This window comes from Juglans regia, chromosome 11, assembly GCF_001411555.2.
Source record: "Juglans regia cultivar Chandler chromosome 11, Walnut 2.0, whole genome shotgun sequence".
NCBI classification, from domain to species: domain Eukaryota; kingdom Viridiplantae; phylum Streptophyta; class Magnoliopsida; order Fagales; family Juglandaceae; genus Juglans; species Juglans regia.
In genome coordinates this window covers 20,115,674-20,254,348 of record NC_049911.1, presented here as the reverse complement: position 1 = coordinate 20,254,348, position 138,675 = coordinate 20,115,674, and the positions used below count along the sequence as shown (strand labels likewise).

Sequence of the window (138,675 nt, the reverse complement as noted above, 5' to 3'; positions counted from 1 at the left end):
TATTTCTATAATTTTTTATTTTTTATATTTTATATTATTTTATTTAATGATTAAAGAAGTATTTTTTAATAATATTATATTTTTTTAATTTTTACAAAATATTTGAAAACATTAAAAAATACATATAAAAAAAATAAAAACAAAAATTTACCATTATCTCCCAATAAGAATTGGGAGCGGTAGACATAGCACGTCCCTTTATAAAATCTTAAATTTACATTCAATACTTTGTAATTAATTAAAATTATATTCTGTAATTTTTGTATTAATCTAGATAGTCTAATCTTGAAAAATGGTGTAAATTTGTTTTTTTAATCTTAAATCATCAAATCATCAAACATAATTAAGACAGTTCTATTCATAGTAATTATAATATCACCATGAGATTAACGAAACTCAATTGTAACATCAATTTTTACTAACAATTATCGTACCTTTTAGACAAAATAATATAGAATTGATATAAACTTTTCTTTCCAGTATGACGGGTCATAATCATTTTTTATCATAATTTTAACTAGAAATAATGTTTTACAATTAATTAGAATTTTATTGTGTAAACAATTCTTAATATATCTATATAATCAAAACTTTAAAAAATGGTGTAAATATACAGTGTATTAAAAAATTTATGTAATTTGAAGTGCAAACTGAGAAAATATATGATAGTTTATGGGTGGAAATTTCTTCAAAATATAAATATAGAGGTGCATTTATTTTCTTTTGACAGGGAGTTTTTTTTTTTTTTTTTCCTCCCAGGTATCTGGAGTGTATCATACATTTTTATAAACAATGTTTTTTCAATCCTCTAAAGTATATTCTAAAGCTAAAGTTGTTAAAATAAACAATTTGTGCTTCTATCAAGAAAACAAAAAAACTATTGAGTCATTTGGTGTGCCTATGATCTATGTCATATGCCTTTTAATTTATTTTTTAATCTTGTTTTTATATATTATTTTATTTTTATTTTAACAAGTTTTTTAGGATATAAGTTCTTTGATCTATTTCTTAAGATAAAATTTTAATAAAAGATCATATGTGCATTTGTTTAAGTTTCTAAAAACACTTGAAAAGTGAATGAAATATATATATATATATATATATATATATAAGTTTTTAAATAATGAGAAAATATGAAGAAGAAAAAAAAACATGTGTTGATTTAATTGGGATGGCACTATCATATTAACTAATTATAAATCTATTATTATTCTTTAAATTGCTAACATCATTGACTAAAAATAAATGCACATATTTATTGGGGGATAGAGTCTAGACACTGACACAGTGGCCAATTTCAGGCCATTGCTAACAGGGGAGCAACCACCTGATACTTAAACAGCAAGGAAATTAGCCATTGGATCATTGGTCCATACTTCATTAATGTACATGAAAATCAAAACAATTTTGATAAAGTTTCAAAAGCAAATGCATCTTATTAAGAAATTCTTCTGAACATATTTTTATTAAATCCCACTAAGTTTATAAAATTAGTAAAAGCATGTTTAGAAGCTTTTTCTTATCAAATATATTTTCTAAGGAAAAAACAAAAGACAATATCAGATAAATTTCTAAATGATCCCACAAATTCTAAATAATAGTCTCGTTTGTTTTCACAATTTCTCACAACTCATCTTATTTCTCCTATCTAATCATTACAATTTTTTCAAATTCTCTTATAAAATAAAATAAACAATTCAACTTTTTCAAATCTTAAAATAAAAATAATATTAAAATATATATTCTAACAATATTTTATTTAACTTTTAACTTTAATCTCAATTCATCTCATATGTGAAAACAAAGTGAGAGTTTGTAGTATCCATGAAATTATGATTTGGGAAATGATCATACTTGAATCAAAATGAGTATGTACAAGTTGTTTTATCTTTTTTTTGGTTAAAATGACTAGAAATAATAAGAGCAAATCCAAAGTAGAGTAGACCAAATCAGATCAAACGAGCAGACTGATTTTTCACAAGCTTTAACAAAGTCTAATTTGAGATCCACATAACCAACTTGCCTAACCAAGATATATATATATATATATATATATATATATATATATATAATTTCATGGTCCGCATAACAATTTTTTGTGCTTTTTTATAATATGAAATAGCTAATTAATATAAGAAAAAAAATGGGGTTCTCAATAATTTTGTAAATGCCTAAGAACTCCAATTTTTCTTTTCAAATAATAGGTTGGGGTCTCTTGATAATAATAGAGGAGATAAGCTTGAAGATGAGGTGGCATTAATTAAATAGGTTAATGGGTGAGGTTGCCTATAACCATTATACTATAAGGTAAATGATGCAACCACTAAGGATGCATCCCGACAAAAGTTATCTACTCCCATTTATTTATTTTTTATTTAATGATTAAGATAGTAATTTTTAATGATTTTAAGATTTTTTTTAAAAGACTATGAAAGTGCAAGTAAGAGCATGAAAGTAGTAACAAGTAAGAGCATGTAAGACTATCACCTGGGAAGTTTAGTTCACCTTTTGTTGCAAGTGTTTGAAAATTGAGTTGAAGATTCCACGCGGAAGCCAATTTGGAATATGCTATACCTGCTCTTTCCAAGTTCTCCTTTATTGTTGTTCTCTGTCCTTTTTGGTTGTTGATGGCTAATTAATTAAACATAGCTTTTTTGACTTTACAAAACTCAAATCCATTTGGTTGCAAAAATTTTTATAAAAATTATAGTGAAATGATTTATAAATAGTAATGAAATAGTTTAGTTAATATATTTTATTAGATTTTGAAAAAAAAAATTATTAGATGGAGGGGCGCCCACGTGGGGCTGACCCCCTCCAAATGTCTGCTTGTAATGCATGGCTTTAAGCCATGCGTTACTGCCGTTTCACAATACAATTGAAGGCTAGCCTTTAAGGCCAGCCGTGCAGAGGAGGACTATATAGTCTTCCTCAATTGTGTTTTTGGCACCATCTGAAAAATAGAAAAAGACTCTCTCTCTTTTTGTTCTCTCTTGATAAAATACTTAGACTGTAGATTTGTTAAGTGTTACTCTAGTTCCATACTACGTAGTACACTTTAGCCACTGAGAGGAAACGCTTGGAGTTTATCAATCTGGAAAAACTTGTAGAGCAATTCTTTAAGCTGAGCTTGAGGTAATTTTCTGCTGTGCATTCTAACATTGGTATCAGAGCCATTTTTTGAATTACTTTCAGTTTATAATTTTTTCTCACATATGCTTGAGATTTGTATGGTGTCTTTTTTTTTTATCCTCTCTTTTTTTTATCTATTTAAAAAAAAAAATCACGCACCAGGTGGTGCTACGAGCACCACCGCGCAAGGCTCTGCGCACACCACCGTAAGGTGCTGCGCGCACCACAGTGATGCAACATGCACCACCGCGGTGCAGCGCACCAGAGAGGTGTTGCGTGCACCACGGAGGTACATCGGCGTGCTGCTGTGGAACGGCTGCTGTTCACGTGAACAGTAGTCAATGGAGGAAGAAGATGACCATTAGGTCATCTGACTTCCATGGGCTTGGGCTTCACGGCCCACACATTTTTTTTAAAGACTAATAAAAAAAAATCTGGGTTGGGCTTCCTAAAAAAAAAAAACTGGGCATTTTTTTTAAAGCCCAACTTTATTCAAGCCCATTTTTTTTAACAGAAAATAAAAGGAAGGGGATGAAATTTGCATGACTTAATATATGCTACAATATATTGTTATATTACATGTGATTTTTTATTTAATGTTTTAGATTAAATGTGATCACATGTGAATATATAGTTATATTCATGCTATTTTTTTATTTCATTATGTTATATTACATGTGATCTTTTATTTAATTTGTTATATTAAATTTGATTACATGTATATGTGAATTGAACATGTGGATATGTGATTATTTTATCATCTATGAATGTTAGGCTTGAATGGTTATACATTAGTCTTTATTGATAAAATAGAAAAATTTTCACTAAGTAGTCTTAGTTAGAATTGTCAGTGTAAATGATAGATTGAAAAAAAATTATAGTGACCACAGTAAGAACTATAAATGCACTGTATAGCCAAAAGACCACAGTGACCCCAATAAGAACTATAAATGCACTGATGGAACAAGAAAAATGGATTGTAATGATCTTATATGAACCATCTTTATAGACTGGCCCAACAGGTTACTGTGGTTGGAGTAGCTGTCCTTGTAGACTGGCCCAAAAGGTTACTGTGATTTTAGTAAGTTATGTCTTTACATGTGACTAGGACTAGATGACTACTTAAGATAGTGGGAGTATGGTTGAGATTTATGATTAATTCTCCCATATTTTTTTTGAATTTGCGCGGAAATTAGGTTAGAAATTTAATAATTGGATATTGTGGCGCAAGAGATGATTATGAAGCCTAGCGATTTTTCGATCTTGCGACATGTCTAAATTATTTTTTTTTCTAACTTGGATGGACGCGGCAGATTTTTTAGGTGTGTGTGTAATATCCATTCTTTGCGTATTGTAGTGAAATGGCATCCAAGAGTATAGTTGTCAATTTAAACAAATGGGAGAAATTGGATGGGGAGAACTACAACATTTGGCATCGCAAGATCCAATATGTTTTAGATGAGCAAGAGGTATTGGAGGCCTTATCTCACTCCCATACTGAGCCTAGGGAAGGGACCTCGGAACAACATAAAATAGATCAACTAGCCTATACTCACTAAGAAAAGTCGGTGCGCGCGCATAATAATATTAAGCAGCATGCACAATGATCTAATGTGTGAGTTCGAGATTTATGATACTGCCCAAAGCATGTGGGAGGCTTTGACGTTGAAGTTTGGTGGAACTTCAGCCACTAGGTTGCGTGGGTTAACCATGAGGTTTGACTCCTATAAGATGCGCTCTGACCACACGATGAAGTAGCATCTTAGGGCTATGTCAACCATGATCCGTGAACTTAAGTCGGCAGGAAACAACCTGACTGATGAACAGTAAGTCCAGGCAGTGATAAGATCACTGCCGAATTCTTGGGAGAATATGAGCCAGAACCTGACGCATAACGAGAATATCAAAGACTTTGATGATGTCTCGCGTCACTTAGAATTGGAGGCTGAGCGCCTAGAGGCTATCAAGCCCAATCACACGGCCTATGTGGCTGATTCTGGTTCGCGTAAGGCATCAAGGCCTAAGCGCAAGAAGTCCAAGAATGGGGTAGCTGCTGGACAAATTAAGAAGGTGTCAGGAACTTCTCAGCGCAGCAAGAGGAGCAAGTGCGGGAAGAACAATTCGAAATTAGAGTGCTTCAACTGTGGAAAGAATGGCCACTTCGCTCGTGACTGCATTGAGCCGAAGAAGGTACACTCTGACTTTTCTCGCATTGTTTTTGTAACTAGCCATGTGATGGTTGCTCACTCCTATCCTGTGTGGATTGTTGATTCGGGAGCGACCGAACACATAGCGCGAGACAAAGTCGGATTTGTAGAGTATCGCCGGATTCCAGCTGGGAGTCGTGACATCAAGGTGGGGAATGGAGCTAGCGTGGAGATACTGGGACTTGGTACCTACAAGCTGGACTTGCGGAGTGGCCGCACTCTTTTCCTTCACAATGTGCTATACGCTCCCGAAATCCGACGAAACTTACTTTCTGTAGTCACTTTATTAAGATTTGGTTTTCAAATTGTATTTAAAAACAATTATGTTTCTTTTCATTTGGGCCATGTGTTTTATGGCAATGCTTTTCTTCAAGACGGTTTTATGATTTTAAATTTGGAATATTCAAATATAAATGAGTCTATTGCTTTTCTTTCTACATCTGATAATTTAGATTCATATAAATGGCACGCTAGGCTTGGCCATATAGGGCAAGATAGAATGGCTAGGTTAGCTAGAGAAGGCCTAATAGGCAATCTCGCTAAGGTCATCTTGCCCACATGTGAACATTGTCTAATGAGAAAGCTAAGAGAAAACCGTTTGGAAAAGCTACAAGGGCATCTTTTCCACTGCAATTAGTCCACTCAGACATCTGTGGTCCAATGAGTGTGAGGGCAAGACATGGAGGTGTCTACTTCATCACATTTATAGATGATTTTTCACGTTACGGTCATGTCTACTTAATCTCCCATAAGTCTGAAGCATTGGAATGTTTTAGGCGATATCTAAGAATGGTTGAGAATCAGTTAGACAAGAGTTTAAAAGCTCTAAGAACTGACTGAGGACGAGAATATCTCTCTGAGCAATTTAAAAGGCTATGTGATGAAAAAGGAATCAAAAGACGGTTGACGATGCCGAGTACGCCGCAGCAAAATGGCGTGGCGGAAAGGAGAAATCGAACACTGCTTGAGATGGTTAGGTCAATGATGGCGCAAGCAAACCTACCAATTTCTTTTTGGGGGGATGCACTTTTGACTGCTGCCTACTTTCTTAACCGAGTGCCCTCCAAATCAGTAACTTCCACCCCATATGAACTATGGACCGGCGAGAAATCCAATTTGAGTAACTTGCGGCCATGGGGCTCAACGGGTTTTGTTCACAATCTTTCTCATAAGTATAGGAAGTTAGGCCCTAGAGGGAAGAAATGTATCTTTATAAGGTACTCAGAACACTCTAAAGGGTATGTATTAATAGGTGAACAATCTGATGGAAGTGTGACTGAGATTGAGTCACGAGATGTGGATTTCATTGAAGATCAGTTTCCAAGTAGATGTGAGGTTGATAAGAGTTTAGAACTTCATGAGATTGTGGAACAAGAGGAAAGTGCTCCAAGGAATTTAGTTGAGAATGAGAAAGAAATTCTTCAAACTCCTACAAATTATTTGAATCCGAGTGGGAGCACATCACTTGTCAATCAATCACAACAACCTCAGCCGCGTAGAAGCACATGTGAAAGTATTCCCCGTCATCGTTTTGAGATTGAAAGGGAAGCTTTTATGGTAGTTCCACATGATGATGACGAGCCTAGGACAATTTATGAGGCTCTCTCATCTTCTACTAAAGATGAGTGGATGAAAGCTCTTAATGATGAGATTGAGTCTATAAAGACTAACCAGGTCTGGGATCTGGTTGATCTACTAATAGGGCGTAAGACTATTGAGAACAAATGGGTTCTTAAGGTCAAACGCAAGTCGGATGGATCAATAGATAAGTACAAAGCTCGCTTAGTGGCGAAAGGATATACCCAACAAGAAGGTATAGACTATGAGGAGACTTTTTCACCAGTGGTGAGGTTTGCCTCAATTCGCCTGATTCTAGCTATAGTAGCAAACATGGATTTGGAACTTTACCAGATGGACGTTAAGACAGCATTTCTTAATGGAGAACTAGATGAGGAGATCTATATGGATCAACCAACGGGTTTTGTGGTCAAAGGTCAAGAGTGCAAAGTGTGCAAGCTCAATATATGGCCTAAAGCAATCATCTAGACAATGGTACCTCAGATTCCATCGAGCCATTCTCTCGAATGGGTTTACGATGATCACAGATGATCATTATACTTATGTCAAAAGGTCTAAGAAGAGTTTCATTATGTTGTCATTATATGTTGACGACATATTATTAGCTAGAAATAATAAAGGGTAGATAGTCGTCACAAAAGAGTGGTTATCCTTCAATTTTGAGATGAATGATATGGGTGAGGCAGAATATATTCTGCGAGTTAAGATCTACAGAAATCGCTCAAAGAGATTTTTGTGTTTGTCTCAACAGACTTACATAAAGAAAGTCCTCGAGCGCTTCCTAATGAATGGATGTAAACTCATTGACACCCCTGTTGCAAGGAGAGAGAACTTGTCTAAAGTGATGTATCCTAAGACTCAAAAAAAAAAAAAAGATGACCCGTGTCCCTTATGCTAATGTTGTGGGTAGTCTGATATACGCAATGATGTGTACTCGGCCTAACATATGCTATGCAGTTGGCTTAGTGAGTAGATTCCAATCAAACCCCGGACTAGCTTACTGGAAAGAGGTCAAAAGGATTATGCGATATCTCAAGGGAACTGCGGACTATGTGTTGTGCTATCAGGGTTCAGATTTGCAGCTAAGAGGTTACAGTGATGTTGATTGGGGCAACGACCTAGATGAGCGCAAATCAACCACTGGGTATGTCTTTCTGCTCAACCAAGGCGCCATTACATGGAGCAGCAAGAAACAACCATGTATAGCTTTATCCACCATGGAGGCAGAATACATAGCTTGTTCTGCAGCAGTTCAAGAAGCTGTTTGGTTACGGAGGTTCCTCAAGCATTTAGACATTGACACGGATACATCAGATCCGGTGACAATATTCTGCGATAGCATGGCAGCTCTTGCATATGCTAAGGACTCAAAGTATCATGGAAGAATTAAACACATAGATATCAGATATCACTACATCAGAGACATGATAACGCAAAAGGAAGTGGTTCTGAAACATCTTTCTACAAGTCGCATGGTTGCTGATCCCTTAATGAAGCCTATAGCAAGAGATATCTTTGAGGCTCATGTTAGGAATCTAGGACTGTGTAGACTATAAATGTAATTTGTGTTTCAAATGACATAAAGATGTAACATCTCCTTTGGGATATTAATACAATATGATTCAGTTCTTGTCTTTATCGTATTGTTTTTAATACACACACAAGAGATATGTCAACAGGCTTAGATCTGCTCACTCACACGAGCGATCGCCTCTAGCGCTTAAGTAGCGAGTAGAGATGAGACATTGTGTCCCTAGGTACTTGTCCGAAGGGATAAGTTGGTTGACACAAAGTTATGTCGCCTTAGTGGGAGCTAAGATGAGGTCCATTGATAGGACTATGCATGAGTTACCCCACCATTCATGTAGCCTGTAGTAAGCCAGATGCGAGTTCCTCTTTGACGCCTTGAAGACGTGCAAATAGAGGAATTCGGGTTAGACGCTTAAGGAGCGGCTAGACTAAGATCTGTACGGTGTTGATATAGACATATGCTCTCTAAGAAAGAGAAATCCACCGTAGCATGTGTTTCATACTATATGTGCTTATACTACCATATGAGTAAATGAGTAAAATGTTTTTCTCTTTCTCACTATGTGAGTCTCATTTTTTTTTTTTTAAAAAATGTCATTTACTTTTGACTGTGTCACGAGATGGAGGTTGTGATGTTTGCTACTTTGGCATGCTGTCTATGGTCATGATTGATACGGTCTAAAGATGCATTGTTGGGAAAGCAATTAGACCAAAATTGAGTGATATGAGTGTAAAGGGAAGACTATTCGATATCGTATCTTCAATAGTGTTTGCTGACGTCATACAAATGACGCTACATCTTGGTAGCGGCTAAAGGTTGTGAACACATTGAAATATTTGGAGGTAATTAAGCATTGTTCTGAGTTTTTTAAACTCAAGAGGGTTCGAAAATGCTTGATCTTGATGCGATCGAATAAGTCTAGAACATGACCAGACACTTTAGGGATATTACTATGCTGGTCTTCTCTGTGAGAGATTTGGTGTATGTACTCCCTCCTTTCTATAGATATGCTTGGTGGTCGCACGGCCTATTTATTTGTATGAACAAGATTAAAAACATAAGAGAGATGCTGACCTGGAGTCATGCCCACTGTGTGCGAGTGGGAGATATTAGATGGAGGGGCGCCCACGTGGGGCTGACCCCCTCCAAATGTCTGCTTGTTAAAGCCATGCGTTACTGCCGTTTCACAATACAATTGAAGGCTGGCCTTTAAGGCCAGCCGTGCAGAGGAGGACTATATAGTCCTCCTCAATTGTGTTTTTGACACCATCTGAAAAATAGAAAAAGACTCTCTCTCTTTTTGTTCTCTCTTGATAAAATACTTAGGTTGTGGATTTGTTAAGTGTTACTCTAGTTCCATACTACGTAGTACACTTTTGCCACTAAGAGGAAACGCTTGGAGTTTATCAATCTGGAAAAACTTGTGGAGCACTTTTTTAAACTGAGCTTGAGGTACTTTTCCGCTGTGCATTCTAACAAAAATTAAATAAAAATATTATAAAATTAGAATATTGTTATAATATTATTTTTGTTTTGAGATTCGAAAAAGTAATATCTTTTTATATTTTGTTTAGAAATTTGAAAAAATTATAATAAGTAACATTACTCGTAACTTTATATTAAATAAAAACTTTCTTATATGTAGCCCACATGATATATCTCTTAATATAAGATAGAATAGTTAGAATAGAGAATCATAGCAATGTAATCCATGCCATATGATCAACGTCATTTACTTTCAGGTCCAATTAGTGATGATGCCAAAATTTTTATTTAGGAGAGCCATACGAAATTCAAGATAAATATAAAAGAAGTATATTTTAGCAATTTTTTATGACTAGATCCCAACAAAAAATATATTTTTTGTAATAGTGTTTGTGTCTAAAATTATAATATAATTCAAACAGTGGTAATAATTTATTTTGTTAATTCTACAATTCTACAATCAAATATATAGAAAAATATCAAAAGGTAAAATTCAATTGGCAAATGCATAAAAGGGAAAAAAAATTATCTAAGACAGAAACAATTTACAAAAGAGAAATCATTCAATTAATTAATATTATTATAAATCATGATAAAAATATGATTAAACTCTTATCTAGGATTATATCTTTATCAATTGAGATTATTACAAGATGAAAATATTCCAGTTTCAGGTCGTTTAACCATCACAGCAGACACATGCCGTTTAGCATCAAGCTTTAAGTCCGAGAAGGGTTAATATTGTACTCTTCATACATTTTTTATTCTTTGATTATTATTCTATTAATTCTCAGTAAATATCTCTATTTGTGGTAGAAAACAGTTAGTTTGTTACAGACAATTGTATATATTTAGACCATCACTGTACAGTGCAAGACACATTCTGATATGAGGAATATTTCGTACCTTCTCCATCTTCTTTCGTGCTCTCTGCCTTTCCTTTTGATTCTCTATTTTTACTTTTCATTCTAAAACTAACATGGTATCAAGAGCCTTGAGAGCACCATCCATGGAGGATCTCCTCGACAGTTCAGACGAGTCTTCTTCTCCCACCCATCCCTCTGTTCATTCACGCATTCCTTCAAACAACAACCATGCTGTACACTTGACTCAATATCTTAACCTTACGGACCCTAGCAACCCATTTCGTCTAGACACCGATGACAACCCCGCCGTGATTTTAGTCACGAATTTACTCACTAGTGAAAATTACTCCACCTGGTCGCGTGCAATGCGCAGAGCACTTCGCGCGAAGAACAAATTAGCCTTCATCTTTGGATCGATTTCTAAACCCACCGACCCACTAACCCAGATAATCCACTCTTCGATCTATGGGAACGTTGCAACGATATGGTGGTTTCGTGGTTATAAAATTCTATCAGCTCCTCCATCAAATCTAGCGTGGCCTTCGTTGATGACGCTCGTGAGATCTTGCTTGACCTTGAGGATCTTTTCTCCCATCAAAACGGACCTCGAATTTATCAGCTCAAGAAGACCTTAGCTAGCCTTCTTCAAGAATCAAACACTGTAAGTGTTTACTACGGCAAGCTAAAAACCCTATGGGATGAGTTGTTGATTTATGATCCTACTCCTTTTTGCAACTGTGGTTCAATGAAAATATAATCTGATCGTTACTAAAGAGATTGTGTTTTCCAATTTATGATGGGGTTGAATGACACTTACTCTCCTGTTAGGGATCGGATTATGCTTATCGACCATTTACCTCCACTCACCAAAGTTTTCTCCCTCATTCAACAACAAGAACGTCATTATAAAATGGTCTCCGTCTCTCCTTTACCTGACTCCATGGCATTTGTCATCAAACACCCTTACCCCACCTCCGACAAATTTCCTCTCCAATCTAAACCCAAGAAAGACAGACTTTATTATAACTATTGCAAAATCATTGGCCACACTTTTGAACATTGTTTCAAAGCTAGTAATGCTGAAGCACCCATCTGTTCTCATTGTAACATGACTGGACATACAATGGAGAAATGCTATAAGCTTCATGGCTATCCACCTGGTCATAAATTGTTTAATAAATCTCAAGGTCCATTTGCTCTTGCTGCCCAAACTATTTCTGACCTAGAGGATGACAGTGATGTTCGAGTAGGTCTCACTAAGGCTCAATATCAACAACTTATGACTTTACTTCAACCTCGGGAGCTTGTCATTGCTATTTAGCCTTATGCTAATCAAATTCAATCCAACTTTCCCTCCACTTTCACTCCTGACATTTCTAGTATATCCCATTGCTTATCCACCAGCACACACGACACTTTATCTTCTCAATTTGCTTATTGGATCATTGATACAGGTGCAATAGGCCACATGGTCTGCTGTCCCTCTTTGTTGACCACCATTACAACCATTATTTCTCACTTAGTCAGATTACCAAATGGGACAAATGTCCCTGTCACACACACTGGCACAGTCCAGTTAACCCACTCCATTCTTCTCACTAAAGTTTTATGTGTCCCATCTTTTAAATTTAATTTGATTTCCGCAAAAAAATTGGCTGCCACACTCACTTGTTGCCTAGTGTTTTTCTCTTATTTTTGTCTCATACACGACCTTCTATCTTGGACAACGATTGGAAAAGGTGAAGTGAGGAATGGTCTTTATTACTTGCTCAATACTACTGTCTCTCCATCTACTCTGGTCACCACACTTCAGTCCCCTCACCAAGAACTCCATAACAGCCTCAGTTACTACTTCCAATACTGTTGTTGACCTATGGCATTGTTGCCTAGGTCACCCTTCATTTCCAGTTTTACACATGATTACAGATCCTATTGTAAGAGACCATATCTCTGATTTTAATACAAAAACTTGTTATGTTTGTCCATTAGTAAAATTTCATAGACTTTCATTCCCCCATAGCACACATAAAACGACTAAACCCTTTGAAATGGTGCATTGTGAGCTCTGGGGACCAAGTTCTGTCCCTGCCTATGATGGTTCTCTTTATTTCCTGACCATAGTCGATGACTTCACTCGAAGTACATGGCTCTATCTCCTTCACAATAAAGCAGAAACCGAAAAAAGCATCATATCATTTGCCAACCTAATTGAAACTCAATTTGATTTAAAAATAAAAATTCTGATAAGTGATAATGGCAAAGAGTTCCAAATGCAAGAATTTTTCAACACAAAATGCATTATTCACCATACTAATTGTGTTGCCACACCCCAACAAAATGGGGTTGTGGAAAGAAAGTATCAACACATACTCAACGTAGCCTAGGCCCTAAAATTCCAAGCCAACATTCCTCTTGAATTTTGGAATGATTGTGTCTTGACAGCCACATACCTCATCAATAGGACCCCTAGTCCTTTACTTAACAACAAAACTCCATTTGAACTTTAATTTAATTCTCCACCCTCTTAGTCTCATTTGAGAGTTTTTGGTTCCCTTTGTTTTGCTTCCACCCTCCATCAAGGTAGGAAGAAATTTGACCCTAGAGGTCGCATGTGCATCTTTCTTGGGTACCCTTTTGGCACTAAAGGCTACAAACTTCTTGACTTTGAGTCAAGAACAACCTTCATCTCTCGGGATGTGATATTTCATGAGTCCAATTTTTCTTTTCACACCATGACTAATCACTCATCTACTTCTTCTTCTAATCTCACATTTGTTTTCACTCAACCCTTACCTAACACACTTGACTTTCCTATTTCTTTCCCACCCTTTCAATCCACCACATTACTTCATACAACCACTTCTTCACCCTCACTTGTTCCCCACACCTCACACATATCTGAACCCCCTCCCCCAACATCTCCACCTCTCATTTGCACCCCTCATACCCCCTCTAACCCTCCTTTATGCAGGTCCACCAGAGTAAGAAGAGTTCCACAGTATTTGCAAGAGTTTCACTACAGCCAGACCTCACTTTCAGCCCCTTCTCAACTGTTGTCCACTACTATACCTGGTAATCCTTGCTCTCTTGCCAACTTTTTATCTTACCAGAAATTTTTCCCTGCCTTTACTGCTTTTTCAACTTCTATTTCAATCATTTCTGATCCCATTACTTATAAACAAGCTGTGAAATATCCGGTTGGTGTCAAGCCATAGAAGTTGAATTGTTAGCCTTAGAACAAAATCATACTTGGGTCATCACTGACTTACCTCTTGGAGAAGAGGCTATTGACTGCAAATATGTTTACAAGACCAAGTTCAATGCTGATAGGTCTATAGAAAGGCTAAAAGCACGGCTTATGGCAAAGGGGTTTACCCAACAAGAATGAATAGACTATACCGAGACTTTTTCCCCCGTAGCCAAGCTTGTCACTATGAGGGTTTTACTGTCCATTGCTGCTATTCATGGCTAGTCTCTCCTCCAATTTGATGTTAATAACACATTTCTCAATGGAGATTTAGACGAGGAGATTTATATGCGTAAACCACCCGGTTACAACAAAAGGGGATCCAACCAAGTATGCAAACTTATCAAAAGTCTATATGGCCTCAAACAAGTTTCATGGCAATGGTATTCTAAATTCTCCTAATCACTCATTGCTTTTGGCTTTCACCAATCTAGAACTGATTACAGTTTATTTACTAAATTAGATGGCATTTCTTTCACTGCTCTTCTAGTTTATGTAGATGACATTATTGTTGCTGGAAATTGTCCATCCTTTATTATATCTCTTAAATGCTTTCTTAACACACAATTTAAGATCAAAGATCTTAGTTGTTTGCGCTACTTTCTTGGCTTGGAGGTTGCTACATCCTCCAAAGGGATTCACTTATGCCAAAGAAAGTATGCTTTGGACATCTTGGCGGACTCCGGTACACTTGGCAGTAAACCTCTTCAGCTTCCTCTTGAGTAGAATTTCAAACTTAGCAAAAATACTGGAGTTCCCCTATCAGACCCGAGCACTTATAGACGAATTATAGGTCGTTTGCTGTACCTCACAATTACTAGACCTAATATATGCTATGCTGTCCAGCTCCTAAGTCAGTTTATGGATCATCCAACTACCTTACACTTGACCACAGCCCATAAGGTTCTTCGCTACATTAAAGTTGCCCCTGGTCAAGGCCTATTGCTTTCATCTTCTTCTTAGCTTCAGATCAAAGCATATTGTGACTCTAATTGGGCATCATGTCCAGACATGCGTAGAAGTGTTACCGGCTATTGTGTGTTTCTTAGAGACTCTCTTATTTCTTGGAAATCCAAGAAACAATATGTTGTTCCTTGCTCCTCAGCTAAGTATCGTTCTATGGCATCTATATGTTCTGAAATTACTTGACTTCGCTATCTACTTATTGATCTTCAAGATCCTCATTCATAGGTTGCATTACTTCATTGTGATAACCAAGCAACTCTCCATATAGCTGTCAATCCTGTTTTCCACGAAAGAACGAAGCATATTGAATTTGATTGTCACTTAATCCGGGACAAAATTCAAGAGGGAAGCATCACCACTCCCCACGTAGCCTCAAACAGCCAGCTAGCTAATATTTTTACCAAGGCTTTGCCCTCATATCTTATATGGCAACACTTGTCTAAGATGGAAATAGTGAATCTCTATTCTCCATCTTGTGGGAGGCTATTACAAGATGAAAATATTCCAGCTTCAGGTCGTTTAACCATCACAGCAGACACATGACGTTTAGCATCAAGCTTTAAGTCCGAGAAGGGTTAATATTGTACTTTTCATACATTTTTCTTTAATTATTATTCTATTAATTCTCAGTAAATATCTCTATTTGTGGTAGAAAACAGTTAGTTTGTTACAGACAATTGTATATATTTAGACCATCACTGCACAATGCAAGACACATTCTAATAAAAGGAATATTTTGTACCTTCTCCATCTTCGTTCGTGCTCTCTACTCTTCCTTTTGATTTTCTGTTTTTACTTTTCATTCTAAAACTAACAGAGATGAAGCAAGAATAATTAATTATTGAACAAAAAAGTAATTAGAAAAAAACCACATCTCATAAATATTTCTAATTCTCAATGAGATTTCATCCTTAATCTTAGTTAATAATTTAGATAACAAGTTCCTGAAAATAAACTTTGCAACCCTAACAGTAATAAAAATTAAGATTATATTTGAAATAAAATAAAGAAAAAAAAATCTATAATGCCTTTGTAACATTAACATTGTTACAAGACCGTAGAAAAATCATACTTTTTTTCTTAAAGCTCCAAATACCCCTTTTTTTTTTCAATTTATAGCCGTGTGACTGCTTTTTTTCTTCTTCATCATGTAATGTTCTCCTTCTATCTATTTTTTTTGGTAATATTTACTATATTCTATACTTATAGTAAAAGATCCAGTTTGATCTCAAAATTTGTGTTTTCTTATAGTTATGTAGACTAAAATACCATTCGTTATGATTACGTTAGTAGTTATGATTTTCAGTAAATAAGTTATATTGTATTGTATAGCATCTTACCCCTATTGTCAGACCCCTTCTTTGCGTTTGTCCTTTTTTCTTGTCATCTAAGTAAGCCCCCTTCTTACCTGTATCCCTTTGTCTTTTCGCCAAGCTCGCAGATAGGGTCGACAGAGGACCTCATGATCTAAGTAATTTCATCATTGTTTAGACCTTGGGGCAAGCATTGAGTGCTCGAACCCCAAGGAAAGCAAAGCAGGATCGCATGGGAGCTCAGCTCCCAAACATGCAAAGCCCAAACCCCTATCAAATTGGTCAGATTGGGTGGGAGCTCCCGAGCATGTCAAGCTATGATGCCCCTTGCCTCCGTTTGGGATTGGAAGGTGACTGCGACATCTAGACATGTAATTCAAGGTTACATATCTCCATTTATGATAGTTAAATACAATGCACCTATGGTAATTCTAGTAGTATGCAATAAATCACAACGAAAATTCATGTAAGTCTAAGTAAGATTGAGAGCAATTTTGCAAAACATCATGGTACCGTTAAACTATAATCCCAAAAGATTTTATTGTTCAAAATTTTCAAAATACAAAAGGGTCCGAAAAGATAACATCTTAAAACTATTTCCCTCTTTTAAGCAACACAAATTAAAATTCATCTCAAAACCCTACAAGGCCTTCTCTATTTTGTCTTGTCCTTGTTGATAATTTTCTTTAAAACCTCGAAAAGCTCAAATACTTCACTTATGAGGCAGTTGGCCGCTTTGAGCCTACCTTCTATCAATAGCTCCGCTGAGCGCTCAGGGCTTTTCGAGGCCTCCTTCATGGGTGGGGGATCCACTCTTTTGTTGTTCTCCATGGTCTGTATCCACACACGTCACAACTTCTACCATTCCTAATTATGAATGTTAGTGGAAACTATCACGGTGGAAATCCCAATAAGTAAACAAACAATATACAACAAATAATATATGTATATAAAGGCGAACCATGAAATAAAAGCATGAACATTCACTTGAGACAGAAAATTCACTTATGCAATTTGACTTTTCAATATCACGTGATAGAGTTCTTTTGACTTTTCAAAACACATATTTTCCTTTGCACTTTGAACAATTTGATACACATATTTTACTTATGGCCCTATATTTACTCGTAACAATATGGTTGGATACCTCAAGACTCCTATACGCACCATGTGTTTCCCACTAGCTACCGTATCTCTCTACGACCCACTTAGTCAAGGTGACTATGTCTTATTCTTGTGCGATAGTTCGTCATATTCGCTTTCATCGTACACAACACATATAGGCACCCACTAGTTTTAGGTGCTATCTTACCCCGGCATCCTTTAGAAATGATCCATTCGAGGTCTGCTGACTGTACTTCGTCGACCCAAGGGTTACCACTCTAGGGTGGACAGAGGAGTTACACTAGGACATTCTCCCTCCCTTGCATTTTGGGGTCATGATACAATATTTATTGACTCATTTATTTGAAAACAGTGCACAAACTCAAATGCATGTGACATGGACTTATGATGCTTCTTTCTTTTCACGAACCATATAATCATGTATGTCGAGATTCATGCAATCACACACCAAGCAATATGCATCTCACGTTACGGTTTAAAAATATTAGAACATACGAATTCTTGGTTTACACATATGAACAATGACATTCAACACTTATCAAATGGTAAAATAATTTCATAAACATCATTCACTATGCTTGGCCGAAACACATAGGCACTTGTAAGGATATTTTACAAAAGTAATATGAGCTTATAACTTCTAATATGTACGATATAACATCATCAATTAACATGATAACATAATCATATAGATCCATATACAAAGCATGGCGTCATAAGAGATTTCATTCAACCAAAAACCAACATGGCAAACATATTTATATAGAACCAAACACATAGCATGGCGTAATAAGAGATTTCATCCATTCAACTAGATAATAAAATAACATGCAAGTGCAAGTTCACATGACATATACACATATTATCCAAGAGTATGTTGAAGGTCTACTTAGCAAGATCCAAGCAAAAGCAATATGACCAAGCTGTAAAAAGGTTTATTCAATAGTTAGAATTTGAAAGAACACAACCCTAATATACCCGTATGAAGGTGTTAGGGTTTTCTTGTTCATAGAGGTACTCTAAGCGCTCGGCCTAGAGGCCTTTGGTGTTGTAATGCTCATGTCCCTCTTCTTTGACCTAAGCTAGGTCTTGGATGTGTGGTATGTGTGTGCTTGGTTCGGTGTAAAGTGCTTGTGATGTGTTTTGGTCAAAACAACTTTGACATGGGGTGAAGATCATCCCTCAAGGTTTTGGCCTCCCAACTTTGCGAAACCCAAGTTTTCTCTCAAAGATCCTAAGAGAGAGAGAAGAGAGAGAGAGATAGAGAGTTGTATGGTTGTACTGTGCACCCTCTTCCTTAGAAAGCGAGACCCTTAGTTTCCTTCATTGTCTGGAGGTTGGAAGAGATGAGAGGTGAGGGAGATGTGTGTTTGGGTGGCGAGAAAATGGTGAGAAAAGGCTTAGACTTGTGGGAGGAGAAGAGCAGCAAGAGTGAAGTGTTTGAGAATTCGAAATTTGCCCAAAAAGACTCTTCACCCGTCCGCCCCTCCCCTTTTATAGACATCTTCCCTTCTCTCACACTCTAACCTTGAAAATATAAGAGACTCATGCATGGATGCCATGTGACACAATGGCTGAAACCCCATTCATCTTCCTCATCATTATGTTGTTTTGGGAAAGTCAAGAGTCCCATTAACAAGTGGCATGTGAGACCTTTCATCCGAAATCCTAGTTTCCAAGAGTGCCCCTCTTCACGCATCTAAGTTCAATGAATCTGATGGCTAAAAGGCCAATACACAAAAACTCAATCATTCTTGGGCGGATGAGCGTGTGCATGCTTGCCACTTGACAAATGGCACGTGTGTGTGTTTTAGCCGCCCTTGTGACATATGGCGTGTGGGTGTGGGAGAGTGGCGTGTGTGTGGCTGAACCTAGAAACTAGGTTTTTGCCTCGTCCAAAATTTTATCTTCCATTCCTAATCATTTCTTCTTTCTAGAAACTCTCCTCTCAAATGCATGTGTGAAGCTTGGCAAAGAAGTTGTTGGATCTTCTAGGTTGGGAGTGCATCTCACCTTGGCCGAAACCCTAACTCTTGGTGAGTTCTATTTTTGTCCTTTGAGCTCCTATATGCGCCATCTCCCATGCAATCTTCCTTGGAACTAACATGATTTTAACAAATGGCAAGGGAAAAGTGGGTGGTTGGCATGTGTGGGTGCAATGGCTGAGTATCCATTGTCTTCCCTAGGCACCTCATGAATACTTCCCCTAGAAGAATCCTCATTTCCCCTACACGAATGACAAGTGTAAAAAATTTGATGTTCTTTTCATGAGGGTGGCGTGTAAGGCTTTTAGTTTACACCAAACCTTAATTCTCTCACCATACTTCCCACTATTTGGTCCAGATTCGTTAGGCCTTGAATGTATGACAAAAGGCCATGGGTTTTTGGTGGATTGTGCATGTATCTGAAACCTTATAGGGTTTTGTACTTCAGAAAAGTGGGTTGGCCAAGGCCTTGCTAGGCCTCTATCATAGGCTAAAATTCTAATTACACCAGGACAAACGGTTTTAAATAAATAAAAGCCCAAGATTTCTTAAGGGCGCTAAACCTTATGCATAGTCCAACTTAGGTATATCAAGGTGGCAAAAGTAGGCGAGAGGACTTGGCTAAGTTCGGGTTGTCACACAAGCCTACCTTGGTCTAAATGAATCCGACCCCCGAGCATCCCTGGATGCAAAGTGCTCATACCCAAGCTAAGTACCCAGAAAGGCAAAGGGCTCGCACTAAGGCGAGCAGTCTAGAAGATGAAGTGCTTGCACCCCAGGAGCACCCTGAGAGGCAAAAAACTCATAACTCAAGAATGTAGCCAATAAAACAAAGTGCTCACAACCTAGAAGAGCACTCTAAAAGGTGAAGGTGCTTGCACCAAGGTGAACACTGCTAAAGGCAAAGTGCTTGGACCCCAATTGAGCATCACGAGAAGCAAAGTGCTCATACCTCAAGAGTCAAAAGTATTCACCAACCTGGTGAGCAAAGCGGAAAAGGAAAGTGCTTGCCCCCATCTTGCACCTCAGGGGCCAAGTGCTCACACCCCCTGTCCTATTCTATTTTTTTTTGTATTATCTACATTTGCTTGTCCAATTGCATTTTTCAATCTTATATTTTTTTTCTCATCCTATCTTTATTTCTTTGTCCTAGAGAATTACTAAAGGCAAAATTGAAAATTCTTAAATTTCCAACACCAGGTTTTATCTTGTTACCGTACAACATGACCCCCAATCATAAACGTATGCACGCCTGGCTCTCTTCATCACACCTTCAAGTAGCATCCATCGATATGACTTCGCCTAAAAAATGCATTTAGCATCTCTATCCCTTGCTAGCAGGAGGACTCCCCTACGTCTCAAGGTTGTTACAAATTATCTCTACCATTGAGTTGATTATTTGTCATCAACCCGTGAGATACCACTCAATCTTTAAACACTTCAGAGTGGAGAGAAAAGTTTCACTAGAATAATCTCCCTTTCTAGCACTAAGGTCGTGAAGTTTCATAAATAGCTTTATGATCTTTGCAAAGATGGCATATTCATGAATAATATCTAATCTCAGTCAAAGGCTAATGCATCTCGGTAGGGGGTAAAATATAGCTAATCTCAATAGTTAATAAACCATCATTTACATAATATCCAAGACTGGAGTTAAAAGGTAACTTAGTATCTCTCTTTAATACTGGCTCAGTATCTCTCATTAATATTAGCTCGTCTTGGTGTTCGTGATCTAAGTGTGGTTCTGGGATGCAGAAACAGCTTCTCTTGTCAAACACTAACTAATCTCTAATCTCTCTCTCTCTGATGCTGCTTCTCTCTGTTTGTGTTTCACTCATATTCACTCATATAAGGAAGAAAAATAATGGCGTGTGAGGGTGCTCAAGTGAAATAGTCGACTAAGTGAAAGGCATTAAATGAGGTATGCCCACCTATATATGGTTTTTCTCAACAATGACGGGTGTCCTATGTGTTATCAATAAGTGAAAGGAATTAAGTGATGTCTGGCCACCTATATGTAGTCTTCTCAACATTGATGGGTGTCCTATATGTTGTCAATAAAGTTGTGAGGTGTCAAGCTTCCAAGTGTGAGATCTCGTGTAGTGTATCGTGCGATGTGTCTATCCATGCAACGTTTTGAAATGTTGTAATTATTTAAACCTTCACCGTGTTTAATAATTGGGCAGTGCTAGCGTGCCGTCCAGCTTTGACTGCTCGGTGTGCCCGCTAGCACAAATCTCTCTTTTTATTTTTTTTATTTTTATATTTTTTAACATATTTAAATATTTAAAAAAAATATATCAATACACTAAAAATTACTTCCTTAATCATTAAATAAAAAAAATTAAAATACATGAGCGATCAAAATGAGGAGGCAAAGTCAAGTGACATACTAGCATTTTTCTTGATAATTAAAAGGGTTTGCCCGCCGTGTACTTTGGGCTCCAAACACTTTGCTTGTCAAGCTATGTCCACCCAACATGTTGTTCGCCCAACGTTGCTCATTCAGTATGATTGTTGCCTGCCTTTACTTGCATCTTGTACAATTATCATCCTGCATTACCCTTTTTGATATAATTATTACCCATTTCTTGACTTTGCTCGCCTTGTGAATTGCTTGCACGTTGCTTTGCCCGTGTAGTTCTTGCTCACCAGATATTTTTCAACTCAATGGTTCATTTGTTTATACCTTACTAGCCTTGATCCTCACCCATGTCATTGCTCGCCTTTACTCGCCCAAAGCAGCAAATCCAACTCTTTCTTAAATTTTCCCTTTAGTGAGTATTTGTTAAGACTCTAGCTCTCACATGCCACGTTGGAGGAATGCTTTTGTAAATGGATGAAGGGCTGTGACCTAAACTAGAAAAATTAGAGAAACCATGGGAAATAAGGAAAAAAGATAAATAAAAAAACAATATTTTTATTGCTTTTTGTTATTTCTTTACTTTATTTCTCCGACCATCGTATTTTTAAAATTTAATAGTCAGATTTATTACTTTATCTAATGGTCATTTATCTAAATATTTTGATTTTTATTTTTTATCTAAAAGTCATTTTTAATCTAACAACGATATTTTTTACCTACTTTTTTAATGATTGTATTTTAAAAATGTAATAGTCATATATACAGAAAGAGAAATGCTTTGTGTTCCAAATTCAAGACTCAAAAAGTGTCCCAAACGATTTTTTTTTTTACTTAGTGATTAAGGAAATATTTTTTAACGATGTTGTAATTTTTTTTATTTTTTTAAAAATATATAAAAAAAAAGAAAAATAAAAAAGTGAAATGTACTTTTCGGAACAACCATTCGAGACATTTTTTCGAGAAGTGTAGTGCTGCTCATATAGATATATATGTTCATTTATCTAATTTTCATACTTGCCTTGCATGTAAGCTTCTACCGTGCGTGCATATGTATGCCTGTGTAATCAATTCTTATATTTTATGTGATTTGTCAAGTTTATGAATCATTTCAAATAAATATAGACATAAAATGTGAATTCAATTACATTTTAATACTATATGTGCAAAGTTTTCAAACATATCTTTTGTATATGTCGCAGTTGAAATTAGGCCTCGTTTATTTTCATAAATAAGAAAAGATAAAATGAGATGAGTTGAATTGAGATGAAAGTTAAAAATAAAATAAAATATTATTAGAATATATTTTTTTAATATTATTTATGATTTGGAGATTTAAAAAAATTGAATTGATTATTTTATTTTGTGTGAAAATTTAAAAAAATTGTAATAATTAGATGAAATGAAAAATTTTGTGAAAGTGAATGAGGTAATTAATCAAACCTACTAAAAAATCAATTTATATTCCTTTCAGTCTCGCATCTAATAAATTACAACTTTATAAACAGATACAATATTAATGCCTTATATATGCTGTAATTGAGCATGGATTTGCTTCCTCATTCTTTTTGGGTACATCTTCGTTAGTCTTGATTTCTTGCACCATCCTGAAAGTATGAATATTACCCCATAAAGAAGAATATTCTGTTTATAGTTCAAAGCAACAAAATTGGCGTCAAGGTGTTGGTATGGTCCGCTCGCTCCAGACACAATTATTTTTAAGTTTTTTCGCAAGAGCCATACGCGACGCGCGCCCCACTCAGGGAATGTATATGCATGTATACTAGAGTCCGCTCGATTTCGCAAAGACGCGCACACGCCATTGCAGTTTCTAGTTTCTTCACCTTCCCTTCGTGTCTCTCTGCTGACTCGCTCACTCTTTCTCTCTCTGCACCTAGCTCTCTCTCTCTCTCTCTCTCTCTCTCTCTCTCTCTCTCTCTCTCTCTCTCTCACTCTGAACTTGTCCCCCTCTCTCTGATCGCTTGTCTTTTCTGTGAGCTCGGAAGGTAAGTTTCGTATTGACCTAATTGCCTTCTTCTCTCCAAGTATTTCTTGCATCGAACTTCTCTTTTAGGCATTTTCTTGAGTACCTTCCTGTTATTTGTTCTATGGCCTTGCCTAATTGTCACCAATGTTACACCAAACATACAAAAATACGTACATAAATCTATATGTGTTCTGCGCGCGTGTGAGTCTCTCTCTCTCTCTCTCTCTCTCTCTCTCTATATATATATATATATATATATATATATATTATGCACGTGTACATGTTTGTATATGCTTTGATTAACTAAACCAAATGGCACGCTCTTTTAATACGGCTAAACATACAGAGTGAGGAAAGGACTCACAATTTTCTTTTTGATTGTTTTTCTGGTTTTGAGATTAGAATCCATTCTCGAGCAGGGACTTTAAATCCTTCAACTGTGATGTAAAAATGTGCTCTGTCTGTAGGGGAGTGGATGTGGGTGAGGCAAACTTGGTATAACTAATGGTTGGTAATTTATGCAAACCCCACTAGTCTAAGCAGGTTGTTGTGATTGGTGTGCCTACGTAGATTCAGATGACAATTCAGTATATGATATATCCATTTACATGGTTTCTATTAGAAGTAGAATAAAAGGAATTTTTTAATGGGTTGACAAAGTTTTTGGTAAATACGATGACATGCATATATCTGTACACGTTGTATGTATGCTTGTATATATACCATGGATATGTAGAACTTTGTCAGGGTGCTCAGAACTGTGAACTTATGTTTGAATTTTTACTTTCAATATTTAGGCTTCAGGCAAAAGGTATTTATACTGAATCGACCCTAAGTAGCTGATGTTATTAATTCACTTATTTTAGTTCAATTTATTTTGTTTTGATGAGTCAAATTTTTATGAATATCAGTAGGCGTGATCCAAGTACACTGGATATATACAAGAAAAAAGAAAAAAGACCTTGTTAAAAAGAAGAAATAAAGACAAGGTCATGAGCATTTTTAAGCCCATTAGAATCTAAAGCTACTGAGCAGATAACCGGTGTGCTGAAAAAGAAGCTATTGAGTTCCTCCAATGAGCATTCCTTGTCTTCGAAGTTCCAATCGTCTTTTTTTGGCTCCAAATGCACCACAGAAGGCATATGGGGACCGTCTTTTATATTGCTGCAATTTGCGCAGACCATAGAGACTTCTCCTGCTAACAAGAAGATCGACCACTCTCCCTCCATGCTACCCCAACTTTGTCAAAGAAATCATCCCACATGGCCCTGGCAACATTCTAAAAAAAATCATTTTATTTTTGGGAACCAAATATCATAAAATTGTAGAATTCATGCTTCTCTGTCAGATCTTTGAACAAGGTTATGTTGATCCAATCATCTACTGTTTTTCCTTGGAAATGCATTTGGAGAAGTAAAGTGCCTCTCAATGTTGCTTTTTTTGGTTGGTTGGCCTCTCATGGGAAAAAATTGACTATTAATAAGTTGAGGAAGCATGGTATATTTATTATGGATTGGTGCTTTATGTGTAAAAGGAATGGTGAATCGGTGGATCATCTTCTTCTCCATTGTGATGTGGGAAAGGCTTTATGGGATGAGATTTTTAGTAGGCTTGATATTGCATGGGTGATGCGGCTGATGCCGAATCTTTTTGCTTGTTGGAGTGGAACATGGGGCAATCATCAAATAGTGGCTGTTTGGAAGATGGTGCCATTATGTCTTATGTGGTGCATATGGAATGAGAGGAATGGACGTTGTTACGATAATAGAGAACATTCGTTGGGAGGGATTAGAGATTTATTCTTCCATACGTTGTTAGTTGTTACTTTGGGCATTGGCTATTGTATTGGAGGGGGTTAGCTTTAGGAGATGTTTGGATTCAGAGATTAGTTGAGATGGGTTGAGATGGTTTGTGAATAGTAGAATAAAAGTTGAATTATTTATTATATTTGGTGTGGGAATTTGGGAAAGTTGTTTTGAGATTTGAAAAAATTGAATTGTTTATTATATTTTATGTGAGAATTTGAAAAAGTTGTAATAATGAGATGAGATGAGTTGAGGTGGGTTTTGAATTCAAACCTCTCCTTAATGATTTTTATGCTGCTCTTACTTATAAAAAAAAAAAGGGGATTTTTATGCTGTTTTTTCAATTAGGTGTTTTTCTTGTATACTACCTGTGTACTTGGGCTATGCCTAATTATGTGGATTAATAATTTTTCTTACTTATTAAAAAAAAAAATCATATTCCTCTTTTTCTGCTTTGCAATAAAAATGAGGGTAAATGAATAGATTACAACTTGAAAAGTATTGAAATTTCCCCCTTCAATGTGCAAATATAGTTGATAATTTCTTTGGCCCATATTATCAATGAAACCATGTGTATTTGGGGAGAACTGTGAAAATGATAGCATGGGTCTTGATAAATATATAAAAGCTTATAGTGAGAGCATGTGCCTTAGTCAACATGTCAAACCTTGAAGTAGCATTTTATATTCTTTCACTTGATTGTGAGTACCGTTGCATACAGGCTGGCTAAGTCGAGTGGCTGCATGAGACGTGCATTTTTTCTTTGCATAAGGGCTGAAGATTCTAATAATGGCTTCAAGAGGAATCTTGCAAAGGAAAAGAAACCTCTTCAATTCCCTGAATCAATCCACTTGCTTGATTCGAGGTTTTCCAAATTTTGAGCTACTAAGGACATCCTCATCTGATGTATTATTGAATTCAAGCTGGGTTGCAAATCATCCATTTGCAGCTACTAATTGTAGAAATGAAGGAGGTTTATCTTCAGTCAACAAAGGTGGATTACCTGGTCTTTTATTAACAGGATTTCCTAGGCATAACTCCTTTGCAATTTCAACTTTTGGTAATGGAATTGGAAGGGTGGGTTTCGTTCCCTCTTTGGGTGTTCAGTGGATTTCACAATCTGTTCGCTTTGCTTCAGCAGCCCCAGTGGGTCAACCTGAAACAACTAGTGGTAATGATGAAAATGAACAAAGGGTTTCTAAAAGGGTAAAGGAAGCTTCACCGGAGGAGTGTGACCAAGCAGTTGAAGGTTTGAGTACAGTTAAAGCCAAAGCAAAAGCTAAGCAAATGCAAGAATCACAAAAGAATGTTGAATCTATTATGAAGACAATATGGACAAAACTTCTGGGAATTGGTCCTGCTTTGAGAGCTGTTGCCTCCATGAGCAGGTTCTAAACCTCTAATCTGTTGTGTGTGATCTCTTTTAACTGGTTTAGTACTTATGTTTGTATTATACTAATAGGGCGGACTGGGCTAGGAAGTTTCGCCATTGGATGGATGAATTTAAGTCTACATTGCAGCACTATTGGTTGGGTACAAAACTACTTTGGGCCGATATTCGGATAAGCTCAAGGTTAACATTGAAGCTTGCGAAAGGGAAGACTCTTTCTAGGAGGGAGAGACAACAACTCACACGCACCACTGCTGATATTTTCAGGCTTGTTCCTTTTGCAGTTTTTATTATAGTTCCATTCATGGAGTTCTTGCTGCCAGTATTCCTGAGATTATTTCCCAACATGTTACCATCAACCTTCCAGGACAAGATGAAAGAAGAGGTAATTGTTTTGAGGTCTGTCACATTCTTATTTTGGAGGACCATGAGTGGATTGACCTTCATGGTCTTTTTCCTTTTTGTTTAGCTGTTTAAAGTTTCTGATTTCTATACTTTACTGGCGGGTGGTGTGCAATACTTATAGTCTTTTATTGCTGATCGATGGGTTATGGCTCTAGGTCACTGCCCATGAGATTTTGCTGTGAGAAAGTATCTTAGTTTGTAACAAACCTGTATTCATTTTTTACGAATTTTCCAAGGTAAATGTCTAAAGTTGATAAAATTAAGAAAATTTTTCTATTTGCTGGTGCAATGATTCTTTAGATATCTTTTTCTCTACTCCATTTAGTTATGTTAAAATAGTTATCTTTGGTACAACTGTTTAGAACAGCTAGGCACTATTTATACAAATTATTCTGCTTTTATAAGAATTCAATAAGATAGAGTACGGAGCAGAAGTACAAGGAAAAAAACTTTCCTTCTTGATTTGCATCAATCTACAAAAGATTTGACTGAATTTTAAAATTTGGAAGTGTTTTCTCTAGGTGTTCAACAATTTTAGGTTGAGATTAAAATCTTTGTTGTGCTAGTGGCATTTCTCCAGGGAAAAATAGAAGAAAAGAGTTATTAACTGCAATGTGTATAATGTAGTCTGATGTAATGTCTTTTTTTTAATAAGTAATAATATTATATATATATATATATATCAATAGGAGTAACCAAACACACTGGATGTATACAAGAAAACACCTAGCCCATACAAGAGAGCCCCTAATAACCCAAAAGCCCATGAAAACCTACCCAAAATACACCAAGCCCGAAATGGAATGTAACACACCTCTTCGACCCCAGCCCCTAGATTCTGTAAAAACCTCTACCCGAAAGCCCTCCCTTTAGCCTTCTCTCAACTTGAACTAGCTCCCTTAGCATCATAGTTGATTGCCCATGAAAGATTCTTTAACTCCCTGCTTTTCTTAAACTTAGATTTGGTTTCAAGCCCGTGGCTCACCTCAATTGCAGTGAGTAGTGTTTTAAATTGGTCTTCATATTCTCCATGTTCTCCATGTGAAAGCCCCAGGGTTTGTAGAAACCCGTTATCTTTATTCAGAATCCAATCCGATGTTGAGCCCGCTATATCGTTAATCGGAGGAAGAGAAACCAGGGGAACGACATTGTCCCCAACCACAATACCGGACTGCACTCCCGACTCTAAACCTTTCCCCACACGAGGCAGTCTGATGTAATGTCAAACAATTTTTTTTTATAAGCGATTCAATGTCAAACTATTGATTTTGTCTTCTAAATTTGCACAAGTATTGACAATGAGTTGTGCATGAGCAATTCCGACAAGCTGGTGTTACATTTCCTGTAGCACTTGAATTGCTGGTTCTTCTTGCCTTCATATTGAGATTGAGGATGTAATACCCCAGGTTTAATTGTCAATAGAAGGCCATCAATTATGCCGTGTTAATAGATAAATTCCTACTGAGTAATAGATGTAATTGTCTCATTAATCTAGGTTGTATATGCTCTCCTAAATAAGAGAGGAGATTTAGCTTGCCATGTATAGTTCCCTAGGATCACTCTATGTAATTAGCTAGCTTACCATATATAGCTCCCCAGGATCACTCTATGTGATTAGCATGTACAACTTAAGTTTCCTTGTATAGCTGGCAGTCTTGCCTATATAATGAAAGACATTCTCAGAAGAGAAGACAATTCGAACCATTTTGTTATGGTATCAGAGCCATTCTCTAAGAAATCTCAGTCCTAGCTTTCTCAGTCATAGCCTCAGTGATCATGGAGAAGTCAGATAATGTTTGTGTCAGATTCATTGGCAAAAATTATTATGCTTCTTGGGAGTTTCAATTGGAGACATTTCTCAGGGGTATGGAGTTGTGGGGCCATATAGATGGCAGCAGCAAAGGGGGATCTACTGCAGAAGGTTCTGCGACTGACAAGGCAGCTTGGGCTGCCAAAGATAACCAAATCATGTCCTGGATTCTTGGTTCCATGGAGCCACATCTGATTCTTTCTCTACGTCCTCATAGGTCTGCAAAGGCTATGTGGGATTATCTCAAGCAAGTCTATAACCAAGACAACAATGCTAGGCGCTTCTAGCTTGAGTTGGCCATTGCTAACTATACCCAAGGGGATCTGTCAGTTCAAGACTACTACTCTGGTTTTCAGATTTTGTGGAATGATTATTCAGACCTTGTTACATTCAAGGTCTCTGTAGAAGATTGGCGACAGTACAACAAGTACACAAAACCAGCCAAAGAGACCAATTTCTAATAAAATTGCGGCCTGACTTTGAATCTGTTTGTGCCTCTCTAGTAAATAGAGATCATGTTCCGACTTTGGAGGCCTGTTTTTGAGAAATCTTGCGTGAGGAACAACGTCTCAATACTCAGAATATTATGGAGCAGGCTCGTGTTGCTTCTAATACTGTCTCAGTTGCCTATGCTACTCATGGCAAGGGGAAGGGTCGTGACATGAGCACCACACAGTGCTATAGTTGTAAGAAATATGGCCATATTGCCCCTCACTGTCCTCATAAACTTTGTAACTACTACAAGCAGCCAGGGCACATTATTAAGGAGTGTCCTATTCGTCCTTCACGCTCTAACAAGGCCTATCATGCTGCTGTTACTTCTGGTGTGTTACAGTCTGCTATTCCTGTTGCTTCTGCTGGAACTTCTACTGTTGCTTTACAGCCTCCAACACCTTTTCTAACTCGAGAGATGATGCAAGAAATGATTGTGAGTGCATTTTCAGCTTTTGGTCTTCAAGGTACTGGTTCTTCATCTACCTCTTGGATCTTAGACTCAGGTGCCTTTAATCATATGACTAATTCTCTCCATGGGTTAAGTAATATCAGAGAATATTGTGGCTCCTCACATATCAAACAGCCAATGGTAGTGCTCTACCCATTGTGGCAGTTGGTGATGTATCTTCCTCCTTTAAGGATGTTCTTGTATCACCTAATCTCTCTGTGAATTTAGTATCTGTTGGCCAGCTTGTGGACCAAAATTGTGATGTACACTTTACTTAGGGTGGTTGTGTTGTGCAGGATCAGATGTCAGGGCAGTTGATGGCAAAGGGGCCTAAGCACGGACGTCTCTTTTCTCTGCAACTACCTGTTCCACGTAGCTTACCTTCTTTCTCTGTACTATCTTTACTTTGTAATGAGTCTAAAGTGTCAAATGAAGTCTGGCATAAGCACCTTGGTCATCCTAATTCTAGGGTTCTATCTTATTTGTTGAAATCTGGTCTATTGAATAATAAAGAGCATTCTTCTTCCGTTGTATTTCCTGATTGTGCAACTTGTAAACTTGGCAAAAGTAAGACTTTATTACCCTTTCCTTCTGAAGGAAGTAGAGCAACCCGTAGCTTTGAGATAATTCACAGTGATGTTTGGGGTATTAGTCCTATCATTTCTCATGCCCAATACAAATATTTTGTGACCTTTATCGATGACTACATTAGATATACATCGGTTTATTTCTTGCGGCACAAATCAGAAGTTTTTCCTATGTTCAAACTGTTCTTAGCTCTTGTTGACACTCAATTTTCAGCTGCTATTAAAATTCTTCGGTCCAACTCGGGTGGGGAATATATGTCTCATGAGTTCCAATCTTTCTTGCAATCTAAATGTATTATCTCTCAACGTTCTTGTCCATATACTCCGCAATAAAATGGAGTAGCTGAATGAAAGAATCGTCATCTTTTAGATGTTGTCAGGACCTAGCTCATTGAGTCTTATGTTCCTCCTAAGTTTTGGGTAGAAGCACTCACCACCACAACCTTTCTTATAAATAGACTTCCTTCTCAAGTTTTAGATTTTGAGTCCCCATATTTCAGGCTTCATCATCACAATCCTACATATACAAATCTTCACACGTTTGGGTGTGTATGTTTTATGCATCTTCCCCCACCGGACAGAAACAAGCTTTATGCCCAATCCATCCGTTGTGCCTTGGGATATAGTGTCACACAAAAAGGTTATTTATGCTATGATCCAAACTCCAATCGGGTTCGTGTTTCAAGGAATGTGCTCTTCTTTGAAAATCAATGGTTCTTTCCTATGTCTTCATCACTGTAGCCTTCCCTTGCTTTCTTGCCTTCTTTTGATGACACTTCTTGTGCTCCTAGTACTCAAGTTGAAAGGTTCAAGCCAGGCACGGTATACCAGCGGAGACCTCCAGTGCTGCCCCCTTCAGCTCCTGTCTTGCCATCTTCTCCCTTGTGCCGCTCCTCTAGAGTATTTGGTTCTCCTGACCGTTATGGATTCCCGTCACTTATGGCAAGTACATCAACTCTTGCACTGTCTGCCACTATATCTTCTATTTCTATTCCTACTGGTTACTCACAGATAGTCAAAGAGAATGCTGGCAATAGGCCATGCAGGAGGAACTATGTGCTCTTAAAGCTAATAAGACTTAGGAAGTGGTGGATTGTCCTGCAGGTGTGATTCCACTTGGATGTAAGTGGGTCTATTCTATTAAGTCTGATGGTAGTTTGGACAAGTATAAAGCCTGCTTAGTAGCTCTTGGAAATAATGAGGAGACTTTTGCTTCGGTATCCAAAATGACCACTCTCTGCACAGTTTTGGCTATTGCTGCTTCTCAAAATTGGGGTTTGCACCAAATGGATGTGAAGAACACCTTTCTTCACGGGGATCTCAAGGAAGATGTTTATATGCGTCCTCCTGCAGGTTTACTTTCCACCCCTACTTCTACAATGTGCAAGTTGCGTCACTCCTTGTATGGTCTCAAATAGGCCCTTCGTGCGTGGTATGAGAAATTTACCTCTACCCTACTCAAGTTTGCTTTTCTCAAAACCAAGTATGATGCATCTTTGTTTCTTCGCAAAACTGAGATTGGTGTTGTTATTCTCTTGGTGTATGTTGATGACATAATCATCACGGGTACTGATTTGGTTCTGATCTCCCAATTAAAGTAGCATTTACAGGACTCTTTTCACATGAAGGATCTAGGCTCTCTCATGTATTTTCTTGGTCTAGAGATTACTGCTGGTTCACATGGTATCTTTTTGTCACAACACAAGTATGCCCAGGACTTGGTGGCTTCTGTTGGTCTCCAGGACTCTACTCCTCTTGATACTCCCATGGAACTTTTTTTTTTTTTTTTTTTTTATCGGTAAATAAAATTTTATTGATCAAAAGGAGGCAAAAAGCCTAAGTATACGAGACATATACAAGAGCAACGCCTGTGCGTGCTAATTTAGAGATACAAGGAATTCATGAAAAGATATGCCATGGAAATCAATTAAAATCGACCAATGAAGCAAGGTATTGAAAAGCAAATTTCTAAGCTCTTCCATCGATCGCTCTTGATCTTCAAAGTTTCTTGCTTTCTTCTCCCTCCAAATGCACCACCATAGACATATAGGTATCATTTTCCATATGGATGCAATTTGAGGGTTGCCCCGAATACCTCTCCACGAGGCTAGAAAGTCACATATCCTTTCCGGCATCACCCAAGCTAAATCCAATCGAGCAAAAACTTTGTCCCACAAGATCCTGGCAATCTCACAATGTAGTAAGAGATGGTCAGTGGACTCGCCCCTCTTCTTGCACATATAACACCAGTCCATAACTATGATTCCACGTTTCCTCAGGTTGTCTATAGTAAGAATCTTCCCCAAAAAAGCTGTCCAAATAAAAACGGCTGCCTTTAGAGGTGCCTTTGTCCTCCATATGCTCTTCCATGGGAAGGAATGGGCTGAGGTGTGCATGGTCAAAGAATGGTAGAAAGAACGGGCTGTGAAAACTCCCTTCTTGGAAGGGCGCCAATAAATCTTGTCTTCGCCTTCCCCCAACACACGAGTGGAGTATACCTGATCAAAGAACACTGAAAATTCATCCATTTCCCAGTCTTGTGCAACTCTAAGGAAAGTAATGTTCCATTGTGGAAGGCCATTGGAGATGAGAACTAAATCCCCTATTGATACCTCTTTTCTTCTTGCTAAGCCATAAACTTGAGGAAAATCTTCTTTGAGTGCCCGATCACCACACCATAAATCATGCCAAAATTTTACCTTCACTCCATTTCCAACTTTGAAACAAGTATGTGCTGCATATGTGTGTCCCAACCTCTTCTAATATGTTTCCATAGCCCAACTCCATGAGGCCCACTCACCTCATTGGAACACCAACCTCCCCATGATTCTCCATGCCTCAAAAGCAATGACGGTTCGCCACAAGGCCTCCCGTTCATTGTGAAATCTCCATAACCATTTGTTCTCCCATCAAAGAAGGAGGCTTGGGTATTCGGAATTTGAAATCTTTCAAACCATTTGTTCTCCCATGGAACTTAATCTCAAGCTGCGCAAAGAAGAGGGTGACCTGTTATCAGACCATGCAGCCTATCATACGCTTGTTGGCAACTTGATCTATCTTACAATCACTAGACCTGATATTTCTTATGCAGTCCAGCAGGTTAGTCAGTTCATGGCTTCTCCTCGGCACCTCCATATGGCTGCAGTTCGATGAATCATCCGCTATGTCCAGGGCATAGCTTTGCAGGGACTTTTCTATCCTACTGGTACTTCACTTGATCTTGTAGCATATAGTGACGCTGATTATGTTGGGTGTAGTGACACTTGACGTTCTACTACGGGTTGGTGTATGTTTCTTGGCCCAACTCTTATTTCTTGGAAAAACAAGAAACAGGACCTTGTTTCTAAGTCCTCTACTGAGTCCGAATATAGGGCTATGTCCCAAGCTTGCACTGAGATACATTGGCTCTGTGGGCTATTGGCTGAGCTTGGTTTTTCTCCATGTGGTCCTACTTCTCTTCATGCGGATAATACTAGTGCCATTCACATTTCAGCCAATCCCATCTTCCATGAACGCACTAAACATATCGAGGTTGATTGCCACTTCATCCGTGAGGCGTTTGAAGCTCAGACTATCTCTCTTCCCCATGTGTCTAGCAATCTTCAAGTGGCAGATATTTTCACCAAGGCTCTCACACGGCAACGACATAATTTTCTTACAAACAAATTGATGCTTATGGATAACCCGCATCAATTTGAGGGGGGATGTCAATAGAAGGCCATAAATTATGCCGTGTCAATAGATAAATTCCTACTGAGTAATAGCTGTAATTGACTCATTAATCTAGGTTGTATATACTCTCCTAAATAGGAGAGGAGATTTAGCTTACCATGTATAGCTCCCTAGGATCACTCTATGTAATTAGCTAGCTTACCATATATAGCTCCCAAGGATCACTCTATTGATTAGCATGTACAGCTTAAGTTTCCTTGTATAGTTGGTAGTCTTGCCTATATAATGAAAGACCTTCTCAAAAGAGAAGACAATTCGAACCATTCTGTTATTAATATGAGAAGGTGGTGAATAAAATCTCACGTAGAAGCTCCAATTATATCGTTGATTAGTCTTTTTGGAGTACAAGTCGAAATATGGCTTGAACTTTTCTTATGTCTTTTCAAATGGTATCAGAGTCAATCCCAACCAGAAGTGTGGGACTTGACCAATGTCACCTACAATGGAAAGACCTGACGAGAATGTTAGGGACTTAAAAGGGGGATATTTTAATAACCCAGGTTTAGTATGTGAGGATGGTGAATGGAAACCCACATTGCTTAGGAAAGAGAAGTTCTTTCCCTTTATAATGATTTCAAGGAGCTCCTATTGTATCATTTACTAGCCATTGTGGAGCATAGGTCTAGATATGGCTTGGGTTTTCTTTGGATTGTTTCAGATGAGTTGCTTATTTACTTCGTCCATTTTGTGCTAATATATATATGCTGTTAGCAGACCATGGTGATGATTCCAAACAGCTGTAAAGGTATAGATTTTCGTTAGATGTGTTATGTAACATATAAGGAAGGGTTTCATGTCTATTTTGAATAGAGAAGGTAAACTAGCAATATCAGTGTTGCTTAAAACTTAGTTATTTAAAATATCAGCAGTTTGTTGCACCTAATTGCTTCTCATGCATCCTGTTTCCATTCATCACTGTTGAAAGATGAAGCGGGGTACCTGTGGTGTGACGTGTATCCCCCCTGTTCCATATATTACTCCAATGCATATGCCAAGATATATAAATGCATGTCTATGAGTATATTCTCCCAATCTTGGAGAGCCCCATTATCAAGGAGAATGTTGGTTTCAATTATAATGATCAACCTGCAGGAGGCATTGAAAAGGAGGCTAAACGCAAGACTAGAATATGCAAAGTTTCTTCAGGACACAGTGAAAGAAATGGCGAAGGAAATCCAAATCTCACGAAGTGGAGAAATTAAGAAGACAGCAGAAGATCTTGATGAATTTATCAATAAGGTTAGTTATTTATATGTTATCCTTCTCATAAACAAGGGAGGTTGAGTTGCTCTATAATCATCTGTCTTCCTGTTGTGATATCTATTGTTTATTTTTGCTCTGCAATTTGCATAGCTGAGAAAAGGTGCCAGTTGTTCCAATGATGAAATTTTAGGCTTTGCCAAGTTATTCAATGATGAGCTTACTTTGGATAACATCAGCAGGTTGGTGCTTCTGCTATAACTTCATATTGATGCTATTATTCCGTGTATGACTCTTGTAATCCAGTGACTCCCATAGTTATTGGTGTTTTTGTTATCAATGCTGTATTTGACAAAGATACCTTATTTTTGGTGTTAAACGTAGGCCTCGGTTAGTTAACATGTGCAAATATATGGGTATCAGCTCATATGGAACTGATGCGTATCTGCGATTTATGCTTCGGAAAAGACTACAACAGTAAGATACATTTTGTTTTTATAGCCGCACCCTTTTGTTCTTCTTCTTCTCTCTCCTTTTTGTTATGTTTTCTGTTAGCTTGCTTGTGTGTTTTCGGTCTGGAAAGGGACTTTCCTCTTATGTTATGTGGTCAGAAATTTCTTTTTGGGGGCCTTGGACAAGTGTATTTTAAAAGTGGGCCCCTGAATCTCTCACAAGTGGTCATTTTCTCATTGTTATATGTATACGTACATATGAACTGAAGGTTCATTTGTGAAATACCTTGATTTAATGTCGATTTGCACTTATAAACAAATAGCTGATCCACTTGCACTCCTTGCAATTGCTGTTTTACGCTTTAATATTCATTTGGTTAACCTTTTCTTTTCTCCATGATATTATTTAGTGGACATAAAGAAATGTTATTTGCGACATTGTTTTGTTTGAAAGGAGAATAATAGAAATAACTTCTAACAGCAATTTATCTTAAATACTTTCGGAGGCAATTTTAAAAGGTTTTATGTTTCTATTACAGTTCTGGCATTTGAAAATTTCTGAGGAGGTTTTCTAGTCGATAAGCTCATGTTTGGGAGTTTTGTGGTCTTTTTCGTTTTCTTTGATTTTGGTTTTTGTTTCAAATTTCATGCGTGTTTCACCTCTCTAATATGGTACAAGTTTAATTACCCTTTGCCGCTGTACCTATAAAAAAAAAGTTACGCTTTGCCGCTGTAAACTATGAAAAGTTTTAATTTGCACCCTAAACTATTAATAGGTTTCAATTTGCACCGTTTATTAAGATTTGATTGTCGTGATTGTGCCACTTGATTTTATTTTCGTTTGTCTTAACATTTAGATCTAATTGAGGGTGCAAAGTGAAACATATTGTTAGTTTAAGGTGCTAACTAAGAAAACAAAGATAGTTGGGGGTGTAAAGTGTAATTTCCATTATGATTTATCATTTAATGTTAAAATACAGTTAGTTTTAGTCTTGTAGGTATTAATCGATTTGAAATTTGTTAAACTGTAATCATTACAACTAGGAGGTAATATATGACCCGACCCGTAAACCCAACATATGCACGAAACAAAATAAGCGGGTTTTGATCAAAACGGGTTGACTTGATAAAACACGATTAATAAATAGGTCAATTGTGGGTCAACCCAAAATCAACCCAAAATCCAAAATCAACCCATATAACCAAAATACATTCTAAACGGGTTATGTTTAGGTTAATCTAATAAAAATTAATTATTAATCGGGTTGTGTTCGGGTTGACCTATATATAGTCTAATACTCATGATTTGACACGACACGAGCACTACCTGCAAACACAAATTACCACCCCTAATTACAACCAGTGTTGTAAACAGCACACTTAAGCGCAAAATGCAAAGCGCCACGGCTGAAGCGCTTCACATACCAAAAGCGAAGTGCATTAACAAGGTGCTTTTTGTTTGAGCTTAAAGCTCAGAATGCACTTTCATAATTTTTTCAAAAATCCATTCAAGACCCCCAAAAGGATATAATAAAATATTCTTAAGTCTTTAGTTTATATTGAAGATCATTTACATGGTGGCACATGTTGTCAGAAGATTTATATGCTTTAAACCTAATATAATAGTCCAAGTTGGTTTTCTAGATGGATTGATATTTGATTGCTTATGCTAGCATAGAAGCTAATAGCTGCAATTCTTGAACTTTTTTGGTCATAGATGTTTATATTTAGTAAAGCATGAGAGTTATATAAATTAAGTTTAGATTTATGTAATTAGTTTATTACTTTATCCTTATTGCACAATACTCTAATAAATTGAGTTAATAGGCTAAATATATTACCCTTTTGCTTTTCAAAGCTTTTTTTTATTTATTGTATTTTATGGGTGTTTTTTGTATTATACATCATTTTAAAAAATGTGTGTTTTACTTCAGTTGGTCACTTGTTCTCAAGTGCACCTAGGGCTTTCACCAACGCTGATTCTTGCATTGCTTATAGAAAAAATGATTCTTGCATCAAAAGTTTTGGATTGCCATTTTGGGGATTTAAAGAGAAGATAAAAATGAGGGCAATATCAATAAATTCTTAAGAGGTTTTTAATATATTCAAGTTTTGGATGAAAAAACCTAAAATCGTTTCGGTTTGGCAGGATCAAGAATGATGATAAGTTGATTCAGGCTGAGGGCGTGGAGTCCCTTTCAGAAGCTGAACTTCGTCATGCCTGTAGAGAACGAGGAATGCTCGACTTATCTTCAGTGGAGGAAATGCGTCAACAGGTTCTTGAACTTGCATCCTATTAATTTCAATGACACACGGTTCTTGAACTTGCATCCTATTTTTTCGGCTGATGCACTTCTTTTTGGGTGATTGCATTTGAAAAGTTCTGAGGATTCCTCAGTCAATAGTCTTAATTGAAACCGTTCGTTCATTGTACTTACATACATCCGCCAGAAACTCATTCTTTTGATATGGTCAGCATTCACCCACTAGTTTTCTGCTCAGAACTGTTAAAGTAGCCAATTATCTTGATTGATTTAATGTGTGCCAATTTAAGCAATGTGCAGTAATTTGATTGTCCATCTTCCCTGCAATTACTGCCCTTGAGAACAAGGAGGAATTTTCATGCCTTATAGATAGATTTACTTCACTTTGAACCTAATCGATTCTGAACTTCTGATGTCTGCAATGTCCTCATGCAAAAGGTCCAATGACCTTATCTTAATGTCACATTGTCCTCTACTCATAAAAAAAAGTCACTGTCCTCTTGATACAACACAAGTTATCTGCTGAAGCAGTGAGAATAATTTTAACAGGACATTTAACACATCTAGAATGCTACCTAGTAACAGCTTTTGTAACTCCTAGAATCAGTCTAGTTAAACCTATCTTATGGCAGTGACTCTCTTCTGATGTCTGTGACTTATTCATTAAAATTTTGAAGATGCCATTAAAATAGTTAGAATTTGCTTTTGAAGTTTGGATATATTGCTCTCTGCATATAAGGTCCAAGAAGGGTTTCCTTTTATTCAGGCATGTAAGTTGTTGTATCTGTTTGTAACTTTGCAGCTGCGTGATTGGTTGGATTTGTCTCTCAATCACTCTCTTCCATCTTCCCTCCTGATTCTTTCTAGGTAACTTATTGCTGCACCTGATATAGATGTTTCAAGACACAACCATGCTTGAATTTCTTGATTGTGGTCTGGTACTTTTGCAGAGCCTTCTCTACGTCTGGTAAAAAGCCAGAGGAAGTTGTTCAAGAGGCAATCTCCTCTCTACCAGATGAGGTTGTGGATACTGTTCAAGTAACAACCTTGCCATCAGAGGATTCTGTTTCAGAAAGGAGGAGGAAATTGGAGTTCCTAGAAATGCAGGAAGAAATGATCAAGGTTAATTATACTATACTTTATAAGTGCTTTTGCCTTTTCCCGTGGCATTTTTGTTGGGCTAGAGATTTGGTCTTTCTACTATATATATCTGGTTTTCTTTACTACTATTTTCAGTACTTAATCTGCTAGCAGATTACATTTTTCTTCTGATATTCTGTTACTAGTTCTTGTTCTCTTATTAGGTGTATTGGAAGTATACTTCTTGTGTACCTTGATAATGCCTATGTTCTTTCTTGTTCATTAATAAAATTTATCTTTCTTATAAAAAAAAAACTAATGCTTATTGAAGTTATGTGCCAAACTTTTTCATCAAATATGAGAAGGATAACAGGTCAGAAGTTCATAAATGCCATGTCTTGTCAAAATTATTCAAGATTTCTGAAACAGATCATTCATAAGATAAATACATAAAAGAGCTGTACTGGTTGTGAGTCAATTAGTGTGCAAGGATCATGTGATTGTGTTGCATTGAAACTTTTATGGTTCTTTAGGCCATGTTTGGTCTTCACTTTAAAAAAAAAAAAAAACATTCAACTTCAATCCAAACATCTTTCAATCTAAAAACAAATTCTATATCGATTTTTCATCTACTCATTTGCTTAGGCTTCAGTGGAAAAAAACACGACCAAAAAAACTTTTACTTAAAAAACTACTCTTAGAAAATTATATTCAAACAACTTTTCGACTTTACCTACCCACCTACCCATCTTTACAAACTTCAATACAGGACATATAAAAAAATTAAATAAAAAACTTATCACAAAACTCGATAAAAAAACACATCTTAATTTTTTCAAAAGAAAATTCTCAAAATCTTTCTTAACCAAAAAAAACTTAATAAGAAAAAGCTACTTCAGAAAAATTATATTAAAAAAAGCTTTTCAACTTTACCTACCCACTTTAACAAACTTCGATACTTAAAGACTTCTCACAAAACCCAATAAATACTGAATCTCAAATTCTTTAAAAAATTGGTCTCAAAATTCTTCTTAACCAAACATACGCTTAGTTCCTAGGTCTGTGATATATCATGGTATATCATTTTTTGATTGGTATACATCATGGTATATCATATCCTTACCTTTTGCTTGTTTATTAACTATTTTAACTAATCTCTATAGGACGAGGAAGAGGAAGAAGAGGAGGAGCAGGCCAAGATGAAGGAATCTGCTGGCAGCCAAAAGGATGTGGCTTTGGAAGAGATGGCTGCAGCCATGGCTAGAGAAGCACGGGAACAGGCGAGAATGAAAACATTGGAGAAAGTGGAGGAGCTTTGTGAGCTCAGTCGTGCACTAGCTGTTTTGGCTTCAGCATCTGTAAGGATTGGAAGTAATTTGACTTTTAAAAAAAAGATTGGTAGTAATTTTAATTTTGTTAAGGCTTGTCCAAGTGATTGATAATATCTTATTTAATATTTTCCTCATACTTATTGTTTGGTTTTATTTTTCTCTGCTACACATTATAGTCAGTGAGCAGGGAGCGTGAAGAGTTCTTGCAACTTGTCAAAAAGGAGGTAAGCTAACAAATCTCTCTTTTACTTTGAACCAGTACATTTTTAACTTTTGCTGAGTCTCTGTGTATGTGTATGTGCATGTATTAATTTCTGAGTTTATCTTAAAGTCACACCAAAAGTTTCTTAGTTTCTGTGTATGTGTATATATCAATTCATCTTCCGGAAGGTCTTAGCAAAATTTTTCTTTTAAGTAGGAACTTCCTTCATGTATGCTGTGTTTGTATAACAACTGGATGTTGTTATCTCGAGCCTCTGCTACATAACTCGAAAATTTCATTTTCCCCTGAGTTTTGTTGTCCATCATACTATAGTACAAACTTTACCATGCCATTTTCATGAGGATTAATTGAAATAACAAGTAGTTTAGGTTTAAAACTTTTCCATGTTATTCGTGCTTTTTGTTTTTTTTTTTCCTTTGGAACCTTGTATGCGTCTCATTATATTCTGTTGCTGTTTATATGATTTTGTTGCTATTACCATTTCCAGATAGAATTGTATAACAGCATGGTGGAGAAAGAGGGTACAGATGGTGAAGAAGAAGCTAAGAAGGCGTACAAAGCTGCCCGGGAAGATAGTGATCATGCTGCCGAGACTGCTGCAGATCACAAGGTTTCTTCGGCACTTATAGAAAGGGTAACTATATTTTAAAAATACTTTTGAGTTATGAATTCCTTTTTTTTTTCTCAATTTAGTCCCCGTTGATGGTTGGATCTTGATTGTATGTGTTCTATGTGCAAGTGGAAATATACAAAAATGTTACGGGATGTTCTTGTTTCAGGTTGATGGTATGCTCCACAAGCTTGAAAAGGAAATTGATGATGTTGATGCAAAAATTGGAGACCGTTGGCGGTTGCTTGATAGGTTTGTTGCCATTTAATAGCTATGTCATTTGAAAGGTGATGTTGAATGCTACAGAACTTTATGCTCATGTTCATGATGTGTGCATATAGGATGTCATCCCGCAAATGGTTTTAGAGAAGGGGAGAGAGGGGGGCGTGTATTTGACAACCATCCATGGTGCTTATCGAGTGTATATATTTGTGGGAAGGGATTGTGATGTAGGATGAAAATTGAGAAAACACTAGAAGAGGAAGAAATAGTGGAAGATAAGAAAGAAACCAGAAAATTAATAGAAGAATAAGAAGACACAGAAAAAGATGGAAGACGGCGGCAGCCTCAATTGATTAATCTCAAAAAACTGATCTTCAGTGTTTCATTACAAGCATTTAAATAGGAAAAATAACACAAACCCTAAATAAACCTTAGAAAGTCTATGGGCTAAAGCCTAAGCCCATTAATACAAATCCAAATAAAATAAAGAAAACATAAGTAAAATGACCAAAATAACAATAATAGAAGATGTCCTCATCAGATTGTAGCATCACATGTTGCATGCTGTTTCCATGTCCCAATGCACTTACAAAATGGCAGTTGTACAGGCCTCTCAGTCATAGCTTGTCTGAACACATGATGATTATCCTACCTCTCATGGTACCTATCTGTTTTTTTCTGAAAGGGGAAAAAACAGAAGAAAAGAAATAGTTCTGGAGTACACAAGTCTCAATAAAAGCAATGATTTGTGACTTAAAATCTTCAATTATAGAAAAGAAAAGGTTTGGGACCATTACATTGGAACCATTTGGTTGTCATGATGTGTCTCTTGCTTAAAGCTGCCTGACGCAAAATCGAAGCGATCATCTAGTTATGTGTTTCTCCTATATACTACCTGAGTACTCAAACTATGTTTTTGCAATTTTAACAAAAAATTTAATTACTTATAAATACAAACATGTAAAACTTTCCTGGATGGTCTACTAACCTTCTTGTAGTAAAGAGAAATTTAATGTGAAACTTTTGCGGGTACAACTTCAAATTCAAGTCCTGTTGACCTGAGACAATGTTCGAAGAAATGCTGGTGATACTATTTAATGGGTTGGCAGTCTTCTAAATTAAGGCCCCAACATCTGTGATTTTTTGTATTTGTGCTGAACTTCTTAGTATATATCTCCTCTGATGGATCAAGCAAACATAAAATCATTTATCAGTGTCAATGTTCTGCATCACCTCCCTAAAAATATTACTCTTTCACCCAAAAGGCACCTGTGAAATTTTTAGTCTCCTCGAAAGTTACATCGTTCGTGGACTTTTTGAATCCTCCTGCACAGCAGTTTAAGCTAATATCATAGTCTAATCCTTACGACAAAGCAATAGTTAACTTCCATTACCCTCTTTCTTAAGAATTCATTGCATCTCTTGGAATTATGTCAAGTTAACTGCTTTTTGTTATTTTTATGTCAGGGATTATGATGGGAAAGTGACACCTGAGGAGGTTGCATCTGCTGCAATGTACCTCAAGGACACTTTGGGTAAGGAGGGCATACAAGAACTTATCAGCAATCTTTCCAAGGATAAAGGTCAGTGGAAATAGGTTATTTCCCCTTCTGATTTTCACCATCCTCCTAATAAATGTAGATCTTAAAGGAATGTTAATATCCGTACCCAACTGGTGGAATAGACAGGTGGTGATTTTCCGTACGATGCAATTAGATTTCAATTATGAAGAGTTTGGTACCGCATGGAGACAACAGCATTCTCTATCGTCTTAACCATCTATTAATGGAATTATCTGTTATTCATAGTAACTTTGTTCACAACCTATTGCCAAGAAAAGAGGAATAAAACATCACAATTTTGATCTGTTGAAACGTCCTTCATGCTGTGAAATCAATATTTCCAACTGAAGGAACCTTAGGTGGTAGAAGAGCAATATGAACATTCTTCTCTTTCCATTGCTTTTTGGTATTGCATTAAAATGATTGAATCTATGAATAGCTATAAAGGCCTAAATTTTATCTTTCTGATTTCTGTTTATTTTTTGACATTCAAACATCATCATAACTATCGTATTTGACTGCTACTTGTTCATTTTCTTTGCAACAGAAGGAAAGATACTGGTTCAAGATATCATCAAACTAGGCAGCGAAACGGAAGATATTGAATCTTCTGAAGCAGGAAAATCATAGAGGATATATACACAATTTAAGTTAATCCAAGTTTTATATTTGTGAATGAAATGGCCGCTCATTTAGAGAATACATTCTACTTGGATACTCTGCTCCGCTCTCAATATCTGTGAGATGATGATGCTATGCCCGCCTTGAACCAAAGGAAAAAGATCAGGGATTCTTAGTAGTTGTAGCTGAAGGAAGAAGTGATGCATCCCTTATTGCCGCAAAATCAATATATAGATATAAATAAATGGAGAACGAGTGTGTGTATCCACACTAGATAGATAGGAGAGTTGTGTAACTTATGTTCATCTTGATTTTGTAAATTGATGGCCTCGGATTCTGAAGTATGATGTCATTAGGTAACATTTTTTAGACCGATATGAAACTCAAGCCTTTCGACGTGTGGAACTCATCTTGGATATAAGGTGGGATTCACGTTTTCCCCCCATTAAGCATAGGAAACAATGAATGAATTGTTGTTCTTACTATCGAAATCTTGATTTTCACATGCAACGACCTATCTCTAAAACATGCACCTGTCTATGGAGGCTGTACAGAAAAGCATCCGGCTTTTTTAGCGTTCCACATGATGCTGCATTTGCATTCAGCATGGTTCTAAAGGCTGAATGGTGCTTTGTGACACCTTAAGGAAGTTTCAAGCCATCTCAGGAAAATTGGTGCTTTGGAAAAAAGGTATGCAAACCGGTTGAAGAAGGGAGTTTTGGCATAAGAGATTTGAAGGAAATTCTAAAAGGCTGTTCACAGGAAATTTGCTTGGGATTTTCTGAATGACTTTTTCTTATGGGCTGAATAACTTTTTCTTATCCTTATCTCATTGTTCCTTCTCGGTATGGTTCTAGTTTCTGGAGACCCATTGCTTCCTTGGTTATGGTTACGTTTGGGTAGTGACTAGTGAGGTGATTTCAGATAATTTGTGAATAGTAATAAAAAAAAATAACAAAAAAAATAATGATAAAATATTAAATAGTAGTGAATAGTAATAAATAGTAATAAAAAATAATAAAAAGTAATGATAAAATATTGAATAGTAGTAGAGTGAGGATTCTTGAGAGTCACTTGCTGGTTGAAAGAAAGGAGTATGGATTTCCGGTATGAGAATTGTTAGGCATTGGAATCTTTGCTGGTAGAGTGAATCAAGTGCTAAGACCTAATATGACAGTGAATTTCTAAAAGTAGGAATGTCCACTTTTAAAAGTAGGAGAAGAATTGATAGATTTATTGTTATAAACAGCTAAGGTTACAGCCTGGAATAGATATTCCAATATGGTCAGCAGCTAAAGAAAGAGGTATTTTCTTCTAAGTCAGCTTGAAGCGGCCAAAAACTGGAGTCTTAGACCAATTTAAAAGATCATTTGAGGTAGTTAAAATAACTTAATTTTGGGCTTTTCGATCAAGGGAAACTCAATGTACTTCATAATGTTGCAATGTTTTTTTTCTTTCTTTATTTTTATTGTCTGAATATTCAATAGCTAAGACAATTCCAATGCTCTTTCTCGTCATGCAAAAACTGAGCCAACAATTAAGATAAGCACAAAAATTAAAACTTCTATATATACAGATATACCCAAAACATCAAAACTCATTGGCCGTGGATAAAGAAAAACCGTTTCAACATAAAAAACACAAAATTTAGAGCAAACATTCGAAATTGTAGCCAAGCATAACCCATTGGTTCTATTCCCAATTCATAACTAGAAAGTTTTTCCGGCACTTTGCTAATAGGGGCTAAAACTCCCAAAATTAAAAATGCCAAAATAGGAATAACACTTTGATATTATTAAAAATGCCCAAAAAATATCATATTATTAAAAATGCTCAGGAATAATACATAGAAGGATCTTGTGCCCATGGAATATGTAATAGTCTCCCAGAAATTTAGAGTGTGAATTTCTTTTGACCTTAGGAACGTCGTGAAATATCGAAAAGATTTCACGAATCGAGCGACTGCTTAAGTTTTAGTCTGTCAGCATAGTTGATTTTCTACCCACTATGGCGACAAAAGTGCCTTTTTAATTATTTGAGATACTTATGATTATTAGATTGAGAAACAAATTGGAGCAGTAGTTTCAAATAAATATTTAGGATTTTACAATGCAATAATACGTTTTTCATTTTTTGGATAAAAAGTACTCAAAAATGCATTTTCATTTACTTGGAGCACTTAGAGTCAAATTTTGCAAAACAAATTGCTCCACGAGGTTCATATGGTTATGTAGAATTTTAAGGTGCAATGTTTATTTTCATCTGTTTGGAAGTGAATATTAACACCCAGGATAGTGCCATGTAGCACTCAGGTCAGTCGATTGTCAAATCATTATATGGATTGTTCAAATAAGTCTTGAGGAGTTCTTAGAGGAAACTTGGCAAAATCTTAACCACACTTGATGAATAGTATAGGACACTTGGCACTAAGAGGAACCATGAGATGGAAATGTGAAGGAATATAAGGAAAATCAAGCATTGTGATTATGTCACTTAAGCCAAACATTATTCCATTCAACCAAACATGTTGTGATCAACAAAAAGAGAATTCCAATCCTAGTGAAACCTCAAACTTTTGGAATTTAATTGAAATTTCAAAACCATGTGGAAGCTGAAACCCTAAGGCCTGGTTTGGATAGTAAGTTAAGATGAGATAAGATGAAAGTTGAATAAAATATTGTTAGAATATTATTTTTTAATATTATTTTTATTTTGAGATTTGAAAATTTTGAATTGTTTATTTTATTTTGTTTGAAAGTTTGAAAAATTTGTAATGATTAGATAAGATGAGATGAGTTGAGATGATTTCACTATTCAAATCAAGCCTAAATGGTTTCCCCAAATCCTAAATGGCTAGTTTAAGCTTAACTGATTAATCACTTTCACATGCTATTAACCACTCAAATATATCCTATTACATACTCATTTATTCTTTTATATCTTAGTAATTTCGCTGGACCAAGATAAATTAGAATTGGGTTTGATACAAATAAAAACCCTAACCAGACACTTTTTAAACCCTAAAGTGAGGCCAATTCGGTTAAGGTCCATCGAAATTCACCAATTGGGGTGTAAGACTATCAGTCCAAACCGGAAAAACCGACTATACCGAATGGTTTGGTCCGAATCGGACCGGATTGATAGTCTTATTGGTTGGTCTCGAGATATGCTTTTTTTACACCTGACCGAGACCAAGACCGACCAAATGTGTATATATAAATATTTTTTTATTTATATGATATATTATTTTGTATCGTAGTTTTATAAATTAATTATGTAATTTTCAGCCAAGTGATCACCATTGACCTCATATACAATGAAATTATTTAATATTCATTAAGCATATATAAAATGTTAAAGAAATCACTTAATTTTAATTTTACTAATTTAATTAATTTTTTGTATTAAATTTTTTGCCAAAAAAGAAAAAAGATGCAAAAAATGTTTATGGACCGACCGAACTGATAGCTAACGGTTCGGTTTGGTAAAAATGATGGACTGAAATTTTCGGTCCATGACCTCTCCTGAACCGGACCGATTACACCCCTATGCACCACCAAGGTAAAACTTCTTGAGGAAGTTTCCCCCACCTCCCTAGGCTGTCCTATGGCTAACATGTCAGCTCAAATAGTGCATGTATGGGAGGCCAAACATTCACACAAAACCACCCACCTCTCTCAGCAACAACAACCGAATACCATGGGCTGAGTTGCCCATTGTTTTGGCTAAAAAATCGCCATTAAATCATCATTCACCAATCCCCCATCACTTACTTGAAGAGACTCACCTCTTATAAAGTACGTCCAATGCAGCCCATTCACCATTGATCACTTTTCTTTCACTTACTTGAAGAGACTCTGGTAGAAGTTTCTGGCTGATCTTGCTCCATTTGTACGAATCATTTTAACTCGATTCTCATGAAACTTCATTCATATGATTTGTTCATATTTGAGTCTAATTTCTAGTGATATATTTATTTTAAATTTTAGTGGAGTATTGAGTGGTAACAGTTGGGTTTGAAACTTTGATATCTTGCTCAACAATTTCGGTGTTGTGTGAAACTTTGATATTTTGAGGAAGTTTTTATGGAATCTTGGGTAGATCTTACTATGGTGAAGTGTTAACATGTTAATATGAAATTTAGGTTTGGATTTATAGCATGTTAGTATTTTTAGGAAAGCGTTTTGCATGATTTGAAAAGTTGAAAACTAGAAGTGTCACAACAGTTTATGTTTTAGTGAAGTTGAAATCTTTTGTTATGGAAACGTGATTCAATATTCTTGATATTTACATATGAGGTTCTTGAGGCTTTTATTTATGTGTTAGGAGTTTATTTTTGGAGAATATTGATTTTGATCTTGATGGAATAATTATTATACATGCAAAAATTTGTTTAGGACCCAATCTAGAGGATTTCAGGTATGTGTTAAGTTTTAATGAAACATTTGCCATGTGATTCTAAATTTAGTGCTTAGATCAAGTTTAGAACTTGAATATAAAATATTTAATTTTATTTCTTGAAGGTATTCTTCATGAGAGTTTCGTATTTAGTATTCTAAATAAAAAACAAATGGTACTCAGTTTAGTAAGCATGCCGATGGTTTGGTGATGAATTTTATGATTTTGATTGTTTGATTTAGCATGCTAGCACTTAGGTTTGAATGATTAATATGTTAGGAGTGTGATTATGGACTTTTGGAGTTCTTGAAATTGATCTGGGGAGCATTAGACCAAGAACATCAAGAGTTTGTCCTATTTGACCTAAACTTGGTGTTTTGACATTTTTATTGATGAAGTGAGTTAGATATTTTTGTGAAATATATATGTTGATGTCTTATCATGATTTTAAAACATAAGAGATGATTTTTAAGTGTTGCAAAAATTGATTTAAGTATGAAAGTTTGAAGTTTGGTTGAATTGTAACAAAAATCAAGTTTTTGCCAATTATATGAATTAGTCAAGGTGTAATTCACATAGTAGTGTTGTGTTTTAAATTTTCCTACTTAGATATTTGAATTTTAGGATAAAATTTATGTGAACAATGTAAATTCTGGTAAGATTTAGACTTAGGATGCAAAATGTTTATTTTAGGGGTAAAATTATAATTTCCCACAAGTAGAGGGGTAACTTTGTAATTTTTGCCATGAGTTAGTAATTTTTATATTTCTAAGTATTTAGTGAGATATTCTAACCCTTAGAAATATCTCATTTCAGTTCATGCCTTTTCACGCTAAGCTTAACGCTACGCTATACTTTCACTTTACGCGAAAAATCTGTAAGTTAGCTTCTAACTTACTCTTGGAATATTTATGTATGTATGATAGTGAGCTTATTATTGTCATATTATTGTCACTCATGATTATTATAAATTGTTCACTACATCATGCCATGTCATTTATTGCAAGTACATGCTTATCTGTTGCATACCATGTTACATACATCTTTTTACATGTCATGTCATCTGTTACAAGTTTATTTGTCATATGCCATGAATATCACGTTATATGTTACATGGTTACACGTTTACCTGTTACATGCCATGAATGACATATCATTTTTAATGTACATGTTTATATGTTACATGTCATGGTTACATGCCATGAGTCACACTAGTCTGTCATGAAATATTTTCCAAGTCTAGTCATGTTACGTCCATGTCCAGTCAAGTTATTTTTCAAACCATCATGGTAATTACATGAGACAAGAATACACTATCATAGTAACCTCATGAGACAAGAATATCATGGAAACCCAATGAGATAGAACATCTTGGAAACCTCATGAGATAAGTACATCAGGGCAACTCCATGAGATAAGGACATCGTGGTAACCCCATGAGACAAGACAAACATGTTCATGTTAATTCAGTTCATGTCAAGTTCAGTTCATGTGAAGCATCTTTCAGTTCAGTCAAGTCATCTCAGTCACATCTTTTTCCAACTAAAGCACATGTCATCTTATTTGCCAAGTCATGTCACACATTACTTATGTTCATATCATGATGCATTCTTGTAATTTTACTATCATGCATGCATATGTATATTGTTAGTATCTTGGTAGTTCACTTGGTGAGATTTGTAAACAAATCTCACTTAGTAGTCTCAACTACCACTCCCCCCGGAATGGTAGCCATTGTGTTAGGATATCGAGAACCTGTGCCCAGAGACTGGGCGAGGCTAACTAGTCCATAGAGAGACGACCAATAACTGATAACTACATTTTTCCACTTTCTAGATACGCTTTTTAGGAGATCATAGCCAAGTTGCATGAGCAGCTCAGCAACTTAGTAGAATAGATTTTATTTTCAGACTGAATTTATGGAGCGTTGTCTCCAGTACTTATGTTGTTACAGAACTTTGAACAAGTGTTTTAACTCTTGGATATCTATCATTATGTGAAGTTATGAAGTATGTTTATATTTTTGGGGTGTATTACATTTGGTACATACTATTGCTCAAAGAAAAAAAAAATTATCCACTGCAAATATTACATATTGTTAGATGCATGCTAGTTGCACTGCATCTTTAACTGTCATGAACAAGGGCACATAACATTGTGTTGCATGTCCTAACATTTCAAAGTCCATCCAATCCCAAGTAAAATTTAAGGATGTCACAAAAAATATACCAGCTTGGCAATTAGTGAGAATCTATTGACAGCTTGCCATGGAGTAAATGGGTATGGTCAAAGTGTATTCCTCTAAAGATTTGTATTTTTGCATTGTTGTAACTTCTTTTGGAATACAGATTTTGAAATGGTTGAGACCAACATGCTGTATATTGAAATTGAATATAGATGGTAGTAGTTTTGCTAATTAGGTTTGAGTGAAGGTGTTGGTGGAGTTATTAGGGATGAAAGGGGAAATTTTGTTGTGGCATTCTCGGCTCTCCATGGATTTGGTTCTAATAAAATGGTGTAGGTTATGAGAGAAGGATCACAGTTATGACCAAAGCTGCAGCTACAAATGGTTGAGCTTGCATCCAATTCTCAAGTAGTTTTGAATTGGTCAAAGATTAAAGGGGTGTGAACTAGAGAGTAATTGAGGTTAGGGATGAATTACTGGTGCTGAAACAGAGTACAAGTTTGTGGAAAAGGCATGTATGTAGGTAGGTTAATAGAGCTGTTGATTTTCTTTCCAATTCTCGTGCTTGGAGCCTTACTAAGGAATGGTTTCATTTGTAGTAGATTTCGAACAAGCTAAGGGGCTCCTTGACAGTCTAGAAATCTAGCGTGGTAGCTCTCTCAATCTATACATACATACATACATACATGTATGTATACAAGTAAAGATTTTATGTGCAAGACACATATTCCTAATTGAAATTTTTTCATTGAAAATACAACGGTGGATACAATAAATTAAAGACCAATAATGAATTAATGCATAAACTTAAACATAAAACTAAGAATTGTAATTTGTAAAATGATAACAATATTAGTCCAATGACTATAATATATTTTTGTGAATTGTTGTAGAATATAAAATGAAGATAATTGATATTTTTTTCAAATAATATTATATAGAAATAATATTAATATTTTTAAATCTAAAAATAAATATAAAAAATATTTTTATAAATTATTATGCATAGAATGCTTGCACTAGGGCAAGCATTAGCATCTCGCATCGGGGCAAGCAAATAGTGCTTACAATCCAAGGCAAGCATCCTAAAGAGTAACAATGCTAGTCCTAATGCGAGCACTTAGAATAAGTGTGAAGCTCGCCTATTGGAGAGAAAAAATCACGCCCTAGGCGAGCAAAAGTATTGTCACTCAAAGCGAGCAAAAAGTGCTCGCACCGGGCGAGAAACAACATCTCACATTGGGCGAACTACAAGTGCTTGCAATTTGGAAGAGGAAAATTCAAGACCAAGGCAAACATAAGTGCTAGCGTATGGGCTTATATCTTGGAACAATCAACATGGAAAGCACTCAGCCCACCCAGTCACGAGCGATCAATGAATCTCGCTAGAGGAACAAAGTACCCTCACGAGCAGGCTATAAAGCTCACCCTGCACAGCAAGCATAGTGGGAATACCACGGGTAAGCACTAATATTCACCTCCGAGCAACCAACTTACGAGCCCTTAGCCTACCCATGAACCAAAGCTCCATTGGGCATTGAAGCTTGCCCCATCACTGCAGGCGCAATGCCCGCAACCAAGGAGCTTTCTAACGAACGACCATTTACAAAACTCACCTCGAGTTTCCTCCTAGACAGACCAAAATAAATTTATCAAAGGATGTCAACACACATTGGCATATCTAAATTTTTGTGCTAGAAAAGAAAATATTTTTTCTACACAGACTTGCTACAAAAGTGTGTTACACATTAACGTGACATTGAAAAAATTCTCGGGAGTTTGGGTTCAGGAGCTCGTAAAGTGCTCGGAAATGTCGAGAATACTTGCTCAAAAACTAAAATTCGTGGCATGTTAGTGTGTGATTTGCTTTGTAGATGTTGTGTATAAACGTATAAGGATTCTACTAGAGATGGCACTCAATTTTGGTTTATTTGAGTTCGACTCTCTCGTCCATTCGACAATGTTTTATTATTATAATATGAAGAAAATTGAATTTTGTAACTATTAAATTTTAATAACTAATTAATTTTCTTAGTTTTGACCAAGTTATAAGAGTTGGAACTCAATCAGTATTTAGGATAATTGAGCAGCGTAAGAAAATAACTCTTGCTCGAGATTTATGAGTACGACCAGTTTGGCAGACACAATGCTCGAGATTACTGAGCATGCTAGTACGATCCAAACACTACCATGATTACCAGAAAATGACACTTTCTCGGAATCACTGAGTAAGGCCAGTCCGGTTAAGACAATGTTCGGGATAACCAAGAAGAGCAAGAAAATGACCCATGCTTAGGATCACTAAGCATGCTAGTCCAAACCAAACAAAGCTCAGGATAACTAAGCAGCGCAAAAAAAAAAAAAAAAAAAATCATTGCTTGGGATTACGAAGCAGTGCAAAAAAAAAAAAAAATGAACCTTGCTTGAGATCATCGAGCTAGGCTTGTCCGGCAGACAGATCAAGATCACCAAGCCTGCCAGTCCAATCCAAAGATTCCAAACATTACTCCATTTAACTGAGCAGCACAAGAGAATAAACCTTTCATGGTTTCATCAAGTATGCCTATAACACCCCATTCCTATAGGCTAGAGAGTGTGAGTGTTTTTCATAAAATAAACCCGACAAGAGTTATCCTATTTAAAAACATGAAATTATCATTTATTTCATAAAAATATTTGTCTAATAAAATGTCTTCAAAAAACTTAAATGAATAAATTTATGTCATAAAATAAATTTAATTCTAGAAAGTCTGAAACTAAAGCAACTGCTCCTTTTAATCCTGGCCTGCCTACTCGTATTCATCATCATCACATGGGTGTTAAAAACATAAAAAAAAAATTAAAATGAGTTGAAAACTCAGCAAGAAATCCATCACAACGTAAATGTAATAAACATAAGGTTTTCATAAAAGTTTTCATGCTGAGAGCTTAAAATTCATGATTGTTTATACTGATGTTTATGCTATGCATGACTGATTTATCTGAATTAACTGACTAATCTGACTTAACTGACTGATCTGACTGGCCAACACACTTAATCATGTGTGCAAGGATGTGCACCGGCCCCACTTCCCGCTGCAGCAAGGGCATTGATAGTATTCTGGCATACTATGGTGGACCACGCTTGAGTTTGTGGCTTGCACATCCACCTTAATCTGAGTTGCATTGGTACCATGCATCTGAATTACCATCTGATTAACTGATCTGATCTTATCTTGCACGCACTTGAACTTAAAATAGCTTATGTGTCTTATATACATGAGATGTATGACATAATACATGTAACACCTCGCTTAATTAACTCTTGATTAATCCTTAATTACTCTAGATTAGGTTTTTATTTTTGAGTTAATCACTTTCATTAAGGTTGATAGTGGGATTATCATTAATGTTGGTACTTAGTGTTAATAAGCTAAGGATTAGAGAGGCAAACCTATTAGTAATTTTGGTGAGGCATTTTAGGAACTAAGTGCATTCATGGGTCTAGCCCAAGAAAATCTTGAACCAAGCTCTTAAAAAATCAAGGCTAGTCTTGGCCCAAGTATTGGAAGGCATAAGGTTTTTGGTGTAGATTGGACCCTTGGCCCTTTTCCAAACCCATATAGCCCAAATCCATGTTTGGACTCATTTTACCATTCAAATACAAAAGGCCCAATACACCATACCATTGGTTTCCTTAAGCCCAAATCACACTCAAAATACCCAAATTAAGTTTTAAAAATTGGCTAAGGCCACTTAACCATCATACTTTAGGTTAATGCACTTTAAGCTATGTTTTGAAGCTTAATCATGCTTAATCTTTTCTTAAACTTTTTAATTCAAATTTTTTTGAATTAATACTCCCTTAAACCATGATTAGACCATGTTAATACCCTAACTAAACCATTCCACATGTCATTAAGAGAAATGACATAACAAGCTCAAACCATGCTTCAATTGGTTTTGTGCATTGCCCTTTGTAATGCTTGGACTGTTTTGCCCTTGAACCCAACATTTTTGTGGTTTGTTCTCAAGGGTAATATGATCCTTAAACACCTAATGAGACCCTCCCAAACTCAGTTTGAACCTTGGATGAAATTGGTTGCATCAACCAACTCAAAGAACCAAACCGGGTGCACCATGGTCTAGTTTGTGTAGGAACCATTTTGATTGAATTTGAATCAGCCTCTTGCCATGGTTTGCACCACCACCCCATGCCACCTCCTTCTTCATCCAATTACCAGGAAGTCCCATGACCATCATGAAGGATTTTGACTCATTTTTGCTGCCCAAAAACATCCAAAATCGAACTAATTTTCTGCCACCACAAAACCACCTCCATCCACCTGTTTTCAAATGTGGTTTGAGGGATCTTCTGCCATCCAAATAATGCCCCACGACCTGGAGTCATTTACAGGACCCTTGCAGCTATTGTGGAGAGGAAATGATGGTGGTTTAGGGCACTATTTCATTCTACACAAGTGACCTAAGCTCATGCAAGCAAATCTGGAAATTTTACAAATTTGAGCACTTCCCACTTTACCCAATCACCAAGCACCCAAGCCAACGTCCCTCACCCCTTGGCCACCTATAAATAATTCCCTCCCATTCTTATTTCACCCACACCATAGCTCCAAGTATCATCTTGAGTCTTGAGAGCACTTCCCCCTCTTAGAGATCAAAATAGTGCAAACAGAGTGAGTTTTGGTGAGTTCTTAAGTGTTCTTGTGTAAGGCAGTCTAAAGAGCTTGGAAGGCCACAAGATTTGTAAGTTTTCTTCTTTTTTATCTTAGCTATCATGTCAAACTTTTTTTCCCAAGTGTTGGTATGAAATTTGGTTGAGTTTTGAGAAGATTATGATGCTTAATGCAAAACTGGGTCAATTAAAGGAAGATTTGAATGATTGAATGTTTTTAATTGAAAATTTAGCCATGACATGTCTTAAGCATGATTTGATATGATCTATCATTATCCTAACATGATTATGGAAGGTTAAATTTGTGATTAGAAGCATGTCATGATAGGTTTTAAATCTATCTTGTTTTGATCATCAAGCATGAATCGGTTTTAAGCATATTGGTGATTAAGGATTTCTTAGCTTTGATTAAGTATTGGGATGAACTTGATTACTCAAGGCTTAGACTTCATAATGTCCCTAAAGATGTTAGTGATCATTAATGATTAACAAAAATCTCATATGCATGCATTCATAAGGATCAATAGTTGAAAATACACATAGGCATCAACTAGGATGCATGTCACGGGTTGGAACTAATTGGACAAGTTTCACTTTGAATTTTGAAAATTTAAGGGCATAGATGATTTTAGAATCCCAAAAAGATGAATTCCATGAAATTTGGTTAAATTTGAAATTCGTTTGAAATTAGTGAAATTTATGGCCTAAATAGCAAATTTTGAAAGTCTAGTGATAGTTTTGTAAATACCCATAAGAGTATTAACCCTAACTTAGTATACACACGATTTATGCAGCTACGACACTAATTTTGAATTTCCTCAGAAGTTTGTAAGTTGGCCTCTAACTTATACCTTAATAAATTATTTATGAATTATTGATAAATGTTCATTCATATTTCAATCATTATTTTGAGCATAAAATATCTTGTTATATGATACATTGAATGCATACTTACAGAACATGTGATATTTTCACCATTTTTAGTATATTACATATAAATGCCTTTTTTAGTGAAATTTGCTACATATGCACATATCATGAAAAACATTTTTCAAAACATTGCATGAAAATCATTTTATCACAACTCCAAAGGCTAGGATGGAAAAATTATTCTAGTGAAACTTCTCTATCCACTCTGGAGTGTTTAATAATGGAGTGGTAACTTCTGAGTTGACGAAGAATAGTCAACAGGTTTCGAATGAGTTCTTTTTAAAGAACGCCGGAGTAAAGTCAACATGTAATAAATTTTTATGATGATATGTTATATTTAACAATGCATTAAGAACGAGTTTATAGACAACGTAGTTTCAACGTAAGTTATACTACGGTCACTAGCAGGTACTCACAGTACATATGGGGAACTGTGACATTACCACGCGTTATGTTATTAATTAAGATAATGATGTAAATCTATAATGATGAAAATTTATGATGAAATTTTTATGAATAAGTTATGTTCTTTTAAAAATGATGACGAAATTACTTACTGAGTAAAAACTCGTGTCTTCATATTTTTAAAAGATGTTGAGGAATTTGGATGAGAGACATACATACTGATTTTTCGCATCTCATGCATTGCATATTTATCATTTTTTCATTATTGATTTTATCTTTGTGTCAGTTAATTGTTTAACTTACTAAGATTTCGAGTAAATCTCACATTTTTATGAGACCACTCAGAATGATAGAAGTTGTGTCAGGAATCGACCAGGACGAGATTGATGGAGCACTGGATTCGCATGATTGAGGAGGAGTCAGATTTGGAGAGGAAGGTGGACTTAATTTTGATATTCATAGCCCAAGTCCTTTATGCTTTAGATCGCATTAAGAGAATGATATGACTTTGTATATAAGTCTATGCTACTTTAGTATTTCGAACATGATGATTATCTAATGAAGTTTGGATGTTTTAGTTATTCTGGCATATTTTTCACCTTAACCTTTTATTTCCGTTGCGATTATTGCATACTGCTAATTGCATATTAGGATGCATTGCATATTAACTGTTATAAATGGGGGTATATAACCTTGTGTTGCATGTCCCGACGCTCTAAGTCTCTGTTCCATCCTAAGCGGGGATTGGAGGTGTCACAATACATACATAATTATAATTTATGAATTTGAACATGATGCAGAATGACATGATCGTATGCTATACTGGATGACATGTTTGCATATGATATGAGTGGTGCATAAATAATGGTTGTCAATGAACTGGCTTGAATAATACTTATATATAAGCTGAACTGTGATAATCCTAATTTGTGATCAAATTATTTACCTTGATGCGCTTCTTCTTAAATCTCACTTCGTAACTCGTCACCTATAAGCAGTATTAACTATCACTAAATCTGTCTAGGAACAATATGTACTAATATCCTACTTAATTAAATTCATAATCTAGAATATAGTCAAATAAATCTTTGTTTAACATCATAATCAATAAATCATGATATTTTAAATTACTTAAATACTAATAACATATTATAATTCAGTAGAATACTTGGATTATTTTAAATAAGTCATAAAAACCTCAATTCTTAAAATATATTTACTTTCTTAACATAATTATTCAACCTATAAATCTAATAAATATCATTTAAATATTCTTAACATATTTCTTAATTTTTCTATTTAAAATATAATATAATAAATTTATTAAAAATCCGACTAAATAGACAAAGGAAATATTAACTAAAATATTAGGCTCAATAGTATACTTTAAAATATATTTCAAATTCTTTAAACACTTTATTATAAAAATGAGCTTATGAATAATATATTTATTTAATGAAATTAAACTCAACTTGAAATATTAAACTCAACTTCAAATAAAATGACAGTAATAATATTCATAATTAACATATACTTAAACGTAAGGTTATAAATGTAATTATACTTAAAACACTCCTTCAAGATGCTATGGGAAGGGATTAAAAAGGGCATAAAAGTAATCTCCTTTAACACCTACACTTAGTAAATTAAAACATAAAAGCAACTAATATATTCTGTAGAGAAATAGAGGGCAACGGTGAGAGGCGTGCGAAGCAGGGGACTCACCGAGAGGGGGCACGGGACGGAGATGGGCTGGATGGCGGCTCTTGGTGGCTGGGAGTGAAGCTGGCGCAACTGGTGACTCCTCTGCCTGTGGTGTGACACCAAGAGAGGGAGAGACAGCTTAGAGAAAGAGGATTCGTTTAGCTGAAAACGAGAGAGAGAGAGAGAGAGAGAGAGAGAGAGAGAGGTGTCGGACGACCGTGGCTTACCGGGAAGATGCGGGTTCGACGGGAAACAACAAGTCGGCAGTTTCTGTGTTGTTCGAGAGGTGTTCCGACATCCTTGAGGTGGCTGGCAAAAACAACTTGGACTGGCTGCGTCGAGGTGCGTGTCTACGGGTGCAAGAGGCCGCAACGTGGTTGAGCTGGGTTCTCGACAATCGTGGTCCATGAGCTGGCACCGACGTGATCTGAAAGTGGTGGCGGCGCTCTGACGAAGCAAGTGGCTCGGGGTGGAAGAGATGTGATTGCTCTATTTAATGGGTGCAAAACAGGGGCTGCATCCGTAATTTGGGGTGGTGGTGGTGCAAGGAGGTTTGCGCCTCTTTTCGAGTGGATGAAAACTGGGATGCTATCAGGGGCGGAACTAGGATTTGGTGCGTGGGGGGCGATTAGTAAAGTGTGTCGTACGTAGGCGTGAATAGTAACCGACATTTAAAATAGCAAAATGTGTCACTGATATTTAACATTAACCATATAAGGTTGTTATCTAGAGACAAACTAAGTTATTAAAGCCACCCATCTAAACTTCTCACTTGAGCTCCATCAAACTCAAATGAAAGATAACAATTAAGATAGAAATAGCCATGTAAGATTTTTTTAAGCAAATAATAAAAATTAAGTAAACAAAGATAAACTTTTTTGTTGAATCTAAAATTGAATATTATAAAACCTCTATAATATAGATAAAAATAGTTATGTGAGACTTGTTGCATTCACTCCTAATTGTTAACTCGATGGTAGTTATATATATAATATATGTACTTATTAACAAAACTAATCCAAACAAGCTAGCTAGTGGAAGACTTAAAAGGAAAATTGTAAATAAATAGGAAAAATGAGGTTGTAAATTTACCAAATAGCTTATAAAAAGAGATCAAGATATTTTATTGCCACTTATGTGATGTAAAAAAAAGGAAAATGTGAGATTTTATTAATGACAAAAAATAAGTGTAATTATGAAAAAATTATTAAAAAATGAAAAGAAACCTAGACAACTAAGTACTAAATGAGATTTTTGAAAATGTTTTAGGGGGCAAATTATCTATATATTAGGATATCTTTGAAAAAACCATATACTAAACCATATTTTTGAAAAATTTGTTGGGGGCAATAGCCCCCCAACCACCAACATAGGTCTGCCCCTAGCTACAGTGGTGCTGCAATTTCGTGCTGTCTGGGCAGTGGCTGGTTTCGGTTGGGGCATACGTGGTCTCTCGGTGGTTTATTGCGGCTGGTGGTTTCTCCAGTGTAGGGTGGCTCTCGGTTGCTTTTTCCTGGACGTGGCCTGGAGGCTATATATGAAGTGGAGGGCAACGTGCATGGAAGGGAAGGCTTCAAAGGAGTGCATATTGGAGTTTTGGTGAGCGTACTACATATAGATGATTGAGAACCCAAAAGAAAACCCTAGATTAAGAGAGAGAGAGAGAGAGAGAGAGAGAGAGAGAGAGAGAGAGAGAGAGAGAGAGAGAGAGAGAGAGAGAGAGAGACGTCCATGTGCATGGGAGTGGAGCCTTGGGTATAGACTTATAGTAGTTGGTACAGTTTAGGAATCTTAATAGAGATAGAACTCTAAAATAATAATTTTATAAAATCTAATAATAACAACAACAATAACAACAACAACAACAACAACAACAACAACAACAATAATAATAATAATAAATCTGATAAGTTATATAAAAAATACATAAGACTTATCTTATGGCCTAATCTTAAGATGAGGTTGTTACAATGCCAATTCCATCCAAACATTACTCGGTTTAATCGAGCAACACAAAGAAATAATCCTTGCTATTTCCAAGCAAGGTTAGTCCAATCAAGACATTGCTTGAGATGACCAACGGTGAAAATAAGTAACCTTTGCTCAAGATCATCGGGCAAGGCCAGTCGATCAAAACACTGCTCGTTTGAATAGTTAGCTAGACTCCTTTTAATAGTGGACCCTACATTTTTTTTAAATGAAGTATGCAAGACTTACACACCCTAAAATTGTATTAAGCATTACTCTTGTTTGAATAGTTATCTGAACTCCTCTTAATTTTTCATCAACAAAAACAAGCAAAATGTGTTTTTTTTTTTTTTTTTAGGTTCTAAATATCTTGTTTACACAGTAACAATGAAAACTTTGTTCCAAATCTTATGGCCATAACAAAAAAAAAAAAAATCAAGAAGTGAAAAAGAAAGATTGATGCGACGTGAGATATTTGCTTAGCAAGGCCGTATCTTCAAGCACATTGATGCCATAAAAGCCTTACCACCAAGACAAATATCTACGCTCGATTGAAGCAAAAGCATTTGCTGCACTCTTAAGCGGTAATCACTCTTGTTGGAATAACCAAATTAAAAAAAAAAAAATATTCAAAGGGCTAACAAGACATAAAAATACACTGCATTCAATTAGGCAAATCCATATAATAGTAATTTTGAGTTACAGTAAATCCAAACCTTCGGTCAAATTTGAATGAGTAAAGCTTGGGGCCGGATGGGTGTGAAAAACATTTTTCCACCAGCCAATAACAAACATACACGTAGATAATCTATTCATCACTGAAATACACCTTCATGCATGAGAAAAGTAGCCCAGACGTTCTCCCTCTCCCTCTCCCGCCCAGAGCTCTCATTTCTCTCCCTCCCATTTGTGACGCTCCATGGCGACAGACCCACGCTGAAGCCCTCTCGAGCCCATCTACACTCCTCCACGCCGAAGCCCTCTCCTTTCTCTCCCTCCCACAGCCGACGGACCCCCAAAGCCCTTTCCTTTCTCTCCCTCCCATCTGCACTCCTCCACTACCGACGGAAGCCCAAAAAAAAAAAACCAACCCTCTCCTTTCTCTCCTTCTCCCTCCCCCACCTACACTCAACGACAAAGGCGACAGAAGCCCCAAAACATCGTCTTCAAAATTTGGAAGGCAAAAAAATTTATGTTTGGTCTATACTTTGTGCGATTTCCTTCATTGGTCTTCGGTTTGCTCTTCCGTTGGGCTTCGGTGTGGAACTTTGATCAATAGCAAACTAGGAATTGAATTTGGACATGCATTTGGGCACACAAAAATCAGAGCATCCAACTTGCTCTTTCCAGAGCCTCCATCCTCTTAAAGAACTCGCACTGGTATCATCCATCAGTTCTGCTTTATTTCGTGAAGCATTTCCACCACTTTTTTTTCATTTTTGGCCGCTTAGCTGGTGTGTTGGTCTTCTGTTGGGCTTTGACGTGGAGGATTGTAGTTGGGAGGGAGAGAAAGGAGAGGTCAGGGCAGGAGAGGGAGATAACGTCTGGGCATCTTTTCTAATGCAGGTGGGTGTATTTCAGTGATGAATAGATTTTCTATGTGTCTATTTGTTATTGGTTAGTAGAAAAATATTTTTCACACCCATCCGGCCCCAAGCTTTACTCAAATATACGATTAAATCAATTTTTTATTATTTTCTCATCCAGAAACAATCTCTCTCTTCTCTCTATTTTTCCTCTTTTACCAACAACAGTTGCTTTTTCACTTGAGTTTTTTTTTTCCTCTTCATTTATGCTTCTTTGCTTTGCCCTCATGAAATTGACTCGTTTGATTGAAGATCACCACTGCACCACCGGCAACGATTTCGTTTAGTCTTTGTGACGCCACCGCACCACCGTCTCCTCTCCCTCTCTGATCTCACGTGTTCTCTTCCTCTCCCATGAATTCTCTCAAAATCAAAAATAAATTTTTGTATAAACTCTAGTAGAAGTCTTTCCTGTTTTATCTTTCATGGGCTAGCTTTGGAAACTACGGAAAGAAATGAATAAGTTGAAGAATTTCCTTTAGCATCTCATGAAGCCCTTCAAATTTAGTCCGAGCAAAGGTAACGAGCAAAACCTAGTTCCTGTTTTTCACATATATTGTAATGGAAAATGATTTAATGATGTGCTTGTTTTTCTCAATTTTCTGGTATTTTCTCAATTTTTTTAATTTTATTTTTGGAATAAAATAGAGCGTGAGAGGACAAAAATGTCTCATCCTTTATAATCTTTGCAAATTACGTTTGGGGACTTGTTGGGTGCCTAAAACACACGTCTTTTGTTTTATAATAGTGGAGGAGATAAATTTAATAAGACAAGGAATGAAACTAACTTGGGTCAGTTAATTAGGTACAACTTAATCATATTGGTATACAACGGAAAATTGAGATTTTAGAAAATAGTGGAGGTTTCTGAAAATTTGTGGGAACAATTTAGAATAGTTTAGAACAATTTAGAAGAGTATAGAACCATTGATACAGTTTAAGATACAATTTAGAAGAGTATATAACTAGCATAGAACAATTTAGAACAGTTTAAGATGCAACCACTAATATTATGCACATTCCTTGCAAGAAATTGAGGAATTCCGTGTGTAATTTGCTTTCATTCCTTACAAAATTTATTTGCGTTTTGGGTGATTGAAATCTAATATCAACAGTGTCGTGCTGCTCTTATGTGTTGTTGACATGAACACAAGTATGTTGGTAGTCATGGTAATTTCTTGTTGGGAGTGCACATTTATGTAGATGTTTTTTGTAACTTAGTATGTTGCTGTAATGGTACACTTCTGGGTTGTATGTTGACATGAAGCTAGTATGTGGCTGACTTACAGCATGGCATTTCATTCTCAGACAAATGGTTAATTAGAGAGGACAATTAAGATCTTAGAAGATATGCTCAGAGCGTGCGTGATGAAATTTAAAGGTAGGATTAAGTATCTACCCCTTATCGAGTTTGTATATAATAACAGTTATTGGAAAAGTATTCAGGTAGCACCGTATGAAGTTCTCTATGGACGTAAATGTAAGTCATCCCTCTACTGGGATGAAATAGGAGAGCGGAAGATACTGGGACAATAAATTATACATGACATGTGTGAGAAAATATCAATTATCATAAAAAAGCTCGCAATAACACAAGAGTAACAGAAGAAATTATACAACAAAATATCAGTTTATATGATTTTAATTAGACGTTTATGGTTATTAGCATTAAATGAATATTGAAAATATGATTTTTTAACCAATAATTTAATTAGAATATGATTACTAATTAACATATAATGAGTAAAATAGTAAAATATGATAAAAATAAATAATTTTAAAAAATATTAAATTAATATTATTTTATTATTATATAAAAAATAAATAGATAATTGAATGTGAAGATTAAATGTGAATGAAATAGTCATAAGGCAAGTTCATATCATATTAGTTAAAACTTGCGTTCGATTTTGCCATTCCAACGAGAGTATTTTAGTTGTGTTTCAACTCTAGGACGACTCCTTTCTAATGTCGAGTTTTTTATTCCTCTTATTTTTAATTTTTTTAAATTGACATTGCGGTCATTAACGAGCCATCGTATCGATGGTGTAATGGTGTGTTTACTTGAAGAGCCTATAAACAGAATTTCTCATTTAAAAAGAAAATTTAAAATATAAAAAGGAATACAGAATAATTGAAACAGGTTATATTTTACATGAAATGGATATTATATACTTCAAATAAATGGTAGAGGATCTATCTCCAATTTAACGTCATTTTTTATTTTTAAGGTTTGATTTTTTTTTTTTATCTATATATTGAAAATGTGTTCATGTGATTTGTAGATAAGAAAAATCAAGCAACATGTCATTGTGTATGAGTGTGTCTCTAAGGTGGTGTTGAGTTGTGTTATGGGGTTTGGGCTTTGAGAGATTTATGATGCGTTTAGATATTGAGGTGATCTCAGATGATCTGAGTTAATTTGTGAATAAGAGTATTTTATATATCTAAATGAGATGTGTTTGAATGTAAATAAGTAAGATATGTGTTTGAATGTATTTTTTTTTAATCGATATGTGTTTGAATATATGAAATAAGTTGAGATGTGTTTAAATTTTTTATAGAAAGTTGAAAAAATAATGGATCTCACTAATGATTGGTTTGAAATGGATTAAGATCACTTTACATTTTTAGGAGATCGATGCCCATTTTTTTGGGCAGATAGTGCTACTCGACTGCCCAGTGTTTATCGCATCGTTGGGCGTACCATTAGTGCAATTTTTTTTTTCTTTTTTCTTTCAAACATTTTTTAAACATCTTTAAACAATTTTTAAAAATAAAAATATGCACTAATAGTCACTTCATTAATTATTAAGTAAAAAAATTAAAAAAATAAAATAAAATACATAAGCTGTTAAAATGAAGGGATAAAACTATGGGACAAGATATCATTTTCCTTTGTTGGGTTGTGGATACTATGAGGGGATGTTTGGAAATAATTTTCATTTCATTCCATCTGATCTCATCCAATCTCATTTCCTTTCCAAACATCACTAAAATACAAATACTTTCAAACTAATCATTATAATTTTTTAAAACTTTCAAATTAAAAACAATTCAACTTTTTCAAATTTCAAAACAAAAATAATATTTAAAAATTGAGTTGTGCTACCCATAAGCCTCACACCCTGTATACTCACTTTAAAAACATGTTATTTTACATTTTTATCCTATTTTATTTACAAACATGTCTGGAATCATTTTCATTATATGAATAAAAAAATAAAATGACATGTTTTTAAGTGGGTGTGCAGGGTGTGAGACTTTTTAAAATGTTTCTTAAAAATTATATTCTAATAATATTTTAATTTTATAATATTTTTTATTCAACATTTTCTCACTTATTTTTTAAAATCTTATAAAGTATAATAACTCAAAAAATTTTAATATTATTCATAAATTATTTTATTACTGTTTACAAACTTTTCAACTAATTTCATTTACCAAGCATCTCGTAATCTAATCTCTGATGCATGGTTTTGTACTCCACTTTGCAACAACTTACGTACACGTCTCTTCACATCATACATCTCTTCTCTTGAAGTGATTTGGTGGGATACATTTTACATTACGAGTAATGATCCCATCCTTTTTACAAATCTTTATACAAAAATATTTTAAAATAAGTATATTTATGTAAAGTGATGGTAATTTATAAGTTACTTTACAAAAATGCCCCTAATTTAAAATATAATTATATAAAAAATTGTAGAGAAAGTTGTATGTCTATCATTTTCCTTTACCACTATACCTCTATTCTTTTCTTTTTTTCGTTCAAGAAACTCCCAACGGCATTGGAACCAAAAGATTTTGCTTTTGGAAACATATATGATGATATTTGATACAATTTTAAGAAAATGTGTATATTATTTAGCCATGATCTCAAATAAGTTGTGTAATTTGTGAACAATATAAAAACTAGGTTAAGAAACAGAAGCCACCGGCCGCTATCGACGCGAACTGACCGGCCGCGTCAGGAACCAGCCGGAACCGATGGAGAATCAGTCGGCGTGCGGTGGAAATTTAAAGAAACTGACGTTCAACGGTTCGGTCCAGGTTTGAAGCTGGACCGGACCGCTGAATCGACTGATATAATAAAACCTTTATTTTTTTTAATATACCCTTATTGAAATGATGCCGTTCCACTTAAGTTTAAGTGAAACGGCGTTGTTTTAGTTAATAAGCATTACAACAAATAATGGAAACGACGCCGTTTGACATTAAACCAAACGGCATCATTTTATTAAGGACGAGAACCGCCTATGCAACTGTCTCTCTCTCAGTCTCTCTCAGTAAAACTGCTAGAGAATCGACGAGAACTGCCTCGATCGGTGTTCTCCTCCCCATCTACCAGTTATGGTCGATGCCTCTCCCATTTTTTCAGACATTGGTCGGCGTCAGTTTTGTCCAAAAACAGCGCCGACGCATCGGTTTTCACCCCTAAACTAGGCTATAAACAGTTTTACAATATGTGAAATCACTAATTGTTCCAAAAGTTTAAACTGATGAAAATATGTAAATTTAATTATTTATATTATATTCTCAATACTCATTCTCAAGTGTGAGCCAGATTTCTCCTCAATAAGTAGGTCCATTACATTAAATATTTAATTAAATAAGATAAAGTATAAAGTTAGGGTTCAAACTTAGAACCTGGCTGGCACTGATACTATGTGAAATTGCTAGTTGTCCCAAAAATCTAAACTGATGGAAAAATGTAGATTTTTATTATTTATATTATATTTTTAACACTATAATGACCATACAAATTAAAAATTTTATACCCATAGCATTATTTTTTTTTAGAGATAAAATTTGGCATGACTAAAATCTCCAATCAACTTTTATGTCAAACAATCCAAGTTTGCAATGGTGCATTACAATTTATTAATCAAATTTGAACATGATTGGATAAGTTTTACCAAGCTATTACATCTAAATTAAGACATTAAAGTATGGTGTAGAGAAAATAATTAAACTCAAAATAAAGTTGAAATACTTTTTAGAATATTTAGGAGCACAAAGAAATACTTTCAAGAATATTTAAGAGCACAAAGAAACTAAGCTAAATCAAACTCTAGAGGCAAATATTGCTGAGACTTTTTTCTCAAAATGAAAGTGAGATTCATATGCAAAACTATGAGTAACCTATAAATCTCACCTGCAAATTCATGAACCTCATGGAGAAAAGAAAGTCTGTAGATGGCTGCCTCCTGATCAAGGAATATTAAAGTTAAATGTAGATGGGACAGTGTTTGCAAACCACATAAGTGCAGGGTTGGGAGTTGTTCTTAGGGATGATAATGGTGGTGTTATCCTCTCAGCTTGTAAGAAGGAAAATGAGATTAATGATCCTCTCGAGATTGAGATGCTAACAATTTTGAGAGGTCTTCAGATATGTATTCCTCTTGGTATAACACATCTTCTTATTGAGAGTGACTCTTTGCTTATGGTGAAGAAAGCTCAGAATGAAGGACATTCAAAATCACTTCATGGAAATCTTGTGCTGCTGATTAAACAACTGTGATTTTATTAGTGCAGTTAAAATGGATTGCCCACATAGGTTGGATGGAACTGTGATTTTATTTATTTCACTTGCAATTGATAGTATCAATTTAATAAAAACAAAAAGATCTTTTGGTCATTGTTGGTATATCATTCATAAATAAGATAGATTGAGAATCATTCCAAAATCTAAATAATTTCATTGATGGCAGATGACACAAACTACTCCACCAATAAACTCTATTAATTATTGAATTGTGAATATATTTTGTTATGGTATAGATATTCACCATCCAAAATATTTATTTTCAACAAGAAGTATGCCCAAGTTTATGTGTTCTACATCATACCATTGTTATTGTTAAATATAAAAAGAATTAAAAAATATTTATAGACTAATATGATATGATATGATATTTCAAATCTACTTTATAATAATAAGAAGTTTTATTATGTAACGTATCATATCAAATCACTTGAATTTATAAATTGATTTTTTTATAATTATTTTAGTAAATCAAATCATTCGTTAATTATAAAATTATAATGATTATTATGGTAAATTACAAAGACAAATGACTCTTCCACATGAAGATTTTCAAGTTTCAACACAACAGTAAGAGTAAGCGATGGTTTGGACATTTAGAGTATTTCATAATTTTGCAGATAGTAGTGAAATAATTTGAGTTAAACTTCAAGATAAAAAGTTGAATAAAAATATTACAAAATTAAAAAATTAAAAAAGTGTTTTCATATAATTTTTTTTTAAATTTGTAAAAGTTGTAATGATTTTTGTATTTTATTTTGAAGTTTGTAAGAGTTATATTGGTTTTTGTATTTAGATTAAAATTAAGTAATGACTTGATGAAAATGTTAAAAATTTAAAATCGAAAACTATTTTGTATTTGAGTAATATTTGACAATGAAATTATGAGAAGTTTTGAGAACTTTGAGAATTATATGTCTTGTCTCTGTGACCAAACGTCCCTCTAAGGGTATGTTTGGACACTATGAGAATTCTTTGAATTATAAAAATTCTCAAAACTTCTTATAATTTCGTTCATAAACTTCATTCAAATATAAAACACTTTTCAATTTCAAATTTTTAATATTTTCATTTAATCATTACCTAATTATTATTCAAACACAAAAACTAATACAACATTTTCGAAGTTTAAAATAAAACATAAAAATCAATATAATTTTTACAAACTTCAAAACAAAAGTAATACTAAAAAATTATTTTAAAATTTTTTTTAACTTTATAATATTCTTATTTAAATATTTTTGTTTTATTTTTCAAAACCCAATAAAACATTCACACTCCAACCATTTCATTGCTATTTATAAAATTCTGAGATTGGGCATGTTTGGATAATGAGATATGATGTGAGTTCTATGAATAGTAGTGAAATAATTTGTGAATGGTAATGAAATGATTTGAGTTAACATGTTTTATTGGGTTTTGGAAAAAAATAAAGAAAAATTTGAATAAAAATATTATAAAGTTAAAAACTTGTTTGAATATATTTTTTTCATATAATTTTTGTTTTGAAAATTGAAAATTTTGTATTATTTTTTGTGTTTTCTTTGTAAGTTTAGGAAAATTATAACAATTAAGTAATGATTAGATGAAAAATATGAATATTTGAAATTGAAAAATATTTTGTGTTTGAGTGATATTTAGGAAGGAAAAATTTTTGGAACTGAACCGATATACACTTGTTTTGGAAATTTAAGAACTAATACAGACCGATTAATCACCAAAACTAAAACTTTCTGTTTTTTGGGTTTCGGTCCAGTCTGATTTTTCCTGATTTACCGTTTACACATGTGACACTACATCAGTAAAGACTTGAGAGCTAGTTCCTATAAAGCTTGTTCTCTTCAAAAGTAAGTTTATATTAATAACTTAAAATTAATGTTCATGTTTAATATTAAAATTTTATATTATATTAATTTTAATGGTGCAGGTTGGGTGGGGTAGCCCCCTTCCGGTTCTTTGCCCCCGCATGGGAGGAGGTCTCCCCCGAAAACTAGTCCCCATATAACGGGGACAAGGCACCCCTTACCAATGCCGAGGGACGGGGGCGAACCCCTGCTCTATCCGTCCCCCCGTCCACCACCCACGGGCCGCTGGCACAGTGCACAAAATCCACAAAAATTATACTAATACACAATAAAAAATCCACAACAGATTCTACAATCACTTGCAAGAAATAATCTTAGAGAGGGAGAGAGAGATTAGACTAAGAGTGAGGGAGGGACAGAGCTTGAGAGGAGAAAGGAAGAGATGGTGTCACAAAGAGGATCAAGAGAGATACGGTATCAAGGCGAGAGAGAGACGGCATCGCTGGCTATGACGAGGCTAAGAGCCACTCAGGAGGAGGGGCTGTGGGGAACTGGGAAGAGAGGGAGGGAGAGGGAATTGGGAAGTGGGAAGAGACTCCGCGACAGGAGGAGGGGGTAGGCGGCGTCGTATATATAAAAAAATAATTTCGTTAAAACGACGTCGTTTTGGTAATGAAATTATTATTATTATATACGTATATATATATATTTTTTGGGCTTAGGGGTGGGAGAACCCTTAATTAATTTTATATTATAAGATTTAAACTTATATGTTATATAAAATGTTATATTAAAAATTATAAAATTAATTTATGTTATATTAATTTTATGTTGTAAGATTATCATACATGAATAATAAGTGGAGACGTTTGTATTCGAAGATGACTTGAGATGGATTGTGAATAGTAATGAGATGAGTTATGAATAGTAGTGAGATTTGTGAGTTAAAGTTGCTGAATAGTAATGAATAGTAGTGAGATGAGTTGAGATGAGCTGAGATCTCATTCGAATCCAAACACCTCCTAAGATTTCATATTATATTAATTAGCAATTTTGTATATAATATATATAATATAATATAAAAAATTATATAAAAAATAATTTATATATAATATAAAAAATGAGCCTTGCTAGATACAAGTAATTTGGTACACCAAACCGCGTACCGACATTGACATAAAGTTTTTTAAAGCCTTACTAGGTGCAAGTGATTTCGCTCGTTAAACCATGTACCAATGCTCACATGGCTTTTATTTATTAAAAAAAATAAAAAAAGAAAAATTTTGCGAGAAGAAGAAGGTTCTCTGTCTCATGAAAAATCATTTCCGTATTTAATTCGTACTGTTTTATTAAACGGATGTCTAACATGTTAGACTCGGTACGCGATTTGGTGCACAAACTCCCTTACAAGAAGACTTTTATATAAAAAATAAAAAAAAAAAAAAAAATATATATATATATATATATATATAGATACATTGATCCGGTTCGATTTAAATCGATTTTCAAAATATAAAAATTGATATTGAACCGGACTGGTTACGAACCGAGCCGAACCAAACCAAACCCGGTTTGATCGGTTCAACCGATTTTTAATTTTTTTTTTAAGTCCTTTCATCTCGTCTAACCCAAACATGTCTCAAGCGTCCAACTGTCCAAGCATGCTAGGCTTTTATGTAGTGGAGCGCATCTCACAGTATTCACCAGTCAGAAACGAAACCTCAAAAGTCCATGGCCATGCAATCGCTGACTTTGACCTCAGCCAGCTCCAAGGGAAATTTGCCACTAAAGTCGGAGCAACCACCCAAGCACGCATACACCTTAATTACATTCTAACATTTACCACGTTCGAAAATCTTTGAAATCTCAGGCAAAGGGCGCTTCTCTCAAATTCTTTTCCCAATTCTCTCAAACGCGTCAACTCGACTCGTCCGATCCCTTACTCAGTGACTCAGTCCCTTTTCAGCTAAATTCCACGCCATGCTTGCTCTTCTCTTACGCTCATCCGAAACTCCGTCGCTCGAACTCTCCTAGGTTTTTCTGATTTAGCTGCTGTTGCGAATTTATGCTCTTCACTTTGTCACCACCTCTGTTCTCTCTCTTCAAAGCTTCGATTCTCAAGCTCTTAAATTCCAAAGAGGTTTGGTCAATTCGATATATTTAGCGTGAATGAAGCCTTGTCCTGTAAATTGGAAGGTTTGGATTCTGGAAATGGTGTGGTAGTAGTTCTGGTGTGATTAGGGCTTTCGTGTTTTCTGCAAATCCGGGGTTTTTTTCCTCAACTCGAGCAATTCAAGGTTGGAATACAATTGGAAATCTGGGTTTTTGAAGTAAAATTCGGAGGAATTGGTTCTCTTTATAATCTAGGGTTTGTGGTCTAAAATATGTAAATTGATGGATTTAGAGGTTTTTTGTTTGCTTTTGGCGTCCTGGACGGTGAAAAACATGGTTTAGAAGCTAAATTTCCGCTGGGCTTTGTTGTATGTTGTGGAAGTTGGGTTTTTGATTTTGGTTTGAAGTGTAAATTTTGGGTTTTTGAAGTTGAATTTTAAAAAAATTGATTGCATGAAATCTAGGACTTCAGTGGCGAAGTGAGGTGAAGATATTATAGGAAATGTTTTATTCTCAGTTTATATTGGCCAAGAAAGGGCCACTAGGGACGATATGGATAGCGGCGCATTTGGAGCGGAAGCTACGGAAGAATCAGGTTGCCGATACAGATATTGGTGTCTCCGTAGGTAAGTTTTAATTCCTCGCTTTATGTTCCTTTGATTACGTTATCTTTAGTTCCTGAGGAAGGGGAGTAAGAGAAAATAAATTAAAGGTATTGTTTATTTTTTCAAGTAGTGGAGAACTTGCCTTAAATAGATGATTTTTTTTAAAAAATATATGGGTGGTGAAGGAAAAAAGCTTTGTGGTGTGTTGCTTTGGTTTTTCTGAAGGGGTTTGGTGTATACAACTTTTCTCAGTTAGGCCAAATGACGGGGGTATGCTAGGCCGAGTGAAGTGGGTTTTCTCCTTGTTTGTGTGGGCAACGAAATGTAAAACTTTTAGAATTGTTTCACTGTTTCTGTTTTCTTTTCCCATTTTCTCCGACTGTCTCTTAGTGGTCAGTATTTGAATCATTAATGAATGCCGTCCAGTAGCTTTTACAATAAGGAGTAGTTGTTCGTAAGTAGAGAAGCAAATCAAGATTTGATTCATAATCAAGCTAATTAAAAATTCATATTAGTAGCTTGGTACTGATTGAGTGCCTGTAAGCCATGCTTTTCTTTTTCACTTATCATTAATCTGACTATGCAAAGCCCTCAAAACCCAAGTAGTTAATTACTGGTAAACTAGTGCCTTGCAACTAATGAATATCCTAATTAGCACAAAAAAAGAAAGAAAAAGAAAACAGAGGCCTGTTGCTGTAGATGTATTGCTGTGCTAGTCTCCCCAGGGGTTTAGGTTCCATGGGTGTGTCCTGAAGGCTCTGCCCTGGGGTGGTTCACTTGTCATAAAAAAAAATATTGCTGTGGCACCAATTTTTGTAAAAACTTTATTAGATGCACGCCCAGTAGATAGAGCGCCAGTTTACTTACCCTCCAACAATCACATGCTTCCAAGATTAGTCCCATGTGACATGTCTAGTTGTAGATTAGTTAGTGGAAACATTTTAAAACATTGAAAGCTCGGTTTGAGGTGGTTTGAGCCAGAAAACATAATTATGGGCTTGAATGACATGGGATTGGGAGTCAATTGTCTACTGTAGCTATTGCCCAGCTGGTCTACACTTGATAACGAATTTGTAATGTGCTTTCATCACTCATTAGTATTGGACTCAAAGTTTTGAATTCTGTTCCGATGACCGTTCCGTTTGAAGTATTGGAACGGAATATTTCGATACCGGTACGTTTCGGTGTACCGTTTTGGGATAGACGTTATATGAATAAATTATATATATAATAACTAAATTCCAAAATAAAATCAATACAAGTCTTAAAAACATACATACCTTATAAACTTAATAATACTTCTCAATAGTCAATACAAGTCTTAAACACACATATTTATAAAACTCAATAAAATACTCAATAAACACACCTACCCATTCCTCCCTCAAGTAAATGCCGCCAATGTATATAACATTTAGAATGATAATCACAAGGACGTCCTTCTTCTCCAACTTCCCATAATGAAAATATTTTAAAAACATGTAAGCAACTTTTTTATTTTTTGCCTGAAAATCCCATCTCTTTTATTTATTACATGGTGGATGGAGACGTGTAATGACACATTGATCAGAAAAAGTAAAATAGTAGATGGAGAAGTGTATTGAGTTTACTGACACATTGATAAGAAAAGAAATTGGTGGGGGTAAATAAGAAGATGAGGAAATTACAGATATGCCATGGGATTCAAAATAATTACAAAAAAACCATGTTAATTTTTGGACTGAAATGTTCATTCCGGCCGGAATGACCCGAAACACACCGAAACGACTGGAATTGAATCCGGTACGAAATAGTCAGCCACATTATTCCGGTTACTGTTCAGTAATTTTATGATTTTCCAGTTCCTATGTGATAAATGTGTTCATCTTCTTGGAGCTTTAGCGGGGGGAGGTTCCTTGGATTGGACACTTTTATATTCTGAGGTTAGATGACCACCTCCTTGAGAATTTTCATGTTGGTCTGGTATGAAGGTCGTGGGGGGCTCTTTTCTATCAATTACTTTTGCAGAAGATTTCATTCTTTGGATACTTTGGAGCCGTCTGTTTACTGTGAGATTTCATGGCAGAAATCTTCTCTTCTTCTGATTTTGTTGGTGAATGTTTATGTGTAAATTTGTCAGCGAATTTCCATGTTAATTGAACGGCTAATAATATATCTTTTTTGATCGGTAAACAAAAAATTTAGTGATGAACTTGATAGGCATAACCCAAGTACATGGGAGAATGGCTAATGACAAATTGTGGTGTAGCTGTACCAATTTAATATGTCACTGAATTTCTTTGCCTTGTGACGTGTTTTGTGCTGGTCTGAACTGTGTGTTTGCATTTGCTTGAGTTCTTTAATACCCCCGTTTTGATGGTGAATATCCTATTTTGAAGAAACTAAATAACACAATATGATAAATAATATCTTGTTTCAAATCTTGTTGCCTTTTTCGGTTGTCCCTGATTTAGGTAATGAATTCTTTTTTTAACTTGCCTGATTTCCATGGTTGTGTTCTTTGAGCAGATTCAATTCTTTTTCCCGACGTCCCAATTGCGCTCCGGTTGTCCAGCCATCTACTGCTTGGTGTGGTGAGAATATATTCGAGAAAGGTTAATTATCTGTTCGATGATTGCAGTGAGGCTTTGCTTAAGATAAAGCAAGCTTTTCGCTCCACTGCCGTTGATTTACCACCTGAAGAGTCTACTGCACCATACCATTCTATCACGTTGCCAGAGACTTTTGATCTTGATGATTTTGAGTTGCCAGATAATGAAAATTTTCAAGGGTTAGTTCCAGATATTCAGGCTTTTTTTTATTATAAGTCAGATATTCAGGCTTTTTTAAATTAAAGCTGCACTTTATTGCACGTTATGGATATACTTTTGATGAACAAATTTTCTAGATTGTGTGGATCTTTCGATGGTTCTTGAGGCACAGGAGTGGTTTTGTTTTAATTTTCTGTTTGAAGGACCATTGTTCATTTAGCATTCTTTTCTATTATTTATTTGATAAGTTTATCAAGAAAGAAAATGTTTAAAGTGGCTTCATGATATGCTCTGGTTGATTTTGTTAGCAGCAGAAATTATAGATGCCTGCAGTCAAATATGTGGTTGAATTTGTATGGCATTTGGACGATGATTCCTTTATTGACGTTCAAGTGGAAGATTTTTTTTATCCATGTATAACCATTCAACTTTCTTACAGTAATTATGTTGATCATCACGTGAGTACAAAGGAGCAGATTACACTCCAAGATACAATGGAGGGTGTGATTTACTCAACATCACAGTTTGGATTAGATGGTTAGTACTTTTTGTTTTATTGTATGTCATTGTATGACAGTATGCCTTTCAATTATGTATGCACCAATAAAAAATAATTGCGGCATCCTGTGGCTTTTTTTTAGAGAGGTTTGGTGATGGTGACACTTCCCAGATTGGGTTAGACCTTGATGAGGTAATTCTGATGTAATCATTCCCAAATTTATATGATCGCTGTTTTATTATTTCTCTGGGAGCCCCTGTTATTATTACTAATTTGAGTGCCATATGAGCTTTTCCTTATGCTATTTTTTGGCCTATGCATGTATTGATTAACCTAGTTCTCGTCCTTTTTTTCACTTACTAAATTTTTTCTATCTTTTTCCTTAAAAATCTTTGGCAAACAGGAGCTGCTCTTAAGCAAGGTTGTAGCTCCAAGGCATGATGGAGGTTCAGAGTAAGTTCTTTATATCTGTATTGAATAATCATTTAATATCTTCTTAATCAAGGTTTAGCTTCAAGGCATTTGCGCTTTATGTGTGCACACCTTTCTATATTGCATATTTGCTTATGCAATTGCTTCTTCTACTCATTTCTTGATTGCAGAGGCAGGTGTTTTAAACTGCATTGCACTTTTATTTTTTTATTGGATGATAGTGTGGAGCTGATTGCCATCTCTCTTTTAAGATTTTCTGTGCGTTTTAAATTCTGCCTTTGACTCGTTTTGGATTTTATATGTGCGCTGTGTTCTTTATCTGTGCCCTTACTGTTACTTGCTATCTTTTATTTTATTTTATTTTTTTGTTTGGTTCTATGTAGCAAAAGGAAAAAAAAAAAAAGAACAGAAAAAGCATCTTAACTTCAGTGGATGGTTCAACATGGTTTTGCTTTGCACAAAATAGTATGATATTAATTTCCTGGTTGGCATAAACAGTGATCTTACGGCTTGCAAATAGTTTATGTTTTGGCTTATTTCGGTGATTAACTTATGCATCCTTGTGTGGTTGGTTATCATATATGTTTTCTTGGATGCACTGAAACTTCATTTTATCAGGACTTTATAGTAAGAGTGGAATAAAAATTTCATATAATCTATGAGTCAATAATTTTGTGGTTTTGAAGGTCTAAAGTATGTGAAAGGTGGTCTAGTCTGTAACGCTCCAATGGAAGGCCCAAACTACATGGCCTATACTCCAAAAGGACTAGTCAATGATACAACTGGAGTTCCATTGAAACCTTATAAAGAGCAAGAACTTCTCATTCTCAAGCAATGTGGGATCCCATATACCACCTATCCTTATCCATATCATATGGGGTGTCACAATCCACCCTCCTTAAATTTCCGACGTCCTCTTCAGGCCTGTCCATTATAGGTGGCACGGTTCAAGTTCCACATTCCTGGTTGGGATAGGCTCTGATATCATTTGTAATGCCCTAATGGAAGGCCCAAACCACATGACTTATACTCCAAAAAGACTAGTCAATGATACAATTGGAGCTCTATTGGAATCTTATAAAAAGTAAGAACTTCTCTTTCCCAAGCAATGTGGGATCCTATAAACCACCTACCCTTATCCATATCATATGGGGTATCACAGTCTCTATGGTCATGTTCACCTAGAAAAGATTGAAATTCGATGACCCTAAGGTGGTTGGGAAATAGGATTTAAGTGTCAGGTTAGGTTACTGGATTTCCTTGATAGCCGTTGCGTTAAGACTTTGAACAGCTAGGATTAGAGTTTCATGGTGAAGAAGGGCTTGTAAAAGTTTAGTGGATTTGGGGTGTCTAAGGGCTCGTTTGGATAGTGAGGTGAGGTGAGGTGAGATGAGATGAGATGGTTTTAGATGAGTTGAACAAAATATTGTTAAAATTTTATTTTTTAATATTATTATTGTTTTGAGATTTGAAAAAGTTGAATTGTTTTTATATTTTGTGTGAGAATTTGGGAAAGTTGTAATGATGAGATGAGATGAGATGAGATCGTTTCTCGATCCAAACAAGCCCTAAGAGGACTAGGGAAATTTTAAGGTTTGGAGGAGAAACAAATAGGAAAAATTAAGTTTTGGCTTTTTTCCAGGGCTGTGAACAGTGATCTGGGAGTAGTAATTTGGGCTTTTATGGAATTTTGGAGACTGTTGATGCAAGGGTGATTTAGGGTTTTTATTTGAGAAATCTTAGGAGATCTTACAAAAGTAAAATTCACAACCCCTAAGGGTTGGCTCAAGTTGTAAAGGCCTTGGTCTTGGTGGTATGTTCCCTCGAAGTTTAAGGTTCATATCCTTTTAGGTGCAAACAATTTTTAGGAGCCATCAAACTAGGGAACTTTAGGGGTGGCAACATGTGATACGATCCGTGAATCCAATACGAACAAGACACGAAAATAGCAGGTTTGGATTTGATTTAAATGGGTTTGGGCGAAAACGGGTTGACCTGTTAAGACACGATTAATAAAAAGGTCAATAACGAGTCAATCTGCTTCACCCAAAATCAACCCGCAATAACGTGTTTAAATTTTATTTCAAAATTACTATTATAGCCTTTTAACCCTAAAAACTAAACCCTAACTTATCACTATTTCTCATTCTCTCGCGTCAGTAACCCCAGCCCCCCACCGCTCTTGGTTGATGGCCTCCCTTTGTCTGCTGTGATGCTGTTTCTCTTGGTCTCCCTTTGTTTGCAGTCTAGTGTCTCTCTTGGTAACCTTCTTTGTCTCTGTCTCTGTCTCTGTCTCACTCCCTCAAGTCTCGGTCTCCTTCTGTTTGCCCTCCGGTGTATCTCTCAAGTCTGTCTCCCTCTCTCTCAAGTCTGTCTCCCTCTTTGTCTCTCTCTCTCAAGTCTCAACCTCCCTTTGTTCACCATCTGGAGTCTCAAGTCTCGGTCTCCCTCTTTATGTTGTCTGCCGTCTGTCTCGGGTTGACTATCTCAAGGGTTAAGCTCTCTGTCCCTATCTCTGTCTCTTTCTCTCTGTCGTCGTCTCAGTGTCTGTATGTCTCTCTCGCCGTCGTCTGTCTCAAGGGTTAAACTTTTTTTTTTTGATAAGTAATAAGAGATTTTATTTCCAAGAATAGGCATAAGCCCAAATACACATGACGTATACAAAGGAAAAGGGTTAAACTCTCTCTGTCGTTTGTGTCTCTCTTTCTTTTCATCGTCTGTCTCGTAGATCTAGGCTTCTCTTTCTTGTCTTAGGATCAAATTCCTTCTTGATAGACTTCTTCTTTGATTCCTCCCCCTAGCGTAGTAAGGAAAGAAGAGAGTATCCATCTATTCTCCTGGGATTTCTTTAACCTCTGTATTTACCTTTGTTTTCTCTCTTTTATATATAGAATTAGACAAAAATGGTTGTTTGAAGCTAGCTTCAGAAACAATATTTTCTCAGTCCCTCTGCACATTGTTGTGATGCCTTCGTTGCTTCTCCTTTCTTTGCCCCTCTCTTCCTCTATCGTCTCTGCCAAAATATGCTTGGGATTGTAACATCGATATTATTACAATATGCTTATGTTTATTATTTTTGGGTTGTAATATTTGTATTTCTCACCCACCCGTGGATAGCCCAAGTGGTAAGGGAGAACTGCGATTTAAGTAGGAGGCCATGGTGGTGGGTTGCTGTGCTAGTCTCCCCGAGGGTTTAGGTTCCATGGGTGATTCCTAAGGGCTCTGCTGTGGGGTGGTTCCCCTGTCATAAAAAAACATATTTGTATTTCTCAATATTTTTAGGTTTTTATTGTTAGGATTGTAATTTTGGACCTATGCTCGTATTTGTTATTATTGAATTTATAATATTGGTTTTATTATAGGTTAAAATTTGAAAAATATTGATATTTTTTGTTAGTAGGTATATTGTTTCTTTTTGGAGATGTTGTGATTACTAATAAATATATAATTTAATTTTTATGTAAAATTATGTTAATTAGGTCAAATGGGTTGTGTGGGTTAGTTCTATCCATTTATATAAAATGGGTTGAAATAGGTCGTGTCATGTTGACCCATTTTTAATTAATTATTAAACGGGTCGTCTTAGGGTTTGAAGATATGACCCATTTAGCTTAATGGGTTGTGTTCAGATTGACTCATATAGTTGAGGTCTATGACTTGACAATATGAACATGACCTGCGAACACAAATTGCCACCCCTAGGGAACTTCCCTTTGAATTAATTGAGGTGCACTTGCAGAAAACTCCTTGCCGAGAGCATGTGCACCCCGGATTAGTCGAGACTTTGTTCTTGAACACAGGGTGCCAATAAAAAAAAAACAAAAGTAAAATTCACAAGCTAATGTGGCTAGATGTAATACGTTAGATCTTTTAAGTAAAAATAATTTTACAATATCACGTACCACAACAAACTACATCAGTTTATGAACTTTATTTTCTTTAGATATTTTTGTGAACCAAACATTTCTCATTTTATTTTAAGAATCTTATGGTTTGACGGGAAATAAGGCTGTTGGAAGCCAAAGATGTTACTGGAAGGAGCAAAGGGGCGTAACCCAAGTGCATAAAGTATACAAAAGATACACACACAACTAGCAAGAAGGTGAAAAAGAGCAAATCCTTCAAATCTAATGGGTTGGAAACTTGGGGACTGTTGTGAGCTTTTATCTGAGAATGGAGATTGTTGAACTATACCGCGTTAACTACGTCACCTTCCTCCAAAAGTTTTCGAAAGTTCAGGCATTGCGCTCTTTCCAAATGCAGCACATCAGGCCATCCTCCAAACTTCTGAATTTGTGGCCACGACCAGGAGCCTGTCAACATGCCAATAAGTCCACCACCTTCTAGTGCATAAACCACTCAGACCAAAAGGTGTAAAAAATCGCAACCCATAAGCTCCTCGCCAGTTCACAGTGCAGTAAAAGATGATCGATATTTTTCCATTTTGCTTGCACATACAGCATAATTCCAATACTAAATATGTCTTTTTCTCAAGTTATCCATCGTTAAAATATTTCCAAAGGCAGCCATCCATACAAAGATAGCTACTCTTGTAGGTGCATTGTTTTTCCAAGTACACTTCCAGGGAAAGAAGGGCAAATTGAAGGGAGGAGCATTTTTCAAATAGGACTTTGCCTCGAACTTTCATCTCTTGGATGGAGTCCAACATTGCTTCTGCTCCTGCTCCACCTAAACGAGTACAATGGGTTGAAGAATAAAGAGAATACATCCTACTGCCAATCGTATGCTGGTCTTATAAAAGTAATATTCAATTGGAGCAATTTATCTGAGATCTGCCAGTGTTCTGCAACCGAAGCCTCCTTATGATGAGATAAATGAAACAATTCTGGGTATATTGTCTTCAAAGATTGGTCCACACATACTTGTCAAAAGGAAAAAAAAAGGTTCGCCCACACACCACACATCATTTCAGGATCTGGTTTAGACCCATCACACACCACATAATTAATAAAGTGCAAGAAGTCCCCCGCCTTCTCTTGATGTTTTTCCACACCCCAACCCCAAAAGGCCCACTGACCTCATTTGAACACCATAATTCCCACATGCTACCATATTTGGTTCCCACAGCCAATTGCCACAAATCCTCCCTCTCAATGGCTTTCTGCCATAGCCATTTTTGTAATGGGGCTATATTGAACAGGAGCAAAATTCTTATACCCAATTCGCCTGCAGCAATTGGGGTGTAGATTGTATCCCACCTGACTAGGTGGCTTCACACCTTGTAAAAGGATGGATTAACACAAACCTTAAGAGCATAATTACTGCTGAATTTTCATAATAGCATTTCCTATTGAATTGAAGGCATTCAAAGTTTAATTCTAAAACAATTTAAATTTTGATGAAAGTTTGACTGTGGTAAGAGTTGGATTCTATGAACTTTGACTACTAATTCCTAACTACACATTTGTTAGAAACAAATTAAATTTCAAAATATAAGAAAACCCAAAATATGATCGAATGGATCAAAAGTAACCCATGTGAAAAACATAAAATCATAGAAATACCATTGGCTCCGAAAATGAAACAAAAGTAAATTAAAATACAATGGCAAATGCTGTTTACACGTACAGCACAATATTGGGAGGTGGATCACTTTACATCCTTTTATGCTTAACTGTATGCCTATAGAAAGAGACTGGATGTTGTAGACAAACTACTTTGGAGCATATCCAAGTGAGGTGTGTTTGATGTTAAGTCAGTCTATAATGCGTTAATCCCCTATGATAACATCTTTCCATGGAAGACCATTCGGAGGATTAAGACTTCCTCAAGAGCGGCTTTCTTTGTTTGGACAGCTGCATTGGGGAAGCTCCTTACCTTAGAAAATTTGAGGAAGAGACATGTTATGGTGGTCGTGTATGTGCAAACGGGATGTAGAATTGGTGGATCACCTCTTACTTCACAATGGGGTAGCCGCCTTTTTGTGGCAATCTGCTTAACCTACATGGGCTAATATGGTCATGCCCAGAAGGGTGGTAGATTTGTTAGCGTGCTGGAAAGGGCAGTTTTAGAGTCCTCACAGGAAAACCTTATGGAAAAGGACCCCAATTTGCTAGGCGCTTATGGAGAGAGAAATTTTTTTACTTCTCTTTACCGCTGGGTGGCAGCCCACCTTTGTCTTCCCAATTTTGGTATTCCAGAATTTGTTGACCTATTTCCCCTCTCATTAGGTGTATTTGAAGCCTACTCTGTGTATTGCGATAATGTCTCTTTGTTTTTTCTTGCTATTAAAATTTATCATATGTATATAAAAAATCGCTTCTCTTGGGTGTGGGTGTGTGTGGAACATCCCAATCAAAAGACAAAAGGGTGTCATGCAAAGATGTGGGTGTTCGCCTGTATGTTAATTTTAAAATTCAGATTGCCTGTTTCCTCTTTATGTTGATATATTCTACTCCATGATTTTCACGTCTTCTCTTGAAGGCTTAAAGAGGCCATCAACTTTTTAGGCCACCTTTTTTATATATAAAGAAAAAAAATCACTTCTCATGGGTGTGGGGAACATAACAATCAAAAGAAAAAAGGGTGTCATGCAAAGATGTGGGTGGTTCAATTTTAAGATTCACATTGCCTGTTTCCTCTTTATGTTGATATATTTTGCTCCTAATTTTCACGTCTTCTCTTAAAGACTTAAAACTTAAAAGAGGCCGTCAACTTTTTAGGCCATCTTTGTTAGGTATGGGTTCTCTGCTGCTTTATCCAAATCATTCTGATCCCTGAACTTCTGACATACCTTATTCTTTGTTTGTTGCAGTGCTGATCAGCAGGTGTCCATCCAATCAGTGACACTTATGTCAAAGGATGGGAGTTATGAGGGGATAACTGAAGCTTCAGAAGCCATGCCCGTGAATGGAAGTGGAAATCAGGTTGATAACAAATCAGAAAATTGTCATAAGATGCTATTCTTTGTCTGTATTTTTTCATTGGCCTTTGCTTGATATATAAAATCACCCTTTCTGAACAGGTTGTAGGTCTAGCCACTGATACCGAAATGCTTGAGTATGCTCAGGCTCCATCCACTCCTGGATTATTGGAAGAGCCAGACTTGTCCAATGTTCAGGAGGCTTTGGCCTGTGATGATCATATGGAGTCAGAAGATCGCAATTTAATGGGATTAGTTGCAGGGGAGAGCACAGTAAATGCTGGCCAGAGGTTTGATCATCATCCTGGGGATAATAATACAGCGAATTTGTCTTCATGGAATGAATTTAATCCTAATACTGTTGAGGAGAATGGAAGCATTCAGGGTGACCTGGAGATTAAACAGGTTAAGCCACAGGGATTTGTGCCACCCACCCTATCGATTATGGAGTGCACGGCGGATGATAATTGCCTATCAAATTCTTTACCATCTTCAAATCCTGCTGATCAAACTAAACCCATTTGTCCGGTATCAGAATGTTCAGATGGGACCATTGGTATGTTGAATGGTCTGGACAGGGCTGAAGATATCCACAATGGAGTTGTTATAGACAACGAACCTAGTACACCCTTTGTCCATCAAACAGATATGAAATCTGCCTGCGCTAGGGTGGATGAAACCGTTGCATCTCCTGGTTGCTCTCATGTCACCTGTGATTTTGAGGATCCTGTTCGTAGAACTTTTTCAAGTAGCACCGGTGCACTAGAGTCAAAGGGCTATCTAGAGGATGACCAAGCATCCTCAAGACCTGAAATTCTCAATGATGTTGAAATTGATAATGACTTGGGAGTGTTATGCTCCCATAACAAAGCATCGGTTTCAAATGCTGTCTGTACATTGGAATCACCGGAGCATCCCGAGGTTGTAAATGTTGAAGCTCGTGCTTGTCAAGAACCAAACGAGAATGAGACTTTAAACCCTGTTGCTCACAAATTTACACTGTCAAATCAATCCCATGTGCTTCAGGCATGCAATTCCCATCTAAGCGAACCTAACATGCCATCTCTTGGAGGTATTAATTTAGGGGTTGTTCTGACTTACCATCAAGAGTTAATTAGTTAATCTTATTTTTTTGGTTTTTGGGCTGTTCTTATTTATTACATACAAACTAATTGTGTAACTAATCTGAGCTAGTGGTGTAAGGTGTATGTTAGCACGTACATCAAACCACCCCTGCGCCCCCCGAAATGTGTGCGCACCCACCTGCTTGTACCCGTTGATTAATAATTTCCCTTTGGTTTTAGGTGAAGAGTGCCTTCCAAATGATGTTACTGATGTGTGCTTAAAACAAAATCAAATTTCAGAGCCTACTCTATGTGGAGAAATTCAGGCAGGTTCCAGGATGTTAGATGAGCAACTGGACAATGCGGGCTCTGATGAGAGTCGGTTGAATAATTTAAATAGTTCTGGGACTTCTAACTTTCCTGCACCTGAAAAGATGCTCTCTCTACCAGAGGGGCTCACTGGTAAACCAAACGATTTTCTAGTAGAGTCTACACCAGCCAAAGAAGCACTTCCTGGCAGTGGTGGAGCTGGTGCTGGGATCAAACAAATCTCAGGAAAAAAGCGCAGTTTCACAGAAAGTACTCTAACGGTGCAGAGTTTAAATTCGGTTGAATCTTTTGGTATGACACGATCCAAGAGAACTGCAGAGTCGATTCCTGATGATGATGATTTGTTGTCTTCCATTTTAGGTATCAGATGATTTTTTCTTAATTCCTTATCATTAATGCATGTTTGTGATGGATAATTTCAATATCAATATTGGATGAGTGGGTGGGTCTTTCACCTCTTGTTTCCTGGAAGAACAGTAGTTAGAATTCTATTTGGCTTGGAAGGCTTGCAACAGTTAAAACATGGTTATGACTTAAATGAATATTTTGTTGCTTCAGTAGGAAGAAGATCTTCGGTTTTGAAAATGAAGCCTACTCCACCTGTACCTGAAACAGTATCCACAAAATGTCCCAGGTCTGCACCCCGGTCTAGTGTCTTGAAGAGGAAAGTGCTTATGGATGATACGATGGTGTTGCATGGCGAGTATGTTCTATTTCCTATTCCACTATGGTTCCACTCATGAACATACTGACACTTAATTTGTAGTTGACATGCTTATTCCAGTTTCTTATGATATTACTTAGATTATAGTGCACCATTCTCTTTCGGTGAAGATAATCAAAATAAGAAAGAAAAATTAATTCTGTTCTATTATTTTTTATGAATGTGGCTTTTATTGCTCAGTTAACAGAATTTAGTGGGGAGCTCATGTATGGAAACATATTTTTTTGATGACGTGGAATCCCAGAGACCGTGCCGATGCAACATCTATCACTCCAATTTGTCAAGTTTTGCCTTCTCCCCCCTCCTCCATCACCCACTGAACTGCTATCATTTTCTCATTTTCTAAAAAATGCTAATGATATTACTTATATATAAAAAAAATGCTAATGATATAACCTAGCACCTTTAACAATCCTTGAAAAGGAAAGCGCCATCCTTAGTTTGTCCTAAATTAGCTTCAGATCAAGTGGAATTTCCTTCTGCCGTAAGTATACCCAAAAGGTGAGGTCAAAGGAAGTTTTATGTAACTTACCAGTCAAGAGAAATATCTTGGACTGTTGTGAAAGAGACAGTTGATTCCATGGCTATACTCTTTGGCCAATATTTTGTGTAATTTCAATATGCTTTGTTCAGTAGCAGTAACACATGGATAATTTTTTCATCCGTATTATACTAGTGGGAACTGTTTAGTGGTTGCTGTTCCTTGCATATTTAAGTAACTATGGTTCCAATCCAGTGTTTCAATGGTGAACGAAGCATGCCTGATTTGATATGCTGTAGTTAAACTCTTACTTACAATCTTGTGTCTCTTAAGAACTACTAATGAAATTTCTTGCTTTTTTCTTTAGTACTATTCGTCAACAGTTGACAAGTACTGAAGACATACGTCGTGTTAGAAAGAAAGCTCCTTGCACTCCCCCTGAGATCTCGACTATTCTTAGACAATTCTTGGAAGATGAAATATTTAGTGAGCCCATTTTTACTGGTGAGTGCCTAGTGCTAAAGATTCAATCTGTTTGCATGAATTATTATTTTTAATATAGTTTTAGTTCTTATGTTAAAAGGCGTGTGTCCTGTTTTCATCTGGACTTAATTATTCATTTATTTTAGCTGTTTTTGTCTGTATGTCCCTTTTTTAGTAGCATCTTTTTATATGGATGCTCCTTAATCGAGAAGGACCTGGTGGCATATCCACTCACGAGACTTCCAGTCACTCTTTTGCGTGCCTGTGCATTTTGATTATGCTGCTGATGGATATCACTGGTTGCTTTTGATTAATGGGTATTCAGGTTTTCTTGTATGAATTTCACTGAACACAGATGCATAGTCGACCCTGATTAGTTGATGAGGATCCATCGGTGACCCCAACGTTATGAGGCCAACACTTGGTTAAGTTTTTGAGTATGAATGCATGTTCACCGAGTTCATGTAGTGCTGTATTCACAATATTTCAACTCATTTATTTTCTGAGTTTGGTGTTTTCTTGATTATGCTAGTTCTAAATAACAAATCAAGATCTGTTTATGGAATTGCTTCAACTATCAGTTCACTAGGTACCTGGTTTTTTCTGTTTCTTTCAGGTATGTCTGCCGGATTGATATTTTTGCATAGTGAGACATTTGATCTGAGCAGAACCAAGGTTTCTGAAAATGATCAAGGTAATGCTTCTTCAGAAGTAGCAAAGGATATGGAGTCTTCTGTTGGGCCAAAGGTTGCTGAAGAAAGTGAAATGAATGAGAGTACTGTAGCTGTGGGAGTCAGAAGTGATTTAGAAGCACAACCTGCTGACACTTCCATTCACACTGTGACACATCAGGTCAAAGTTTATGACTTTGGATCTCGTGATATTGATTCTCAAGGTCAGATAAAGGCAGTTTCTGATGTACAGGAGCTTAAAAGTTCTCGAGATGAACCCTTGGGGGAGATACCTGAAATAGAAATTGAGAGAGGGAGTGTCGAAGTTGCTGAACCTGTAAATTGCTCAACTGATCCTGTTTCTGTAGATATTTGCAACGTGACAGCTGACTTGGCAGTGCAGCCAGCTCTTGTTGATAAAACCAATGATCCATCTGCTTTTCTGCCAAAGGATGTATTATGCATGTCACCTGATAAGAAATTGGATTCTCAAACTGTCGAGGGGGATGCTTCTATGGAGGATATAAGCAATGGGAAAGCAGTTAATTCCCTTGAAATTATACAAGGTGATGTTGGAATAGGAGCAGATGTTCAGTCACATTGTCTTAAACCTGCAGATGGTGATAAAGCTTCACTTGCAAGTGAATTTAATATCCTAGGTTTTGAAAATGGTACCCAAACTTTGGAGGAAACAGAACATAATAAGAATGAGGATGTAGTCCTGCCTGCCGAGTTTGGTTGTGAGGAGAAAGACCCTCTTACTTGCAGTGGAGAAATTAAAATAGACTCTATGGATTCTGTAGAGCTTCAATTGGATGTGAGTAATGCTTCTTTGAATGATAAAGAAAATCTAAACTGTCCGGAGTCTGATCCACAGAGTATCATGGATGGAGAAATTCCCGCCCTTGACCATCCTGGTGTTGAAGATCATAGGGTAAGTTGTAGTCTTCATCCTTTTTTTAATAGTTTTACTCTCTCCTTTCAGTTTACTCTGACATGCACATCTATATGCATGTACGTGTGAATGCATGGACTCACTAGTTGTTGCATAAAATATGGTCCGCTGGCAAGTTACTCTTTTCCTTATTGGGCATTCTTTTGGTATAGTCTATATTTTTCAGGCACATGGCCATCTTCGCAATTATGTTTTGTATTATATTTCAGTATTTTTACTATAGGCCCCATTTGGATAGTGAAAGTGTTTAATCTCATCTCATCTCATCATTACAACTTTCTCAAATTTCTACACAAAATATAATAAAAAATTCAACTTTTTTAATTCCCAAAACAATAATAATATTAAAAAAGAATATTCTAACAATATTTATTCAACTTTCATCTCATCTCAACTCACTATCCAAATGGCACCATAATGTCTGGAAGTTCTCTCTTATATTTCTCGTGCATGATTTAAATAGAATCTTTGGCTATATGTTGCAGGGTTTTGAAGATGCCACAGTTGAGAATGACACAGGTTCAATTTTTCTTTCTTTTGTTTGTCATTGATACTCAATTTAGAAATTTGATAGTGTCCTAGACATTAGTTGTGTGACCTTGTGAAGTGAATTACTTCATGAAGTTGTTTTAGCTAAATAAGCTATAAAGATTTCAGAATACTTGCAAATTTCCCATGAGAGTACACTATTTCTGTGCTAGTTTCACAATCTCTAAAATCTAAAAACGGAGGAGCTACTTTTACTTTAACTTTTCATTCTGTATTGCTGTGGGGTTTGAGATACGTATGAATTGCTAATGAGATATGCCTCTTATGGGTGACAGTGTTGGTAATCTTGTTCATTTTGGAGTGGTATTTGCTGCGGTTTTAATTCATAGAAACATCTTTTACTGATTCTATGTTAAATTGGTGGCCCTTGGTTCCTCTAATATATAGTCTTTTGCCTTCTCCCAGAATTCCTGAATGTAGATGATAATGAGGTAGCTGAAGAATACGATGAAAGTATGCCATGTACTGAAGAAACTCGTCTTTTTGAGAACAGTGGATGGTCTTCTCGCACCCGGTGTGTATGCCTCTTTTGTTCAGTTTTATTTCTTAATACTCGGCAGTAAATTTTGCCCTGCTAAGAAAGATGCTAGAGACTAGATTTTCTCTTGCCTGTCACTTCACTGACTTTTGGATGGTATCAAAATATCAAACTGATCATAATTGTATATTTAGGCTTACCTACCATGGTCGATGTTGATTACACACTGTTCTCTTTTGTTTAGCAAAGGCTTTGGAGTGGAGATAATAGGTGGTTGTCAATTTTGTTTCTCCTGTTAGAACTGCCAGCACCATAGATAGGGCAGCTTATCATAACACTGCTCTCAAGTTGTTTAATAGTCTGGGTTCCTGGTTTTTACCATGTTTTACCCGAACCTGGATTGAGTATTTGGAAAGATAGGCTGATGATTTGGTTTAAGGTTTTCGAGATTCTGATTGACTTCATGATGTGTCTAATAACTAGGACACAACCTCCACACTGATGACATGTCAGATTGAAAATTTAAAATTGGAAGTTTAAGTTTTTCATGCAAATTAGTTTGTCATGTCAATGATGTGGAGGGTGTCAAGTAGGACTCATCTCATTATGAACACAACTAATCTGATAGACTTCTGTAATGATTTGAGTAAGAATTCTTATCAGTCCATATTGATTGACTCAAACTTGAACAACTTAATGATGTTCTGTTTTTTCTCAATTTTTTTAGGGCTGTTGCCAAGTATCTACAGACATCATTTGATAAGCAAGCTTTACAGGGAAGAAAGGCCCTCACCATGGACAATCTATTAGCTGGTAAAACTCGTAAGGAAGCATCGAGGATGTTTTTTGAGACGTTGGTATGTATGTTAAACTTTTCCTGGTTGAAGTTATATTTTATCTTGCTCCCTTCTCTTCCGAGATTTAGTGGAGAGCTTTTAGTGAAACCTTTATTTAACAAGTAAAACAAATTTTATTAATAAGAAATAGGCAAAGCCTAACTACATAAGATGTGTACAAGAGAATGTACCAAATTAGGAGCTAGATATAGATGCAAGGAATCAGGAGACTAAGTTCCTCGATGTCTTTTGCTATAGCCCAAAGGAATGATGTATTGAAAAGGAATCCTTTAAGATCATTCAGAGTGTTCTCGATCATTCAAGAGCTAGATATAGAATCTCGACCTTCCTAGGCATAGCCCATGCTAACCCAACTGTGCTGAACAAATTATTCCATGGGGATCTAGCAACCTTACAATGGAGGAGCAAGTGATCCACTGTTTCTCCACTATTTTTGCACGTATGGCACCAATCAATAAATGATGATCCGGCATTTCCTTAGATTCTCCGTGGTCAGAATCTTTCCCAAGGAGGCTGTCCATACGAAGAAGGCAACCTTAAGAGACTCCTTAGTCCAAATGCTCCTCCAAGGAAAACAATCGTTAGCTTGAGTAGTGATGACCTTATCGAATGAACGTATAGAGAATTTACTTTTCTCAGAGTGAATCCAAAGCATCTTTTCCATTGGATGGAGCCTTGATCCGCCTTGCAAAATGCCAACATATCATCAGCAAACAATAAATGAGAAATATCAATTGTGCCTTGGTTGGTATCCCCCACTGAAAAACCTGCGAAAAAACCACCACCAGTTACAAGAGACAACTTTTTATCGAGAGCACCCATGACAATGGCAAACAGTAGAGGAGAGAAGGGATCACCCTTTCTCAATCCCTAGGAAACACTAAAGAAGCCAATTGGATCACCATTCACTAATATCGAGAACCAGACTGTGGAAACACAATGCCTAATCCATAAATTTCGTTTCTCACCAAATCCATGCCTCCCAAGCAAGTAGCTAGGAATTCTCAGTTGACATAATCATAAGGCCTTTTCCATATCTAATTTACACGACACCTAGTACTCCTGACTTAATTCTTCTATCAAGACATTTGTTGGCAATTAGCACCGAATCTAAAATTTGTCTAAAGCATTGTGTCTTCAAAATGGTTTTCTCATCTTATTAGGTGGGGTTTGGTTAATGAGATGAGATGAGATGGTTTTAGATGAAAGTTGAATAAAATATTGTTAGAATATATGTTTTTAATATTATAATTTTTTTGGAGATTTGAAAAAGTTGAATTGTTTATTGTATTTTATGTGAGAATTTGTGAAAATTGTAATGATGAGATGAGATGGTTTTGGTATCCAAACTGAGCCTTAATGACTTTCAAAATGATCTTAAACCACCTCATTCACACGGCTAATTGGACGATAATAATCCTCAATATCTGAAGCCCTGGTTATCTTGGGGATGAGTGCAATTAAAGTAGCTTTGAGGCTTTTCTCAAAATTCCCAAACGAGAATAGTTCCTGGAATACCCTTATAACATCCTCCTTGATCACCTCCCAACAAGACTGAGAGTGCCATAGTGACCTGACTATACATGGTGCTTTGTCTCTAGTCATTCTTCTAACCATTGGATGAACCGCAACCTCTTCAAATGGTCTCTCCAACCAAGCAACATTTGGTTGGTCATTTGTCTAAAATGTTAGTCCATCAAGTTTTGCATGGTCTCTATGTTGGTCCATTCATGGTGAAATGTGAGGGTGCTTGCTCTTATTAATTGATAGAAATTTTGGTATTGGAAGTCCGAAAGATGTGTACATGCATGAAGTTGTGGGTGGATGATGATAATCGAATTTTTATTAATAAACACAGATTTGGTTGAGAAATTCCATTTCATTTTCCATAAAAGCAACATTTGGTTGGTCATTTGTCTAAAATGTTAGTCCATCAAGTTTTGCATGGTCTCTATGTTGGTCCATTCATGGTGAAATGTGAGGGTGCTTGCTCTTATTAATTGATAGAAATTTTGGTATTGGAAGTCCGAAAGATGTGTACAACATGCATGAAGTTGTGGTTGGATGATGATAATCGAATTTTTATTAATAAACACAGATTTGGTTGAGAAATTCCATTTCATTTTCCATAAATTATACATTTCATCCCTAAAAAAATCTCAAGTTGGTTTGGAGGGAGAGGAACGAAAGAAGTTTTGAAGATCAAGCATAGTCAATGGAAGAGCTTAGAAGTCTATTTTTCAGTACTTCATTGGTTGATTGTAATTGATTTTCATGGCTTGTCGTTTCATGAATTCCTTGTATCTCTAAACTAAGCACGCCTAGGCGTTGCTCTTGTATATGTCCCGTATACTTGGGCTTTTGCCTATTCTTTTGAACAATAAAATCTTGTTTACCGATCCAAAAAAAAAAAAAAAATCTCAAGTTGGTCCTTGTCACATATTCCTTTGGGTTTTCTAAAATGTTTCATTTTGGTTTCCCCCCTTATGAGGATGAATTGCAGTGACAGAATTTGCTGCCCTGTCGGTATTTTAATGGTGTGGCATATATTGAAACACCTGACTATAAAATATGGAGGATTGAAACACCTGACTATAAAATATGGAGGATTGAAACACCTAACTATAAAATCTGAATCCTCCATAGATCTACTCAAATTACCGCCTGATTTGCCTCCCCTCGCAGCTATTAACTCGACCACCTGTTGGAGCATTACCCATTCAGTCCCAACACACATAAAACTGATGACCACAAGGCCCTAGCCAATTCAATACACAAAAAATGAAGCAACAATGATTGAAAGTTCCCTGCTCTTCTCGCTTATAGAACACCAATTCATCACTCCTATTTTCCTCCTTAAGTTATCCATGGTTAGAATCTTCTCTAAAGCTGTCCATACAAAGAAAGACATTTTAGAGGGGGACTTGTTCCTCAACTTGCTTTTCCTAGGAAAAGAGTGTTCAGTTGCCAGATGTAGAACTTAATAGTAAAGATCTAACCTCAAAACTTTTTCCTTCTAGAGTAAATCCACTCCATCCTCAAGGTTTTCTCTCAATCTAACAGGGCTGAGAAGCGAAGAGACCAAATCCACTTCTCAATCCCTCAGTAGTCTGATAACAGAAATGGTCCACTGTGGATAAATTAGAAATTGGTAAAGCTCATCAATTGATGTCTCTATGCAACACGAGATTCTAAAGAGCTGAGTAGACTACTTTGCGGGCTTGATCTCCCCACGCCACATGTAGCAAAATCTGATTTTGGATTCATCTCTCACCTCATATGTAATTGATTAGGAGAATTCTCCCCATCCTTGGCAAATATGCTTCTGCATTTGTACTCTGAATGGCCCATTGACCCCATCAAAGTGCCATCCACCCCACATACTTCAATAATTACTTTCCTCCAATGATTGCCGTAAATCCTCCATCTCCATTGGATAGCGCCACAACCATTTGTCCAATAACGCTCAATTAAATACTATCAGGTTTGTCTTCCAAACTGCCTGAAGAAATCCATGTACATATTGTAGGCGTACTAACTGGATGACATATGGCTTCACCATCTACTCCACCCCACGAAATCCTCCTGAAGCTTCTCAATACTATAGGCTTGGCCATACCTACCGACTTGGGAAGAGGGACAGAAAATATGTAGGCAAGTTAGAAACCGTGCTCCCAATCAAAGTGATTTGATCCCCTCTAGTCAAATAAAGACACTCCCATCCCGCCAATCACCTTCCTATTTGCTCAATGATATTTTCCCATAGTGATTTTACCTTGTACAACTACTAATAAAAAAAATTACCTTGTACGATGTCCCCCCGGAATCTGGATAAATGCCAATACTTCATAGGCAATGATGTTACGCTACAACCTATAATAGAAGCCAATACCCCAATGTATTCCACATCATTGGTGGAACCCAACTCTAATTCAGCCAAATTGACTTTCAACCCTGAAATACCCTCACAATGTAGTAGCAAAATTGCTAATGTGAGAAGTGTTGTGGATTATACTCACTAGATATCAATGTGTCATCGTCAAATAGGAAATGAGACACTGGCAGCTTGTCCTTACTCCTTTTCCTGTTGAAAAACTTGATAGAACTTCCCAGTCCACCACCGCACCGTTGCTCAGTGCTTCCATGACCATCGTGAAGAAAAATGGATCCCTTTGATGCAGATTGTGGGAACTTTTGAAGAAACCAATGGTGTACTGTTAATCAACAAAGAAGCCCCAAGGGAGGCCCAAGGCACATCTGGGCCTATACTTCAAAATGATTAGTTAATGATACAATTAGAGCTTTATTAGAACCGTTATAAAGAGCAAGAAATTTTCATTCCCAAGCAATGTGGGATCCCATACACCTCCTATCTTTATCGCTTATTAGAATGAAGTATCATAATCTCCACCCTTATATTCTTGACGTCCTCGGTGGGCTAGTCCATCGTATGTGACAACTCAAGTCCCACATTTCTGGTTGGGATATGTTTTGATACCATTTGTAAGGCCCAAAGGAGAGACCCAAGCCTCATTTGGGCCTATACTCCAAAAAGACTAGTTAATGATACAATTATAGCTCCATTGGAACCATTATAAAGAGCAAGAACTTGTCAATCCCGAGCAATGTGGGATTCCATACACCACCTACCCTTATCACTTATCAGAATGGGGCATGGTAGAAATACAATATGCTATCCACATAATCGATAGGTTTTGCTTGCATGCATTAATGCATCCTGTATATTTTGACGTGTCTTTAATATGCACTTGCGGTCACGTATGGGGCTGTGCGTATTCAAGCATGCATGATGCATGTGTGCTTAAGATGAAAGGTTTCTAGGACAAAAGTGTGGTGCAGTCATGATGTATGAGGACTGGAGTCTAATTTTGAAGGTTAGCTTTGTACTGTTATAAATTCTACTTACCCTCCTATAAAAATGAGAATGGGGGAACTGGATGCTGAACCGCAACCTGTGGAGTATTTGGGAAGGATGAAAGTTGATTTCTTAAGCAATGTTTCCAAATCAGTAACTTTTAGATCACTTTTACGAGGGTCTTTATTTAGTTTTGCTTTCTGAGTCTGTCTCCCCCCACCCCCCCCCAAAAAAAAAAAAGAAAAAAAAGAAAGCAATTTCAGATTTTTTCCCCAGTGCGTAGTAAGGATACTATTTGCTAATTTATTAAATCACTCTTTTGCAGGTTCTTAAGACAAGGGATTACATACACGTAGAGCAGGCAAAGCCCTTTGACAACATAAATATAAAACCTCGAGTAAAGCTCATGAAGTCGGATTTCTGATATCTTACATAGGAAAGGCAGATACAGTTGAAAAGAACCATGTAGTTTTAGTGTTATGATGCTCGGCAGGGATGGGGGATTTTTTTCCTTGGTTATATATTTTTTCTTATCTAATTATGTATTTTTATCTATAATTTGTAGGTTAGGAATTGCCTTTTGTTAGTCCATGTAACTTGTAGTTTTAACATCGGGTCGTCGACGATGTTGATTCTAGCAATAGCGTTGTAGTGTGAATCATATTTATATGTATATATCTGTAAAATATCACCATTTGCATTGAAGATGCCCATTTATTTGTTTGGTGGAAGGGGAAAGAACACAAAAATCGACCAATCATGTGTTGTAAGTTCTTAGCAAAGTATGTTGCGAAATGTTTTTCTTCTCAGGTACTATCAGGATCTAGCGTTTTGAGTAAAAGGGAGGGCTAGTTTTATACTCATTACTGTTCTTGAATCTTCTGGTTAATAATAAAAACTGTGAGACGTTTTTAATTTGTACGTACATCTGTTTTTTCACCGTAGATCTTAGACTTTGTGCAGGAATCTTAGTTGACACCATTTATGAGTAATTTGTTGAATTTATAAGTGATTTATAACCATGTCTCGTGGGCTCTGACGCCTAAAAGACCGAAAATAGGAAAGAAAAATTACAGGTTCCGTGAATGAATTATTTCCTTTTCCATGGAGGTGGGCTGAACATGGAACAGCTTGTAGTTCCTTCCGGGTCCAGGTGGTAAGTGTGAACGTCCGGACCTTAAATCTGGAAAGCTACGTTGAAATCATCTACATATTCCATCTTTCCAACCATAATTCTTAATTACGTAACGAGAATACATTAAAGGGAAATGATTTATAGAGCTGAATCTAAGATAATATTTATTTTTTTTACAGTAGATTTTACCTTTTTTCAAAGCGTGTAAGACAGACTTAGGGCATGTTTAGACACTCAATTTTTTTGAATTCTCAAAATTTTTATAATTTCATTTCTAATCATCGGTCAATCATAACACTTTACAATTTGAAATTTTTAATTTTTTTTATCTAATCATTCAAACACAAAAATTAATACAACTTTTACATAATTTAAAATAAAAATAAATTCAAACAAATTTTTAATTTTTTATTCAATTTCTTCTCTCTTATTTTTCAAAATCCAATAAGATTTTTGACTCGAACCATTTCACAGCTATTTATAAAATTTGAAAATATTTCAAGTGTCTAAACATGTCTAAGACTGTATCCAGTATTACCCTTAAAAAAAAAGAAAAAAGAAAAAAAGAAAGAGATACTTCAAGTCCCTAAACATTAGCATTACTTGTAAAAAAAAAAAAAAAAAAAAAAAAAAAATGCTTCTCTATGACTGATTTCTCATAGAATACTTCTTCGGCCACGCCCTTGGGTGGTTCTAATTTGTCTTGAGACAATCTGGTGTCATGCAAATTCTTTATTCACAGTTTGTTAGATGAATATATTGTTGAATCTCTCTCTCGTATTATTTAGATTATTTCGCAAATAGTGGACTGGTAGTGTTTTCCATGACATTGACTAATAAAAAAAGAAACGGTAATTTTATAGGATAGAGTCCAATATTGTCAAAGACTCAAAAGGTAAATCTCTGATGGACTACGTAGTTACGATTTTTATATAATAAAAAAAAAATTAGGCGTAATTTTAACTGTTTGAAAGGGAAAATGAGTAGTACACTGTAATTGCTTGGTAATTAGGGGATATATTATTGAAATTGAAAATTTGGAGAACCATTACAAATTGAAGAGTCTGAGGTGGTTTATGTAATTTCCACTAATTAAAATTTAGCAGGTCAAGATATCTAGCAAAAGAAAACAAGATTACATTGAAGAAAATAAATTAAACAAAACTTGAAATTTGCATAGCGGCATCCACAGCCATTGCTTCTACAACTTGTAGAATGTATATCCCTCACCTGCATGGGAATGCTACCCAAGAGAATGTAATTGAAAAGATACAAAAACTGACCCAAAACAAAGAAGATAGGAATAAAAATGCAGGTTCTCTGTCAATCTGATTGATGTGTAAGAACATATAGGTGATGGCCTTCAAAGAAGTCAGCCACAAAGGTTCACTCTTTATTTCATGGCGAAAGTTTGTTTTTTTCTTCCAAAAAAGGAAGCATGCAAAACGTACCTATCAGCATCTTCGTATCAAGTCCACTTCCAACAACCAAACCAGCTAACGATTCAGGGCCGCACATTTACTAACCCAGCAACAGCTCCTCCTCTTCCATCTCCTTGACAGCTCTTATGAGACCACCTGTGATCCCATTGAGATGCAATCCCTTCTCTTTCATTTCCTCTAGCAGCTTTTCTGCCGTTTTCCAATCTAAAGCCTTCAGGCAAAGAGATTGAATCAACTTATTATACTCGTCAACATTAGGTTGAACGCCAAAATCCTTCATCTCACCCAACAACTCCAAAGCCTTATTGAACTCTTCAAGTTTACAATACCCACGAATGAGTGTATGGTAAGTCACAGGGCTCAGCGTAGGATGATTCTTTTTTGCCTCTGACAAGACTTTACAAGCCTCCTCCATCTGACCACCATTTGCATAACCACTCAAGATAACAGTGTAAGTGTACACATCAGGTTTTAATCCCCTACTTTCCATCAGCTTCTTAATTTGCATAGCCTCTCCCAAATCCCCAGCCTTGGAATAGCCATTGATAATTGAATTAAAAACCGCATTACCAGGGGGCGGGCCCTCCACAATCATCTTAGAAAGTAACTGTTTTGCCCCATCGACATCTCTCATCCTACACAAACCACGAATGACAGCAGAGAATGGCTTGATCGCATATTTTCGAGCTTCTTCTGGAAAATCATCCAACATTTCCAAAGCCAATTCCACGGTTTTATCCTCCCTACAGAGTGAACTGATCAAAAAATTAACAGAAGACTGAGGTGGATACTGGTTTTTCTCCTTCGCCAACAAATAAACTGAATGGGCATCCTTAGCCTTTCTCCCCTTACACAACCAAGATATGATCTTACCAACTTTATCATTTTCAGGCAAGCTTCCTGCTTCGAGCATCTTCTCACAAATACACAAAGCCCAATCAAAAAATGATCGCCTACAAAGTGCTTCAATTGTGAAATAATACGTATCCACATTTGGGACACATCCAAAATCCTCAAATGAGTTAAAAACCTCTAATGCGGCCTTCCCTTTACCCAACTTCGAAAACAATGCTATCAAATCATTGAGAGCCCCCACATTCAACACACCATTCTCCTTCTCACCTATCTCCTTAATTAAATCCCACAAAGCATATGCATCTTTCTTCTTAAGATCACAACATATGCCACGAACAAGTGAATCCACTACACATGAAGTTATTTTAAATTCGGGTTTCTCCTTCATACCCCACTTGAAAAACCTAATCAAATTCTCACCCAAAACAAGTCGGGTTTCAAGCACTTTCACCACAAATTCCTCATGTAGGGTCAAACCCATGCCATCAAGACTCGACTCCAAAGACCCATCAACACTACTCTGTAAAAGAGACAACAGATTCTCTAACTGTTCCACATCAATCTCATAAACCTGCCCCTCTCCATCCCCAGAGCCAAAACTTTCAATCTGGACATCACCGCTTCCCTCCGCAGTGGCTAAACTATCCCACTTAGCATCATTCGATTGCTCTGGGTTCCCGAAAAGACCATCCCCAGAGGCAAAACTATCCAACTGGGCATCCCTATTATCATCAAACCCCACATAATCTTGGTCCACAACTCCATGAATCTCAACATCAGGGGCAAAATTCTCCAACCGGGTATCACCATTGTCAGCAAAACCTTCTGAGGACTGTTCCGCCTCAGAGAGATGGGAGTCAAAATCAGAGTGGTTCGTTGAGGTTTGAGAGAAGAACCTGGGGTTTTCTAGAAGAAAATATGTATTGGGGGAGACCCTCGTTGACAAATGAGGAGATTCAGCTTGGGTTAAGGTTTTAGAGAAAGAAGGTACCTTGGGGTTCTGGCTCTTACAGAAGCTCCGTGCTCCTTCCATTCTGGAAAGAGCAGCTCTTGCCACCAATGACCTCCACATCCTCTCTCTCTCTCTCTCTCTCTCAGTGCCTGTACTTGTGAACGTAAGCCAGGATCTTCTTCTCGTGTCCAAAACCCTAAATGGGTACCGTCACCACTGTGTCGCTAAATGAAACAACTAGGGCTATCTTCGATTCTGGTATCTGCGACTAATACCGGGTCAATCCCGAAATTGGGCATTCGGATCGGAGCTTCCTTTTTTCAGCCTAGGGATGATGCAATTTGGTCCCCATTCTATCCTTTTTTTTTTTTTTTTTTCAAGAACAAAAATCAGTACGAGAAATGAAAATTCCAAGATTTAAAAATTATAAAGAAGAAAAATCGATCAAATGGGTGTAAAAATAGGGGCCAACTATTATTTTCAAAAGGACAAAATTAGAGATACCTTCAATTTGAATGCCCACCTGGGCTGGTGAGCAACAGCCCTGATTAAACAAAAAGGCCTTGCGTTCTTCCAAAAAATGAACTCCACCATTCACAAATAGTAAGGGAAAAAAAAAAACTTCCAATAATAATAATAATAATAATAATAATAATAATAATAATAAAAGCTTGGTACTCATGCAATTTCCTTTTAACTAATTTTTTAATTTTTTTTTTGCATGTGATATTCAATTATTAGTGAGTATTTAATGCTTTATAAACAGTTAAGGGTATATGGAGTAAAAAGCTTAAAATTATAATATATGGATCAATTTGTTTAAAAACCGGTATAGACTGTTTTAATATTTAACTTATAATAGTAGAAAAAAAAATCTTGAGGAAAAAATAGTTCTTACACCTATCATGATATTGTGTTTTTCTAAAGGACAAAGAATGATATCTTTATTGAGAATCAATATATTCAGTCATTAAATGGCATTGTAATTCAAGATTTTCGAATTTTTCTTCCTTTTCTCTTTGGAAAAGGGGTGGAGGGGCTTTTTAGAGTGAGGCAGTTATAACGGTTTGGGTGGTGGTCCCAGGGGAGGAAAACACGTACGACGACGACATGAGGAGTGGAAATACGGTGGAAGAGGAGACTGCAGGGCATAGTGAAAGGAGGAATGGAAGAGATGGAAACGAAGTGGGAGAGGCTACAACTTACGGAGGAAGAAGATCAGGAGGTTGTGGTGGGTGATGATATTTTAGATGAACTGAGTGAAAAAGGGGATAGGAGTCTGGTGGGAAGGGTGATGGTAGAAAGAAGCATAGGGAGGGGAGTGATTGAAACAACTATGGCAAAAGTTTGGAGAATATCAAAACCTGCATCCTTTCGGGAGGTAAGAACCAATGTGTTTGTGATTACATTTGCAACGCAAGCTGATAAAGAGAGGGTCTGGGTTGGGAAGCCCTGGCTGTTTGATAACTGTCTGATGGTACTTAACATGTATGATGGATTGACTCAGCCAGATGCACTCTCCTTTGCTACAGAGAGGTTCTGGGTTCAACTCCATGACCTCCCTTTTGCTTGTATGAATAGAGATTGTGGTATGCAGATTGGAGGAGTGATTGGGAAGGTTATTAATGTGGATACCAATACGGAAGGGTGCGGTTGGGGCAAATACTTTTGAGTGCGGGTGGAGTTGGATGTGTTTAAGGTTCTAATAAGAGGGAAAAAGATTACGGTAAAAGGGAAAAGCCTATGGATCCCTTTTAAGTATGAAAAGCTCCCTAGAATCTATTTTGAGTGTGGAAGAATTTTACATAATGGGGGGCTATGTCCAAATAGGGTCGATGGAACCATGAGGAAACAAGGGGGAGAGGGGCAATATGGCCCTTGGCTCAGGGCAGATTTAGGTGAGAGGAGGAGCTTTGGGCCTTTTCTTGCTAAAAGAGGATTTGATGAAGAGGTGCCTACTGTTCCATCTAAGATTCCTATAGTAGGGGAGAATAGGTCTGAAAATAACCAACTCTTGAGGAAACTAGTAGGGAGGAGGATAGGAGTGTGGAGGAAGGAAGAGATGAGGGAACTGAGATGAGTGATAAAATGGGAGCACTAGGAAAGTCAGATGAGAAGGTTAATGATAGCACTTTTCCAATGTGTGAACAAAGAGATTGGAGAATAAGGATCGAGAAGGAAGGGGTTGGGAACTCTGAAGCTGTTGAGCTATATCCTGAGGAAGTAGCTAGGCCAGCCCATAATATCATTAATAAAGGTGGAGAGAGATGGAAGAGAAGGGCAAGGGAGAAAGGAGAGAATGCTGAAACTAGTTTGACACAGACTCTTATAAAACGTGGGAGGGATGATAGTAAGGAGGCTAAGGAGTTGGGAGGATTGATTAAAAAAGGAAGGCTAGGGGCCAGGGCAGAAGAATATGAACTTGTAGTGGCGGAGGCTGTTGAACATCCCCGCCAAACATTATGAAAATCCTAAGTTGGAATTGCCGAGGGTTTGGGAACCCTCGGACAGTTCAGGACCTTTGCTTGTTAGTGAAGGAAAAGAAACCCAACGTTGTCTTCCTAATGGAGACAAAGCTGAAAAAAGGAAAGAATGAGTGGATAAAAAGGAAGCTGGGGTTGAACAATTGTTTTGAAGTTACTGCTGTTGGCAAAAGGGGTGGTTTAATGTTGTGTTGGGAGGGTGACATGGTTGCTGAAATTCATAACTATTCTTAGAGGCACATTTAGGGCCCGTTTGTTTTCAGAGATGAGATGAGTTGAGATTAAAGTTAAAAAGTTGAATAAAATATTGTTAAAATATATTTTTTAATATTATTGTTGTTTTGGGATTTGAAAAAGTTGAATTGTTTATTTTATTTTGTGTGGGGATTTGAGAAAGTTGTAATGATGAGGTGAGATGAGATGAGATGAGATGAGATGTTTTTGGAAAACAAACAAGGCCTAATTGTTGGATTACAGATCCTGTGACAAAGAACAAGTGGCTATTTACTGACTTCTATGGCCATCCCGAACTGCAAAAAAGGAATGACGTGTGGAGGGTCCTAGCCTCTTTTAAACCTGAGTATGGGATTGGCTGGTGTGTTATGGGGGATTTTAATGAGATCACTACACATGATGAGAAATTGGGAGGTAGACAAAGGGGGGAACACCAAATGGCTGAGTTAAGGGAGGCACTTGAAGCTAGTAATTTACATGATGTGGGCTGGCATGGTGATAAATTTACATGGAGTAACAAACACTTAGATGAAACCTTTACTAAAGAAAGGTTGGATAGGGCTGTGGCAAACCCCAAATGGTTTGAGGCCTACCCTGATAAGTTGTTAAAGGTTTTGCCAGCAAGGTCTTCTGACCATAGGCCTATTGTGTTATGGGTTGATAGGCAGGTAGGTAGGTAGGCAGGCAAGAAGGGAAGGAAATAACAAAAGGCACTTTAAATATGAGGCATCTTGGGCCTTGGATGATGATTGCAGCAGAGTTATTGAAACAAAATGGGGGAAAGGAAGGGTTGGTTCTTCACATACATCTCAGATACAGAGGCTATTGGTAAACTGCAGCAAGGTTCTAACCAACTGGAGCTATTGGAAGGAAAAAGCCAGAGGGAGAGTAATAAAACAGAAAACTGAAGTATTAAAAGGATTACAATATGAGGAGGGTAAGGAAAACATGGCAGCTATAAAGAAGGTTCAAGAGGAAGTGGGGCTGTTATTAGACCAATAGGATCTTAAGTGGAGACAAAGAGCGAAGAGGGACTGGTATAAACTAGGAGACAAAAATACCAAGTTTTTCCATGCCTGTGCTTCACAAAGAAGGAGGAAAAATTTGATTTCACAAATCCAAGTTTTCCATGACAGGGTCTCTTATGAAATAGTTGAGATTGAAAGGGTTTTTAATAACTATTTTGAAGGCATTTTTACTACCTCTAACTCTTCGGTGGAAGCCATTGAGGATTGCATTCAGAACCTGGTTCCTAAAGTTTCAATGGATATGAATGAGAGGCTGGACTTACCTTTCACAAAAGATGAAGTGGAGATGGCTTTAAAAATGATGGGGCCTTTGAAGTCTCCTGGACCTGATGGCTTTAGTGCAAGTTTTTTTCAACAACATTGGAGAATTGTGGGTGACAAAGTTAGTGCAGCAGTGCTAGAATGCTTGAATGATGGTATTATACCTCAATCTCTTAATTACACTTATCTTGCATTAATTCATAAGGTGAATATGCCTATGTTGGTTAGTGACTATAGGCCAATTAGCCTTTGTAATGTAGTGTATAAGCTGTGTTCAAAAGTAATTGCCAATAGGTTAAAGCTTGTACTGCCTCTTGTAATTTCCCCGAACCAAAGTGCTTTCCTTTTGGGAAGACTTATTTATGATAATGTCATGATAGCTTATGAAGTGCTTCACACAATGAAGACAAGGCTGAAAAGTAAACATGGGAGTATGGCACTTAAACTGAATATGTCAAAGGCTTATGACAGGATAAAGTGAAAATTTTTAGAAGCTGTGATGAAAAGGTTGGGTTTCAATGAGAAATGGGTTAAGCTTGTGATGAGCTGTGTAAGTACAGTGACTTATTCTACTCTCTTGAATGGTAAGGCTGGTGGTAAGGTGACACCTACGAGGGGTTTAAGGCAGGGAGACCCAATCTCTCCATATTTATTCCTTTTATGTGCTGAGGGATTAAGTTCCTTACTCAATCATGTTGACTAGATGGGGGTTATTAAGGGGGTTTCAGTGGCTAAAGGTGGTGTGAGAGTCAATCATCTGCTCTTGTGTGCTGTTTGGCAGAGCAAAAAGGGATGAATGGAGGAGATTGAGTCTTATTTTACAGAAATATGAGGTAGCTTCAGGCCAAAGGTTAAACAAGTAAAAATCTTCTTTGTTCTTCAGCTCTAACACTGATGAAGCAGAAAAGAAAGGGATATTACTTGAAGCTGGTGGTGTTGTATGTGATAGTTATGAAAAATACTTGGGACTTCCAGCTATGGTGGGTAGGTCAAAGTACAAAACTTTTAGAGGAGTTAAGGAGAAGGTGTGGAAGAAGATAGAAAGCTGGAAAAACAGCTTCTTATCCCAAGCAGGTAAAGAGGTCCTCATCAAAGCAGTTCTACAGGCCATCCCATCCTATACTTTGGGTGTTTTTAAAATGCCAACAGTTTTATGTAAGGAGTTGAATTCTTTGTACTCAAAGTTGTGGTGGGGTCACAAAGAAAATGTTAAGAAAATACATTGGTGGAGTTGGGAGAGGCTGGGAGTGCAGAAAGCAAGAGGGGGGTTGGGGTTTAGGGATATAGAGAGTTTTAATACAGCCATGTTAGCTAAACAAGGCTGGCGTATGATTCAAAATCCCTCTTCTCTGGTTGCTTAGGTTGATAGAGATACGTATTTTAAGAACTCTGAGTTCTTAAAGGCTAAACTTGGTATAAGTCATTCTTTCATTTGGAGGAGTGTGTTGTCAGCTAGAGAGTTATTGAAGGAGGGCTTACAATGGAGGGTGGGTGATGGAAATAATATTAAGATTTGGGGTGAAAAGTAGTTGCCTACACCTACATCAAAGTATGTGCAATCTACCGTGAAGGAATCCTGGGAAGATATGAGCGTGAACAAGCTGATTGGGCCAGATGCGATATCATGGGATGAAGGACTTATTAATGAGTTGTTTACACCAGAAGAAGCCAAAGTTATTGTTCAAATTCCTTTGAGTATAAGGGGGTCTTCTGATAAGAGGTTTTGGAGCTTTACAAGAGATGACTTGTTTACTGTTAAGAGTGCATACCACTTGGCAGTGGACATGAAAAGGAAGGAAAGAGGGGAAGCATCAACTAGAGTCAAAGATGAAGCTGTTTGGAAATTTATTTGAGAGATGGAGGTGCCAGCTGTAGTTAAACTGTTTTTGTGGAAAGCTGCTAATAACATCATTCATACTAAGAGTAATTTGGTTAAAAAAAGAGTTGGTGAAAACCCATTATGCCCAATATGTGGAAGGGGTGAGGAAACTGTAATCCATATTCTTTGGAGCTGTCCCTCCTCAGCAGATGTGTGGGCAGAGCCAAGCAGTCTAGTACAAAAATGGGCCACAGAGGAAAGGACTTTCTTAGAACTATGGATTAAGATGATGAATTAGCTAAACAAAGAGGAGATGGAATGGATTGCTACCACAATGCGAAGGATCTGGTTAAGAAGAAATAAGTATGTCTTCGAGAATCAATTCTACAGTCCTAATAAATTGTTGAAAATGGTTAGTGAGGGGCTTGAGGATTATAAGTCAGCACAGAGTTTTCAAGATGGAGATGCAGCCACTACTACTGCTAGAGTACAACTGAAGAAATAGCAAAAACCAGGTGTTAATGAGGTGAAAGCCAACTGGGATGCTGCTATAGACATGGAGGCTAAAAGAATGGGGATGGGGATTGTAATTAGAGATGAGGAAGGGGAAGTGCTGGTGTCCATTTGTGATGTCAGAAAACATGTTGTAGATCCTGCTTTAGCTGAGAGTTGGGCATTATGGAAAGCTTTAAAAATATGCAATGAACTTGCTTTGTCAAAGGTGATCTTCAAAGGAGATGCAGCAGCTGTCATCAACAGGATCAACAAAGATGAGGAAGACCAGTCATGGATGGGGCATATTCTGGAAGACATCAAACATGTTTTTAAAGGGAAAAGGGAGTGGAATGTAAGGTTTGTGCCTAGAGATGGGAATAGAGTGGCCCATCTGCTAGCCAAACATGCTCTAGTTCTAGGTGAGGAAAAAATTTGGATTGAGGAGGGATCGTATGTAATATGCAATGCTGTATTGCATGACAAAAACTGTAATGTCCTGAATGATGAGTAATACAAAGTTGTTTTGAATTCAAAAAAAAAAAAAAATATATTCAGTCATTACAGTATTTTTCACTCAAAACAGAATTCAAAATCTGTATAGGACCATCCTCTATCCATGTATTCTCTTCGGAAAAAGTAAGAGCTAATCTTGCAATCTTATGAGCGATGTTGTTAGCTTCTTTATAAGTGAAATTTACACTCCATCTTGAGCTTCTAGAAAGTAATCTTCATGTCTCCTCAATCAAGTTCCCATAATCTATCCAAATCTCCTCATTACTGTTCGTTGACTTTACTACGATCTGAGAATCACCTTCCAAAACCACACTTGACAGACCTAACTCTAAGCATAAAATTGTTGCTCTTCTCAAAGCAAAAGTCTTAGCTATAACAAGCTCTATAGGGAGATTGATGTTTGAACACAAATAGGCCAAAATGTCCCATTCTGTATCTCGGAATATAACTCCAATTCCCACTTTCTTAGATCGAACATCCACGACAGTATCCCAATTTGTTTTCACTATTATATCATCTGGCTTTTTCCATTTAATCAAGTGTTTGTCAGTGCTTCTTAAGGGATGGTTTTTTTGTTCCTGGTTTTGAGCTGATATTAGTTCATCCAAGATTTCTTGTGGAGTGGGATGAGTAAAATATCATTTGGTGTATTGGTCAATTGTTTGCTAACTATTGGGGGATGGATTTGGGATCCATAACTTGATAAAATTCAACCAAGCTCTTTTGAGTACACATTAGCCAGTACCAACAAGAAAAAGGACCCTATGGAAGACGGTTATAGATTCGAAGTTCGGGAAAGTTTAAGGAGGATAGTGAAAACACATTAGAAAGTGATGTGAGATTTTTCTAAGACATTCAAACATATTGAAGTGGATGATGGTTTTTGAGTCAAATCTTGGCATGGAAAATGGCGCAGTGAACAAAGCTTCATATTCGAGCTTGTATAGGTGAGGATACCTAAATTGTGGATCTCTTGGTCTTTTCTAGTAGCTCCCTTGATCAATGGAATGTAGGTTTCTATCTAAGGGGTGGGAGTTGAAGGTTACTACCAACTTCATTATTTTATTCTATTTCATAAGATTGACCGAGGGAACTATAGACATTATCTGGAGTCCTTCCAAGAAAGGTAGATTCATAGTTAGATCGTTCTACCAAGTTATAACTAGTCAAGGCATGAACATTTTTCTACGGAGGAATATATGGAAGATGAAAGCTCATTTGAAAGCACATTTTGTTGTTTGGATAGCCTCCTTAGGCAAGATTCTTGTGATAGCTACACAATTTGAGGAAACATCGTGCAATGGTGTTGGATTTGTGTTGCATATACAAGAAGAATGAGGAATCGGTCGATCACCTGCTTCTATATTGTGAGGTGGCCAGAACCATGTGAGATGATTTTTTGTAGGAATTAGAGTATCATATGTAATGCATCTTAGTTTGGTGGATTTTCTAACAAGCTGAAGAAGCCTCCAAGGCAATCATCAAGTGGTAGCAATTTGAAAGATGGCCCTTATATGTATGTGTTGGTACATTTGGAGAGAGAGAAATGATAAAAGTTTTGAGAATTGTGAGAGGGCAATGTATGAATAAAAACTTCTATGTATATTCCGTATACTTGGGTTATGCTTTATTTTCTCATGAATAAAACTTCTAGATCACCTATCAAAAATAAAACTTCATTACGTATATTTAAAAAATGTTCTATGTACTTGCGAGATAGCTTGAAAACTTGACCTAGATCAATTATGTACTCATGTAAAAGAATTTGTTGCAGGTTGATGGTAAAATGTTTTCTTGGTTGGCACTTCCCTCATTGCTACAGGTTGATCAACAGCTAGTTTGATGTCTTCTTCACTTGAACAAAACCTTAAAAGAATTTTGTTGTTTACATCCATCTTGAAAATACTCTTTTGTTGTGTTCCCGTGGCCTTTTCACATCAAAAGTTGTTTTCTTTATTTTTTCAGTTTGCTGTTTTGAGTTACAAATCACAGTTTCTTTCATTTTATTGGCAGCTCTCAAAATCTTTATGAAGTTTCCCCACATGATGGTTAGAAGTGTTAAAAAAAAAAAAGGGAAAAGTTTGTAACTAGTCTGGTGCATTACCAATTCTTAAGATCTGAAATCCGTCCTAAATTAGTACGGAATCAGTTTTCTTATTTTGAAAACAGGTTTTTAATTTTTTATATTATATTATTATATTATATGCTAAATTGTTAATTAATATAACATGAAATTCTAATCTTATCATTCAAGTCTATTAATCTTATAACATAAAATTAATATAATATTTAATGTAAGTTAGACACTATTTATGCTAGTATAGTTAGACACTAATTATCTTATTTTAATCTTATTATTCAATTTTATTAATCTCATTAATAAGTTAGACACTACATATACTATACTAGTATAATTGAACATTAATGAATTAATAATTGTTAAGAATAAATACTAAATTCTAACTATTAAATTTAGTACTGAAAAAATTATTATACTAAACTTATATAGTATCACATGTGTGTACGTTAAACTGAAAAATCAGACTGGACCGGATCGAAACTGAAAAAATTGAAATTTACAATTTTAGTGATGAATTGATTCATATAGATTCTTAAATTTTTAAAACCGGTATATAACGGTTTAGTTTCAAAATTTGTCTAAAATCAAATCGATCTAGACCAATTACACCCCTGGCGATTGTCGTATAAACAACTTGTTGCTGATAAAAAGATGGCATAGTAGACATCTCCTTTGACATTCAGATCTTTGCCCACCTTGAAATCAAGAAACTGCCACGCATTCATTTTCAACTACTCAACTCTAGATACTTACTTATCATTAATTTTCTTGTAGAGTCAATTACAAGAAAAAAAAGATCTCATCATCAAGTCTTTCCTGAAGTACTTTTTCTTTTTCTCAAGGATGAATCTCCAACTCTTCCCAAGCCGTCATTTTAGACATTACCAAACTGATATAGGACAAAGACTGAGATACCAGATCTGATGTAGGACTTTTGGACTTCTTTTAAATCTAAAGATGATCTGGGGCTATAATTTTTTTGAGAAATCCTCATGGTTAAGTTCACAATGATTTGAATGCAATACCTGTAACACCTGGACTCAGTCAAGCTCATTTTATTTATTTATATTAATATTTATATTTTCTTCACATGTTAATTTCTTTTTCCGCATGTTTATTATTATTTTTTTCTTCTTCTTTCCGTCTATATTTTTTTTTTACCCCTAAGTTTCCTGTTGCCCATGGCATCCATGATCACACGTCTCTAGTGTATTTTTATCCACTCCATACACACGCACAACTCAGTTTTCACCCGCACGCACGTCCCCCTCATCCCTCTAGGGTTTTCTTTTTTTGTTCAATCACCAATATAAATACACACATACTTTGAGCACGAAGAAATCTCATGCCGCTGCCCTGTCACGCAAAATCGTAGCCAACAACTCCTCTTTGCAAGCTGCACCACTCTCCAGCCTGGTCCTCAGCCAATAGGAAAAACACCACCCCCATCGTGAACCTCAGTACAGACCGCAACCAGCCACCACCTTCTCCGTAAAACACCAACCGAAGGGCTCGGTTTGCATCTAGTAAACCGCCACACCCAAAGCCAATCCTCGTGTCGTGACTCCACCAAACACAGTTCGCGTCGGTACCTCCGCCTCTCAAGGTCCAGCCCCTACTATCCTCTTCAACCACCACTCCACTGCCGCAAAAGAGACAGCCGAGACTCAACTTGGCGTCATTTTCTATGGTATTGCTGCAGTAGAAAAACCAATGCCCATGTGCACGCAGTCAAACGGAAACCACCCTGTGCGAGTTGCCTCCTGCATGACGGAAGCCACTGGCCATTGCCCAGCCCCATGTGAAATCATAAGCCATCGTGCCCAGCCACACGTAGCCGCCGCCCAACGCCTCCTGTAGCCTCCGTTGCAAACCATGAAACAATTTTTGCTCCCCGAAACAGAGCAGTTGCACCACGTCCAACCCCCTATCCTCCACGCCATCGCTTCCCTAGAAGCCTAGCCTCCACGTTCTCAACCACCTGATCAACCCTTGCATGACCTTCAACACCGCAAGCCTCCACCGGAAACAGCCTGGCCCAGCTACCGCAAACACGTTTGCGCTGCCCTCGCTCTCTGTCTCTGTCTCTGTCTCTCTCTCTTAGTGCTCCGTCAAGTTCACCACCTTCCACCGCACCCACCACCGCCAACCTCAGCCAGCTCCATGCGTTGTCGCATGTTCTCTTCCATCTCAGTGAGTCCCTGCCGCCGTTGCATTTTTTTCTTTTATTCTTGTGTATGTTTATCGTTTGTTTTATGTATAAGGTGTATTTATATATATATATATATATATGTGTATGTATATTTATAAGTAAAGTTTTAACTTGCGCACCTACTAGTTTTAACCTAATATATATATATATATATATATTTATATGGAAAGTTCCCGGTTTTAGTTTTCAGGTGAGAAGTTTTTTTGTTGAGTTTATATTTAAATAGGATTTTATTTTAAGTTTCAATAAATATTATATTGTATTTTGATAATATTGTTAGTTAAAGGAAGTAAATCTATTTTTCTAAGAGGAGTTTTTCATGACTTATTTTAGGAAAATTTTAGTAATCAATGTATTCTTTTTATTTATAAATATTGTTGGTATTTCAGATATTTTGAATATTAATTTTATTGAGTTCTATAATTATCATAATACTTATTCGATAAATTTTCTTCTTTAGTACGAATTCGATTAAGTGGAGATTGATGGTATTAGAAAATGATGGTATTTTGGGAATTTTAGATTTTGAGGAATTAAATAGGTTATTTTAGAAGTTTAGGATTAAATATCAAAATACGTGATTAATTGGAAATTTACGAGAATTACGTAATTATTTTATAGGTGACGATTAATTATTATTCGATATTTTGAGAAAAATTTCGAAAAAGCTAAGAAGTCTAGGTAAGCAGGGTTCCTATGCTAGACTTTGCATAAAATAAAATGAACTGAGGTCCTTTTTGGAAAATGTGCATGTTTTGTTATGAAAAGAAATCTGAAAACAACCTCAGATATTTGTTCTGCATTACTCATGAGATTTTGTTTAAGAAGAAAGTATTTTCTGTCATGATTGGTGTAGACATGAGCTTATTTTTGGCATTCTGTCATTGAACTGAGACAAATGAGTGAATATGAAAATTTGGTAAATTTCGCATGTGACGTGAAGATGTTCTGAATCTGTTTTGGAAAATGTGAAATGATCTAAATATCAGTACTCTGTTTTGATATGATGTGGCATCTGAAAAACCTTTGGGATGACTTTCTGATTTTGTTCTGACTCTGATATGGTGATTCTGATTCTGTTTTGCTCTGATATGTGGCCCTGTCACGGGATATAATAGTGACCTCTGGCCCTGTTACGGGATACAATAATGACCTCTGGCCCACCACGTGATATAATAATGGTTTTCTGTTCTGAGTGCAATCGCTTTGGTAACATGGTGATGTATGTTCTGTTTGACTTTTCGCAGAATGCACAACCCTACCACGGGGGTTAAACATTGTCTCTGTTATGATATCATGCTCTGATATGATTTGATAAGATGGAAATGTTCAGTCATGTTGTGCCAAAGGAATATTTGAATATGAAAAGTTGGTTTCTGAATATGAAATGTTTGAAAAGTCGCTATGATTTTCTGATAATATGTATTTTTTTTTAGATTTGCATATTGATACTCAAATGTTTTGTTTCTGCATTCTGAACTCTGTGAAAATATTCATGTTTACACACTAGTATATGTCCTCTGCTTACTGAGTTGTTGATAACTTACCCCTTATCTCCAATTATTTTTCAGATGATTTTTGAATAAACCAGGTAAGGATCAGGATTATGGAGCATCGGTGAGATGATTATTTAAGCATAGTGGATTACTCATAGAAGATTTCTGAGAAGTGACGGATTTTATTAAGAGACTTTGTAGTATTATGATGACATTATATTTTGGAGTCTATAAATATATTGATGAATTGTGAGTTTTAAGTTATAGGGAGTAACTCTTCGATCCCTACGGAACCGGGGCATTACAATACCAAACCGAAAACGCAAATTCTAAGTAAGTATCTTGGGGGTATGCTCATTAACCCTTGAGTGATACTTATAATATTTAGGGGTTATTTGGGAGTTATTTGATGGATCGATGGTTTGATTTATTTACAATTGGAATTTAGGGTAAATCCATACACATGATTTGATCTAATATTGGTAAGAACTCTATCTATACCCGTCATGAAGTGGACCAAGATATGTTCTCCAATCGAAGTAGGAGGAATAAGGATCAGAAATCTAATTTCTATTTAACCAAGCTCTTTGGAGGACATGGTTATGACATTATGCCCACAAAAGTGAAAGGCTTTGGATGGTACCAGTAGACACCATGTATGGGAGGAACTTGGGGTAGTGGTTGGTATCCCCATGAAGTTAATGAGTCTTACAAGGTTGGGGTCTAGAAAAAGAGTTTTGCTATACAATCTTCACCATACTCCACACTCCACATTTTTTATAATTTTTTTTGAATTTATTTGTTTTAAAATTATTTCAGTTTTTCTATTCATTATTCATATAATAAATATTTGATAAAAGAAAAAAGTAATAAAAATTAAAAAGAATGTAGAGTGTGGAGTGTGAGGAGGTTGTAAAGATTTATTGCTAAAAAAATATCAGGAGGAGTTGGGGCTTTTCGAGATTTGATTCGGGTGATGGGTCCAAGATTTGCTTTTTACAAAATGTGTGGTGTGGCGATCAATTTTTGAAATAGATAAACTTCAAGCCAAGCGGTCTGTTTTTCCCCGTGCCACGTAGGCCTCTCAATTCATCTTCAATATGACTGCACCACAAGCTACAACTCATGGGAACAAAAAAGCCTCCCCTCTCTAATTCCCCTTCCCCTCTCTCAAAATCCAGAACCAAAAATTCCTCTTTCCTTTTTTCACATGAGCAATGCTACATAATCTTCCACTTTAGGGAATGTGTTGTGTGCTCATGTTGGCACCTAGGATGAACTTCTCCCACTTTAGGGAAGATTCTTATCTTAGAGACTCATCTATAGTATATGTAAGATGAACATGGAAAATTCTTTTGTATTGTTTGTTTTGTTTTACTTGACTGGTTTGAAACGCACGCGCTTCCCGGGTGCAAGAAACCATAAATTCAAATCAATAGTGGAAATGCATAATCAAGGTGAAAATGCTAAAAAATTCATAATAGTCTAATAACAGTAAGCCACGAACCTGCAAGTTGGGAATAGTCTAATAACAGTAGTACGAATCAAAGCAATGGAAGTAGTCTACAAGGCACCGTTTAAGCAATGAAATAGAGTAACAGTACACATCTATGGCCATGAGAAATCATCTCAAATCATTTTTATCTTATTTTATTTTATTATTATATTTTTTTAAAATTTTACACAAAATATAATAAAAAATTTAATTTTTTAAAATTTAAAATAATAATATTTAAAAATAATATTTTATTAAATATTTAATTTTTATCTAAAACCATCTCATTTCCTCTAAATTAAACTAAACGGAGGTTAAGTTTTATGAGTTGCAAATAGCAGTCGATAAATTTCCATTTTAGAACGTGATATTAACAAGGTAGGGCCCTCCCATTAAGTGTCATTCTCATTATAGCCGCAGTTACAAGCAGAACTACTCGGTTTCTCATTTTTTTTTTTCCCTTCACAGCTGTAATGACCAAAATCCTTTGTGTGATGGGTCATGCTAGTGTCCTGTGAAGTGCCTTTTTTTTTTATTAATATATTTTTTTTATTTTACCATTTTTTCATGTATTTTTTTTAATCCTTTAAATATTTTAAAAAAAAATTATAACATCATTAAAAAATAATTTATTAATTATTAAGTGAAAAAAAAAATAATCGAGACCCATTATCGAGACAATGTGCCAGGACCCATAACATGACTTTCCTTGTGCATTGATATAGTGCTTATGAGATCTTACATTCCATGAACTCAAGAATGAAAGGTAAAAGAGGATTTATGGCTTTGAAACTAGATATGAGTAAGGCATATGATAGGGTGGAATGGCAGTTTGTGGAAGCTATTATGATCAAGATGGGGTTCCCTCCCCAATGGATTACTTTAATTCAGACCTGCCTCCAGTCTGTATCATATTCTATACTTGTAAATGGGGAGCCTCAAGAGTCCTTTTTGCCTTCAAGGGGCCTTAGGCAAGGGGACCCTTTATCCCCTTACCTTTTCATCTTATGTGCAGAAGCCCTCACAGCACTTTTAAACCAAGCTGAAGCCTGTGGTGTCTTGACCCCTGTCCCTATTGGAAGAAGTCCAATATCAGTGAACCATCTCTTTTTTGCAGATGACAGTCTGCTCTTCTGCCAAGCTAAAGCTGAGGAACTCAGGCATGTGCTCAACATACTTGACATATATGAGAAGGCATCGGGACAGGTGATAAACAAAGACAAGTCCTCTATTTTCTTTAGTAGAAATACTGGCCAGGCAGCTCAACAACAAATTTTGGAGCTTACAGGGGTTAAATCATGTGGCACCTTTGAAAAATACTTGAGACTTCCTGCTTTGGTGGGCAGAGCAAAGGTGACATCCTTTCATACTCTTATTGATAGAACCTGGAGTCGAGTTTCCAACTGGAAAAACAAATACCTCTCTGTAGCAGGCAAGGAAGTCCTCCTCAAAACAGTTCTTCAAGCCATTCCCACCTATGCTATGGGTATGTTCCTGATACCAATCTCCATCACCAACAAGCTAAATCAATTACTCAGGAAATTCTGGTGGGGCTTCAATGAAGATAGTTCCAAAATTCAATGGGTAAATTGGAAGCAACTCAGTCATAGCAAAGAAATGGGAGGTCTTGGTTTTCGAGATCTGAGGAGTTTCAACCTTGCTTTACTCTCTAAGCAAGGGTGGAGAATTTTACAAAATCCAAACTCCTTGGTGGGCAGGATCCTAAAGCAGAAGTACTTCAGCAAGGAAGGGTTGTTAGAAGCTAAAGTGGGGTCAGGGCCATCCTTTGCCTGGCGAGGCATTCATGCAGGGCTAAGCTTGTTAAAAGAAGGTCTCATATGGAGGGTGGGGAATGGCCAACATGTTAACATATGGTCAGCTAAATGGCTACCTTTTTCACCTCCATATAAGATTCAGTCTATCCGAGAGGTGGATTGTTGGTGTGAAAAGGTTAGTGATCTGATTGACCCCCAAGTGCAGCAATGGAAGGAACCCCTCCTACAAGAGCTATTCACCCAACAAGAAATAACTGATATTAAATCAATACCGATTAGCATGAGGGGGAGAGAAGACAAATTAGTGTGGCAATTCACTACAAATGGGCTCTATACTGTCAAGAGTGGGTACCATCTCAGTAAAGTTTTGGAGTGTGCTCAGGAAGGGGAGACCTCAGGTAAAGAAAAAGAAAAACAGGCTTGGAAAACTATATGGAAGCTAAGAGTAACCCCTGCTACTAAGATGTTCCTATGGAGAGCATGTAATGAGGCATTACCTACTCTAGCAAACCTAAGAAGGAGGAAAGTGGTGGAACACAGTTCATGCTTGACCTGCAAGCAGGAGGCAGAAACCTCTAGACATGTTCTGTGGGGATGCAATGCTGCTAAAGATGTGTGGGGTCAGGGAGTGAAAAAGGTGCAAAAGCTATCCGTGCAAAGTGATCTGATTTTTGATATATGGTCCAGACTCGTTGAGATACTCAGTTTAGAGGAACTAGAAGAAGTGGCAACAACTATGAGGGGCATATGGACTAGAAGGAACAATACTCTTCTCGGAAAAGAATTCAAACACCCAAATGCCCTCCACCAACTGGCCAAAACAGAACTGGTATTATATAGGGAAGCTCTCGCAGAGGACATAGGGGCCAAACTCACAGCTAATGCAGGGTTTCCAAGGTGGTCAAAGCCTGAGGAGGGGTTATTTAAAGTCAACTGGGATGCTGCTGTAAATCAAAAGGACAGGAAAATTGGAATTGGAGTCCTCATCAGAGATCACCATGGTTTTTTTATGGGAAGTTTACAGGCTCACAGAAATCTCAAAGGATCCTCTTTTGATGCTGAGGCATACGGTATGCTCCTAGCTGCAGTTTTTTGCAAAGAGGTTGGCATTACACATTTTTGTCTGGAGGGTGATTCAAAGCAAGTGATGGATTTATTGAAGAATTACACAAAGAATTGGAGTTTGGGTGGCTGCCTGGTAGAAGATGCAAGAGAGACTCTGAATTCATATGCTTGTTGGTCAGTTACACATACAAACCGAGAAGCTAATATGGCAGCACATCATCTAGCAAAAACTGCTTTTGGTTGCTCAGAGGATATCTATGCTTTTGAAACACGCCCCTCGTATATCTTACATATAGTCACAAAAGAAATGATGTAGTGTTTCTTTTACTCGATTATGTTCCTGGAGTTTGATGTATTTGACATCTTTGATTAATGAGATCAGTTCTTTCATCAAAAAAAAAAAAAAAAAAAGCAATGGAAGTAGTCTACAAGGCACCGTTTAAGCAATGAAATAGAGTAACAGTACACATCTATGGCCATGAGAAATCATCTCAAATCATTTTATCTTATTTTATTTTATTATTATATTTTTTTAAAATTTTATACAAAATATAATAAAAAATTTAATTTTTTTAAAATTCAAAATAATAATATTTAAAAATAATATTTTATTAAATATTTAATTTTTATCTAAAACCATCTCATTTCCTCTAAATTAAACTAAACGGAGGTTAAGTTTTATGAGTTGCAAATAGCAGTCGATAAATTTCCATTTTAGAACGTGATATTAACAAGGTAGGGCCCTCCCATTAAGTGTCATTCTCATTATAGCCGCAGTTACAAGCAGAACTACTCGGTTTCTCATTTTTTTTTTTTCCTTCACAGCTGTAATGACCAAAATCCTTTGTGTGATGGGTCATGCTAGTGTCCTGTGAAGTGCCTTTTTTTTTTTATTAATATATTTTTTTTTATTTTACCATTTTTTCATGTATTTTTTTTAATCCTTTAAATATTTTTTAAAAAAATTATAACATCATTAAAAAATAATTTATTAATTATTAAGTGAAAAAAAAAAATAATCGAGACCCATTATCGAGACAATGTGCCAGGACCCATAACATGACTTTCCTTGTGCATTGATATAGTGTTTAGTACAAAATAAAATTTCATTAATCAATAAAAGATCAAGTTAAAAACATGCAAACGCCTAAAATAACATGTAAACATTAAAAAATAGAAAAGGAATATGCCTTCAAATTCTCTTGAGGATGGTATTAAATTATTCGTGTAATCATCTTCTCCTTCCATATAGTTTGTCATGACCATTTCCATGGAAAAACGTAAAGATCCCATGTTCATGAACAGTACTGACACTACAAGAGATTAGATTTTTTGTGACAAAATTTTATCTCAAAAATCCAAATTTCGTCACAAAATATTTTTGGAGATGAAAAATTTCGTCTATATTTTGTCTCGAAAAGAGCATCTCAAAAATTTAATGGAGACGTCTCAAAAAATCATTTTTAGGAACGAAATTGGGCAGAGCCAGTTGAAACTGTTCAACCGGAACTTTTTTTTTCCTAAAAAACCCGTTCGAATGGAAACCTTTTAGTTCTTTTTTTTTTTTTTTGCTATAATATATATTTACTTAATCAAAGTGAGACTATTCTTTGTTTACAAAATCCTATTCTTCCATATTCATAGCTCTCCTTTTGTATGTGGATGATATTGTCATTACTTGTAATGACATAAATGCTGTGAATTCTTTGAAACTGTTTCTACAATCCAATTTCAAGCTCAAGGATCTTGGACACTTAAAGTACTTTCTTAATCTTAAAGTGGCTAGATCCACTGCTGGCATTTCCATTTGCCAACGCAAATATACCTTGGAGATTCTTGTTGATTTGTTAGCCACCAAGCCTTCCACATTTCCTATGGAGCATAACTTAAAACTCTCCAAATCAGATGGAGAGTTAATTGTTGATCCCAAATCTTGCAGAAGACTTATAGGCAGACTGTTGTACTTGACTACTGCCAAACCTGACATAGCATACTCAGTTAACACTTTGAGTCAGTTTCCTACTCAGCCACATCAACCTCATTTTACTGCAGTTCAGAGGATCTTGAGGTATCTTAAATCCAGACCTGAACAAGGTCATTTCTTTCCCAGTTCATCCAAGTTGCAACTACGAGCTTTCTGTGATTCCAATTGAGCTGGTTACCCAGATACTCGTCGATCAGTCTCTAGTTTTTCCATTTTCTTGAAGATTTTTTAGTTTATTGGAAATCTAAGAAACAAGTTACTGTCTCAGTCATCAGCAGAAGCAGAATACATGTCAATGGTATCAACCTGTTTTGAACTATTATGGCTCTCAATTCTTTTCAAAGATTTATCAGTCGAGATCCCATCTCCTTATTTGCTCTTTTGTGACAACAATGCTGCCCTTCACATTGCCGTCAATCCAGTATTCCATGAGCGTACGAAGCATATTGATATTGACTATCACTTGATTCGAGACTTCATTTTGGCCGAGTCAAAACAATGCATGTTTCTTCATTCACTCAAATGGCTGACATCCTTACCAAAGTCCTTGGATCTAACTAATTATCCATGCATCTCCGCAAGATGGGTGTCATTAACATACACACTCCATCTTGAGGGGGTGTATCATTAGATTTTACATATTTATTCTGTATTACATAGTATTTTAGATATGTTTGTTATTCCTTTTATACCCTTGTATGTGTATATAAACTCATTCCATTGTATTTTCTGTTTTACGGTAATAATATCATAAAACTGTTCAACTTTACTCTTTTCTGGAGGTGCTCAAAGCGCAGTGTTGGTGTTTTATTTATTTTATTTTTTAATCCAGCAGGCTGGGTTAATCTCTTGGGTTTGGGTTTAACAGTGGGCTTGGGTATTACTTACATGGACCCTTCTGGTTACTTTATGGGTTGGAGCTGCTTCGCTTATCACATGTTTTTGAAATATAAAGTGGTCGTCTCTGCTGGTGGCCATTTGTACATGGGTTTTGTTTTGATTTTCCATGAACAATGGGCGTAATCCGTGATTTCCACTTTTAGAGAGCTCCAGCTCTTCTGTGCTTGTAGTTCTTGCCACAATTTCTTGGCTTCGTTTTCCCCTCCCAATTTCCCGCAATTATGTTATCGTCCTCATGCTGTCATTTTTAAAAATACATTTTATGTCATTTGTATTTTTGGACAGAGACGTCAGTATGAAGCGACTCCAAATATAGCATTGATGTGTGTTAAAAGAAGATAACAAATTAAGCTGTCTTCAGTTAAATCTGAATGAGGAAACTCAATGCGGGTCTCTTCACTTTTTTTTTTTTTCTTTTTAAATAATATATATTTTGACCCTTTTTTAAGGCATACTTTCTAGCAATGTATTCTCATCGCTTTGTACGTTATTAATTAGTATGTATTTTCAATTTTGTTGTTTTTATGATTTTTCTAGCTATGTTTTTGGATGCAGAATCGTAGCAAATTGTAGCTTAAATTGCATAAACATAGAAATCATAGCGAATTCGTGACTTGATTGGGATTTCAGATTGTGAAATTCTTTATTTTGGTACTTTTTAAGAAATAAAATATTTGTAACCTTTTTAATATAATTAATGTCTATTAATGGTGGATTTTGAAATTCATTAATATAGTCATTAAGTTTGGGAGTTACGTTGGATTGATTGTTGCTCTTTAAGTTGTATAAAAGACGTGTTTCATACCACCAGCCACTCGAACAACCTACAAAGAACAACCCGATAACATTGATTGCCCAGGATAAACTTCGATGCCCAAGTTAGAGAAGTGGTCTTAATATATAATATTTCAATAATACTTAGAAGATTATCTGTTACCTTCATGTACCATTTATAGAAATGTAGGAGTGTGTCTAAGAAGTCGATAATCATCCGATCCCTGCATTTATCTCCCACTATCCCTTAACAAAGGAGGAGGGGATAACTGCTCTGATTAATTGGGGTTATCTATCTTAGGATAACTACCTTCATCTTGGGAAGTTATCACCTTGCGAATGATGTTACCCCCTTGTTGATATTATGCTCCCATGGGCCTTGCAGGTCAAAATGGTAAGCTAGGCCTGACTGATAGTCGTACTTGTAGCTTCATCTCGTCGAGATCTTCCAGATCTGGGCCAACCTGTCTCCATCCCACTAGCATGTGGCTGTCACAAGCCATCACAGGAGAGCGAGAACGCAGATGATCACTAGCCGCAGACCAGTCCTCCCGATGCCTTGTTTCCCACTATATTATCGCTTTCTCTAACCCGTAATCTTGAAGAAGGGACTGCGGATCTCTCAAAAAATTATCTCAAGACAACAAACAACAGTGCACCCGCCACTCTCACTGCTGGTTCCATTGTTTGCAAAGTTTTGCGAACAGCTTATTACTGTCTTTTAAGGCGACATCCTCATTGTAGGACATGGGTAAAGACTAAGAAATTGATCGTAAAAACCCACTTTTTTTTTCTTTTTTATCCATCACTTTGTACTGTTGTTATTGTTCTGGGGTGTTTGATGGGGAACTCCAATCCCTTCTCATGTATCATCTTTTCTAATGAAGTTTATTGCTTAGAAAAAAAAAAATTTGAAGATGCTTTACGAAAGAAACCCAAGAAGCCACAGGCTGATAGCACATAAAAAAAAAAAAAAAAAATTGTTACAAAGCAACAGAGTGAAGCAAGATAGCAATAATACTGCCAGGGTCATGTAGAAGATCATGCTGTTATTCATCTTTAATTCTATCATCTTTAGGGCTTGTTTGGAATATATCTGTTCTCTGATATTCTCAAACTATTTTACACTATTCACAAATTATTTATTATTATTTATACTATTATTCATAAATTATTTTACTACTATTCGCAGATCATCTGATATACTCTAAGGTTTGGTTTGGATAGAGATGCTTCCATTTCATCTCATCTCAATATCTAAATATTATAAATACAAATATTTTTCAATTTCAAATCTTTAAATTTTTCATCTAATCATTACCTAATTATTATAATTTTCATAAACTTCCAAATAAAATACAAAAAAATAATTCAATTTTTTCAAATATAAAAACGAAAATAATATATAAAAATAATATTATAACTTTATAATATTTTTATTCAACTTTTTCTCTATTATTTTCCAAAACTTCATAAAATATTTTAACTCAAACTATTTCTAACTCACCTCATTTCAACTCAAATATCTCATTATTATTCACAAACCATCTCAATTCATATTATCTCATATTCTCAACTCACGTGAGGGTAGAAGACTTATCATGTGACATATCTGGAGGGTTGAAGACTTTGGTGTCACTCATCACCAATACATTGATAAGCCCTACTTTTAGGATTGCGCTACAAGGATCGAGACAGAACTTGACCGATAAGTGCAAATATAGTTTTTTTTCCTTCTTTTTTTTTTTCTAATAATTTTTTATACATCTTTAAAGATTTTTAAAAAATAAAAAAATACCAATTCATTCATATTAAATTCCTTAACCATTAAGTTAAAAAAAAATAAAATAAAAAATAAATAAATTCTATCGATCACTTTTATCGGTTCAACTAGTATTCTCCCTTCTTCCAACCCATTATGCACTCCAACCCATTATGCACTTCGAAAGCTACTTTTCCACAACACAAGTGGAGAAGACTTTGAATAAACTATTTTCTTTCCAAAAGCGTGTTTTTATTTTCCTTTCCTTGAAAAGGACAACTGAGATGATAGGCACGTAGAAGAGGAAAGGCAGAAATGATAGGGATATTGCTTGTGCTTATAAATTAAGGTATGAACTATCAGACATTAAACTAACAATTAAGAATGATAGGGATGCATGTACTTTTCCACTAGACAAGGGTATTTTTTAAGAGTAATACTACATGCAGTTATGGAGTATGCAAGTATCGTACAGTCATTTTGAAAAAGAGGGAGGTCATCTATTAAAAAATTAATATTTTTTCATATGGATCCTATATTTATTCATATTTTTCAAAGTGATTGCACTGTACTTACACGCTCATAACTGCAACTATCATTTCTCATTTTTTAATAAATAGAATATTTGTAACCCGTTTACGTTAATTAATGTCTATTAATGGTGGATTTTGGAATTCATTAATTTAGTTATTAAGTTTGGGAGTTACATTAGATTAACTGTTGCTCTTTAAGTTGTGTAAAGGGCGTGTTTCACACCATCAACCACTCGAACGACTTGCAAAAAACAAACTGATGGCACTAGTTGCTCAGGATAAAATTTGATGCCTAAATTAGAGAAGTAGTCTCAAAATATAATATCTTAATAGAAAAATGCTACTTTGTTCACTCAATTTGTCTCCTCATTTTGACACCTCATGTATTTTATTTATTTTTTACTTAATAGTTAAGGAAGTGACTATTAGTGTATTGATATTATTTTTTATATTTTTTAAAACTGTTTTAAAATGATAAAAAAATATGAATAAAAAAATTGAAAAAAAAATGAAAATGTGATTTTGGTCTAGTGGTCACTTGGAGTGGGCTACTCTGAGCGGTAGAGTAGCACCGCTCATCTTAATAATACTCAAGAGAATATTTGTTTATTACCTTCATGTACCATTTATAGAAATGCAGGAGTGTGTCCAAGAAGTCGATAACCATCCGTTCCCTGCATTTATCTACCACTATCCCTTAACAAAGGAGGAGGAGATAACTGCTATGATTTATAGGGATTAATGGATTATCTATAACAAGACTAGGGGTGTAAACTCAAACCGGAAAACCGGTCCGGACCGGACCGAACCGGTTTTTAAAATGTAAAAACCGGCCGGTTTCGGTTTCGAGATTTTTTGGACCGGACCGGACTGGTTGATTAAAAAAATAAAAAATAATATTTTTATATATAAGTTTTATACAAAATATTTTATATATATTAAATATTAATATATATAAGTTTTATATATAATGTATAATTATAAATGTTTATGTGAAATTTTTATATATATTCATATATGAAATAATTTCTTATTATAATTTATAAATTATTACATAAAATGTTAATACTAAATCACTAATATAACTATACGAATAGTCTAATAGTCTAATACAAATAATTTTCAATTTCAAATTTTCAACTTTTTTATCTAATCATTTTCTAATTATTATAATTTTTCTAAACTTTCAAATAAAATATAAAAAATAATTCAATTTTTTAAAATCTAAAAACGAAAATAATATACAAAAATATATAATATTATAATAATATTTTTATTCAACTTTTTCTCTTTTATTTTCCAAAACTCCATAATATATTTTAAATCAAACTATTTCTAACTCATCTTATTTCAACTCAAATATCTCACTACTATTTACAAATCATCTCAACTCATCTCATCGCATCTGTATTCTCAACTCCCGTGTTGGTAGAAGACTTATCATGTGACGTATCTTGAGGTTAGAAGACTTTGAAATACAAACTGTGGTGTCACTTGCCACCAATACATTTTTATAAGCCCTACTTCTTCCGGGACCGTGCTACAAGGACCATGAATTTTATTGAAGAACTCGAATGATGAGTGCAAATGTATTTTTTTTCCTTCTTTTTCTCTAATAATTTTTTATACATCTTTAAACATTTTTAAAAAATAAAAAAAATACCAATTTATTAATATTCAATTCCTTAACCATTAAGTAAAAAAAATAAAAAATAAAAAATTCAATTGATCACTTTTATCAGTTCAACTAGCATTTTCCCTTCTTCCAACCCGTTATACACTCCGAAAGTTACTTCTCTACAAGACAAGTGGAGAAGACTTTGAATAAACCATTTTCTTTTCAAAAGAGTGTTTTTATTTTCCTTTCCTTGAAAAGGACAACTGTGATGATAGGCACGTACGTAGAAGAGGAAAGGCATAAATGATAGGGATGCATGTGCTTATTATAAATTAAGGCATGAACTATCAGACATTAAACAAACCATAAAGAATGGCATCATCAATCCTTGTGAAAGTATGCATGCTAATCTCCTTTGTCTTGTATGTTCAGCAGGTTTTTTCATCCTCAAATACCTCAGAAGCTGTTGCTCTTCTGAAATGGAAAAACACCCTTCATAACGAAACCCAGTCCCGCCTATCTTCATGGACTTTCCATCCAAATAGTAGAGCTAATTCTTCTGCAAATCGAAGCTTGAGTACAATTCCATGCACTTGGTTTGGTATTTCTTGTGACCCTGCTGGAAGTGTCATCCAAATTAACCTAACCAGAATTGGTTTCCAAGGTACGCTTCATGGATTGTCATTTTCTTCATTCTCAAATCTTGCACATATTGACCTCTCTGTGAACTCTCTCTTCGGGACCATTCCGCATCAAATTAAGTATCTTTCCAAACTCACTTTTCTTGATTTGTCTAGTAACTTCTTGTCTGGAGAAATCCCACCAGAAATTGGCCTCCTTGCAAATCTTAAATACCTCAGCCTTTTTGAAAATCAGTTAAATGGCTCGATTCCTAAAGACATCGGTCACCTAAACTCTCTAACTACCCTTTTTCTTTACACAAATCATTTGGATGGTTTCATTCCGACTTCTTTATGCAACTTGGGAAATCTTACATTGTTGTATCTTTACAATAATCAACTTTCTGGCTCCATTCCAAAAGATATAGGCAGCCTAAACTTTCTAACTGAGCTTGATCTCTCAGCAAATCAGTTAGATGGCTTTATTCCGACTTCTTTGGGCAATATGAAAAATCTTAGCTATCTTTCTCTCTTCCAAAATAAACTTTCAGGCTCTATTCCCAAAGAAATAGGTCACTTAACTTCTTTAATTGATCTCTCTCTTTATAAAAACCGTCTGGAAGGTTCCATTCCTATTTCTTTAAAAAACTTGAGAAATCTTACTCTTCTTTATCTCTACCGAAACAAACTTTCTGGCTCTATTCCTAAAGAGATAGGAAACTTGGCACATTTGATGGAAATAGACTTGAGCATGAACCAACTCCATGGTTCAATTCCAGCATCATTAGGTAGTCTAAGAAATCTTAGCTATCTTTATCTCTTCCAAAATAAACTTTTTGGCTCCATTCCTGAAGAGTTAGGAAACTTGACGCATTTGACGGCAATAGACTTGAGCATGAACCAACTCCATGGTTCAATTCTAGCATCATTTGGTAGTCTAAGAAATCTTACTCGTCTCTATCTCCACCGGAACAAACTTTCTGGCTCTATTCCTGAAGAGATAGGAAACGTGACACAGATGAAGGAAATAGACTTGAGCATGAACCAACTCCATGGTGCTATTCCAAGTTCATTTTCTAATTTGAGCAGTTTAGAAGGTTTATCTCTTCTTCAAAACAGACTTTCTGGTCCCATTCCTCAAGGAATTGGGGATTCCATGAACTTGATGTTGTTGGAACTTGGTGAAAACCAATTTACTGGTTATTTGCCCGAAAATATTTGTCGTTCTGGACTACTTCAAAACTTTTCTGTATACAACAACCATTTCAATGGTCATGTTCCTCAAAGCTTGAAAAACTGTACGAGCTTGGTAAGAGTCCACATGAATGGAAACCAACTTGTTGGAGATATATCTAAAGATTTTGGTGTCTATCCAAACTTGCAATTCATAGATCTAAGCCACAATTACTTTCATGGAAAGATTTCAAGTAATTGGGGACAATGTCCAAAGTTAGGAACCCTACAAATGAGTGGGAATAATATTACTAGTGGCATACCACTCTATATTGGGAATTGGACTCAACTGCATGTACTTGATCTTTCTTTAAATCACATACTTGGGGCGATTCCAAAAGAACTTGGAAAACTAACTTCTCTAGAGAAATTGTGGTTGAATGGCAATCAACTCTCTGGTGCTCTACCTTCAAAATTTGAATCACTGACCAATCTTGAATTCCTCGATGTGTCCTCAAACAAGTTGACTGACCCAATTCCACATATTCTTGGGAACCTACCAAAATTGTACAACTTGAATTTAAGCCATAACAATTTTAGCGAAGGGATTCCAAAACCGCTCATGAGCTTAATTCATCTATCTGTACTAGATTTAAGCTGTAACTCTTTAAGTGGAGAGATACCATCAGAAATCATCAAAATGCAGAGTTTGGAGGATCTGAACCTCTCTCATAATTATCTTTCCGGTTTCATTCCTAAGGCCTTTGAACAAATGCATGGCTTGTTGCATGTTGATGTATCCTACAATGAGTTGCAGGGTCCCATTCCCAATAGCAAAGCATTTGTAAAGGCTCCCATGGAAGACTTGCAAGGGAATAAGGGATTGTGTGGGAATGGTAGAGGGCTACGACCATGCAAACATATCTCAAAAAGGTCCCACAAAGGAGTGCTTGTAGTAATTTTCCCTGTCGTTGGATCACTTTTATTTCTTCTTGCTTTCTTCGGAATTCTTCTCGTTTTACAAAGAAGAAAGAAAGATCTACAATCAAAAGAAAGCAACAAGCAGAATGGAGGACTACTTTCGGTATTAACTTTTGATGGAAGAAAGATGTATGAAGAAATCGAAAAAGCAACTGAAGGTTTTAATGACATATATTGCATCGGAAATGGAGGATGCGGAGTCGTCTATAAAGCAAACTTGCCATCTGGTGAGATAGTAGCAGTGAAGAAACTCAACTCACAACCTGACGGTGATCAGAAAATAATCCAAAAACAGTTCTTAAATGAGATAAGGGCATTAACCGAAATACGACATCGAAACATCGTCAAACTTCATGGATACTGTTCACATATTCAACATTCTCTTTTGGTTTACGAGTACCTCGAATGTGGTAGTTTGAGAACAATTATGGAGAATGAAGAGGCTGCTAAAGAATTAGATTGGCATAAGAGGTTGAATATTGTTAAAGGAGTGGCTCATGCCTTGTCTTACATGCACCATGACTGCTCACCACCAATAATTCATCGGGACATAAAAAGTAGCAACATCTTGATAGATTCTCAACATGAGGCTCATGTTTCAGACTTTGGCACAGCTAAGCTTCTTGACCTAAACTCATCCAATTGGACATCCTTTGCAGGCACATATGGATATATAGCACCAGGTAATTTATTTCATTGTTCTCTCAATTTATTTTTAAGGTGAAAATATGAAACACCTTCAAATTAACTACCAATCAAATTTGTGAATCACCCCTTTAATAACCAACCAAAAATTGCAAGTCTTGGGCCACTTTTATTCTTTTTTACAACTTTATTTAGTTTAATGTAGTTTCATTGCTATTTTGAGCATTTTTAAGGATAATTTTGTTTTTCTTGGCAGAGCTTGCTTATACAATGAAGGTGTCTGAGAAATGTGATGTATATAGCTTTGGGGTGTTGTCATTGGAAGTCATAAAAGGAAAGCATCCAGGTGATTCCATCTCCTCACTTTCATCTCCATCAACCAAGGAAAATATACACCTGAAGGATGTTTTGGACCAGCGCCTTCCATTTCCAGAACGTCAAATTTTGGATGATCTTGTAGTTGTTGTAAACCTTGCAACTGAGTGCTTGAATGCTGATCCACAATCTAGGCCTACTATGCTCATAATTTCTCAAGTTTTATCTTCCAAAACTTCACGGGCCTAGAGACAACCTTTTTTTTTTTTTTTTTCAGTTGCATAAGGAAAGTCATGCTTACTGTGCCATAAGAGTATTGGCATAGAGTCGTTTCGTTTCATTGCAAGTAGATCTAGATGTTCTGTTTTCAAGGAGTGCTCTTTTCTCAGACAAACTGGGAGGTTTGCTAAGAGAGAGTTTATAGAAGTTAAGATAATATCCATCACAAAGAAATTTGTGTGCAGGATGCCCAGAGTAGATACGTAGTTTGGTTTGTAGTCTGGGTCTTTTCTTGTATTGATAAGCCATAGTTGTAACTTCAGTTTTATTAAATAAAATGAAGTATATTTCCATTAAAAAAAAAAAAAAGTAGATCTAGATGTAATTGTGATCCTTTGGCAATCATTCATGGAAGGAAAATCATGATTTGTATAGTTCCAAGATCTGCAAGCCCTACATTCTGAAAAACATTGACAAATCAGAAATCTTTATGAAAAGAACCAACTTTTTTAATTTTGGGTCATACTTTTTTTTAAAGAAAATACTCAGAGTTTACATATTCAAAAATTGTATTTATCATTACTTTTAATGGAAAGTATATATATCTTTGAAGGTAAAAGCTTAGAAATAAAATATATTAAAAAAAAAAGAATAAATTTGTACAAATTTCTCGTCTTTGTCTCCATTGAATCATTGATGTGCCACTCTTGACTTCATTTCCTAGTCTTCAAATGTCAAGTCCTACTTGCTTCAATAATCAAAATTTAATATGATCAAATGATTAATGCTACTCATCATCCCAACTTCCATCATCCTTACATCATCTTATGATGTGGCATTAGGTGATTGGAAATTATTTATTACATTTCACTTGTAAATCTATCATTTAATGCCATATCATGGGATGATGAGATGATGATAGAAGTTGTGATGATAAATAGATTTTTTCTTTTACGAATGAATGCATTACAAAGTATTCCCAATATTACATGCATGACAACTCATGCCACGGAACAATTGCTTGCGCTCCCCTGAAGAAGCCTAAGACTGTTATCTCACAACCTAGTAACTTTACCGCTGAGAACGGGTCATGAGCCACATGAATGAAATTAGCATATTTAGTTAAAGGATCATCAACCATGCACATATACGCGCTGTGAAACCCCGGAGAGAGGCAAGTACTTAATGAAATTCATCATAAAATTATAAGTCTAGCTAAACTCCTTGTAGACATAGGAAGTTGTTGGGGAACGCTTATTGGGTGTTTATTTTCAACCTTGCACTTATATAAAAAATAGAACACTCCTTCATGCACTATAAGAAATAAGACTTTTCCCAGCACCACATTTCGTCGCTAATATTATGGAAAATCACTGGAAATACTCATTCTCATCTCTATTTCAATCGCTGCATGTTTGTTCCTTGTTTGCTTTTTTTTTTTTTTTTTTTTGTTTTGGCTTAAGATCAACAAGTCGCAAAAATTGTCTCAATTAGTTATCCTTTTCCGGAAAATATTGGTTGACTCAATTATATCTATAATCACTGTGATTGGCTATACAGATCTCACACTTATATCGTTGGAAAAAGTTAATTGCGGTTGAAATTTTCCTCGCAATAAGTTAACTCATTGCGGCAAATATGGATAATTTTCCCGTCCAATCCCCAAAATCACTGCAATAGCTATTTTTCAGCGAATACATATTGCTGTAACATGCTAATATTTCGCAGCTAATGTATTTTGCGACAATCTCTAAATTGTCGCAAATGCCTACTCTGAATTATATTTAAGTTTCCCGTCGTTCGTATATCGCCATAATTGGTTTTTTTCGCCATTTTTGTTTCGACGCAATCGGGTTTCATATGCAGTAGATGGTTGTTGCGACACCAATAATTTCGCCACAATAGGAGATTACACAGCGACTTGATGTTCAATGCTACAAATTTCACCGCAATAGATAACATTTGCAACAATTTTTGACTGTTTTGATGGTAAAATGGCTGTTGATATACTGAAATGAGGGTCTAAAACAATTCACCGCAATTGATGATTTAAGTCCCATGTAATAAAATATTCATTTCTTCTTGGTTGGCATCTGCGAAGCACATAGGGTCTAAACACAAAATTTTACTACTACTTTTGGCTGCATTTTTTGTGCACAACTATATACTGCAAAAATAATATGCATAAAATCTGTGGGTTGGAAATAATTACTTCTATTGTTTCCCAACAAATTTGGGACCAATACCCCAAATTTGTTTCCATCCATATGCATTTGATAGTTAAACAAATGTTGTATTCAAATGCAGTCATATACACAAGCATTAATTTATAACCCAATCTTCATCAAGTTGACATAAATAGAATACATTTCATCAAGTATATGGCTATATATGCACACCCATGCTGAACCTATCTTGTACATCTCATCTCAACACCAACCTGTAGTCCACAGATAATTAAGTGCCATCATCATGCTAAGACAAAGTGCTCATTCATTCATCATGTAAATAAACCTGTAACGCCCCGTCCCCGTGGGTCCGGAGAGTTAACTCATATAACCTGATAATCAACTCTAACAAGGCTAGAGTACTTCCAAATTCAAGAATATATATTTTCCCAAACCTCAAATCAAACGTAAATACTTCAATTAAATAAACCACATAGACTCATTTATCCAATATTCAATCCAACAACCCAAATAAAATCAACTCTTCTTCATGTCTCAAATAACAACTAGAAATAATATAACATTAACATAAGTCTCCATAAACCGTCTAAATCCATTGAAGCAAACTTAAGAAAAAAATAATTAACCTCCAACATCAACAATAATATCATGAGATACCCAACAACAATTCACTGCTAATCTTCTCCATAGACTCTAATACTGATTCTCAGCTGAACCATCGATGTCATCTAAAATATTATGAAGATTAACGGGGTGAGTTATCAACAACTCAGCAAGCAGAGAGCATATACTAGCATGTAAACATGAGCATTTATAACATTTGATAAGCAGAACAAAACATTTACTTTCAGAATGCAGAAACAAAACTTTGTACAAAAGCATCAGAGCGAAGTTTCCAGAAAAAAACAAACTTATTCCAAAAAGAAAATCCGTTGGCATTTCTAAACTGAAACAATATAATCATATCATCAGTTAGTATCACATCAGGACAATACCATGTTTAACCCCCGTGGTAGGGTTATAAACCACCATTATACCCGTGGCTGGGCCATATTCCATGTTTCACCCCCGTGGTAGGGTTATAAACCACCATTATACCCGTGGCTGGGCCTTAACATAAACAGAACAGATTTCATCGAAAATCCGATTACAATCATATACAGAATCAGAACTTCATGCCAAGGTTTTCAGATGACACATCATTTCAAAACAAAATACTGAAAAGTTTCAGATCATTTCACATGTTCGAGATAAACATAAACAAAATATTCTCATTTGTTCATAACAAAACTTCTAGATTTTCATATTTGCTCTTTTACATAGTTCAGAAATAAAGTGCACAAAACTAGCTCATGTCTACACCAGTCATGACAGAAAAACACTTTCTCTTATATAGAATTTATGCATATGCAGAATAAACATCTGAGGTTGTTTTCAGATCATCTCTTTTCAAAAAAATAAACACATTTATTCTCAAAGTCAACCTCATTTTATTTGTTTTATAAACTAGTATATGAACCCCGCTTACCTGACTTCTTCGTATTATCAACACCTTGAGCCGGAACTCTAATAGTAACACCACCTAAACAAAAGAACATATATCCAACATTTAATAACCAATCTAGTAGATTGCTATTTATTGAGTAATAAATCAAAACAGTCCTTTCACAGCTCCATAACTATCTAACAATTAAATCCGAACAACCTCTCTTCAAACCATTCTCATTTAAAACCCAAAACAGCCACCACCTTCTATTAACACCAAACCAACTATAAATTATTTCCAAAACCAACAACTGCAACTCCAATAATTAAAACATAAGCCAAACCAAACTTTACTTCCAACCTTCGAACAAAATAATTTCAGTGTCCTCATCAATATTTTATTCATTCAAGAATTTAAGACTTGCAAAAAAAATTCAAAACAACTAACTCAAAACAGCCATCAATTTACACTAAATAGTCTCAAATAATAGTCCAAAACGGTCTCACAAATCCATCCAAAACCATACTTCTCAACCTCAAGAATTCCATCATACTCAACCACCATTAAATCAGTAACTCTTTTACAACTTCACAGTCCAACTCTATCATTCAAAACCACCAAAAGCTTCGGGAAACTTACCCTAAAATAAAACACAAAACTTCAAACCACTTCCAATGAGCTGCTGTAATTCACTGCAATCCACGCCCCAAAAAAAAATTCACAGCAATCTCTAGTGAAAGAGAATGCGACCTGCACAAGGAAGGCTTCAGTAGTTGAGTGTGTGCGTGTGATCAAAACAGAACCAAAAACCGAATATAGAAGAGAAACCCGCACGAGTAAAACCAGAAGAAGAAGGAAGGAGAAGAAATAAAATAAAATAAAACGAAGGAGAGGAATGCCGAACATGAAGTTACCAATCTCTGTTCAAGAAGCCGAACAAATCTGCAGTGGAAACACAATTTGAAGTTCAAACCCTTGAGTCGAACGCACGGTGAAGAGATGGGGAAGAAGAAAAAAAGAGAAAAAAAAATGAGAGGACCCGATTGAGAAGTCTGTAAAAGTGAGCGAAACCGAACCTTGAGCATGAAAGGAGATGAAAATCAACTGCTGGAGTCGTGGGTTGGTGCGCACAGTTGAGTGAAATGCGGAATGCAGAGTAGGGGAACCCAGCGGAGAAGAGAAATAGTGCAGGAGCAAAAAGGGAAAATTAATCCCTCCCAAAACGACGCCGTTCGCCTCACAACATGTGCTCGTGGGCTGGCTCCATGCATTCGGGCTGACTTCAAATGGGCTGGGCCTAGAGCCCGGGTATTACAAAACCAGTCATTTGGGTGCCCCCAAGTCACTTACATCATGCATTTTTCACTTCCCAAGACACTATATACACGGGTGCATTCAGTGAATAAACATGTAGAAAGATGTTTATATTGAGCAATTAGATATGATACCCTATTTGAGTCTTACACATGGACTCAATGAACTGCAGCTTTCTCTTTCAGTAATAGATGCCCTTCGCAGCAACACCTGCTACTCGTACTGGCATGATTGTTAAAAATTATCTAACAGACATCTACTGTCCATCAAAATCCAGCATGGTACTTCACCCACCATTTACCCAACATTACTCTGGCATGCTTCTTGCAAAAACCCTGCAAACCATGCAAAAAAATCTTCATTACATAAAGTTTTCTCTATTCCTCTGTGAGGCATCAAACTACTTGTCACAATGTGTTCTTTAAGATATTGGCCAGCCATGCATTAGTACATACCTGCTCATATAACAGTGCCGTAGATAGCTTTCTAACTGTAGCTTTTTAATATGGGTCTAGACTTTTTTTTTTTAAACTAAGGTTTATGCTTATTTATAGATTATATCCTACCCAATCCCATTATTTTGCCACCTCTAAATCATTGCTGTTACAATTTAACTTTATTAAGTCATCCTTCTTTCTTATTCTTGTTAAACATCATTAGAGTGTGTGTTTTCAATTGGCTACACAACTTAGACTATAGTTCCCTAGTACTATATATATATATATATATAGTGAACTACTATGTATAAAGAGTAACTTTATGAACTGTACAGTCATGCATAACGGTATCATTTCCTACAAATGGCACCACGATTTCATCAACTTTGGTACATGAATATGACCCTAAGAGAATGCTTTTATGCCAAAGTCTCAGACACTAGGAAATTTATACAGTTCTCTACAATGTGCATCTATGTTTATAAGCTGATATATGCATCACAAACCATTTTTCTTGACAATATCTGCTCCAAAAACTCGTGTGTTAAAGATGAGGAGTATCTAAGCACCCTATGTCATGACCATAGGTACATATAAAAGTCCTATGGCAGAGAAGTTACTACTTCTATCTACATGCAAGATTTTCCTAATTACAACACACTGCATGTACATTCAAAAATACCCAAGAAACTTTCCAACCAACATCAACTAGCCAAAGATCCCAAAAAAACCATGATGATCAGACATCTAAATTATGTTACAAAATCGCTTTTGCTTTTCACTTGCCATTGTATAACCATAATGCATGAACATTTTTAAAGTTTAACCAACCATTTGATGTAGTGTGGAAGAGATTTGAAATCTAATCAAAACAGAAACTCATTAAAATCACAACTCTATAGGAGGCAAGTAGTTATATCTTATAATTTCACCCCCTGCTCTATATATATTGTCCTAACATAGCCATTTCTGACCAAGTAATATCAAGCTATCAACCAGTGCAGGAGTAAAGAAGCCTAGAACAAATCACTTTGAAGGAGAAGAAACGTTCCTATTACGACAATATATATATAGAAAGATGGATCCTTAAACTGTTTGAAGTTGGCATCTGGCTTGAGTGGGAGAGATTTGGAAGTTGGTTTGCTAGCAATTAAATACAAACAACTCTATATATTTCTAGTGCTATAGATCCAGGTAAAGGGAAGTTGGCGGTGACAGGATTGGATTGTTGTTCTTGGAATGAGAGCGAAGACGCGTTGAAAGGAAGGGATCGAGAGATGTGAGCTGGGACTGCATGAGGGCTATTTCTATGTTTCTTGAGTTGTCGAAGCAAGTATATTCATGGCTACTTGTGCTGGAAATCGGTATTGGATAGGTATTTAAGTGGCCTTCAAATGGGTGAAATAACAAAAGATAAGAAGAGCATAGCTATGAACATTTGCACTAGTCTGTCTGTCAACAACAGCAATGGAATAAAATATTCATCAAGTAAAATTTATCCTCTGCTATCTAGAGAGAGAGAGAGAGAGAGAGAGAGAGAGAGAGAGAGAGAGAGAGAGACTTAAATATGTGAAGGTCATCATGGGTCAGAAGAAGAACATAAACATAAATGAAAACATCTTCGATAAACAAGATGATCAGATATCTACAACTGAGTATCTAAACAGAGAGGCATTTTACATTAGATATGAAGTAATGGTATACAAGGGTTACATTGTCCAAGAGATATAGTGGTTGGAATACAGACAAGGGGTTGATATTTGTGGGTTTGCTGTGAATAGTGTCTTAGCTTCGATATTACAGACAACACCCGAGTGCTAGACAATCAAATAGAAATGTATTTAAATAATTCAAACATTGATGTAGTTTTATAGCATCTATTGGATCGTATTTTACAATAAATACCTTTTTGTAATCTAACGGACATGATTAAATCACATCAGTTTACACATAGATTACTTTTGTATAATCTCTTTATGAGCAAAATATTTCTCTAATAAGAAAGGAAGGAAAAAGTGAGCCTTTGAGTTTCCATACACAGCAGTTTAGGGCATATTGTAGTTTCCATGGAGCACTTTACAACTTCAATGGAGTCCCCCACAAACCTTGTCATTGCTCACGTATGCACAAAACCATCCAAACTCCCAACTTACTCATTTAAATAGTGTTGTAACTGCAGCCTTTTTTTAGGCACAGTATTTTTGGGTATCCTATTGTGTTAAGTTAAGCACCCAAATCTTGGTGTTGTTTTGTGGCCCTTAAACTGTTCGACAGGTTGCATGTAACCCTATTGCCTACTCCAAGATGGAATAGCTTTCTGTTTTTCCCGCTCAATTATGGAGTTCTCTGCAAAATAAACTCCTGGATGTTTCTTGTACTGAAATTAGTGGGCTTGTGTATAATGGTATGAAGTTGGGGACTGCAGAGAATTCTATGAGGAATCTCTGGACATTGTGAAGACTAAAGCAAGCCTCTGTAATATGTAATGGGACTTGAGTTCTTCAAGTGGATCTGCAGCAGCAATATTGTTAGTCAGCATTTTCGGTTTATGTTTTGTTTTATCTTAATTCTCTGTTTTTGCCACAGTTGTAGAGAGTCTTTATACACAACTGTTTAAGTGGTCATACCCCTACGTTGTTATTATCTCCTATCGAGTTAGAACCAGACTTAGATTATGTAGAACTGAGTTGTAGCTGATCCACTGACTGAGGTGGTGCCGGGTTTAAAAAATAAACTGATTTACAGGTTTGCTCCACGCATCCTCACAGCAGGCAAACTTTTAGATAATGATTTTATTAGCAAAAATATCAACCTGTTTTTATGTAGCAATATGAAGAGAATTGATTTGATGCGAATCAAGTAGCCAAAGATTCATCTGGTGGATCGATTGAAGTTAAAGATGTTAGTAATAGATGAGGACCATGCTAATGAAGACAAGGAGGAGACAGTGGCAGATGAAACAATAGATGAAGTTGCAGGTCGGAAAGGCTATTATCAGATGAACTGGAGCTTCATAGAGATCGGTTAAGAGAAAAAGACAGTATTGATTGGGGTGGTCAAAATATGGACAAAACAAAAAGAAAATAATAATAAAAAAAATAGAAACAGGCAAGGGCATTGTAGACTTTTCCCAAGTTTCTAGACAGTGGTTGAGCCAGCTTTGGTTGACTATAGGTCGAGGTTGGCCAATTTGAGAGCAGGGATGTTTGTTTAAATTGCAAGTGCCACAATGTGTTTTTGTCAATATTCTAACTGAATTGTGTAAACATAATAGTTCACTTATTAGTTGCTTAAAAAGGACATCATTTAATACTTGGTAAGCCATACTCTTCATATATAATAGTTCTTAAACATGATTTTATAGTACCACAAATTATGTCATCGTAATGGCTGATTTACACAAGTTGCAAAGGCATTGCAGTTTATAGATGAAAGGGAATTATGCACTAAGATGTCAAACCTGATAACAGTTCTATATATAGAGAGAGAATGGTGTTTTCTTACAAGTATTCAGGGAAACTCTAGGGCAACACTTGATGCATGTATCTGCTATTGAGGAAATGGATATATGAAGCAGTTATATTTATAGGCAGAGCTATGTTTATATTGACATGTTTGTGTTGGCTCTGTTTCTTCAGCAAACAGAGAGATAGAAGGTGGGGAACCTATGTGGGCTAAATGGAACTTAAGAATCCAACTTACAAAAATTAGAATTCTGCCCTAGCTTGTTACTCACAGATATTGTGGTTTCATCCTTCCTTTTTCACCTTTCCTCAATAATACGAAACTTAACAAATCTCGATTGTTATACCATGATGTTAGTATATACACTTTAGTAAGTCATAGAGCACCATGTAATATCAAGGCATGCAACAATTGAAAGCACAATGCACCGGGACACTCACAAAAACATGTATCTTCTGACCAAGTAATACATTGTGGGGAATAATGTTGCACGTGGGTCCATGCATTAACCATAATGTAGTTACTGCTTATTTAAGTCAGATTTCTTATAGTGCATATATATATAGTCGTTGCTAATAATTTAGTAAATCTGGTTGCATATTATGCTAATCATTTGTCCAATTGCCTATGGTCGATTTTCCAATCTGACCGTACTAAAACACATGTCAAAAGGGCTAAAAATAGGGATGGATGGTCATAGATGCCATTGGCCAACATATGAAGCTAATGGATCTGTGCTATGTGAACAAAGCTTATCAACAGTAGGAAAATTCCTCAACATGTAATACAAACATCATAAGAATGGCACGGAGCACACAAAAGACATATATATAAAATTAATTAATCATGAAAATGACAAAGATTCAAGGCCCCAACTAAAAGCCATATTCTACAAGAATATAGCAAGGCCATATCAGGAATTGCAAGGGCGAAGGGGAGAGATTTTCTAACAAGATACAGAGTTACCTGTAGGGCACCAAACCGTCGGGCCTTTCGTGTTGATTGAAAGATGTGCACCTCTGATATGGGATGCCCACCAGTCAGTCGGCGTCCGAAAATTGGCCAAATCCAGAATGGAACTCGGGAAGGAATTGGAAAAGTGGAGGACAGGGAGGAGGTGAGTTGGAAGTGTGTTTGCTGGAATCACAATAGAGGTATCACATGCAAGATGTCTTGTACCAGGTTTTTCACTGAAAATGGTAGAAGATAGAGACTGCCACCAACAACTTTGAATGAGGTGCCGCCAAACTGTGGATGAGGTGGCAAATCAAAGGGATAATCGCCTAAGGTTCTGTCCAGTGGAGGAGAAATGGAGTGGATGAGGAATCAAAGCCAAGGAGAAGGTGAGAATTAGTAGGTTGCGCGAATGGAGTAAATGTAATGAATTGAGGTTTGGGAAGATGGAAAAGGGGATTGAAATTTTGGTCTAAGCACTATGAGGTGTGCTGGAATGGAAGAAAATCTTCAGTGCCTTCAATTGTCATTTTGGCTATCAAGGGCTTGAGAAAGAACATTTGGTGCTTTATGGCACTTTCTATTGATATATCTGCCATTAAAACACAAACTTCCGACGGCAAAAAACATCGCAAAATCATTTTTTTATTGCGACGAACTATTTAGACGCAATAGAGAAATATATCACTGCAAAAAGGGATGAATACCCATAAAATCATAAATGTAGAAGTTGTTGTAAAAAGCGAACAACGAATTCAAAGTTGCTGCAAATAGTATGCTATTGCGGCGATTTCTATTACAATGAAACAAAAATCACCGCAATAGCTATGTTTTCTTCTTGTGATGTTAGTTAAAGGTCGTCCTTCTTCATAATTTAGAAATTAGCCCTAACCTTGTGAAGAGATTCCTAAGACTTGGAATGACCTCCAAAGGGGGTTAGAATGGTGTGGCGAGTTGAAGAGATTTTATTTTATAAGATATTTGATTTTTATGATGATCAAGATATTTATCGTATTTCATTTCGATATAATTTTTCTATAAATAGGGACATGTTTTTTTTTTCCCCAATAGCTAGGGACTTGTTCCTTTTATTCAATTAATACAATAAGAAAATGTGGCTATTAAATGTAGAGGAAATTGTAGACATTCATATTTGACACATATTGGGTGAAGGATGAGGAATGCAAAGATATATATTATTTTGAAAGAATGGTAAGTTGATAAAGTAAGGGAAGTTATAAGCGGCTGAGTGCAAGAATTAGTTTATCGCAATGCATGGAAAAACTTCAGCAACTGATTAAAACTGCAAGGGGTAAACATAATCATTTTAAAAATAAAAGGGAAGTGGATTGAGCTCACTCTATAAAAAAATAAAAAATAAAAAAATAAAGAAGAGAAGGAGAAGAAGTGAGATGGGAACAAGAGGGTTAAATAGGTATGAATAAAGAATAGAGAGGGAAACAATGTATTTTCATAGGTGTGCTAATCAACAGGGAAAACGAATACAATTAGTTGTAATGGACGAATGAAAATGGCAACCACATGTCAAACCCTATAGATATTGGCAGGCAAAACGTTCATAAAGCATTGTTTAGAATTTGCTTACTACATCGGTACCATGCATTGAGGTTGAGAAATGTCAAGTCTGAAAAAAGTAATGAAGAGTTTTGTATTTCTCTATTAATTTCTCTATTATATATGTAAGATACAACATATATAGGCTTTACAAGAGTTTATACAATATGGAAATATGAAAACTATTAATGGGAATGCCCTTGCACCTAAAGCATAGAAATTGTTACAACAGATCTGGTCCAAAAAGGTAAGAGTACTTGTTGATCGTACACATTGCTGCCAATAAACTTTCTACTTTTACACTCCGTGGATGTCAAGAATGCCTAGCTTCCTTAATAAATTTTTAAAAGCAGCATTTCCCAAGGGCTTCGTAAATATGTCAGCTGCTTGAAGTAGAGAAGTTATGCTGGTGTA

At 36.1% G+C, this 138,675-nt stretch overlaps 6 protein-coding genes across 8 annotated transcripts; 5 read left to right on the top strand and 1 right to left on the bottom strand.

Annotated features, from left to right (window-relative positions):
• The first annotated feature begins 23,486 nt into the window (after positions 1-23,486).
• On the top strand, positions 23,487-44,512 carry LOC109018848 (mitochondrial proton/calcium exchanger protein-like). The gene is made up of 15 exons (XM_019001042.2): positions 23,487-23,803; positions 26,311-26,977; positions 27,052-27,364; positions 35,549-35,695; positions 35,810-35,898; positions 36,041-36,133; positions 38,258-38,384; positions 39,175-39,239; positions 39,323-39,494; positions 40,616-40,810; positions 40,960-41,007; positions 41,494-41,640; positions 41,786-41,868; positions 43,306-43,421; positions 43,948-44,512. The coding sequence occupies exons 2-15, from the start codon at positions 26,379-26,381 to the stop codon at positions 44,028-44,030; spliced, it is 2,277 nt and encodes a 758-aa protein (XP_018856587.1). The 5' UTR covers positions 23,487-23,803; positions 26,311-26,378; the 3' UTR covers positions 44,031-44,512.
• Positions 44,513-71,066: 26,554 nt separating this feature from the next.
• Positions 71,067-94,682, top strand: LOC109018877 (sister chromatid cohesion 1 protein 4-like). 3 transcript variants are annotated; one of them, XM_019001080.2, is made up of 15 exons: positions 71,067-71,966; positions 74,454-74,715; positions 75,135-75,232; positions 75,337-75,386; positions 75,598-75,647; positions 82,402-82,513; positions 82,612-83,581; positions 83,874-84,263; positions 84,462-84,606; positions 85,476-85,612; positions 86,208-87,196; positions 87,703-87,736; positions 88,172-88,280; positions 88,972-89,101; positions 94,303-94,682. In XM_019001080.2, exons 1-15 carry the CDS (start codon positions 71,843-71,845, stop codon positions 94,399-94,401), a joined length of 3,699 nt encoding a protein of 1,232 aa, XP_018856625.1. In that variant the 5' UTR covers positions 71,067-71,842; the 3' UTR covers positions 94,402-94,682. The 3 variants fall into 3 exon arrangements, with proteins under 3 accessions (XP_018856625.1, XP_018856621.1, XP_018856615.1); XM_019001076.2 differs by having other exon boundaries at positions 83,814-84,263; positions 84,465-84,606; XM_019001070.2 differs by having other exon boundaries at positions 83,814-84,263.
• A 1,551-nt stretch (positions 94,683-96,233) lies between these two features.
• Positions 96,234-98,735, bottom strand: LOC109018896 (pentatricopeptide repeat-containing protein At3g02650, mitochondrial). Its single transcript, XM_019001093.2, has one exon. The coding sequence runs from the start codon at positions 98,479-98,481 to the stop codon at positions 96,634-96,636; it is 1,848 nt and encodes a 615-aa protein (XP_018856638.1). The 5' UTR covers positions 98,482-98,735; the 3' UTR covers positions 96,234-96,633.
• A 791-nt stretch (positions 98,736-99,526) lies between these two features.
• On the top strand, positions 99,527-100,033 carry LOC109018084. Its single transcript, XM_019000277.1, has one exon. The coding sequence runs from the start codon at positions 99,527-99,529 to the stop codon at positions 100,031-100,033; it is 507 nt and encodes a 168-aa protein (XP_018855822.1).
• A 4,709-nt stretch (positions 100,034-104,742) lies between these two features.
• Positions 104,743-105,192, top strand: LOC109018104. The gene has a single exon (XM_019000295.1). The coding sequence runs from the start codon at positions 104,743-104,745 to the stop codon at positions 105,190-105,192; it is 450 nt and encodes a 149-aa protein (XP_018855840.1).
• An 18,076-nt stretch (positions 105,193-123,268) lies between these two features.
• LOC109018907 (probable leucine-rich repeat receptor-like protein kinase At1g35710) lies at positions 123,269-127,143 on the top strand. The gene is made up of 2 exons (XM_019001103.2): positions 123,269-126,345; positions 126,564-127,143. The coding sequence occupies exons 1-2, from the start codon at positions 123,291-123,293 to the stop codon at positions 126,869-126,871; spliced, it is 3,363 nt and encodes a 1,120-aa protein (XP_018856648.2). The 5' UTR covers positions 123,269-123,290; the 3' UTR covers positions 126,872-127,143.
• Positions 127,144-138,675: the final 11,532 nt, after the last annotated feature.

Bases quoted from the DNA above. Each gene is read 5' to 3' on its own strand.
- LOC109018848 (XM_019001042.2), top strand. From the start codon at position 26,379: ATGGCTTCAAGAGGAATCTTGCAAAGGAAAAGAAACCTCTTCAATTCC. The intron at 39,240-39,322 runs GTAACTTATTGC...GTACTTTTGCAG, and splicing joins TCCCTCCTGATTCTTTCTAG to AGCCTTCTCTACGTCTGGTA. The intron at 40,811-40,959 runs GTAAGGATTGGA...TACACATTATAG, and splicing joins CTGTTTTGGCTTCAGCATCT to TCAGTGAGCAGGGAGCGTGA.
- LOC109018877 (XM_019001070.2), top strand. From the start codon at position 71,843: ATGTTTTATTCTCAGTTTATATTGGCCAAGAAAGGGCCACTAGGGACG. The intron at 84,607-85,475 runs GTATGTTCTATT...TTTTTTCTTTAG, and splicing joins ACGATGGTGTTGCATGGCGA to TACTATTCGTCAACAGTTGA. The intron at 89,102-94,302 runs GTATGTATGTTA...ACTCTTTTGCAG, and splicing joins GGATGTTTTTTGAGACGTTG to GTTCTTAAGACAAGGGATTA.
- LOC109018896 (XM_019001093.2), bottom strand. From the start codon at position 98,481: ATGTGGAGGTCATTGGTGGCAAGAGCTGCTCTTTCCAGAATGGAAGGA.
- LOC109018084 (XM_019000277.1), top strand. From the start codon at position 99,527: ATGGAAGAGATGGAAACGAAGTGGGAGAGGCTACAACTTACGGAGGAA.
- LOC109018104 (XM_019000295.1), top strand. From the start codon at position 104,743: ATGGAGGCTAAAAGAATGGGGATGGGGATTGTAATTAGAGATGAGGAA.
- LOC109018907 (XM_019001103.2), top strand. From the start codon at position 123,291: ATGCTAATCTCCTTTGTCTTGTATGTTCAGCAGGTTTTTTCATCCTCA. The intron at 126,346-126,563 runs GTAATTTATTTC...TTTTCTTGGCAG, and splicing joins ATATGGATATATAGCACCAG to AGCTTGCTTATACAATGAAG.